At 50.2% G+C, this 144179-nt stretch overlaps 1 long non-coding RNA gene across 4 annotated transcripts; it reads left to right on the top strand.

Moving 5' to 3' along the window:
- The first annotated feature begins 46991 nt into the window (after positions 1 to 46991).
- LOC140426704 (uncharacterized) lies at positions 46992 to 103546 on the top strand. 4 transcript variants are annotated; one of them, XR_011948274.1, is made up of 3 exons: positions 46992 to 47626; positions 57628 to 57767; positions 103233 to 103546. It is a non-coding gene; the product is annotated as an uncharacterized lncRNA (long non-coding RNA). The 4 variants fall into 4 exon arrangements; XR_011948276.1 differs by lacking the exon at positions 103233 to 103546 and adding an exon at positions 63062 to 65478; XR_011948277.1 differs by lacking the exon at positions 103233 to 103546 and adding an exon at positions 64174 to 65478.
- Positions 103547 to 144179: the final 40633 nt, after the last annotated feature.

Genomic DNA, 144179 nt, shown 5'->3' on the forward strand with positions numbered 1-144179 from the left:
TGAAGGTAAGCATGCAGATGCAGCAGGCGATAAAGAAGGCAAATGGTATGTTGGCTTTCATTGTGAGAGGTTTTGGTTAGGCCACACCTGGAATATTGTGTGCAGTTTTGGTCTCCTTTTCTGAGGAAGGATGCTCCTACTCTCGAGGGAGTGCAGCGAAGGTTTACCAGGCTGATTCCGGGGCTGGCGGGCCTGTCATATGAGGAGAGATTGACTAGGTTAGGATTGTTTACGCTGGAGTTCAGAAGATTGAGGGGGGATCTAATAGAGACTTATAAAATTCTAACAAGACCATACAGGGTAGATGCAGGGAAGATGTTCCCAATGGTGGGTGTGTCCAGAACCAGGGGTTACAGTCTGAGGATTTGGGATAGACCATTTAGGACAGAGATGAGGAGACATTTCTTAACATTTCTTCACCCAAAAAGTGGTGGGCCTATGGAATTCTTTACCACAGGAATTAGTTGATGCTAAGACTGTTGACCCGTGATTGCTGCACTCCTCATTCAATAAGCCATAAATAGGCCCTACAGGAGAAGAATTTCTATCTCTCACTGTTTGTACACTTTGCACCAACAAACACCTTCTGTGTCGGGTGAAAAGGACCAAACAATTCCACCTTGAGTAGGAGCAACCAAATGTGCGACCACTCACTCCATGGTCACCACTGGAGGTCTACAGATTTCCCTTTATCTGCCCTGCTTGTTCGTTCCTCAAAGAACTCTAATAAATTAGTTCAACGTGATTTCCTGTTCACAAAATCATGTTGATTCTGCCTGATTGTATCATGATTTTCTGCTGGTCACTGGTCCAGGATCTTAACAGATCTCACCCGCCAAGAGCTGCTGGCCAATCAGAGGCTGGCAGCTCTTCGCTGATCGGCAGTGCCACCAAGGAAGTGTGTGGCCACTATCAGTACTACACCTCCCTGAGGCCCAGAATTCGCCCTGGACTGAGGCACGGACGAGTGATGTTGGGAAGGGAGAGGTTCTAGCTTCAGGATCAGCAGTGAGGGAGTGTAGATGGCTCTCATCAGGCCCCTTCAAGCCTCCCCACTTCCTGATGCCTTGATCAGGAACAGAGTACAATGAGGGAACACCTCCCATCCCAGAAGCAAAGCTTGTCATATTACCTGCATGGTGAGTATTCCCGCCTCCCCCGTCCCCCTCACCATCTGTGTCAGGCTAACACCAGCAGTAGTAGGATGGGTTCCTTAAGTGGGCATTGTTGGCCACCTAAAGGCTTCAATTGGCAGTGGGGGGATAGGGCCTGGATTCCTGTCACGGGCTTAATTGGGATATAGGTAGGAAGTTGGTGGGCTCTTCACTCTGCACCCTTGCCTTAATAAATACCACTCTCGTCACAAAACCCAGTGGGGTGGGTGAAGGGGAATTGAATCCCACCCAATGGATGGGATGTTAAAGTCCCGCCTGCCTGCCTGCCCACCTTGAGACTGAAAACTCCCACCCAAGGGTCAACGGATCTTTCAATGGTCCGTCAAATTGCCCACAATGACTCGCGCAGTGGGTGGAACCAGAAAGTTCATCCCGACATTCCAGTTGCACAGGGTATTAGTGAGCCCGAATCTCCAATACTGTGGGCAGTTTGGTCTCCCTATTTAAGGAAGGATGTAAACACACTTAGGTGGTTTAGGTGGTTCAGAGGAGGTTTACTAGATTCACACCTGGATTGAGCATGTTATCTTATGAGGAAAGGTTAGACAGACTGAGCTTGTTTCCACTGGAGTTTAGAAGAGCGAGGCCGGTGAAAGTCGGGAGACCCTGCTCCCGGGTTCTACACGGCTCGCAACGCCTCGCGAGATTCAACGCAATCTCACGAGACATTGCAAGGGGAATCCCGCCCTCAATGGGCTCGATCACTTTATAGCAAATCTGCACATTAGAACGAGGCAGTAAGCCTTACTCTAATATTCAGATTCCCGAGGTACCTGAGGCTTTGGGATTGAATCTCTTTGCCTCAGAGACCTCGGACGAGCGCCGGTTAGTACTGGTCCCCACAAAAGGGGACCAGGCGGAACAGCACCCGTGGGGGTGTCTAAGGGGATCGGAGGCCCCCAGCTGCATGCTCTTTGGGCAGGGTGGTGCCCTGGCACTGCCAGCCTTTCACCCTGGCACTGCCACCTGGGTGCCGGCCTGGCACTGCTGAGGTGCCCAGGTTGTACTGCCAGCTGGCTCAGGCACTGCCAGGGTGCCAGGTTGACACTGCCCAGGTGCCACGCTGGCATTTTTTGCGCATCTGCAATTAGGCCAGGGTTGCCCGCCATGGGTGTTGGGGGATGCGGTGGGGGGCTGAGGGGCTCTCCCCCTCCATGTTGCTGGGAGGGAGGTTGGGGGTTCTTTTCGAGGCCTGGGAGTTCCGCACGCCATTTAAAAATGGTGTCCGATCTCTCGCTACAACGGGGAGTTCTGGCGAGCAGAGCTCCCCATTGTAAAAACGGGGCTATGTGCAACCTCGGACGCACGTTCCCCATTCAGGCCCCTTATTCAAAGTGAATCATGTTGAATAGCCATGTGTTTCCCGGCTAAAGGCGCTTGCTCTGGAACTTTGCTCCCTTTTGGGAAGGTCGTGCCCAATGTTTCCTCTTGTGGCCGAGTCCAGGGCTAGGAGCACTGGTTTAAAATTACGGATTACCCTTTTAGCACAGAGATGAAGAGAACTATTTGCTCTCAGAGAGTTGTGCGAATTTGGAACTCTCTGTGTCAGAAGGCAATGGAGGCCTCGAAGCAAGTCTGCCAGTGTTTGAAGGCTGCTGCCGCATTCACTGCGTGGGGGCTGATCCTCAGGCATTCTGGAATGATCCTGAGCTCCATAGTCCTTTTTAGGCACGCTTAATAAATTGTGGCGCACAAAGACTCCGTGAGACGAATAGAGTGAAGTCGATGAGGCTTTATTAAGCGTGTCTGTTCCCCAGCAGCCCGATAGTAAACTGGCCTGCGGGGGAAGGCACCGGCTTCTTATACTTCGCCTTCAGGGCGGAGTATGAGGTCAACGGCCAACCAGGACCCGGGATCTGTCAGCCAATGACATTAGGGCTTCCAGTCCCACATGACCCCCAATACATACTACCACAGGGGTCACTGAATATTATTATGGAGGAGGTAGATTGATTGGTGTTAGGTAAAGAAATCAAAGGTTATAAGGGGGGTAGATGGGAATATAGAATTTGAAAATCAAACAGGTTAGCCATAATCTTATTGAATGGCAGGGCTGGTTTGGGGGGCTGAATAGCCAACTCCTGTTCTTATTGTGAATGTTTAGAATTATCTTTATTATCACAAGTAGGCTTACATTAACACTGCAATAAAGTTACTGTGAAAAGCCCCTAGTCGCCACATTCTGGTGCCTGTTCGGGTACACTGAGGGAGAATTCAGAATGTCCAAATTACCTAACAGCACGACTTTCGGGACTTGTGGGAGGAAACCGGAGCACCCGGAGGAAACCCACGCAGACACGGGGAGAACGTGCAGACTCTGCACAGGCAGTGACCCAAGTCAGGAATCGAACCTGGGACCCTGGTGCTGTGAAGCAACAGTGTTAACCACTGTGCTACCGTGTCACCTATTCGTAAATATTAAACATTCCTTGTCAGTGTTTGTAGTTGTTGAGCGAGTCAACTTGTGCATCAGTAGAGGATGTTCCACTCTTTTCATTGTTATCTGTGTGCCTTCTCAGCAAAGTCTGCACTGTGAGTAATCAGTTTAGGGTCCAGCTTAAACCTATATTGGACCTGGATTTGTACTGGTACAGGGACTTTAGAACTGCTGTAACCTACAATCACAATCTTGAAGTGGTTCTACTGTATTTAGCTAAAATTTCAAAATACCTTTTAGTTTTGGCGAAAGGGGAACTTTGCTACATTGTGAAAGAATGCTGATTTGAAGGAATTGCCTGACTTGGGTTTCACACTCTGACTCATGCAAACCAATATTACTGAACTCAATGCTGACCGGGAGCCTGCCTGCCCTTGCTTTATCATCTACTGTTCTGACGGTCTGTCTTTGAGGCATCGAGTCATACAGTACAGAAGAGCCCTTCGGCCATTGAGTCTGCACCGACAAAACTACACAAATTCTACATTAATCCCACTTTCCAGCCCTTGGCCCATAGCCTCGAACGTTATGACATTTCAAGTGCTCATTCAAGTGCTTTTTAAAGGTTGTGAGGTCTTCCAGCTGTACTACCCTCCCAGTGCATTCCCGGTTCCCACCATGGTAAAGGCCCAGGCAAGCGACCACACGGAAGCGTGCATGCAGGAAAAACCTTATTTTCCGACTCCTTGAAGTGTCTCCCGTGTGTGGGCCGGGTATTTATGTCCCAGAGGCCTCTGGCTTAAGGGGGTGGCTCTGCCCCCGCCCCCCCAATCATCTAGGGAGATCATATTCAGGCGAGGCCACAGGGACACAGAGGTTGCAGACCCCGTGGTCCCTGGTCGGGTTAGAACAACCACTCTCTGGGTGAATACTCTTTTCCTCAAACCTCATCCAAGCCTCCTTCCTTTCACCTTAAAATTATGCCCCCTTGTTATTGACCCTTCAAGTAAGGGGAACTGCTGCTTTCTATCCACCCTGTCCATGTCCCTCATATTCTTCTCCATAATCCTGTGCGAGTGACACTTTTTGCCATGATTACTTTTTCCACCCTTGTTCCATGTTTTTCTAAAATCAGAGCACAAAGTTCTGTTCTGAAAGCCATGTCTCATCCTGCAGCTCCAATGCTTTGGGGAAAGCCACCGGTACTGTCCTGTAGCTTGGCTCTGCTGTGCCGTGAGGAGTTCTGCACACATACAACCTTGGTTAGACCTCACCTGGAGTACTGTGAGCAGTTTGGCCCCCTTACCCCAGAAAGGGACCTTGGAGGGGGTGTCATGAAGGTTCAGCAGGTTTGTTCCAGGGGTGTTGCATGAAGAGAGATTGGGCAAAGTGGGCCTGTATTCTCTCGAGTTTCAAAGAATGAGGTGATCTCATTGAAACTTACAAACTATTTAAAGGAATAGACAGGTTGGAGGTGGGGAGGATGTTTCCCCTGGTGAGGGAGCCCAGAACCAGGGGGCACACTTTCAAAATAAGGGGGATACCACTAAGGGCCGAGACAGGAAGACTTCTTTTTCCTCAGAGGGTTGTAAATCTTTAGAATTCTCGGCCCCAGAGGGCTGTGGAAGCTCAGTCACTGGGTATGTTTTCAGCAGAGATTGATAGATTTCTAAATACCAGTCACAGAAAGGGATATGGGGATAGTCTGGGCAAAGGGCATTGAAGTGGCCAAACAGCCATAGTGAATGGCAGAGCAGGCTCGATGGGCTGAATGGCCCAATCCTGCTCTTATGGTTTTGTGTTCCAATGTTGGTTGACCAAGGGAAAGTATTCCTGCTGGCTGGGAGTCCAGAACTAAGGCCTAGAGTCTAAAATACTCCTTTCAGGAATGAAATTAGGAATCACCCCTACAAGCAGGAAGTGAGGAACTCTTTTCTGTTCAAACAATTGTTATCTTAAAATCTGTGCCTGATACATATGTATATATATATATATATAAAGTGATGTGGCTTTTGTTTCGGTGCAACATCGTGGGCCGAAGGGCCTGTACTGCGCTGTATCGTTCTATGTTCTATGATGTGGGACAATAATTTAATAATCTTTATTGTCACAAGTAGGCTTACATTAACATTGCAATGAAGTTACTGTGAAAAGCCCCTAGTCGCCACATTCCGGCACCTGTTCGGGTCACAGAGGGGGATTTCAGAATGTCCAAATTACCTAACAGCACATCTTTCGGGGCGAGTGGGAGGAAACCGGGGCACCCAGAGGAAACCCACGCAAACACAGGGAGAATGTGCAAACTCCGCACAGACAGTGACCCAAGCCAGGAATCAAACCTGGGTCCCTGGCGCTGTGAAACCACAGTGCTAACCACTGTGCTACCACAAAGGAAGGCATATGGAGTTGGATCACAGATGAAACATGATCTAATTGAATGGTGGGGCAGGCTCAAGGGGCTGAATGGCCTTTTTCTGCTCCTCAATTCAGATGTTGTTCTGAACAGACAAATCCATCAAAACAGATACTCCCATCTACCCCATGATTTGGCTTCCCCTAATGCTTCTTGCCCTGTCCAGGAGGGGGAGATCAATCTGAGACTGAGGGGCGACCTGATCGAGGTGCACAAGATTATGAGGGGCATGGACAGGGTGGATAGGGAGCAGCTGTTCCCCTAGTTGAAGGGTCAGATACGAGGAGATACAAGTTCAAGGTGAAGGGGCAGGAGGTTTAGGGGCATTTGAGTAAAAACTCTTTTACCCAGAGGGTGGTGATGGTCTGGAATGCAGTGCCTGGGAGGGTGGTAGAGGCAGGTTGCCTCACATCCTTTAAAAAGTACCTGGATGAACACTTGGCACGTCATAATATTCAAGGCTATGAGCCAAGGGCAGGCAAATGAGATTAAGTAGGCAGGTCAGGTGTTTCTCTTGCGTCAGTGCAGACCCGATGGGCCGAAGGGCCTCTTCTGCACTGTGTGATTCTATGATTCAAAAGAGAATCAAATCTCAATTGAAATACTAGGCTCACACTCGGTGCAGTACTGAAGGAGTGCTACACTGTCAGAGAGGTCAGTACTGAGGGAGTGCTGCAGTGTCAGGGGGTCAGTACTGAGAGAGTGCTGCACTGTCAGTGAGTCAGTACTGAGGGGGTGCTGCACTGTCAGAGAGTCAGTACTGAGGGGGTGCTACACTGTCAGAGGGTCAATACTGAGGGAGTGCTGCATTGTCAGAGGGTCAGTGCTGAGGGGGTGCTGCACTGTCAGAGAGTCAGTACTGAGGGGGTGCTGCACTGTCAGAGAGTCAGTACTGAGGGGGTGCTGCACTGTCAGAGGGTCAATACTGAGGGAGTGCTACACTGTCAGAGGGTCAGTACTGAGGGAGTGCTGCACTGTCAGAGAGTCAGTACTGAGGGGGTGCTGCACTGTCAGAGAGTCAGTACTGAGGGGGTGCTGCACTGTCAGAGGGTCAATACTGAGGGAGTGCTGCATTGTCAGAGGGTCAGTATTGAGGGAGTGCTGCACTGTCAGAGGGTCAGTACTGAGGGAGTGCTGCTCTGTCAGAGGGTCAGTACTGAGGGAGTGCTGCACTGTCAGGGTCAGTACTGATGGAGTGCTGCATTGTCAGAGGGTCAGTACTGAGGGGGTGCTGCACTGTTGGAGGGTCAATACTGAGGGAGTGCTGCACTGTCAGAGGGTCAGTACTGAGAGAGTGCTGCATTGTCAGAGGGTCAGTACTGAGGGACTGCTGCACTGTCAGAGTGTCAGTACTGAGGGAGTGCTGCACTGTAAGAGAGTAAGTACTGAGGGAGCGCTACACTATCAGAGGGTCAGTACTGATGGAGTGCTGCACTGTCAGAGGGTCAGTACTGAGGGAGTGCTGCACTGTCAGAGGGTCAGTTCTGAGGGAGTGCTGCATTGTCAGAGGGTCATTACTGAGGGAGTGCTGCACTGTCAGAGGGTCAGGACTGAGGGAGTGCTGCACTGTCAGATGATGTTGAGTGTGTTGTCTGACTGGCTAATCTGTCGGAACGTTATGGGGTGGCATCATGTTCCCTCCGTCATTCCCGTCTATTTTAAGTGGTTAACTCCTACCATTCCAAAGATTGTAACTACAGTTCAGTAGTGAGGGAGATGTGTTCTGTCTGAGGTGCCGTTCATTGGATGAGTGCTAAACAGATGTCTGCCCATTCAGATGGATGAATCAGACCGATGGCATTGTTGCAAGGTGTGGGGACCTCTCACTGGTATTGTGGCCAATATTTATTGCTCGACCAACATCACTAAAACAGATTATCTGTTGAGGATCCCATTGCTGAGTGTGGGATCTTGCTGTGTGCAAATTGGACTCTCCATTTACTCCATTACGACAGCGGCCTTCACTTCCAAATGTGGGTCATTGGCTGCAAAATGCTTTGGAACGTTGTTGAAACAGAGATGGCAGTTAGAGACGGAGTTCGCAAATTATGTAATGCATATAGCCTAGCAACAGTTTCTTGGTTTAAAATGTGGTCCAAAGACAGGGGATGCGATTTCATGGCCGTGTTGCTGTTAAATCGCAGGAGAGGCCAAAATCGAGAACCACACTGGGCACCAGTCTCTTTGCGATCTAACAGGCCCGTCCCAGTGGGCAAAATCAGGATCCTGCCTTAGCGTAGCGGGAAATTAATAACCACTTCAGCCCAATCTCCATACAATTAATGGGAGAGACCCCGATCTAACATCATCCCGTGATCTAACGGCCTCCCCAGCAAGTGGTCACGTGGGCGCCGATTAGTACTCCTTTCTAAAAATGGGCTGCTGCGGGGAGCCGAGGAGGTGAGTAGCCATCTATGCACCCGGGTAATGAGCTCGGGGGCACTGGGATTGCTGCCTCAGTGCTCGGGGAGGGGGTGTGGGGGAACCCCAGGGGGCCAGCCTCGGTTTGAGGTGGGCCGCCATTGGGGGAGGGGTGGATAGATGGGGAGCAGGGGGTGGTAGCCGCCCATGGCCTTGGCTGGAGGGGGGGTAAGGACCTGATGGTGGTGTGGAGATAGGTGTCTCTGCCATGCCAACCCCTGGATCGTGTGTTCCTGTTCCGGGGCAACCCCAGCTCCAGCCCGCCTGGCTGAAAGCTAAATAGGGAATTGGCAGTCATAGTTGAGCAGTTCACACCTCCCAAATGGATTCCCATGGGTGGGCGTGCCATGTAGCATGTGGGGGATATTGCCCAGCATCCCAATCAGACCGTGATGCCTGGACACTGTGCTTGAACAGTGCAGAAGGCAACACCACGGATGCAGCAGCCAACATCCAAACATCCAGGAGTTGGGCCCCAGCACTGGGACATTTCAGCGACCAGAGGGCGGGTGGGTGCTCCGGGGAGGGGACCAGCACCTGGTCCAGGTAACGTTAGGCGTGGGTGTCGAGGTATAGGATGTGGGGTTCGGTGACCAGGGCCCCCGTTGCGGCAGGGGAGTGTGGACAGGGTGTGTCGGATGGCAGGGGGTGTGGGGGGATTGGAGGGGCAATGGGGAAAGGGAGGAGCAATGGGGGAATGGCTGGAATGGAGGGTCCCAGGGTGGAAGACACCGCTGGTTGTCAGTCTCATACCTTCTCCAATTTCTTACAGTTATTACACGGGATGGACGATATCTTGGACCCCGTGGAAGCTGCCCTCGCGGTGCTGCTGGCTGGCCAGCTGGCCAGATGCCGGAGAAGGCAGCGGCAGCAGCATCATCAACAGACACCCGAGGCGGCGGCCTATATCCAGGGCCACGTCCCACATCCTCTCCCATCTGTTGTGAGCCATTTTCTCCTGTGGGGACACAGAGGGGGCAATGTGAGCCGCCACTTCCTCCTTGGCGGCACTGGCTGCCCTGTGGCTGACCCTCCGAGAACCTCGGGGGAACAGGGCAGCCGTCTGGCGCTACCGCATCCAATAATCAGTGAGCTGTGTGGGTTTGTTTTGCGGGATCAGTTTAAGAACTGTTGCTCTCCCTTGTTAGCAGGGGGCTGCCAATCGTGGCCCGGCGAATCAGTCGGCAGGACCATTACTTGCAGCGTGAAGCCCATGGCGCCTTGTTTAGTGGACCAATTAACGTTTTATAGTGGTGATGACTTCGCTGGTCCGAGCACCAGGAAGCTCGCGGCAGTTCCAGCTTGCTACCACACGTTTTGGTTAAATTGCGCCCAGGACGTCACGCATTTGAATAGCAGTCAATGCACCACTTTGATTTACTGAAGAGCATTCAGCAAAAGGAAGCCAAGAAGGGAGAACAAGCACTGAAACAGAACATATTAATATACAATGAATCTACAGCAATATTTAGCTTTTAATTGACCGAAAACTATGCTCTTGTGTAATAGCTGAAGACTATCTGAATCTGACCAGTGTATAGTTCTGCTGAGTTATTCACTTTCTGGTACAGCTTCTCCTGCTGTGTCAGCGTGGTTCAGCTGATAGCACACTGACCTCTGAATCACAAGGCTCTGCTTTCATGTTCTATAAACAGAGACAGACTCTCCCATACTGTATTGAGAAAGTACTGGACTGTCACAGGTACCACCATTCAGGTAAGGTGTTAAACCAAGATCCCCATTTGCCCTCGGCACTACTTCAAAGTACAGGAGCAGAGTTCCTCATGGTGATATTGTCCCTCAATCAGCATCACGAAAAAGATCAACTTGTCTTGATCATTGTTGTTTGCGAGAACTCCTTATGTGCAAATTATCTGATTTGTTTATGCGCAGCCCCACAATCTCTCAATCCCTCCCACGTTCTCTCTGACTCCCCCTCATGTTCTCTTTTACCCCCACACTCACTCTCGTTTCTCTCGCTCCCCCTCACTCTCTCTTTCTCTCTCACACATTCTCCAGTGACACACTCATTCAGATGATGGTGTGACCCGGCATCTCTGCTTCCCAGGCCCCATTTCCCAGCACCTCCGCTCCCTGGTCCTCTCTCCCCACCCTTAGCTCCCAGGCCCCCACCCTGGCTCCCTAGCCCTCATGTTTCTGTCCCAGTGGTACCCCAAACCCTGCTCCTTGGCTCCACAGCCCACAATCCCCAGGCCCCGAACTCACTGCCGCTGCTGTTTGCTGCTGATAGTGAGCCTGTCAGCAAAAAATATGGACAAGAAACAGCCTGTGACTGGAGGAGCAAATCCATACAGAATCTTCTGTTCAGACTAACCTGCATGACTTTTTTGAAAACTGGCCCTGGGGACCACATGAAGAGACTTTGGGTGCCGCATTCAGCCCTCTGGCTGTACACTGGACAAACCCGTTCGAGGTGGCACTGGTTGTGGGTTTGGAAGGTGCTGGCAAAGGAGCCTTCGCGAGTTCCTGCAGCACATCTATCTAAGAGTACAATATTCTGGTCTCGTTGTAGTGGGGCAGGGCCAGAAATTGTGGCAAGCTAGTCAACAGTGTTACGACACCCTGGGTTAGTGAGCGGTCAATTCCAGTCTCCCGAGTCCCAACATCAAGTGAATTTGCCAATAATTCATATAAAAATTCCCCAAATCTTTGGCTCCTGAATGCCCAATAACTACAGTCACCAGGTTTGCAAATTGAAACACAAATACTGTTTATTTATAACAGAAATAAAGATGAAATATGCAGTAATTTCAGCTGGATAACAAGCAAGCTAACCTGCTACCCCTCCCCCTTTAACTATCCTACCCTCTATCCACACAGGACAGACAAAAACAGGGGGTGGGGGGAGGTGGAAAGGGGTAGAAATAATAAGGATTAAGGTTGCCATGATATGCACTCATGCACATAATGAGATACAGACAGGCAGTGACAGACACCCAGTACAGCCAATCAACACACAGGACAGAACACAACCAATCACCAGGCAGAACACTAGAGGAGGGTTTCCCCACTACAACACACACGAGGCATCAGCACTCTGCCTCTTTCCACTGATGACAACTGTAGTGACAGTCAGGGTGCATGTATCAGTTAGCACCTTCTACACGTGACTCAGAGCTAGTCTGGTCTAGTTAGTTATAGTTAGCACACTTAGATTAGTAGAGTGTCAACCCACAGCAAGCTGTGTGCACTGCTCCAGAAGTTCAATAAAACGTATTGAACTAACATCAAAGTTTGAAGTCTACTTTACAGTACAACTGCATCCAGTTGCAATCCGTGTTATCCCAGGGTGAATAACACGACATGGTACCAGTAGTCTACTTTATCTAAGTGGTTTACCTCGAGTGATTCCGGGATGACCAGCAAGTGCCTTCCAGCGGCATGGAGAAGATCCAGACCCCTCCACAGCTACGGATCTCCGGCAATCTCGGCGCCAACTGGCGGGTCTTCAAGCAGAGGTTCCTTCTCTACATTGAGGCCTCAGACCTCGAGGATGCGTCCAATGCCAGAAAAATCGCGCTGCTCCTAGGAACTGCGGGGGACCAAGCCATCCAAATTTTCACCTTGCTCACTTTTGCCAATGGCGAGGACAAGACCAAATTCAAGACCGTTTTAGCTAAATTTGACAGTCACTGTGAAGTCGAAACGAACGAGAGCTTTGAGCGCTATGTCTTCCAGCAACACCTTCAGGGTCAGGATGAACCTTTCCAATCCTTTATCACTCATCTCCGTACATTAGCGCAGTCCTGAAACTATGGTGCCACCGCTGATTCCATCATCAGGGATCAGGTCGTGTTTGGTGTCCACTCCGACTCTTTTCGGGAGCAGCTCCTCAAAATTAAAAACAGGACCCTGCCAGTCGCAATCGAGACGTGTAAAGTGCATGAACAGGTGAGAAATCGGTACTCCCGTTTCAAATCGGTAGAACAGGAACAACGTTCCTCCCACGAGGCAGAGAGTGCACAGGCGATCGCCCGGATGCGACGCCTCAGTATCGGTGAAGGCGGCCATTTCACGCACTTTTCCCAGGGTCCCACGCATGCGCACCACGAATGGGAGAATGAAGCGGCCGAAGACCAAACTGCGCAAGTGCGAATGTCGGCTGACCGCACTGCGCATGTTCGACGACGGACGGAGATTATCGATGTCAACGTCATGACGTGCCCGAACTGCGGCACCGCCCACTTAAAGTGGCAATGCCCTGCAAAAGGCAGGTGATGTTTAAATTGTGGGAAGCCTGGACATTGTGCAGCCTTGTGTAGGTCTGCACCACCGGTCAAGGGCCAGCGATCCCATTTCCAACGCAAAAGCATTCGACGTGTACAGCAAGGTCTACTGGATTCTGATCCTGGTAGCACTACGGATCCAGAGGACGACTGCCTGGAGTCCCCCTATCTTGTGGGCATCATCACTACATGTGAAAATGCCTCCTCAAATTCATATGCCTATCTATCCTCAATGTGGATTCTGCGGACGAATGGCGTGCTGTCATACACGTTAACCAATGCAGCATCCAGTTCAAGCTGGACACTGGTGCTTCAGCCAATCTCATCTCTCAAGCTGATTTTGACCGCATTAAAAAGCAACCCAAAATTCTGCCGCCGGCCTGCCAGCTCTTTGATTATAATGGCAATGCCATAACTGCACTAGGTTCTTGTCATCTATTTGTCTCCAACAAGACCATCAATGTCACACTGCGATTCAAAATTCAGCGGGAGCAGTGCGGGAGTGGTTGCTGGGAGGTAAGTCTGTCCTTTAAAAGCACTTGTCTTTGCAGGGGCAGGCCAGTCGATTTCGGCGGGAGAACAGCTGGTGAGTCAGTTTCAGCGGGAGCAGTGCGGAAGTGGTTGCTGGGAGGTAAGTCTGTCCTTTAAAAGCACTTGTCTTTGCAGGGGCAGGCCAGTCGATTTCGGCGTGAGAACAGCTGGTGAGTCAGTTTCAGCGGGAGCAGTGCGGAAGTGGTTGCTGGGAGGTAAGTCTGTCCTTTAAAAGCACTTGTCTTTGCAGGGGCAGGCCAGTCGATTTCGGCGTGAGAACAGCTGGTGAGTCAGTTTCAGCGGGAGCAGTGCGGAAGTGGTTGCTGGGAGGTAAGTCTGTCCTTTAAAAGCACTTGTCTTTGCAGGGGCAGGCCAGTCGATTTCGGCGTGAGAACAGCTGGTGAGTCAGTTTCAGCGGGAGCAGTGCAGAAGTGGTTGCTGGGAGGTAAGTCTGTCCTTTAAAAGCACTTGTCTTTGCAGGGGCAGGCCAGTCGATTTCGGCGGGAGAACAGCTGGTGAGTCAGTTTCAGCGGGAGCAGTGCAGAAGTGGTTGCTGGGAGGCAAGTCTGTCCTTTAAAAGCACTTGTCTTTGCAGGGGCAGGCCAGTCGATTTCGGCGGGAGAACAGCTGGTGAGTCAGTTTCAGCGGGAGCAGTGCGGAAGTGGTTGCTGGGAGGTAAGTCTGTCCTTTAAAAGCACTTGTCTTTGCAGGGGCAGGCCAGTCGATTTCGGCGGGAGAACAGCTGGTGAGTCAGTTTCAGCGGGAGCAGTGCGGAAGTGGTTGCTGGGAGGTAAGTCTGTCCTTTAAAAGCACTTGTCTTTGCAGGGGCAGGCCAGTCGATTTTGGCGGGAGTGGAGCTGGCTGGTTAGTCAATTTCAGCAGGAGCTGAGAATTTTTTTTTTTTAAATTAGTGTTTTAGGCGGGAACAGGAAGTCGACCCGCGGACGTCTGGGAAGACCCTCACCAATAAATTCTGGTGGAGAGGAAACCCGAGACACTACACGTGTAGTGTCTCCCACCCGCCCTCCTCCTCTAACCTAATAATAAAACCCACTGGTCTGAGGTAAGTACCATATTTTATTATATTATTATTATTTTTTATAAAAAATTTAATTTAGTTGTTAGCCAGATCTTGGTAGAAAGTTAGAGGAATGGCAGGGAAGGGAGTGCAATGTTCCTCCTGCAGGATGTTTGAGGTGAGGGATGTAGTTAATGTCCCTGCTGATTTTACCTGCAGGAAGTGCTGCCATCTCCAGCTCCTCCAAGACCGAGTTAGGGAACTGGAGCTGGAGTTGGAAGAACTTCGGATCATTCGGGAGGCAGAAGGGGTCATAGATAGCAGCTTCAGGGAATTAGTTACACCAAAGATTGGAGATAGGTGGGTAACTGTAAGAGGGACTGGGAAAAAGCAGTCAGTGCAGGGATCCCCTGCGGTCGTTCCCCTGAGAAACAAGTATACCGCTTTGGATACTTGTGGGGGGGGGGACTTACTAGGGGTAAGCCATGGGGTACGGGCCTCTGGCACGGAGTCTGTCCCTGTTGCTCAGAAGGGAAGGGGGGAGAGGAGCAGAGCATTAGTAATTGGGGACACTATAGTCAGGGGCACAGATAGGAGATTTTGTGGGAGCGTGAGAGACTCACGTTTGGTATGTTGCCTCCCAGGTGCAAGGGTACGTGATGTCTCGGATCGTGTTTTCCGGGTCCTTAGGGGGGAGGGGGAGCAGCCCCAAGTCGTGGTCCACATTGGCACTAACGACATAGGTAGGAAAGGGGACAAGGATGTCAGGCAGGCTTTCAGGGAGCTAGGATGGAAGCTCAGAACTAGAACAAACAGAGTTGTTATCTCTGGGTTGTTGCCCGTGCCACGTGATAGTGAGATGAGGAATAGGGAGAGAGAGCATTTAAACACGTGGCTACAGGGATGGTGCAGGCGGGAGGGATTCAGATTTCTGGATAACTGGGGCTCTTTCTGGGGAAGGTGGGACCTCTACAGACAGGATGGTCTACATCTGAACCTGAGCGGCACAAATATCCTGGGGGGGAGATTTGTTAGTGTTCTTTGGGGGGGTTTAAACTAATGCAGCAGGGGCATGGGAACCTGGATTGTAGTTTTAGGGTAAGGGAAAATGAGAGTATAGAGGTCAGGAGCACAGATTTGACGTCGCAGGAGGAGGCCAGTGTTCAGGTAGGTGGTTTGAAGTGTGTCTACTTCAATGCCAGGAGTATACGAAACAAGGTAGGGGAACTGGCAGCATGGGTTGGTACCTGGGACTTCGATGTTGTGGCCATTTCGGAGACATGGATAGAGCAGGGACAGGAATGGATGTTGCAGGTTCCGGGGTTTAGGTGTTTTAGTAAGCTCAGAGAAGGAGGCAAAAGAGGGGGAGGTGTGGCGCTGCTAGTCAAGAGCAGTATTACGGTGGCGGAGAGGATGCTAGATGGGGACTCTTCTTCCGAGGTAGTATGGGCTGAAGTTAGAAACAGGAAAGGAGAGGTCACCCTGTTGGGAGTTTTTTATAGGCCTCCTAATAGTTCTAGGGATGTAGAGGAAAGGATGGCGAAGATGATTCTGGATAAGAGCGAAAGTAACAGGGTAGTTATTATGGGAGACTTTAACTTTCCAAATATTGACTGGAAAAGATATAGTTCGAGTACAATAGATGGGTCGTTTTTTGTACAGTGTGTGCAGGAGGGTTTCCTGAAACAATATGTTGACAGGCCAACAAGAGGCGAGGCCACGTTGGATTTGGTTTTGGGTAATGAACCAGGCCAGGTGTTGGATTTGGAGGTAGGAGAGCACTTTGGGGACAGTGACCACAATTCGGTGACGTTTATGTTAATGATGGAAAGGGATAAGTATACACCGCAGGGCAAGAGTTATAGCTGGGGGAAGGGCAATTATGATGCCATTAGACGTGACTTGGGGGGGATAAGGTGGAGAAGTAGGCTGCAAGTGTTGGGCACACTGGATAAGTGGGGCTTGTTCAAGGATCAGCTACTGCGTGTTCTTGATAAGTATGTACCGGTCAGACAGGGAGGAAGGCGTCGAGCGAGGGAACCGTGGTTTACCAAGGAAGTGGAATCTCTTGTTAAGAGGAAGAAGGAGGCCTATGTGAAGATGAGGTGTGAATTTTCGGTTGGGGCGATTGATAGTTACAAGGTAGCGAGGAAGGATCTAAAGAGAGAGCTAAGACGAGTAAGGAGGGGACATGAGAAGTATTTGGCAGGAAGGATCAAGGAAAACCCAAAAGCTTTCTATAGGTATGTCAGGAATAAGCGAATGACTAGGGAAAGAGTAGGACCAGTCAAGGACAGGGATGGGAAATTGTGTGTGGAGTCTGAAGAGATAGGTGAGATACTAAATGAATATTTTTCGTCAGTATTCACTCAGGAAAAAGATAATGTTGTGGAGGAGAATGCTGAGCCCCAGGCTAATAGAATAGATGGCATTGAGGTACGTAGGGAAGAGGTGTTGGCAATTCTGGACAGGCTGAAAATAGATAAGCCCCCGGGACCTGATGGGATTTATCCTAGGATTCTCTGGGAGGCCAGGGAAGAGATTGCTGGACCTTTGGCTTTGATTTTTATGTCATCATTGGCTACAGGAATAGTGCCAGAGGACTGGAGGACAGCAAATGTGGTCCCTTTGTTCAAAAAGGGGAGAAGAAGGTTAAGAGGAGACTTAATAGAGGCATACAAAATGATCAGGGGGTTGGATAGGGTGGACAGTGAGAGCCTTCTCCCGCGGATGGATATGGCTGGCACGAGGGGACATAACTTTAAACTGAGGGGTAATAGATATAGGACAGAGGTCAGAGGTAGGTTCTTTACGCAAAGAGTAGTGAGGCCGTGGAATGCCCTACCTGCTACAGTAGTGAACTCGCCAACATTGAGGGCATTTAAAAGTTTATTGGATAAACATATGGATGATAATGGCATAGTGTAGGTTAGATGGCTTTTGTTTCGGTGCAACATCTTGGGCCGAAGGGCCTGTACTGCGCTGTATTGTTCTATGTTCTATGTTCTATAGCCCAGCAGAGGGGCGATGTGCCGCAGGCAGAGGAGGGCGGAGTGGAGGAGCAGCAGGAAGAGGCCCAGTCCTCCCCAGATGAGGGGGATGGGGGCAATGGTCAGGGCAGACGGGGTAGACACAGGCGGGTGGCTGTCCACCATTACCGGCTGGCCCAGCGGGCACGGGACAGACTGATAGACGCCCGCTTCACTGACTAGATGGGCATGGGAATCGGGTAGTATGGCCACAGACTGCACACCATGGCAACAGCCGACCACCCACACCCCCCCACCCATCCACCCACCCAGCACCCTCACCCCCCTCCCCAACCCCACCCACCCCACCCGCATGCACCCCCCCCCCATTGCCGATCCACCTGCGGCACAACGGGCCGGGCTCACACAGTTGCGGGTGGACGCTTGTCTATCGCAGGCCATGGAGGATGATGACAAACCGCCCTGCGATGAGCTCCTGGCTCTACATCGTTGGACTATGTCTGACCCAAGGCCACAGTACCACCATCCACCCGGACCATCCCTGCATGCGGCTGTGACACTGCAGCGCACGGTCCCGTCCTCTGCCCGGGGGATGTTGATGGCGGCCCAGGGTGAAGGGGGCAGACTCACCTGGGGCTGAGGTAAGACCACCCCTCACACACACACTTGCGCTCAACGTACATGACACGCCCGCACACTTTGGACAGAGCACAAAGGCAGCTTCTGTAGGTGTAACATTGACTTTAATAACCAAAGGAGTTTATGCACGTGCCCTAGCCCCTAAAACTCATCTGTGCCCTGCACCCGTGCCAACTTACTCAGTGTCTAATTATTTGGCCTTACGGGCCCTTTGACTACGTCTACGTGGTTCCCCAGACGGTACAGCAGAACTGGAGGTGGACTCCTGTGATTCCTGCCCTCTGACACTGGATCCCTTTGGCGGCCGTTTCCTGGGGCGTCCTGGCCTAGATGGGCCAGGCTGCGGCCCGGGCGACTGGGATGGCGAGCTGCCAGCCTGTCCTGCCCGTTGCCCACCCGATGCACCTGGGACGGAAGGGGGGGAGTCCGAGGTGTCGCGGTGTACCGGGACCTCCCCTACAGAGGGAGCCGGGACGGACCACACCACCTCCCCCTCCCTCGGGGTGCCCGATGGCCCCCAGGCCTCTACATGGGTGGGGGATGCGAACGGACTGGCCATCCGACGCCCCCCCGACATCTGGCTCTGCCAGTCCTGGAGGCCCGTGCTGGTATCGACAGGGGTCTGCAGGTTTGCAGCCATGGAGCCCAGGGTGTTGGCAAACCCTGTCTGTGACAGTGCGACGCCGGCTCGCACATGGCCACTGGCGCCGATGCCCTCAGCGATGGCCTGCAGAGACTGGGCCATGGCCTGCTGAGACTGGGCCATGGCCTGCAGAGACTGGGCTATGGCGTTGAGCGCCTCTGCCATCTGGCGCTGGCACTGGCTCATGGCCTCCTGTGAGAGGGCAGCCATTTCCTGGGCCACAGATGCCGCCTGCATGGAAGGCCCCAGGCCTTGCAAACCGTTCCCCATGTCTGACACCGTCGCACCCATTGCCTCCACCGCGGACGCCACCCATGCGGTGTCAGCCTGGGTGGCACGCATGACCGGCACCACTCCCAGCTCCTGGACGCGGGTGGACTCCTCCACCTGCGACCGCAGCCGCCGCAAGCCGCCCATCACCCTCTTCGCTCGTCTCCGGGTCGGTGGTTGCATCGGATCTATGTGTGGGTGTGGTAACTGCAGGAACCCGGGATCCATCTGGGCGGCAGATGTTCGCTTGGGCTGGGCTGCCCTCCGACCGCCCGGTCCCTCTGCTGCTCCTACCTCCACCTGCTGTACCGGGACGGCTGTGTTGTGCGCACCAGTGTGTACCAGACGCCTCATCACTAAAGTGCCCAACCGTGGTGAGTGTTTCTGCGATGGTGGAGGGTGTTAGTGACAGCAGTGGCGTTGTGTCGTGCTCTTCGTCCCACTCTGAGTCCATGGCACTTTGGGGTGGGGGTTCGTCTCCACCCATCCACTCTGACTCACTGTCCGGTATTTCGTCTTCCTGGGTAGTGCTGTCCCGGGTAGGGGTGTCCTGGGTAGTGCTGTCCCGGGTAGGGGTGTCCTGGGTAGTGGTGTCCTGGGTAGTGGTGTCCTGGGTAGTGGTGTCCTGGGTAGTGGTGTCCTGGCTCGGATGTGACGGGGGCCTGTGGCTGCCCCCCTCATCGCTGGGTGGTCGCTCCCGCACGTGACGGGGGTGTCGTCTCCCTGTTGCTCCAGGTCTCTCCGTCTCCCGTGGTGTGCGAGTGGCATCCTGCGGGCGTCACATGCTGGAGGGTGCGGGTCTCTCCGTCTCCCGTGGTCTCCGAGGGGCATCCTGCGGGCGTCGCATGCTGGAGGGTGCGGGTCTCTCCGTCTCCCGTGGTCTCCGAGGGGGATCCTGCGGGCGGTCTGCATCGGCGGGGATGGGTGCCTGGACGTTTGGTCCTGCGATACACAATGAAGCATGCATGGTTAGACATCAGGCAGTGATCAGGTGATACGGGGAGGGGGATATAGGGGAAGGGGGATATGGGGACGGGCTGTCGGTGGCTCACTCGCTAGTACGCCCCCGACCTCTGCATCAGCAACCTCCCGGTCCTCAGGTCCGCCAGCCAGTTCCAGGGCCCTTTCCTCGTGTACGGTCAGTGGCCTCTCATCAGCGGGCCCTCCTCCAGTCCTCACATGCTCCCTATTGTTGTGTGCGCGCTTCTCCTGTGGGGGGGGGGGGGGGCAGTGGTAAAAGGCAACAGTGTTAGGCAGGTATATGAATGCACGCCATCGGTTGCGCGTGCATTGCAGAGGTTAAGGTTAGGGCTGGGTTCACTTGGGGATATGGGGGATATGGGGGAGGGGGGATATGGGGGATATGGGGGAGGGGGGATATGGGGGAGGGGGGATATGGGGGAGGGGGATATGGGGGAGGGGGGATATGGGGGATATGGGGGAGGGGGGGATATGGTGGAGGAGGGGGGATATGGGGGATATGGGGGAGGGGGGATATGGGGGAGGGGGGATATGGGGGAGGGGGGATATGGGGAGGGAGGATATGGGGGAGGGGGGATATGGGGGATATGGGGGAGGGGGGTATGGGGGATATGGGGGAGGGGGGATATGGGGAGGGGGGAAATGGGGGAGAGGGGGATATGGGGGATATGGGGGAGGGGGGGATATGGGGAGGGGGGGATATGGGAGAGGCTCACCCTGCCTGCTCTGACGAGGTCGTTCACCTTCTTGTGGCACTGGGTGCCTGTCCGTGGTGTCAGGGCCACAGACGCCGGCTGTGGCGTGGGGCAACTCTGCGGCCGTGCCCGGGATACAGGGCGTCCCTCCTCTGCTCCACCGCGTCCAGGAGCGCCTCCACATCGCGTGACTCGAACCTCGGGCTGAGCGACGGCCAGCCATCCAGTCGGGTGTTGCGGTCGGGTGTTCCGGTCGGGTGGGGGGGAGCAGCGCGGCCTTATGAGCCGTCACGCCGTGCAGCGCGTATGACGCTGCACGGCGTGAACCACTGCGCAAGCGCGGATCCCGTTACGTCGCTGCTAGCCCATTTTGGGCCGGAGACTATCGACCCATTTTTCCGACGTGACGCAAGTCGGATTTGCGCCGTTTTTTGCGCCGATCGGCGGTCTTTCCGCCGATAACGGAGAATTTCGCCCCTGCTTTTAAATCGGGCCACCAACACAAAGGTTTTAAATGGGCAATGGTATTGTCTGTCCCCTGATGTCCATATCCGTCATGAAACTGGTAAATTATCTGGTTTCTGTCCTGGGTGGGGACCACATAAATTCAATTTTTCAAAACTATACCGTCCTGTACTGTCAGTGAGTCCTTGCATTTGTCGTAGGGGGCTGGGAAGTTACTGTCTAAAACTTGTTTGAGAGGGTCGTCTGCCTTTTGGGCCTGGGATAGATCCTCGATATTGGTCTGAGAAACCTGGACTGCATGTATCGGTTCACTTTCAGGGGGTTGTCTAAAGTGACCGTGGTGTGATTCTGACTTAGCTAAGGCATCTGTCTTTACATTACCGGGTGGGGAGGAACGATGATGGCTTCTCACTTTAATAGTACCGTACGTGCGGTCTTTTGCTGTTCTAAGAATATGCTTCAACAATGGGGCTGAGGGTAGGGGTTTAACATCAGCCGATACGAATCCTCGAGATTCTCACAGGGGCAAGAATTCTGTCAAGCTATTGCACACATATAAACTCTCCGAATGTATGTCTGCAGGGGTCGGGAAAGAATCTGGGTGTTGCACTACATATGCTATAGCTGCTAATTCGGCTGCTTGCGATCCTAGGTGGCCTAGTAATTTTAGAGAGATTTCTTCCAATGTGCGTCCCTGTGCATCTTCTACATAAATGCCACAACCAGTTATTCTCTTTCCATTTTCAATGGTGGAGGAACCGTCGACATAAACCTTTAAAGCGTTGTCTATGGTGAGTGGATTCTGCATTTTACTCCCTGCTCGTGTGTGCAGTGACTTCGGAATAAAGGGTCCTGTGTGGTGTTGGGCTGCTATGATCTGGCACTCATGTGGAGTCCCTGCATACTGAAGATTATCTGCTAGAAATGTGTGGGTCTTTGTACGTTTGACTGTAATGTCCCTTCCTTATAACAACAGTGTCCAGCGAGCTGCTCTGATCTGGCTGACTGAACCGTCCTTTAACCTACCATCTAACAATAGCTGCGTTGGGGTGTGCTCGGTTAAAATAGTTACTGGGTTAAGGCCAGTGATGTATGCAAAATACTGCACTGCCCAAAAGACTGCGAGCAAGTGCCATTCGCAGGCTGTAAATCCTTACTTTACGGGATCCAAAATTCGTGAGGCATCGGTCATGTCTTTCCCGTAGGAGTACTGTTGATAGGGTTCGGTCGGTAGTTGCTACTTCTATGGCATAGGGCGAGTGTGGGTCGGGAACTTGCAAAGCGGGGGCTGTGCCTCGGGCACGTTTTAATTCATCGATGGCGTCTGTGTGCTGAGGAAGCCATTCCCATGGGGCGTTCTTTTTAAGGAGCTCTGAGAGTGGGGCTGCTTTTGTGGCAAAACCATCTATATGGTTCCTACAATATCCAACTAATCCTAAGAATGACCAGAGTGCAGTGACATTGTGGGGCAGGGGCAATTTAACTATTGACTCAATTCGCTTCTGTTCGATCTCGCTCTTCCCGTGGGTGATAACGGTGCCTAAATAAAGAACCTTTTCTTTTAAGATCTGGGCTTTTTTGGGGTTGACCTTGCTTCCAATGGATTGCAAAAGATCTAGTGATTCCGAAAGAAGCTTTACATGCTCTTCTTTTGTGTCCGTCTGTCGGAGTTAGTCGTTCACATACTGTATGAGGCATTCTGGACGGGAAAATTTGGAAAGTCTGTTGGCCAATTATCGGTGGAAAATGGAGGGGGAGTTGTGGAATCCTTGCGGGAGGCATGTCCATGTATACTGCTGCCCTTGAAATGTGAACGCAAACTTATATTGACAGGCCTTGTCTAGCGGGATGGACCAAAAGCCACTGCTGATGTCCAGCACTGTGAAGTACTTTGCCTGTATTCCCTGCTTGAGCATGGTCTCGGGACTCGTGGCAATGGTGGGGGCTGTTAAATGGGTGACCTTGTTAAGTTCCATCAATTGTCAGTCGCCAAGAACCATCGGTTTTTCTCACGGGCCAAATTGGGGCATTATTTGTTGAGGCTCCCGGCCGAATTACTCCTTGATCTAATAAGCTATTGATGACTTTTGAAATCTCACTCTCGGCTTGCTGTAGGAAACCGTATTGCTTCCGTGGCTTAGGATCGGCACCTGCAATTGTGACCATTCCTGGGATCTTCCCACAATCGTGTTTGTGTTGTGCGAAGGAAGCTTTATGTTTTCTGAGGACCTCGCTAATTGTCTGGTCTGTGCTAATTGTTTGCGGATCAAACCAATAGTCGCCTACTGAGCAAATCCTATGTTCAAAGTCCCCTACTGTGAGCGTAGCGGGGGCTCCAGCTGCTTTGTCCATTTTTCATACACATCTATTCACGGGATCAAAGGAAAGGTTATGGGAGCTCATAAAATCGATCCCCAGAATGTGCTCGGCTGTTTGGGGCAAGTCGACTAAAACAACGGGGTGTCTGGTGCTTATGAATAACTAAGGGGGCTGTGATGTATCCCTGCTGTACGTGTCTGGTAAATCCACTAAGGGTGATGGTGTCTGTGGTGGGCCATTTGTCATGCTGGAACATTGTGGAGGAATTTAAATTGGTGCGGGACCCTCCTGTGTCCCAAAGAAATTCTACTGGATGGCCCCGGACTGTGCCTGTGAATACTGGTCTGCCTGATTTGTCCCAGAGTGTGTCACAGACCCAAGTTGGGGAGTCCGAACACCGTCAATCTGTGGTATTGATTGCTGAAATATCTGAACGGGCGCTAACACTATGTATGGGCCTAACATTGTTCCTAGGTGGGGGGCCTGGCTGTTGGTGGCGTTGCTTGTTCGGGGGGTTTTGTCGGCATTCGCTGGCATAATGTCCCATGTGTCCACAATTATAGCAACCTCGTGGTGCCTGTGCTCTGTGGTGCTGTCCTTCATGTCTACCCTCATTTATCCATGCTGGGTCCTGGTTAGTTCTAACTGGGTGCATTTTTGCTTCTACCTGTTCCTGATCTGCCTTCCTGTGTCGGGATTATTCCCAAGCTCTGGAGAATCTTTTTAATACCCACACTTCATTGTGTGTGGAGTCTGCGGGGTCGTAATTCACACAAGCCTTTTGACCTGCTTCTGTGGTGTGGGAGGCTAAAGTGCGGGCCCATTTAGTGGTGTCGTCGTTATCTAAGTGTGTGAGGTTCAAATCCCCAAATACTGCTGTAAAATGGATCCAAAGGCGACTTGCAAATGTGGTCGGATGCTCTCCTTTGTTTTGCCTACAGCGGTTCAAACCTTCTACTGGGTCTCCCTTGTTGTATCCGATAGCATCCAAAATGGCCGTTTTCATCTCCTGTAGGGTTCCTCCTCCTACATTCTGGGGTTCTTGTAAAGCTGAGCTGACGGACTTGTCAAGGCTCATTACTATGAGTTTGACTTCCTCTCTCTCGTCTAGACCTTACATAACCTTTTACTGGCGTACTCTCGCAAAGAAATTATGCGGGTCTGCGGTGAGTTCGAATGGATCAATTTTAGTGCAGGCATCTCTCAATTGGGTGATGGATAATGGATTGGTGTAAATGCAATCGGGCTCCTCCCGATCCAATGACTTGCGCTGTGTGGTGACCGGATGCATGGGTTGTGTGCTGCCTGTGCAGTCGGTGGTGCGGGTGCTTTCCTTTTCGGAGCTTGGGGCTCTATTGTGATTTTCTGTGTTCTCCACATATCTCTGGGCGGTTTCAAAGAACAAAGAACAAAGAAAAAATACAGCACAGGAACAGGCGCTTCGGCCCTCCAAGCCTGCGCTGATCCAGATCATCTATCTAAAACTGTCGCCTATTTTTCTAAGGATCTGTATCCCTCTGCTCCATGCCCATTCATGTATCTGTCTAGATACATCTTAAATGATGCTATCGTGCCCGCCTCTACCACCTCCACTGGCAATGCGTTCCAGGCACCCACCACTCTCTGCGTAAAGAACTTTCCACGCATATCTCCCTTAAACTTTTCCCCTCTCACCTGTAGTTTCATTTAGTTCTTGCCAATTGGGGGCACCTTCCTCATCTAAATTTTGTCCAAAGGTATCTCTAAATCTGTTTTGCACTGAAAGCAGTGACTGTAATTTCTCTATTTGTTGTCTACATTTTGCGAGGTCTACTGTGCTCTGTCTTTGTTCAGTAGTAGAGCTATGGAGCGCTCGTAAAGCTGCCTTGAAATCCGCACATTGTCTCATTAACTGTGCTACCTGCTGTTCTGTCTCTTCTCGTACCAAAACTGCGCGCTGTGTGCTTGGTAGGCTTTATCGTACTGGGTCTAAAAGTTGCTAAGGTGAACTAAACAAGATTGGTGTGCCCGTTTGACATCAGCCATCTTGTTATCTTTAGCTGCCAACTGTTCCCGGAGTTGCTCATTAATTATTTCACTTTCACTGTAGTTTCTCTCATTCTTCTCCTCTTTCTGAACTAGCTGTCTGCGGAGCATCCTCACGACCTCCTCTGTGCCTCACAACTGTGCCAAACAGGACATTATTGCCATCGGCTTTTGAACTTTCGCTGCGTTTTTCTTATGTGCCTCGGTTAGGTTGTCCCACCAGGTTTGTCCTATGCTTCCTGGACCTGACTCATCATTTGAACAAATACTTCCTCAATTCCTCTTGCCATATGTGGCACTGCTCTGCTCTGTTGGTCGCTGCGACCTCGGGTTCCTGCTGGTTCATTAAACCTTCCATCGCTTTTGTGGCCATTGCTACTATTATCTCGTTTTTCCTACCGTTAATCTCTGTTTTTCCTGGCTGGCTTTTAAAGCAGAGCAAGGCAGGCCAGCAGCACAGTTCAATTCCTGTATCAGCCTCCCCAAACAGGCGCCAGAATGTGGCGACTAGGGGCTTTTCACAGTAACTTCATTTGAAGCCTACTTGTGACAATAAGTGATTTTCATTTCATTTCATTTTTTTCACTTCAGAATCTTGGTGATTTGGTCGATATGATTACACTTGTGGTTCTTTCACTTTTTTAAAATCGCAATTGGATTTCAAAATTTTGCGGGTTCTCTCGGAGTAACAAAATCACTTCTAATCGAGTCCCGTCAGATGTCGCCAATAATTTTGCTCTTTTTGATAATGTTGCTCTTTAGAGTTGCCAGGTATCAAATGATACCACCACAAGGCTTTACCGGATATCGATCAAAGGACCACACAACCAGTTAGTCAGTTCAAGTTCAAAGATGGTTTATTTACACACAAGGATTACTTCAACATGCAACACAAAACACTACAAGTTAAACTACACCTAACAACTTCAATAACCTAGACTTAACTTCAGGGCAACCGGCTCTATGCAGATGGATAAGGCCTTTGTCCGGTAGCGATTGTTGGTCTTGAACTTGTCTGTGTGGCCCTTATGCTGCACTTGGGTTGGCATAGGCCAGATCCAAGAGAGAGCGAGCACATGGCAGTGTCTCTTCTTATCCCTCTGGGATTTCGCGCTCTTTGGGGCGGTCCTTAACTTGGACCCAATAATTCAACAGGCTTCGATCACTGCCTTCGATTTTGGCCAATAAAGGGGCGGGTGCCTTGATGGCTGGGCGTGTCCTTAGCGGTCATTGACCTTGGCTGTTTGGGCTCCCTGAGTAAAGGGAGTGGCGCCGGTTAGTCTGCATCTGTATCGGTTACCTATTCTGGGGAAATGGGCCATTAGAATGCAAACAAGCGGGGGTTTCGATCGCGTCTAGCTATCTGGGTTGCAAATACACACACAAGCTCTGAGTCTGTCTGAGTCCTGGTTTGGCCATAATTCCCATGGTCCTTTGCATGTGGCCATCTGAGATGGCTACAATCCTCTCCAACCTACTCTCCTTCCAAGCACTAAGTATGCCATCCAGTTTTACCGGTTCGAACAAGTGATTGGCACAGATAGGAGCCAGTCATGAGGCTGCCCCAATTGGAAATGTTGGCAGAGCTGCCTCCAAATCTTTAAAGTGGCCACCACCACTGGATTTGTTGAATATTCCGTCGGCGACACTGGGAGTGGCGCTGTTACCAATGCTCCCATGTTCGTCTCACTAAATGACTCAGATTTCATCCTTACCCAAAGGGCCTCCGAGTCCACACACCACCCCAACACCTTCTCCACTTTAGCTTCCCAATAATAATAGAACAAATTTGGCAGTGCGTGGCCCCTGCCTGTCTCTTCCTCTGAAGTACCCCCCTTCAAATCCTCGGGACCTTGCCCTCCCAGATAAACCCGATAATAAGCCGGTCTATCTCTTGAAAAACAATTTGGGCAGATATACTGGGAGGCACAGGAATAGGAACCCAGGCAATATACTCATTCAAACTGATTGAACTCGACCCGCCAGCGATAGCGGGAGCTGTACCACCTCTATAGCTGTGCCTTGACCCTCCCCACCAAACTCATATAATTCAGCTTCCGTAACCGTCCCCACTCTCCCGTCACTAGTATCACCCAGTACCAGAATCTGGTCTCTGCCAATCGAAACGGCAATTCCTTCGGTCTAGTTACCCCTCCCGCCACTGCTCCAACAAAACATTCTCTTTTCCCTATATTCTGCTTATAGCGAGAGAAAGCCCCAGATCGCTGCAAAATCTCCATGATGTTCCCAATAGATGTCTCCGGATCCCTGACATATAAACGAAAATCATCAGCATATAACGATACCCTATGTTCCACCCCTCCTCTAAATATCCCTTTCCATTCGTTCGAGGCCCTCAATGCCACAGTCAAAGGCTCAATTGCCATTACAAACAACAAAAAACACAGCGGACATCCTTGCCTCGTGCCCCACTGTAACCAGTAGGCCTCAGAGGTCATATGATTAGAACAAACACTCGCATTCGATATACTGGCCCAATTTTCGACGCCTCCATCGAAAGTCTCATGTCTCCCAAAAAGTGGCATTTTTAAACTTGCCCTGACCTTGCTCTTGTGCTGAGGAATTCAAAGGCAGTCCAGACTTCCAGTATCGCAGCCATAGTATTTCCTTGTCGCCAGTAGAAAATCTTCAGGGGCCCCAAGAAGTCTACACAAAAGTTTATTGGGGAAAAGAAAGTAAAGGCCGCAACACAGCATACAGCAAATAAGTCCCAGCCGAGACTATCGATCATACTGGTCCCAATCCTGGCCGGCTTTTAAGTACTAGGTTCACGAGCCTCATCTGCTAGGCCTCCATCCCTCAATGGGAAAGCTCGTGTTGCACGAGCACTATGGGGAGATCAACTTGGTCATCCCCGTGGGTCTCGTGAGGGTTATTATAATCTGCCTCAACTGCTCGTTGTGGTAATGAGCTCCACATTCTCACCACTCTCTAGGTAAAGGCATAACTGAACCTTTATAAATCACTCAGCTGCAGTGTTGTGCATAATCCTTACAGCACACTTTATCTATCCTTTCATGGGATGTGTGTGTCGCTGACCAAGACAGCATTTGTTACCCATCCCTAATTGTCCTTGAAATCCTGCAGATTGGAGGGTAGCTAATGTAACTCCACTATTTAAAAAGGGATGTAGACAGAAAAGAGGATGAGACGAGAGAAGATTTCTACCGGACACTGATCGTGCTGGGCCAAAATTGCGGCTGCCCAGCGGTGACGGCGAACGAGCACTCCGAACTTTTAATTCGAGACGCTTTCGTGGCAGGTATGATCTCCCGACATTCGCCGAAGGCTACTCAAAATGGACATGCTGGGCCTCACCGAGGCCCGGGCCCTGGCAGGGTCCATGGACGTGGCGTACAAAACCGCCCTTGCGTACCCCCCCGTGCGCACCGCGCCCCCCTGGGCTGCGTGGCACCCCGCCGCGGCAGCCCCCCAGACTTACCCGCTTAACCCCCAGACTTACCCGCTAACTCCGCAGGCCTGCGCGGCAAGGCGCACCGCTACCACCGCCGGCCAACGCTGCTTCTTCTGCGGCCAGGCGAATCACCCGCGCGCGGGAAAAATTCTAGAATCCATTAGCAAAGATTTTATAGCAAGGCACTTGAAAAACATTGGCAGGATCAATTTTTTTCAACAATCGACAGTGGTTTCATGGTCACCATTACTGAGGCTATCTTTATATTCCAGGTGTGGAGATGCTGGAATTTATATTCCAGATTTATGTTATTTTTAAATTTTTAAAAATCATGGTGGGATTTTAATCCATGATCCCAGGGCATTAGCCTGGATCTCTAAATTATTAGTCCCGTGATACGACCACTACACCATCATATCTCTAAGGAAGGTGTCAAATGACTTGGAGAGGGTTTTCTAAAAATTCATTTACAGGATGTGGGCTTTGCTGACTGGGCCAGCATTTGTTGTCCATCCCTAATTGCTCTTGAGAAGGTGTGGTGAGCTGCCTTCTTAGACCTCTGCAGTCCATGTGGTGTAGGTACACCCACAGTGCTGTTAGGGAGGGTGTTCCCGGAATTTGACCCAGCGATAGTTCAGGAACGACAATATATTTCTAAGTCAGAATAGTGAATGATTTAAGGGGAGCTTGCAGATGGTGGTGTTCCCATGTGTCTGCTGCCCTTGTCTTTCTAGGTTGTGGTGGTCATGGTTTTGGAATGTGCTGTCTAAGGAGCCATGCTGCGTTCCTGCAGTTGCTCTGTAAATGATGCACACTGCTGTCATTGCAACTGTCACATAGACCTGTCAGGAATCAGGGTCTTTATACCTGTCAGGAACTAGGGCCTATAGATCTCTCAGGAATCAGGGTCTTTATACATGTCCTGAACCAGTGCCTATAGATCTCTCAGGAATCAGGGTCTATAGATCTGTCAGGAACCAGGGCCTATAGATCTCTCAGGAATCAGGGTCTATATACCTTGTGGTATTTTCGGTATTACGGTACCTGAGAGGCTGAAGTACCATTGGTAGAACCTACATGCTTGCTATTGGCTGGAGAGTATAATAGCTCCGCGCTGATAGGCGGGGTATAAGAACCCGTGCCGTCCCAGCAGCCCTCATTCTGTACCTGAGCTGCTGGGGGAAACATCTAGCTTATGAAAGCCTTCAGTTGTACCACAACCTCGTTTTAGTGGTCATTGATCGTGCATCATACCTGTCAGGAACTAAGGCCTATATATCTGTCAGGAACCAGGGCCTATATTTTTGTCAGGAACCAGGGCCTTAACCAGCCAAATTGCTTGGCCATTTGTTCTTCCCCAGTCTGAACTCACCTCACCCAAAAATGCATGTTGCTCTGAACAGCATCCTGAATCCAACATGCCGGGCCAGCATCACTATTTTCAGACCCCTGGCTCGTCCCTTATTCGCTACCAAGGCCGGAGGATGATGAGGGCTAAGGCTGGGGCATTGGAAAGGGGTGGTTGGAGGCCTGAAAATTCAGCCCCCCAAGCAGATAGGTTGAGCTAGCTAGTTTCGGTGTCCTATTGCTGCAGAGTGATGGGAAGAAAGTTCCAGCTGTACATTAATGAGATTAAAGTCCGTCAGAGGCACCCTCCTCCCCCTGCAACATTGAAAATTAAATCGCAATTCAGCATAAATCCATCACAGTTGCAAGGTGATGCCAAAATTTGTGAACTAGATTAAAACAATCATTTATTGATTACATTGTCTATGTTAGTAATCTGTTTGGTGACCATTAACCCTGCAATCACAGCTCAAAGTCGAAAAAGATTAATGTTTGTTTACTTGGCCTTTTATAATTATTCTCCGGGATTTCACCAGAGGAGGCTGCCCTTGTCTTGTGTGACAAGACTGCAGTGTTTACCCATCACATTGTCACAGAGAATGTCATAGCTGAACATGTCTGGATATCTGGTCAACAGCTCAGGCATGGCCTGCCTGCCCTTTGTAATCGCAAATTTTGGAAAGGTCAAATGCCTCAAAAAAAGAACCTGCATTTACATAGCACCTTTCACAACCACAGGGCGTTCTCAGGAGTGTTCCAGTTGTGGTGCTTAGTGGAGGAAGAGTTGTAGAAGAAGAGCATGTCCAAGGAATAGTCAAGCAGCAGCATTCGTGTATCTGTGACATATCTACTGCAAGCAGAGGGAGGTGGTAACGTCGTAGTGGTATTGTCGTGGGTTAGTAATCCGCAGTCCGGACCTGTGTTCAAATCCCACCATGGCAAGTGGTGAAATTTCAATTTCATAAAAATCTGAAATTAAAAGACTAATGACATGTCATAAAAACCCAAGTGATTCATTAATGTCCTTTTGGGAAGGAAAGCTGCCGTCCTTGCTTGGTCTGACCTCCAGTCCTTCCGAATGGTCGAGCGAGTCAACTGTTATTAAGGAATGAAACTGAATGGACCACCTGGCATCGACTTAGGCCTACACCGTCACTGGGTCAAAATTCCTCCCTAAGAGCACGGTGGATGTACCTACATCACATGGACTGCAGCGCTTCAAGAAGGCAGCTCATCACCACCTTCTCAAGGGCAGTTAGAGATAGCCAGCAATGCACATCCCCTGTGAATAAAGCAGGGTTCGCTTTGGTGGTGATCTATGCATCCAAACGATGGCCGCCATTGATAATGTTGTTCTGGGTAAGGGTCTCGGCTTCTTGGTGCAGGTGCTTGGAGCTGACTTTGAGGAACTGCGAGCTATCCTTGGGAGAATGGTGGAGGAGCAGGAGAGCATCCGTGTATGCGATAGAGCACATTCGCTGGTGAGGGCTGAACTCATTTTGCTGAGATCCTGCTGCATGATGTGACATCTGTCCTGACATGTTTGGGAGGTAGGGGCAGGACAAGGAGCGCCCATGAGCCCAGTACTGGAGAAGTGGGAGGCAAGTGGGTGCAGCACGGTAGCACGGTGGTTAGCACTATGGCTTCACAGCGCCAGGGTCCCAGGTTCGATTCCCGGCTAGGTCACTGTCTGTACGGAGTCTGCACGTTCTCCCTGTGCCTGTGTGGGTTTCCTCCGGGTGCTCCCTGGGTACGAAAAATGTGCTTGTTTGGTGAATTGGACATTCTGAATTCTCCCTCTGCGTACCCGAACAGGCGCCGGAATGTGACGACTCGGGGTTTTTCACAGTAACTTAATTGCAGTGTTAATGTAAGCCTACTTGTGACAATAAAGATTATTATTAAAAGTTCCCTGTTGAGTTTGAAAATTGGCTGCCATGCTTTAATAATCTTGCATTTGGAGGTTGGGTACATCAGGCTCGATAGGGTACAGTGTATTCGATCTTTGCGGCCTGTGGTTGGTTGGGCCCACACCACTGGCCCTATATTATCCTATTCTCGATACTTGTCGTAGAGGATTGGAGGTGGCTGAGTAGATCGAGTCATCTCCCCAGGCCGGAGTCTAGGCTGTGGATTGCTTGGGCGCCAGCATGGTGGAAGTGTAGGTGCTTCATTCGTTGGTGTCCTCGAGAGAGCCTGAGGAGTGTTCATTCATCCTGTCTTGGCGTCGGCCTTTTCAAAGAACATATTTAGTGTTTTTATCCTGTAGTTTGTCAATAATCCTAGACATTACTCCCTTGTGATTATGTTGTTGATGATTTTTAGTTGTCTTTTCTCTTGAAAGGGAGTGCAAGGTGTGAGCACAAGGGCAAGTGTTGCCTGTTATCCTGTTCTGGCAAAAATCATTTTGAGTCAATGCTGTGAAATGTGATCCGTGCACAGTTTTACTCCTTTTTATCACTCAGTGGTATAATCCTTGTGGTTATGGGGAGGGAGTGCTATTTTGACATCCCTTTTCTCGATTATACTAAAGATTAGTGGAGCCATAGCAGGGTGATGGGTGGATGGTTGGGGTGGAGTTGGGTGATAGGGTTTGTTAAGTCCTCACTGAGATTGAGGATATTCCCCCAGTTAGAGCTCACTGTATCGGGTTTTTAATTTGGCTTTCTTGTTATTTTGAACTGAAGAATCCGTGCCCGTCTCCTTCGATGGCCCAGGCAGATTATTTATCCTGGGAAGGACTGTGTTCCTTCTGACTCTTCCTTGAGGTTGGAGTTCATTCTTTGGGTCTTTTTCCTTTTGAGCTGTGAGAATGGGAGGAACTGAGTGACAGTGCACGCTGAGGTGGGTTTGGTCAACCCTTGGCTGACTTGTTGGAGACTGTTTGCCATGCCTCTACATTGTTGGAGCCCCTCCCCTCGGGTGGGGGTAGGTTTGATGTGGGCATTGGGCACACCTCTCCTTGTGGTCTTTTATGGTGGTTTCCTAAGTGTCCTCCTCATTGTGGCTGGGTTTTCCATGTGGAAGCAGTATTTGTGTCTCTGTTGAGGTATCGCTACCGTATTTCTCTTTTTTAATAAATTTAGAGTACCCAATTCCAATTTCCAATTAAGGGGCAATTTAGTGTGGCCAATCCACCTACCCTGCACATCTTTGGGTTGTGGGGGTGAGACCCACGCAGATACGGGGAGAATGTGCAAACTCCACACGGACAGTGACCCAGAGCCGGGATCGAACCTGGGACCTCAGAGCCGTGATGCAGCTGTGCTAACTCACTGAGCCACCATGCTGCCCTCGTGCTGTCGTATTTCTTAACATCCTTCTAATCACGGCATGCAGGACAGGGCGGTGGCTAATATTTTTAGGTCAACATGGACGTCCTTCCCTTAGGGTTTTTTTAACTCACTTTTATCTGGATGAGCAGTGTGCTGATACATATCCTGGTCCAGTGGTCCAGGGGATATTCCCCTTGTGTACCAAGGGAGAGGGAACTGGCCCCCTCCCAGGATGCCCAATTATTGGATGTCTTGACAATTCTTCTTCTCCTCAGTGTTGGGGTCTCCCTGACTGGGGCTGGCCTTATCCTTTTTTTTGCATTGTGGTTGATGAGATGGAGGTCCAGCTGGGGTGTAGTTTTTGGGCTGTGCTGGAGATCCTGCGGGTACTGATTCCTGTGATTTGGAGTTTGCTGGGCTTGGCCAGACCTGTTGCTTTGGCTGGTATCCTGCTGCTCTCTGGAGCTTGGGATGTCCCTTCTCAAAGGGACATATTAGGGGCATCCTGAAGAGGTGGGTTTTGCTTTTCTGTATGCGGGGGCCTGGGGTTGAGCCAAGTGCTGTACTAGTTGACATCCTGTTGCTTCCCCATAACGGGTGGGACACTGTCTTGTTTCAATGAGAAGATTGTTCTCTTCTTCATTAATGGGCGTGCGCCAGGGGAACGGAGACAGGTTGGGGTCCTAATCCTTTGTTACCCTGTAATCTATTCTAGTATTCTAGTAGGCGGACCGGCCTCTCCGCCCCCGGGCCTGCTTTGTTACGCGGCCAGCCCCTGAACACCGATGCCATGTTGAGTCGGGGCCGGCGCGCTGAAAAAGTCCCCCGCGCATGCGCAGGTTGGCGCGGCCCAACTGTGCATGCGCGGCGCCCATTTGGTGCCGGGAAGGGAGGCTGGAGTGGCGTGAACCGCTCCAGCGCCGTGCTGGCCCCCCTGTGGGGGACAGAATCGGTCGTACCCAGGCCCGTTTCACGCCGTCGTGAAAGCAAACACTTGGGGCGCGATTCTCCACTCCCACGCCGGTTGGGAGAATCGCCTGGGCCGCCGAAATTTCCGGGGACGCCGGTCCGACGCCCTCCCGCGATTCTCCCGAGCGGCGGGAACGGCCCGGTCGCGTTTCACGGGCCGCAGGCCGGAGAATCGCCGGAGATACCCAAAATGGCGATTCTCTGGCACCCCCGCGATTCTGAGGCCCGGATGGGCCGAGCGGCCAGGCCAAAACGGCATGCTCCCCCTGGCGCCGTCCACACCTGGTCGCTGCAGTCGTGGGCGGTGCGTGAACGCTGGGGGGGCGGCCTGTGGGGGGGCGAGGGGGGATCCTGCACCGGGCTTCACCTTGAATGTGGCATGGCCCGCGATCGGTGCCCACCGATTGTCGGACTGTCCTCTCTGAAGGAGGACCTCCTTCCTTCCGCGGCCCCGCAAGATCCGTCCCCCATCTTCTTGCGGGGCGGATTTGGACAGGACGGCAACCACGCATGCGCGGGTGACGTCCGTTATGCGGCGCCGGCCGCGTCATCTATTCGGCGCCGCTTTTACGCGGGCGACAAGGCCTGGCGCGGGTAGATGACGCGGCACCGATACTGGCCCATTGTCAGGCCTGAATCAGTCGGGACCGGGGCCGTTCCGCGCCGTCATGAACCTCGACGGCGTTCACGACGGCGCGGCCAATTCGGCGTGGGAGTGGAGAATCCCGCCCAGGGTCTCCATTTTGGAGAATCGCCCCCGTTGTTGCATGTCCTCTCTGCATAAGTGTATGGAATGATGTTGGTTCTGTACTGGGCCTGAGACTGGCGTTAAGTTGTGTTTAGAACTCCCCTTTAGAACTGGGGGTTTTCGTATCTTTTCTTTGTTTTTTTTTGTAGGGCTGGGTATGAAGAATCCGTGACTGGTTCCTGCATGGATACAGATCGGTCTGGTAACCGAGGAGAGGACGTTGCGATGTGGCATCGGTGTTTCTGGTACTGGTACAGTTGAGGGAGATGTGTATTGGTGCCGCCCTAACATTGCACAGCTTTACCCTGAATTCTCATGGTAATTGTGGGCAATCACCATTTTATCATGTTTCCATAGCTTCATCCTGTTACTCCTTTGCTCTCTGCTGGGGCTTGTAGAGGCATCAAGTTATGTCTAATGATTGTACCGAGCCAGTTACAATGTTGTTCTCATGTTCCCCTCTGTATTCATGTACGTTGAACCATTTTTCTTGCTTATTGCGGTGTATCATTTTTGTAGCTTTGTTGCATTGTTTGCAAAAATGTAAAACCTTAATGAACATACTGATAAAAAAAAAGCCTTTCTCATCTTATTCCGGTATTCACATTGTTGCATCTGCACTTTTGTCTGTTGTTCCTTTTAAAGTCCAGATGTGCCTCCCAATGTGTTGCAATCAAGTCTCCTTGCAGAACTAGACTCAGTCTTTCAGCCCACCCTTCCATACTGCTCATTGTTCCTTCAGAACTCAAGCTTAGCATTGCCAAATCTCTGAGTCATTGTTTAATTTCCTTACCTTTGCTCCTCTTTCCAGTGATGTCCTGGTGCCTTGACCTTCAACCTTGCCCTTTGGCTCTCTCCAAACAGGCTGACTCAAGAATGTGGAAAGCTTCGGGGCAGGGACGGGAAATGTCAGACAGCCTTTAATCACCCTCTAACCTGCCTGTGACAGAGGATTTAATGAAGGAAGTACAGTGGACAGTAAAACCTGAGTTATAAAATTATGATCATGATAGGTTTGTGAGCACGCTGCTGTTTTGGAAGATGACAAGAAGTTCATAATAACCAAATAATTAACTTACTGCTTCCTAGCAATAACAGATGTAGGTGCAAAGTCACAGTGACAAGAGAAAAATTGCAGACTCAAGAGTTAGATGGGGGAGGGTGTACTATTTCATCTTATCAATTGAACCTGCACGTACATGGTCTGGAATTCCACTTCATATGTGGAATGTCTTGTAGACGGAGGCAAAGGTTCCACAAGAGGCCAAGCAGATAGGGTACAACTTACTTTATTCCACACTGGTCACAACAATCACTCCTCGTCACTCCTCTCCTCTGTGACAATAAGTGATTTTCTTTTCATTTCATTTCCTCTCCTCTCCTCTCCACTCACTGCAGGGTCACCTTCCCCAAACTGCTTCTAGGTCAGGGTTTATACCCTGTGCGGAGCTCCTCCAATTGTGAGGAAGCTCCGCCCCCTAGCCACCTGAGTAGCTCATACTCTGAGGTGTTGGGGGTGGGGCGAATTTGATGCTATACAGTTCTGTCCTTGTAGGAGGTCATAATAACCCTCCCCTCCCAAGTCTGGATTAATGTCATGTCTGTCATGATATTCAGATAAACATCATGGTGCAAACACACATACACACTGATGGACAGATCAACGGACCAATCAATACACACGCAACATCACAGCCAATCACAAGCAAAGGCACACGCACTATAAAACGGGGAACACCACAGTTCCCTCTCATTCCAGCAGGAGACAGCTCAGAGCACAGAGCTCACAGGAAGCCACTCAGACATTCACCATGTGCTGAGTGCCTCTCCAAAATAGTGTTAGGGTTGGGTCCACAGGTTAGAGGGTAATGAACGAACCACAGTAACAAGTTTACAGATGTTGTTATTGATAGTAATAAGACTGAGTTGTACCATCTGCAACCGTGTTGGTTCGTCTGTGTAGCAGAGCACCCAACACGACAATGTCCTCAGGTGGAGGGTCCCGTGGCCACTTGTGTTGTGGGTGGAGGGGCGGTACAGTCAGCCAGGGAGGTGTGTTGCATACCGGGGGCTGCAGTTTCCATGATGAACGTCACAGCTGGCATGGCCCAGCTGGTAAGGCTACTGGTACAATCGGCAGCATATCATCGCCGAGCAGTCCAATGTCCATATCGGAATCTGTCCCGCTGTCTATGCCATTGCTGGGGTCCACGGGCGGCACAGATTCCCCAGTGTCCTGACGTTCAACAGGAGGCAGAATGAATGGGTGGGGCCCTGGTTCCTCTCTGGCCTCGAGGCTCTTCCTTACCCATATGGGGGACGGAGACCGGGAGCTGCTTGGGGCTTCCGGGCCTCGTGACGGTGGTTCCAGGGCACGTTGTCGTATGAGGTCCATGTGGTGGTGTGTCTCTGTGCCCTGTACCCGAACCGTGTAGGAGACTGGCCCATCGCATGGAGGACTATCCCAGGGATCCATGTGGATCTGGTCCCGAAGTTCCTCACATAAACCGCGTCACCTGTTGTGAAGGTGCGCGCTTGTGGGCTGCGGTGAGAGCCCGTCTGCAAACGCTCCTGCTGCTGGCGGACTTGCTCCCCGAGGACAAGGCTGAGACCTGTCCGGAGTCATCGCCCCATGAGCAACTCAGCCGGCGCGATGACAGTTGTGGCGTGAGGCGTCGTAGGATAACTGAAAAGTAACCGCGCCAACCATGTTTGCCTCAATCCTGAGGTCATCTTCCTCATGGCCCGCTTGAATGTTTGAACTGCTCGTTCAGCTAGCCAGTTGGAGGCCGGGTGGTACGGGGCCGTCCACACGTTCCTGATGCCATTCGTGGCCATGAACGATGCAAACTCCTGGCTTGTAAATGCTGCCCCATTGTCGGCCACCAGGGCCTCGGGCAGGCTGTGTATGCTAAAAATATATCTTAGTCTGTCTATAGTGCTCGTGTGGTCGCAGTGGGGACCCGGTGTACTTCAAGCCACTTCGAGTGGGCGATCACCACTCTGAGGATAGGGGCCCCCTGAAACGGGCTGGCAAAGTTGATGTGTACACGGGACCACGGCTTCCCGGGCCATTCCCAGGGGTACATTGGGGCTGCCGGGCGGGGAGCCTTCTGGCGTTCCTGGCATGGGGTGCAATTGCGGGCCACCCGCTCAAACTCGCATCCCGTCTGCGCTACCAAACATAGCTGTGTGCCAATATTTTCATTTTGGCCACCCAAGGCGCCCGCTATGGAGGTCTTTCAGCAGGGTCACCCGTCCCCGACCACCTATGTCCCCCACAGGAGGACACCGTCTTCAACATTCATTTTGGGCAGATTGGAGATTTCGGCATTCAGCCCGTCTGGTATTGCCCTATGTCGGGTCCCGTATTGGACCATATGTTTGACCCACGACAACTCAGGGTTGGTCTGGGCCCATTCTTGGATATGAGCTGCCGTTACTGGCAAAGTGTCCATGAAATGGAGAGCAGCTATCACCTCCGTGACTGCAGCGGCTTTGTGAGTAGGGGTAGATGGCTCAACGTGTCTGTGTGCGGGATTCTTGTGCCCAGGCAGATACTGCAAAGTAGGTAGATAGAAGCAGGGCCCACCGCTGAACCTGGGCAGATGCTATCGGTGGAATCACCAGATCTTCCTCAAATAACCCCAGCAAAGGCTAGTGATGAGGTGTCGCATATGAGGAGCAGGGGCTTATCCGGGTCGAAGTGGGTCAGCAATTCATCTGAGGAGAGCTGCTGCTTCACCTCCTGAAGCGCCTTCTGGTGCGGGGGCCTCCAGGCTCACTTCTATCCCTTCTTCAATAGTTAGTGGAGCGGGGTGAGCCGCGTGGCCATCCTAGGTATGAACTTCCTGTGATAGTACACAGGCCGGGGAAATAGCAGAGCTCCATTTGGTCACGAGGGATGGGGGCCTGGCTACCGTGCTACCTCACATTGATCGTGGCCATAGCTCGTTTAAAGGTCCCGAGGCTTTCAACGAAAACCGAAGGGAACTTGGACAGCACTCCATCCGGCGCATGGGGGTACATCTGGCACACACATTGGCAATCCAAACATGGTTGACGCAGTCAATCACGCCCCAATATGCTGTGGCGATTGCCACGGACTACCATCAATGGTAGGTATGCGGACTGGTCTTCGTATGTCATGGGCATGTGGGTCTACCATTTCAAAGGGGCCCCCCCGTATACGTGACTAGTCGGGCCCCCAGTTGCGAAGCTCCAGTGGCTGAAAATCTGTCTGTGTTGTCGTAAATGTGTAAAAATCGACGACCAAAACCGCCGCTCCCGATTCCAGTCCCACCTTGGTGAGATGTCCGTTCAGCAGTCACCCGGATAGACGCCGTTCTGAGGCCAGTCACACAGAGCGGCTGGGTGCTCACCAGTTGTGGCCCTCCTGCTTTTGTGCAGTTGAGGGGTCCCTCCTGGTGTTGGAGAGGGGTGTTCTCTCTCTCTCCTCAACCGTAGGCTGCCTGTCCTTTTCCGGTGGACTGTGTTGCTTGCGGGCGCCTCTCCACCGACCTGGGGCTGTTGCTGGAGCTGGGGGAGGGGTTAGCGTGTGCTGGCTTGAGTGCTGGCGGCTTTGTCTTGTACTGAATTATTTGTTGAGTTTCTTGTGGTTGCTCTGTATTTTGTCTTTTTTTTTGTATAGTGAGTTCTCTCTCTCTTCCGCAATGTCCCATATCGTTTCTCCCATCAAACCCATGCTGGCTCTCCTAATTAGATTTACTTTCAAACTGGATTACTGTTCGAAAGAGCCAGCAGAGACACGATGATTGAATTGCCTTGCTCGGCACTGTCCTATTATTCTATGAAGTCTGACTCATTCGGCTGTGAAAACTGTACCTTGGTTACCATGGGCGTCATTCTCCGCCGGCGGGAGTCTCCGTTCTGCCGGCGCTCGGGGGTTTCCCGACGGCGTGGGGGTGCCCCACAATGGGAAACCCCATTGACCGGCCGGTGTTACGGAGACTCCCGCCGGCCGGTCGGCGCAGAAATGTGGCGGGGCGGGTAGGAGAATTTTGCCCCTGGTTACCAAACCGGGGCTGGTTTAGCTCAGTGGGCTAGACAGCTGGTTTGCGATGCAGAACAAAGCCAGCAGCGCGTGTTCAAGTCCCGTACCAGCTGAGAATTCTGAATTCTCTCTCCGTGTACCCGAACAGGCGCCGGAATGTGGCGACTAGGGGCTTTTCAGAGTGACTTCATTGCAGTGTTAATGTAAGCCTACTTGTAACAACAATAAAAGATTTTTTTTTTAAATTAAAAATCTTATTGCACATGTAGCTAGAGGACTGATCACATGACACTTGATCATGTGAGGTCTGATTGTGAGGTTTGATCACATGACATTTGTCTGCCCTTTCTAACTTCCCTGACAGCCAGGAAATGGGCAATGAGACGTTGGTTATTACCAGCATCACATGAACCTTCAGGTAAGTGAGGCCTCAGACAGAGGATCAGAAACCATGGGGGAGATTTGAAACTGGGCTGCAAAGATTGGGAGAGAAGCATCAATAATCACAGGAGGGTCTGGCATTGGCCCATGTTCTTTAAATGTGCGATTCAGAGAAGTCTGCTCTTTCCGGCTATATAGAATCGTAGAATTCCTACAGTGCAGATTGAGGTTATTCGGCCCATCGTGTCTACACTGACCCTCTGAAAGAGCACTCTACCCATGTCCACTCACCCATCCTATCCCCTTAACCCCATAACCCCACCTAAACTGTGCATCTTTGCGCTTGAGGGGCAATTTATCATGGCCAATCCACCTAACCTACACATCTTTGGACTGTGGGAGGAAACCGGAGCACCCGGAGGAAACCCACGCACACACGGGGAGGATGTGCAGACTCCGCACAGACAGTGACCCAAGGCCGGAATTAAACCGGGGTCCCTGACGCTGTGAGGCAACAGTGCTAACCACTGCACCACTGTTGCGCCCCAGGTCTATTCCTAATATGGTGCACATGTAATCGTCAACCAATACCAGCCTCATTAAAACAGAATATCAGGTCATTATCACATTATCAACATATCTCCTGCCCCACCAGAGGTGCAAACACCCTGGACCACTGCTAAATGAGCATTAAAGGTATCCACCACTCCATTCCCCGACCACACTCTGCTAAATCCGACCACAAATCGGTACTCCTACTTCCGGCTTACAAACAGCAACTCAAGCGTGCTGAGCCAGTCAAGAAAACCGTGCAGTGCTGGTCCGAGGCATCCGAGGACATCCTCCGCGATTGCTTGGAGTCTGTGAACTGGTCCATGTTCAAGCTAACCTGGACGAGTAGGCAACCACCGTCACAGACTTCATCAGTAAGTGTATTGAGGACTGTGTACCAAAGAAGACAATACGGGTGTTTCCCAATCTGAAACCCTGGCTCAACCAAAGGACTCACTCCCTGCTGAAGTTCCGGACGGAGGTGTTCAAGTCTGCCGATCCTGACCTACATAAGAAATCCAGGTACAACGTATGGAAAGCCATCAGGGACGCCAAAAGACAATACCGCATCAAACGAGAGTCCCAGGCCAACGACACTAACTCACAATGACTATGGCAGGGCCTACACAAGATCACAGGCCATAAAGCAAAGCCAGGCGGAATATCTGGGGCTGGAGCATCCCTACCCGATGAACTGAACAAGTTCTATGCCCGCTTTGAACAGTCAGCCAATACATCAGTGCCACCCGCCCCAACAGCCCTGGACACACCCATACACACTATTACAACCTCAGAGATAAGAGCTGCATCTTGAAAGTGAATCCATGAAAAACGATGGGCCCTGACGGAGTCTCTGGGTGAGCACTCAGAGCCTGCGCAGACCAGCTGGCGAGTGTATTTGCAGATATCTTCACCACCTCACTCCTCCGCTCTGAGGTCTCCACCTCCTTCAAGAAGACCACCATAATACTAGTACCAAAGAAAAACAAGGTAGCCTGCCTCAACGACTACCGACCGGTGGCCCTGACGTCTGTTATCATGAAATGCTACGAGCTACTAGTTATGAGACTGATCAACGCCAGCCTCCCAGACGGTCTCGGTAGATTGCAGTTTGCCTATCATCTCAACACGTCCACAGCAGATGCTATCTCCCTGGCTCTGCAACCAACACTCGAACACCTCGACAACAAGGACACCTACTAAGACTGGTTCATAGACTACAGCTCTGCCTTCAACACCATTATCCTGACAAGACGTAGAACCAAACTATGCAACCTTGAACTTGACCCCTCCCTGTGCAGCTGGATCCTTGACTTCCTTACCAACAGACCGCAATCTGTCAGGATAGGCAACAGCACCTCCTCTACAATAGCCCTCAACACTGAGGCCCCGCAAGGATGTGCGCTCAGTCCTCTACTGTACTCCCTACACACGCACGACTGTGTGGCAAGATTTAACTCTAACTCAATCTGTAAGTTTGCGGATGATACAATTGTGATGGGTCGTATCTCAAACAACGACAAATCAGACTACAGAAGGGAGATAAATCACTTGGTTGCATGGTGTACCGAAAAAAACCTCCCTCTAAATGTCGGAGAGACCAAGGAATTAATCATCAACTTCAAGAAGCGTAGCACGACACACACTCCCATCTGCATCAATGGCTCCGAAGTGGAGATGGTCGACAGCTTTAAGTTCCTGGGGGTCACCATCACCAACAGTTTGTCCTGGTTCACTCACGTTGATGCAACAGTCAAGAAAGCCTAACAATGTCTCTACTTCCTACGGAAGATAAAGAAATTCGGCATGTCTGCATCGACTCTCACAAACTTCTACAGGTGTGCCATAGAGAGCATCCTATCCAGCTGCATCACAGCCTGGTATGGCAACTGCTCGGTCCAAGATCGCAAGAAACTGCAGAGTGTGGTGAACTCAGCTCAACGCATCACACAAGCTTGCCACCCCCACATTGATTCTGTATACACCTCCCGCTGCCTCAGGAAGGCAGACAGCATTATCAGAGACCACTCCCACCCAGGCATTGCTTTCTTCCAGACCCTTCCATCAGGTAGAAGGTACAGAGGTCTGAAGGCTCGCACATCCAGACATAGGATCAGCTTCTTCCCCACAGCTACAAGACTCCTCAACGACTCCCCCTCGGACTGATCTGTTCCCTGTAAGAACATTATTCACGACACCCTATGCTGCTCTTGCTCATGTATTTGCTTTGTTTGGCTCCTTGTTCCGCACTGTAACCAATCACTGTTTGTCGATGTACCATTTGTCAATGTTCTCTGTTGATTATTCTTTTTGTCTACTATGTACGTACTGTGTAGGTTCCCTTGGCCGCAGAAAAATACATTTCACTGCACTTCGGTACATGTGACAATAAATCAAATCAAATCTTTGCTGTTGACGGAATTTTTCTGTGTGCAAATCGACTGCCATGTTTCTGACATCAAATGGTTGGCTACACTTCAGAAGGACTGCACAGGATGCCAAGCACATTGAGGTATCCTGAAACAGTGAAAGACACCACATGAAAATATATATAATAATAATATTTATTGCCTCAAGTAGGTTTACATTAACACTGCAATGAAGTTACTGTAAAAATCCCCTAGTCAACACATTCCAGAGCCTGTTTGGGTACACAGACGGAGAATTCAGAATGTCCAAATTACCTAACAAGCACGTCTTTCAGGAATTGTGGGAGGCAACCAGAGCACCCGGAGGAAACCCACACAGATACAGGGAGACCATGCAGACTTTGCACAGACAGTGACCCAAGCCGGGAATCAAACCTGGAACCCTGGAGCCGTGAAGCAACAAGCTACCCACTGTGTTACCATACTGCCCACAGAATCACAGAAAGGGGACATCTGGTCCAGCATGTCTGTGCCAGCCGAGCCACCCAGCTTCATCCACTTTCCAGCATTTGGTCCAAACTCTGCAGGTTGCGGCACTTGAGGTGTACATGTAGACATCTTTTATATGAGGTGAAGGTTTCTGCCTCTACTACCCTTTAAGGCAGTGAGTTCCAGGCCTTTGCAACCCTCTAGGTGAAAAAAACTTTCCTCACCTCCCTTCTAACCTTTCCAGCATTCACTTTAAGCATATGCCTCAAGTCACTGACTTCTTTGCTAAAGTAATTAGTCCCTTCCCATCTGCTCTATCCAGGCTCCTCACATGTTGTGCATCTCAATCAAATCTCCCCTCAGTCGCCTCTGTTCCAAGGAGAACAACCCCAACCTATCCATTCTCCCCTCATTCTGTGATTCCCCACTCCTGGCAACATCCTCTATACCCTCTCTAATCCAATTAACATTTCTACAATGAGGTGATCAGAACTGTACACAATGCTCAAATTATGGCCTAACTAATGTTTTATTTAGTTCTGGCATAATCTACCTGCCCTTATATTCTTGGCTGATAAATGAAATTATTCTATATGTTTCTCAAACATATTATCGACCTACCCTGCAACCTTCAGGGATCTGTGGGCATTCACCTCAAGGTCTCTCACTTCCTCTACACCTCTCACTGTCCTCCTGATTATTGTGTAATCCTTTGCCTTGTTCGACCTTCCCAAGTGCATCACCTCTCACTTCTCCGGGTTGAATTCCAGTTGCCACTTTTCTGCCACCTGACCAGTCCATTGATACCTTCCTGCAGTCTACAGCAGTCCTCCTTGCTATCAACCACATGACCAATTTTTGGCATCTGCAAACTTCTTGATCATTGCCCCTACATTTACATCCAAATCATTAACATGCACAGCAAAAAAGAAGGGGACCCCACAGGGAACAGCCTTCCAGTCACAAAAATACCCATCAATAATTATCTATAGTTTCCCAGCATTGAGACAATTTTGTATCCAACTTGCTACATTCCCCAGAATTCCTTGTTTTAAATTTATTTTTGACCAGTCTATCATGTGTAACCTTGTTAAAAGCCTTGCTAAAATCCACATAAGCCACATCAACTACGCTACCCTCATCAATCCTCCTTGTTCCTTCCTCAAACATTTTGATTAAATTAGTTGAAGATGACCTTCCCTGAAGAGATCCATGCGCACTGTCCTTGATTAATCCATGTCTTTCTAAGCAACAGTATATCCTGTCCCTCAGAAGTGATTCCAATAATTTGCCCGCAACCGAGATCAGGCTGGCTGGCCTGTAATTATTTGGTCATCTTCTCACTGCCTTTTTAAACAAAGGTACAATGTTAGCAGACCTCCAATGCTCCAGCACCTCACCTGTATCCAATGAGGATTGGAAAATGATGGTCAGACTCTCTTTTATTTCCTCCCTGGCTTCTTTTAACAGCCTGAGGTACATTTCATCTGGCTCTGGTGACGTGTTCACTTTTAAGGATGCTGATCATCACATATTTATCACATCCAATATTTCACATTCCTCTTTAACGAGAATCTGTACATTTCCCTCCTTTTTTGTGAAGACAAATGCATAGGGCGGGATTCTCTGTTCACAAACTAAGTGTGGACGTCGGGACTGAATTAGTGGACTTCCACAACAACTAAATTGGTACCTGTCCCGGACCAATTCATGATGTGTTAATGAGCTAGCATCGATCGATTCCAATGAAAAACAGTGTCCGATTCATCCGACTGACACTCGAGAGGCTGACAAGCTGCAACTGCATATAAGCACTCCACTCACCACACACCACACTCATCCCAACCACAAGATAGAACATACAGTGCAGAAGGAGGCCATTCGGCCAATCGAGTCTGCACCGACCCACTTAAGCCCTCAATTCCACCCTATCCCCGTAACCCAATAACCCCTCCTAACCTTTTTGCACACTAAGGGCAATTTATCATGGCCAATCCACCTAACCTGCACGTCTTTGGACTGTGGGAGGAAACCGGAGCACCCGGAGGAAACCCACGCAGACACGGAGAGAACGTGCAGATTCCGCACAGACAGTGACCCAGCGGGGAATCGAACCTGGGACCCTGGTGCTGTGAAGCCACAGTGCTAGCCATGTGTGCTACCGTGCTACCCGTAAGATGGCAGCAAGGAGAGCAGCATCCAGTTTGCAGACTCAGAGCTCAAGACTCTGCTGGGCGCCATGGAGGAGAGGCGGACCCCTGTTCACCAGGATGGGAAGGAGGCTGCCACCGTACACTGAGCCTGGGGCCCATTGGCAGAGGCCGTGAGCGTCATGGGCTCCACCGCCAGGACCAGACTGGAGTGCCGAATGGAGCTTCACGACCTCCTCAGAGCGGCCAGAGTGAATAACCGGCACCTTGCCCCTGGTACCAACCCACATACCCGTAACATTCCCCCCACCCGGAGGGCGACTAAACCCACCCAAGGATGGCACGGTGGCACAAAGGTTAGTTCTGCTGCCTCACAGCTCCAGGGTCCCAGGTTCAATTCCAGCCTTGGGTGATTGTGTGGAGTTTGCACTTTCTCCCCGTGTCTGCGTGGGTTTCCTCCAGGTGCTCTGGTTTCCTCCTGGATTGTCCATGAACAATTGCCCCTTTGTGTCTAAAAGGTTAGGTGGGGTTACTGGGTTATGGAGATGGGGTGTAGGTATGGCTTTGGTAGGGTGCTCTTTCCAAGTGAAGGTGCAGACTCGATGGGCCTAATGGCCTCCTTCTGCACTGTAGGGATTCTATAAGAACCCCACCCTGAACACATGCCAGTGCCCATCCGGCCGCCATGGCCGGGTGCCCTGGTCGCAAAGGCCACTAGCTGCCCACCTCCTGTGTTACACATGTCTGACTGCCTAACATTGTGCGCTTTCTGTCTCCCGCCCCCGGAGAGAGGAGAGTCGTCGAGGCAGAGATCCGCATTGGGCAAGCAAGTGAGTTGCGGTGTCAATGTGAAATGCGTGCCACGATCCCCTCACCACTCTCTCACCATCCCCACACCAACCCCTCTCCTCCGCTCACCTCCCTCTCACCACCACACTACCCAAATACCACCCCCATACCACCCCATCTCCCACACCACCTACCACCCCAACCTGCGATTCAATTATGCGTCATGTTTTGTGTCTTGCAGGATCACGTGGCGACGAGCGTTCCCCGCCCGGACCCCAACCCCAAGCGGATTTCAGCGAAGTGTTGGCTATGGACAGTGATGCGAGTCCCCTAACGCCAGCCCACCAGTCCGGGACAACATCAACTTCCTGTCCCATTGTCTCCAACACCCTCCACCATCCCAGAGACAGTGACCTCGGTTGGGCATTATAGTGAAGAGGCTCCTGGGCACTACCTGGTGGGCACCACACACATGCAGTGGTAGATCAGGTCAAGGTAGGAACCCCGAGGGGACGGACAGTCGGAGGGTGACCCGACCACGAGGGACTAACTGCTGTGCAGACAGGTCTAGCGCGTTTGGAAAGGGCGGTCACATCAATGTTGGAGATGCAGTCACAGAGCCGGGGACGACAGGAGGGGCTGTCAGGAACCATCTATAGCGCCTGTAGGTGCAGTTGGAGGAGTTACGGAATCACAGAAAAATACAGTGTGGAAAATGCCCTTCAGCCCATCGAGTCTGCACCACCGCATGAAGACACCTGACCTGCCTACCTAATCCCATTTGCCAGCACTTTATCCCATAACTTTGAATGTTCTGACGTGCCAAGGTACTTCTTAAAGGATGTGGGGCCTCTACCACCCTCCCAGGCAGTGCACTCCAGACCATCACCAACTCCAGGTAAAGAAGCTTTTCCTCAAATCCCGCCTGAACCTCCCATCCCTGACCTTGAATATGTGTATCCTCGTAAAAAGCAGGATTCTTGGAAGTGTGGAGGAACAGAGGGATCTTGGGGTCCATGTACATAGATCCCTCAAAGTTGCCACACAGGTTGATAGGGTGGTTAAGAAGGCGCATGGTGTGTTGGCTTTCATTAACAGGGGGATTGAGTTTAAGAACAGCTTTATAAAACCCTGGGTAGACCACACTTGGAATATTGTGTCCAATTCTGGTCGCCTCATTATAGGAAGCATGTGGATGCTTTGGAGAGGGTACAGAGGAGATTTACCAGGATGCTGCCTGGACTGGAGGGCATGTCTTATGATGAAAGGTTCAGGGAGCTAGGGCTTTTCTCACTGGAATGAAGAAGGAAGAGAGGTGACTTGATAGAGTGTGTACAAGGTGATGAGAGGCATGGATAGAGTGGATAACCAGAGACTTTCCCCCAGGACGGAAATGGCTGTCACAAAGGGGCATAATTTTAAGGTGATTGGAGGAAGGTGTAGGGGAGATGTCAGAGGTCGGTTCTTTACACAGAGAGTGGTGTGTGTGTAATGCACTGCCAGCAGAGGTGGTGGAGTCAGAGTCATTAGGGACATTTAAGCGACTCTTGGACAGGCACATGGACAGCAGTAAATTGAAGGGGTGTAGGTTAGGTTGATCTTAGATTAGGATAAATGGTCAGCACAACATTGTGGGCCGAAGGGCCTGTACTGTGCTGTACTGTTCTATATTCCATATAACCGATCCTTCAACTAAGGGAAACAGCTGTTCTCTATCAACCCCGTCCATGCCCCTCATAACCTTGTACACCTTGATCAGGTCACCCCTGTCTTCTCTGCTCCAGCGAAAGCAACCCAAGCCTATCCAATTTCTCTTTATAACTAAAATGCTCCATCCCAGGCAACATCCTGGTGAAACACCTCTGCACCCCCTCCAGTGCAATCACATCCTTCCCATAATCTGGCAACCAGAATTGAACACAGTACTCCAGCTGTGGCCTCACCAAAGTTCTATATAACTCAAACAGGACGTCCTTACTTTTGTAATCTATGCCTCGATTGATAAAGGCAAGTGTCCCATATGCATTTTTCACCACCCTATTAACCTGACCTGCTGCCTTCAGAGATCTATGGACAAACATGCCAAGGTCTCCTTGTTCCTCAGGACTTTCCAGTGTGGGAATTGAACATTTCCTTGTCAAATTCCTCCTTCGCCGGCAGGAGCAGGAGGCTGTCCTGACCATGCGGCCACCCAGTCAACACCGGATGGGTGGTGTCCACGGTGGAGGCCTTGAGGGGGGGAAGGCATCGGCCATGGGTCAGGAATCCAAGGCTTGGGGCACTCTGTGCAGGTGGTGGCTGAGGCACAGGACTGAGCTGCTCTGTCACAGGCAGCTACAAGCCAGGGCCATCGGGACATTGCAGTGGCACTTCAGAGCTTGGCCCAGTCACAACAGGTTATGGCTGCGGGCGTCAACGGCATTGCCCAGGCATTGGCTGACCTGAGCCAGTCCCAGAGGGAGGTGGCACAGTCACTGAATGATGTGGCCCAATCGCAGAGGGAGGTGGCCCAGTCCCTGTGCTCCATGGCTGTGAGCATGGAGATGCTGTTCGAGATGAGAACGGGCCTCCAGGACTGGCAGCGCCTTCACCCCTGCGGGTTTAGGCCTGTAAGGCCAAAAAGGTGGACACCACTTAAGTTGCCATGGGATGGCACACAGGATTACGTTAGGGGCTAGGGCACAAACCGTTATAGAGATGTTCACCTGTTATGTTCAAAATAAACACCTGTGCATAAAAGTTCCAAATTGCCTTGGTGCTCTGGCATTGGGGGGGGGGGGTGTGATGGGCAGACATTGGAGGTGACCACGGACCGGGGCCCCGAGGTCAGACACCGTACATCACCCTGGTACCCTGCCTCTCCTCTTCCCTCTCAACACCAACCTCCCCTCCCTGCACCCTATCCCCACATCTGCCACCCCAAAGGTTTGGTGGGACCTTGTGATGGAATGGCTAGCTCATGTGCAGGGATCACCCAGGTGGACAAGGGTGGTGGGATGGAGAGTGGTGGCTGGGGTGCGGGTGTGGGAGCACCCATACAGCTGGTGTCACTCTGCAGAACCAGGAGCCAAGGTGGGTTGTCAGTGGGGTGCGCAGCAAGATGGCTGCCTTTCTGTCTGCGGCAATGGTGGCCCGTGTCTGAACACCGCCCCAGTTTTGTGAGGGGTCACCCCGGCATTGCGGACTGTCCCCCCATCACCCCTCCCCAGCCCTGGCAAGGCCCCCCCACCTCCCCGGCCAGTGTCCAGCCCGGCAGCCCACGGTTGCGCCTCTCGATGTCCTACCTCCTCTCTCTCCCTCATCAGCCACTGCGCCTGTATCTCGATTTTTAAAAGTACAAGTGAACCTCGCCATTGGGAATTCCCCCAGTGGAGGTCATGAATCGTGGAGGCCCCGGAGAGTACCGAGTCAGGCCCGCTAATGTTATGCCAACGGCGTTTACTGTACGTGCAGAGTGGAACGCAGTGACACCGCTGTCGAGGCCCCGGAGAATTGTGATTTTCCGTGAACCCGGCGCCCACCATGATTTTGGTGTCAAAACCGATTCTTCGCTCAATCGCATTTCCCGCTTCCAACGACGGCCAATGGAGAATCCGCCCAGGATTGGCTAAGGAGCATTTTTAAAAAATTTTTGTTGTTTTTCCTTGTACTCTTATCAATTTTTTGAATACTTGAATTAAAATTTAAACCCGGGTATCACAAAATCAGAATTGGTATATTTATGCGGTTTCATGGCCTCATTTGTGTCAGTAACTTCTCAAAACCCTGTAACTATAACTCGTCAAATAGAAACCATTAAATCTTCATAAGTCAACAGAAATATATGGATTATTGTTTGCTTCTTCATAACTGGTTGAGTTTGAGCACGTTAGATGATTATTGAAACAATTCCGGTGATGGTTCGATTGGCCCCTTTAATGAGAAACATTTTTTTGTCGGAAAAGTTTTTTTTTGGCACTCCAGGCATTTATTTATTTTCCCTTTTCACTTATTTGGAAAGTTGAACAAACAGGAAGAGTTGATTAAGAGGACGTCGTGTGTGATAATCTTGCTGTACTTTGGATAAACACATTGCATGGGGCTCGAACGTGCGTTGCTGCAGCTGTTATCAGGGCCTCTTCAGACGCTCCTGAATGTTGGTATGGCCAGTTTAAAACTTCAAGCTGAAACGTTGGAAGCGTCAGTGGCTGTCAACATGTGCAAACGTACACAGCCTTGTTTTTGTAATAGATACATTCAGTGCTCAACTGGGTTTTAGTTTTCAGCTGTTTACAGTACATATTATTTACAGGCCGGTCCTTCCAGCAGGTCAGTACCTAGAGCCATATAATAGAACCAAAGAATTCCTACAGTGCAGAAGGAGGCCATTTGGCCCATCGAGTCTGCACCGACCCTCTGAAAGAGCACCGCCCTATCCCCGTAACCCTACCTAACCTGCACATCCCTGGACACTAAGGGGCAATTTAGCGTGAAAATACACCTAACCTGCACATCTTTGGACTGTGGGAGAAAAGTGGAGCACCCGGAGGAAACCCACGCACACACGGGGAGAAAATGTAAACTCCACACAGTCACCCGAGGCCAGAAATGAACCCGCGTCCCTGGCGCTGTGAGGCTGCATTGCTAACCACTGTGCCACCATGCCGCCTCAGCACAAACATCCTCTCACTATTCTTCATATAAAAACCGTGAACATGCCCTTCGAATATTTCATAGACGTACCCAGCTACTCTTTAAATGCATCTACGCAATTTGCCTCAAGCCCCACGCCCTGAGGTAACAAGGTCTACATTCTCACCTTTCTCTGAATTGTTGTCACTCTTTCAGGGGAAGTGGGCTATCACTGGGACAAAAAACACAGAATTGATTCCATATGTACCAAGTATAATGTTTGATAATGCGCGCGAGATACAGGTCGCAGGGAAGGAACATTTTTGTGCATGTTACTTTGTAAGGAGCCAACATGTTGGTTTAAAACCTCTTTGATTTTGGACTGGGCATCCAATGCCACAAATCTCGTTCGTTCACTGAAGCTAGTCCATTGAGTGCCTCCGATTGATACTTGTAAACGTAGCTCAGCATTCTTTGCGAGGGAGAAGTGCCTCTCCCATTGGCAGCACTTTAAGCAGTTATTCCCTCGCCAAATGTTTGTTACAGTAATAACTCTTCAAACTAGGTGAAAGGTTCCAAAACAGGCAGCCTGTCCTTTTCATTCCTCCCCCCCCCACACACAAACACTGCTGAAAACAGGACAGAAATTGGGAATGTTGATTCAGCTGAATCTGTCAATGGGGCGGGGAGGGTGGGGGGGGGGGTGTATAATGAATAATTTCGTAAGGCAAGCCTTGTGCTCTAGTCACAGTTTCCCACGGGCACACTCTGTTCTTGTTTGTTCAAAACTAGTTGATCCTCTGTGGGATATTGCGTAGGAAATGAGCTGCAAAACAGGGCTCTGTAATGTCACTAGTGTCAGTGTGATAGCAGGAAAGAGGGCCTAACACTGATGGCTGCTCTGTTTCCCACCACTTCTGACATGACCCACGCGGATAATCATACTCGGAAGGGTGATAAGTGGGCATGGGCCATGTGAGCAGGAAGCAGAGCGGAGCGGGCAGGTTGAGTCATTGCTCAGCAACCTGTGCTAACTGGGCACCTGAGCCTTCCCTTATTGTCACAGTTCCTGTTACTGTTCTGGGTGCGGTTTACCGGCCACGTCGGAACCGGGTGCGAAAATGAGCGGGCCTGTTTGTGAGCGGGAGAGGCTGAAATCGGGAGCCCCACTAGGTGCCGATTGGTTTCCGAACTAACCGGCCCACTCTCATTGGCGAGATCAGGATCCTGGCATGGTGAGAAACCAATAATCTCCAAGTAAGACTGATCCCCATCGCATTAACGGGAAGGACCCCCTATCGATCGGCCACCCGTGATCTAACCGCCTCCCCAGCGAGCGGTCACACGGGCGCTGATTAGTACACCTATATAAAAACATGATGCTGGCGAAGTAGCTGCTGTGGGGATCCAAGGAGCCATCTTGGAAACCGGACAGTCAGCTAGGGAGCACTGGTGGCGGGCACCTGGATGCCCAGCATGCAACACCCCCCAGATAGTGTATATACATAACGGGGACAGCTCCAGCTGCTGCCTGTCCATCCCACCGAACACACCCAGGACAGAGTCCTGTTCGTGGTAATATGGTGCAGGTCACTTTAACTCCCACAGCCTCTGGCTGCACAGCTAAAGGCTATCACTAATGAGGAATTAGCAATTCTAACGAAGCGAGTACCTCACAGGTCCCAAGTGGATCCCCGTGGGTACACGTGCCATGTTGTTACTGCCTTGCATCCCAATCCAACTGGGAGGCCTTGACACTTTGCGTGAACTTCGGAGGCATCAATACCTCAGAGGCTGCAGCCATAATTCCAAAACCCAGGAGCTGGGCCACAGCACTGGGGACACCCCTGCGATAGAGGGTGGGTTTGTAAACTGGGGAGGGAACCAGCGCCCGGTCCACGTAACGTTCCCAATGGGTGTCTGGCGTCTGGGATCTGGGGTCCGGTGCCCAGGGGACCATGCTACAGCCAGGGGTGCATGTGAAGGGTGGGTTGGATGGCATCCTGAGGGCTGGCAGGGGATGTGAGGGTGGAGGTGGCCTGGGGGATCCAAGGGTTTCAGGGTAGAAGCCATAGCTGTTGGCAGCCGCTCACCTTCTCCAATTCCTTACGGATATCACAGTCTAGATGATAATGTGAACTCTGCGGAAGCTGCCCCCGTGATGCTGCCGGCAGGCCAGGCTGCCAGACACTGGAGAAGGTGGCAGCAGCAGCATCGTTGACAGAGGTTCCAGGTGGTGGCGCATGTGCAGGGACCTGCCTGATACCCTGTGGATGCAGCCACCCATCAGGCCAGGGATGGACCCAGAGGTGGAGGCTGGCGACGGCACAAGGTGGACAGGCATCGCTGGTCTTTCGAACAGGTGACGGACAGCATGTTCCACGGGAGACTCCACCTTAACAAGGAGACAGTGCGGCACCTGTGCCATATCCCTGCAGACTTGGCACCACATGGAAGAGGAGTATACCTGCCCCCAGTGGCCATCAAGGTCACCACATCCCTGAACTTCTACACCTCTGGATCATTCAAGGGCTCGAGAGGGGGCTTGCGTGGCATCTCCCAACCTACAGCCCACAAGTGCATCCGTGAAGCCAAGGATGTCCTGTTTGCCCGGGCAGCTGGCAATATAAACTTTGACCTGGGTCAAGCACACCAAGATACCCGGGCAGTAGGATTCTCTGGCTTCGCCGGGATGCCCCAGGTGGCACGCATGTCGCCTTGCGTGCACCAGGCGGTCCGGGAGCGCCCCTCATTAACAGTAGGGGGTTCCACTCCCTGAACATCCAGCTTGTGTGCAACCACCACATGAAGATCATGCACGTGTGCACGTTTCCCAGGGGGTGTGAATGACATCTGTACCCTAGGGCAATCGGAGACCCCTGGCGTCTTTGAGGGAATAAGGGTACCCACTCAGGACCTGGCTGGTGATGCCAGTACGGAGGCCGATGACCGATGCGGAGACCTGATATAACGAGGCCCATGAGCGGTACATTTGACTACTCAAAATGCAGTTCTGCTGCCTTTACCTCTCTGGTGGTGCACTGCAGTCCACCCCCTGGAGGGCCGCCTCCTTGTGGTGGTCTGCTGTGCCCTGCACAACCGGGCGGGGCGATGTGCTTCAGGTGGAGGAGGAGGAACATGCGACCACCCCTGAAGAAGAGCCGGACCAGGAAAGGCTGGATGACGAGTCCAGGAAGGACCAACGGGGCCAGCAGGAGGCTGAAGGGCAAGTGGCAGCAGTAAGGGTCCGGTATGCCTGGAGGACCAGGGAGGCCCACGTCCTTGTCCGTTTCACATAGGACGTGGCTTCATCCATCATCTCTCCCCCTCTCCTCTTCCAACCCACCATGGTGTCGATGCCCTCAGTGATGCTTCTTGGAGAGAGGGCCATGCTTTGTAGTGCCTCGCCAATGTCCAATGTCCACCTGCATCTGGGACATGGTCCTCAGTGACCGGGACACGCTCAGGAGTGTCACAGTAATGCGCAACTGAGACTGGGGCGTGCTCCGCAATGCCTCTATAATGCCCACCTGATACTTGGACATGATCCGCAGCACCTCAGAATGGTCCACCTGCGTCTGGGACACGTCCCCCAGTGACTTGGACATGCTGTCGAGGTGCTCAGCCATGGTTGTCACTGACTGAGCTATGCCTTGGACACACCACCCATGTTTCTGATGTTGTGCTCCAGGCTCTCCATTGCGGTCATCAGCCTAGCAGTGTTGACCTCGGTGCCATGCACTGCATGTGCTATCTCCTGCGCCTATAGCCTCTGGAACTCCTCCAATCGCCTATGGACCTGCTGGAGTGTCCCCCTCTGAATCTCTCGACCACATCAGCTCTGGTCCACTACGTTCGCCCACCGAGGTGTGTGTCTCTGAGCTGGTGGAGGGTGGGGATGACAGCCATGACGGTGACATCCTCGGAGCTCTCCTCCGAGTTGTTCTCTTGAGAAGCAGAGGTGGGGTGAGGCCACCCCGGATTTGCCGGTGCCACTGGGTTGTGATCCTGTGGGAAAATGGACATGTGGTCAGTGGGTGGGAAGGATCATCATTCTGGCATGAACAACTCACATGTGACAGGTCGTCTGAGTGCGGCGCAGACTAATCTCGATGCCGGTGACCGCTCTGTCCTTGGCCACCCCCACGACCACCAGGGCCCATTTCATATAGGGGGTGAGGACCCTAAGATCAGGCAGCCTGCCTCCCGTCTGAGCCCCCCTCCCGTCTGAGCCCCCCTCCCATCTGAGCCCCCTCCCGTTTGAGCCCCCTCCCATCTGCACCCTCTCCCGTTTGAACCCTCTCCCGTCTGAGCCCCCTCCCGTTTGAGCCCCCTCCCATCTGAGCCTCTCCCGTTTGAACCATCTCCCATCTGAACCCTCTCCCGTTTGAACCCTCTCCCGTCTGAGCCCTCTCCCGTCTGAGCCCCCTCCCGTCTGAGCCCCCTCCCGTTTGAGCCCCCTCCCATCTGAGCCTCTCCCGTTTGAACCATCTCCCATCTGAACCCTCTCCCGTTTGAACCCTCTCCCGTCTGAGCCCTCTCCCGTCTGAGCCCTCTCCCGTCTGAGCCCTCTCCCATCTGAGCCCTCTCCCATCTGAACCCTCTCCCGTCTGAGCCCTCTCCCATCTGAGCCCTCTCCCATCTGAACCCTCTCCCATCTGAACCCTCTCCCGTCTGAGCCCTCTCCCATCTGAACCCTCTCCCGTTTGAACCCTCTCCCATCTAAGCCCTCTCCCGTCTGAGCCACCTCCCGTTTGAACCCTCTCCCATCTGAGCCCTCTCCCGTCTGAGCCCTCTCCCAACTGAGCGCTCTCCCATCTGAGCCCCCTCCCATTTGAACCTTCTCCGGTCTGAACCCCCTCCCGTCGGAGCCCTCTCCGGTTTGAGCCCTCTCCCGCCTGGGCCCCCTCCTATTTGAACCTTCTCCGGTCTGAGCCCCCTCCCGTCTGAGCCTCTCCCGTCTGAGCCCTCTCCCGTTTGAACCCTCTCCCATCTGAACCCTCTCCCGTCTGAGCCCTCTCCCGTTTGAACCCTCTCCCATCTGAACCCTCTCCCATCTGAGCCCTCTCCCGTCTGAGCCCTCTCCCATCTGAGCCCTCTCCCGTCTGAGCCCTCTCCCGTCTGAGCCCTCTCCCATCTGAGCCCTCTCCCATCTGAACCCTCTCCCGTCTGAGCCCTCTCCCATCTGAACCCTCTCCCGTCTGAGCCCTCTCCCGTTTGAACCCTCTCCCATCTGAACCCTCTCCCATCTGAGCCCTCTCCCGTCTGAGCCCTCTCCCATCTGAGCCCTCTCCCGTCTGAGCCCTCTCCCGTCTGAGCCCTCTCCCATCTGAGCCCTCTCCCATCTGAACCCTCTCCCATCTGAGCCCTCTCCCATCTGAACCCTCTCCCGTCTGAGCCCTCTCCCGTTTGAACCCTCTCCCATCTGAGCTCTCTCCCGTCTGAGCCCTCTCCCATCTGAGCCCTCTCCCATCTGAACCCTCTCCCATCTGAGCCCTCTCCCATCTGAACCCTCTCCCGTCTGAGCCCTCTCCCGTTTGAACCCTCTCCCATCTGAGCTTTCTCCCGTCTGAGCCCTCTCCCATCTGAGCCCTCTCCTGTCTGAGCCCCCTCCCGTTTGAACCCTCTCCCATCTGAGCCCTCTCCCGTCTGAGCCCTCTCCCATCTGAGCCCTCTCCCGTCTGAGCCCCCTCCTGTCTGAACCCTCTCCCGCCTGAGCCCTCTCCCGCCTGAGCCCTCTCCCATCTGAGTCCTCTCCCGTCTGAGCCCCCTCACATTTGAACCTTCTCTGGTCTGAGCCCCCTCCCGTCTGAGCCTCTCCCGTCTGAGCCCTCTCCGGTCTGAGCCCTCTCTCGTCTGAGCCCTCTCCCGTCTGAACCCTCTCCCGCTCATCAGCACAATTCGAACAAATTTGGTTAGCCCTCTGTCTTAAAACACATCCAGCTGAACAATAGTCCAGATTGTTTTTGTTGACTTATGCTGTTTGGTGCCTTTTTTTTTACATTCCAGCAGATACCAATGAGAATGGCAGAAAATCTGGCTGAAGTATCTGTGGGCGTTTGGCCCCTTTAAGGGGCGAGTCCTCATGGTCCAGGTGACTTGCTTGGGGCCTGTCATGTGAGAATGTGAGAACCCTGACCAATGAGGGATCAGCATGTGTCTGGGGAGCGGGTTTCTGGTCAGGATGAAGGCAGGTGCCAGAGTGTTAACATCTATATTCGAGACTCTGTGCCTGTACTTAAGTTATTTTCGTTGGTTGCCATTAAACACTTTGTTCTTCATTACTAGCGTCTACTTTGTATTGCCTCACATGACCACATTGGCGACGAGTACAAACCAAATCAATCACAAGCCATTGTCGTTGAATGGGGAACAAAGGCCTCCAAGACGAACACAGAGTCAGAAAGCAACGACGATACCAGAGAACAGTGAGTGACCATGATTGGGAAGTTAGACCCATTCTGTCAGAGGTTCGAAGACTGGAGCCAGTATATTGAATGACTCCGTTTCTTCGTCACGGTTAATAAAATACCTGGGGGGAGGATAAACATACAGGAAGTCAAATGCCACTTATTAATACAGCTAACACTCAGTGATTTACAGATTTATTCGCAAAGTCCTTGGGAGAGAAGCTTTCAGAAGTCAGTCTGAGAAACACACACCTTGTTTCCTTAGAACCCGTAGCAGAACCTTCAAAATGAAACTAATGTTATGGGCCAGGGTTTAGAGAACCCCAAAGTGTATCATGGAGTTCACCTGACCCACAACTTTTAATAGATTGTGGTGTGGGGAGCACACGGCCCACTCTACAGGAGTGGTGCAGCAGACATCTAACAGTATTTTTTAAAGCAAAACAATGTTTATTCTATGAACTCAAGTTAACCTTTTTAAAAACATACACTGAACATCTTAGCAACCATCAATTCAAATACAACCCCCAAGAATACAACACTAAGTAATCCTTAAACTTTCCTTTTAACATCCATGAGACATTAAAAAAAACTTTTAACAGAAGCACATCAGGTTTAAATTCACCACTGAGAACAGTTATCACTCTGAATTCACCAAATGATCAAGAGATAGTCTTTACATGGCAGAGATAACAACATTACACCTTCTGTGGCTGACTGCAGCTCCAACACTGAAACGAAACCAAAGAAAACAGACACACCCAAGCTTTTCTCAAAGTGAAACTAAGAACATAAGAACATAAGAACTAGGAACAGGAGTAGGCCATCTGGCCCCTCGAGCCTGCTCCGCCATTTAATGAGATCATGGCTGATCTTTGTGGACTCAGCTCCACTCTCCGGCCTGTACACCATATCCCCGAATCCCTTTATTCTTTAGAAAGGCATCTATCTTTTCTTAAAAACATTTAAAGAAGGAGCCTCAACTGCTTCACTGGGCAAAGAATTCCAGAGATTCACAACACTTTGGGTGAAGAAGTTCCTCCTACATTCTGTCCTAAATCTACCTCCCCTTCTTTTGAGGCTATGCCCCCTAGTTCTGCTTTCCCCGACCAGTGGAAACAACCTGCCCGCATCTATCCTATCTATTCCCTTCATAATTTTATATGTCTCAATAAGATCCGCATCCTTCTAAACTCCAATGAGTACAGTCCCAGTCTACTCAACCTCTCGTCATAATCTAATCCCCTCAACTCTGGGATCAACCTAGTAAATCTCCTCTGCACTCCCTCCAGTGCCAATATGTCCTTTCTCAGGTAAGGAGACCAAAACTGAACACAATACTCCAGATGCGGCCTCACCAACACCCTATACAATTGCAGCATAACCTCACTAGTCTTGAACTCCATCCCTCTAAGCAATGAAAGACAAAACTCGATTAGCCTTCTTAATCACCTGTTGCACCTGCACACCAACCTTTTGCGACTCGTGCACCAGCACACCCAGGTCCCTCTGCACAGCAGCATGTTTTAACATCTTACCGTTTAAATAATAATCCATTCTGCTGTTATTCCTCCCAAAATGGATAGCCTCACACTTGGCAACATTGAATTCCATCTGCCAGACCCTAGCCCATTCACCTAACCTATCCAAATCCTTCTGCAGACTTCCGGTATCCTCTGCACTTTTTGCTTTACCACTCATCTTAGTGTCGTCTGCAAACTTTGACACATTGCACTTGGTCCCCAACTCCAAATCGTCTATGTAAATTGTGAACAACTGCGGGCCCAACACTGATCCTTGAGGGACCCCACTAGTTACAGGTTGCCAACCAGAGAAACACCCATTTATCCCCACTCTCTGCTTTCTGTTAGTTAACCAATCCTCTACCCATGCTATCACTTTACCCTCAATGCCATGCATCTTTAGCTTATGCAGCAACCTTTTGTGTGGCACCTTGTCAAAAGAGCAGAGCCAGAGCTCAGCTCCACCCACACTCTGACATCACTGCAGTAACTTTAGCAGACTAACATGTCTTAAAGTGACATTCTCATGACACTAAAAACAGATCTAGCACCTTCCATGAGTGACATCACAGCCTGCCGAACTGTTAACCCTTCATCACAGGTTTAGCAGACACATAATCTGGATTCCTTAACTCAAGTTATATTAATAACATTACTACAACAGACACATAATACACGATATATATAACATTTTCCTACATTCAGCAGAGTGACTGCGTAATGTCCCCTAAAACTGATTAGTGACTGTCACAATATGTGGATATTATAAAGCACATTAAGGGTTATTGTAATGTTACTACTCTAGCCACTAGATAGTGCAATAGAGCAACCACATAAATATCACATGTCTCCTTGACTTTTGGGAGATAGTTGGAGAGAGTGGAAGAGAGCAAAACAGAGTAGTAGGGCAGCACGGCAGCACAGTGATTAGCACTACTGCTTCACAGCGCCAGGGACCCGGGTTCGATGCCCGGCTTGGGCCATTGCCTGTGCAGAGTCTGCACGTTCTCCCCATATCTGCGTGGGTTTCCTCCGGGTGCTCCAGTTTCCTCCCACAAGTCTTGAAAGACTTGCTGTTAGGTAATTTGGACATTCTGAATTCTCCCTCCGTGTACCCGAACAGGTGCCGGAATGTGGCGACTAGGGCTTTTCACAGTAACTTCATTGCAGTGTTAATGTAACCCTACATGTGACAATAAAGATTATTAATTAATTAATTAGTTGTGCGATAGTTGAACTAATAGTGCAGTTAATACTGTAGATGTGTCGTGTAATCTTTACCGAACTAATTCCTTCGTAAAATGTTCGAACCTAACTCAGTGCAGTGTAATAAATTAGCTTTGTTAATTAAATACAGCTTGCTATTCTTTGTTACCACTACAACCTTCACCATCCTGAAAGAACTAAAGACAAAGAACACAACAGTGACAGAGAAATGACCATTAAAACTGAATAGTGACAGAGTAATGACCCCTAAAACCAATTAATGACAGAGTACTGCCACTTAAAAGCGGGTAGTGACAGAGTAATAACACTTAAAACTGATTAGTGACAGAGTAATGACCCTTAAAACCGATTAGTGACAGAGTAATAACACTTAAAACTGATTAGTGACAGAGTAACGACCCTTAAAACCGATTAGTGACAGAGTAATAACACTTAAAACTGATTAGTGACAGAGTAAAGGCACTTAAAACCGATTAGTGACAGAATAATGACACTTAAAACTGATTAGTGACAGTGTAATGAACCTTAAAACCGATTAGTGACAGAGTAATGTCCCCTAATACTAATTAGTGACAGAGTAATGTCCCCTAAAACCGATTAGTGACAGTGTAATGACCCCTAAAACCTATTAGTGACAGAGTAATGGCCCTTAAAACTGATTAGTGACAGAGTAATGGCACTTAAAACTGATTAGTGACAGAGTAATGGTACTTAAAACCGATTAGTGACAGAGTAATGACCCTTAAAACTGATTAGTGACAGAATAATGACACTTAAAACTGATTAGTGACAGAGTAATGAACCTTAAAACTGATTAGTGACAGAGTAATGGCACTTAAAACTGATTAGTGACAGAGTAATGACACTTAAAACTGATTAGTGACAGAGTAATGGTACTTAAAACCGATTAGTGACAGAGTAATGACCCTTAAAACTGATTAGTGACAGAATAATGACACTTAAAACTGATTAGTGACAGAGTAATGAACCTTAAAACCGATTAGTGACAGAGAAATGTCCCCAATACTAATTAGTGACAGAGTAATGTCCCCTAAAACCGATTAGTGACAGAGTAATAACCCTTAAAACTTATTAGTGACAGAGTAATGACTCCTAAATCCAATTAGTGACAGGGTAATGACCCCTAAAACCTATTAGTGACAGAGTAATGACCCTTAAAACTGATTAGTGACAGAGTAATTACACAAAACTGATTAGTGACTGAGTAATGAACCTTAAAATCGATTAGTGACAGAGTAATGACTCTTAAAACCGATTAGTGACAGAATGATGACCCTTAAAACTGATTAGTAACAGAGCAATGACCCTTAATACTAATTAGTGACAGAGTAATGTCCACTAAAACTGATTGGTGACAGAGTAATGACCCTTAAAACCAATTGATGACAGAGTAATGACCCTTAAAACCTACTAGTGACAGAGTAATGACCCTTAAAACCAATTGGTGACAGAGTAATGACCCTTAAAACTGACTAGTGGCAGAGTAATGACTCTTAAAACTGACTAGTGACAGTAACATCCCCCAACACTGGTTACTGACAGAGTAATGTCCCCTAAAACCGATTACTGACAGAGTACTGTTCCCTAAAATCGATTACTAACAGAGTAACGGCCCTAAAATCGATTATTGACAGAGTAATGTCCCCTAACACCGATTACTGACAGAGTAATGTCCCCTAACACTGATTACTGACAGAGTAATGTCCCCTAACACCAATTACTGACAGAGCAAAGCGCCCTAAAACCAATTATTAACAGAGTAATGTCCCTTAAAACCAATTACAGGCAGAGTAATGTCCACTTAAATCGATTATTGACAGGGTAATGTCCACTAAAATCGATTATTGACAGGGTAATGTCCACTAAAATCGATTATTGACAGGGTAATGTCCCCTAACACCGATTATTGACAGGGTAATGTCCCCTAACACTGATTACTGACAGAGTAATGCCCCCTAAAATCGATTACTGACAGAGTATTGTAAAATAAATTCGATTAGTGACCCAGTAATGACCCCTAAATCTGATTAGTGACAGAGGAATGACCCCTAAAACCCCGATTAGTGACAGGATATTATTGTCTCAGTCCGACAAGTGACAGAGCATTATTCCCAGAATCGATTAGTGACAGAGTAATGTCTCAAAACTGACTGGTGATATATTAGTGTCTCTCAAAACTGATTAGTGACAATGATGGCTGATGAAACTAATTGCTAATGGAGTCATTCTCCCTTTAAAAAAAATTGGTAAGGGAACTAAACCCTCATCTTATTAATGGGTGTGATTCCTGTCCCCAATTTACCCATCACAAAGAGTGTAAGATTTCTTAAAGCCCTGTAGTGATTATGTAATCCCCCCAAGTGAATAGTAAATAACCTTATGTTGAAACACTTCAGTGTGGATGTAAAAATCTGATCCCCAACCCACTGGTGAAACTGCAGACAGTCAGCACTGATAACACATGTAAGTAAGATCAAATTTGGAGAATGAAATAAAGTGAATTTGGTCCTATTATGAAAACCATCTTTACCTTGTTAACAGCGGAAGTCAGGAATGTCAACTCCAGGCAGACCTCAGGACGTTTGTCCATTTGCAGACTGGATGTAGGCTGAACAAGCGAAGTTTGGCAATTTGGACGCAGTGCACTTGTGCAAAAAGACAACATAACATAGAAACCAAGATTAGATGACCAGGAACATTGCAACATTGAAGAGTAGTGTTCCAGGCAGGAGACAGGGAGAGGTTCCAAATGAGAGGGGACAGAAAGATACCCCAGTTCAGGTAAAAAGAGAGGAGCAGAGAGAAAAGGCACCAAATAGGAAAAGGACTGCAGGAACCAGACATTAAGTGAAAACGGCTCAAGGGAAGCCCTGAAGATCAACTAAAGCAGTTGAACTTTGGTGACCCCATGCAACGGGTATTTGGGGTAAAGGTACCTCTTTGAAGCTGTCTCCGACCTGGCACGACGGAAGTGTGGAAATTGAGTGTAAACTCAGGAATCCAGGGAAATTTAATCTCAGGAGATGAGATTGAGACATTGTGAGGTTGGCCGTTGTTGACACTGCCTGAGTTGGAACTGCTTTTGAAGAGCATTCCCAGGCGAGATCTTCAAACGTGAAGACTGGAATCCATCATGACAGAGATGGAGCTTCAGTGACATTGGTTGAGTCATAGCATTTACAGATACCTGTTGAGAAATCCGTGGACTCTGTCTTGGTCGCGTCTCTCATTTATTCTGTAGTGTGGTGTGCTCGACTACAGCTGCCTGTTAATTCATCTGTACCTCATATTAACCCTGAATTTTAGAGTATAAGCTGGATATTGTAAATTGTCTTATCTTTCTGACCTTTCTTTTAAAAAGTGAAAGCACCCAGATCATTTTTTTTCCAATTAAGGGGCATTTTTGCATGGCCGATCTACTTATCCTGCACATCTTTGGGTTGTGGGGGTAAGACCCAGGTAGATACGGGGAGAATGTGCAAACTCCACACGGACAGTGACCCAGGGCCGGGATCGAACTGGGGTCCTCGGCTTCATGAGTCAGTAGTGCTAACCACTGTGTCACCATGCCGCCCATTTATGATGTTTTGCAGTAAAGTTTATTTTTGTTTGTTCATAACCCATAGAATCTTGTGGCTTTCTTTTCTGAGCAGGTGGCTTGAATCTTAAACTTTGTCGGCCTTAAACAAGACATTATTGGTGCGTAACCAGATCTGACCACAAACGTGAGGAATCCGGCCAAGCTGCCGGAGATCAGAAAACTAAAGTACACGCCATCTGTGAATGGCTACAGCCTGAGATTATATAGTTGTGACTTTTCCAGCTGCAATGGAAATATTGAAGTTTTGATTTGAGTAAAAATGTACATCCAGGAGGCGGAGGTGCTCGCTCATAGGGTTCACATTTCCCCCAAATTTCATCTCTTGCATTTTCCTGAGAATAATGTGATAAACCTTTAGCTCAACGATGGACCCTGATGGTGTGTTGTTAATGGTGTAAATTCAGTAATGGGCGGAGTTCACACTCGCTTGATGTACACCTCTTTGATAATCTTTGGGCAGAGTTTTATGTTCCCCTGGAGACAGGCTTGTAGCAGGGGGTAACCGTAAAACTTCTGAAACGGCCTTCCTACAGGGTTCCCCACCCCAACCCACTGGAACGCCTCTGCAACTGGGTAGGCGAGGCCTAGGCCAGATACGTATTGACCGCTTAAAAGCCTTTGCCTGCCATCCCTCAATTTTCAGGCAGGCAGGAGGAGTTCAGTGGCAGGAGGAGCCCGAAAATGAAAGCAAATTACTGCGGATGCTGGAGCCTGAAACAAAAACAGAAAACACTGGACAATCTCAGCAGGTCTGACAGCATCTGTGGAGAGGGGAGGGAGCTAACGTTTCGAGCCTGGATGACTCTTTGTCAAAACTGGAAAGAATAGGATCAGATTTATCCTATAGTAATCTCTTACCTTTGTTCTGCCATTCACACATTTTAATCTCTTTATGTGCCACTATCAGTACCTTCTCAGCCTTAATCACCTCCATTTACATTCCTTTTGTCTTCTGTCCTCGACATCTTATCGCTGGCCCCCTATCCAGCCCCACCACTCCACCCCCCACCCCCACAACAGTACAAATCTGACCCTATTTCTAGTTCTCTCCAGCTTTGACAAAGAGCCATCCAGACTTGAAGCGTTAGCTCCCTTCTGCCAATGAAGGCTTGTCATGTGAAACAGCTGCGGGGCAGGCAGTATCCAAGCAAATGTGTTCTCCATGGACACAAGAAGGTGTGGCAGTACCAGGTATTGTGGTACCTAAGAGGCTGATGAACATTGGTTAGACCCAGGAGTTTACCATTGGCTGTTGTTACGTAGCTCCGCCCTGACAGGCGGAGTATAAGAACCGGTGCCATCCCAGCAGACTTCACTTTCTGTACCGAAGCTGCTGGGGAACAAATTCTAGTTGATTAAAGCCTTCAGTTATGAAATCACTTTGTCTTGAGTGTAATTGATCGCGCATCAATTTAATCTACTAGACTTAAGCTGGGACTTAGAGAGGCACGGGCCCTGGCAGGGTCCATGGACGTTGCCTACAAAAACGCGCAGTCCTATGCGCCCGACCACGCAGCGGCCTCCTGGGCTGCGTGGCACCCCGCAGCAGCAACCCCACAGACCTTCCCCCTGACCCCGCAGGCCTGCGCTACAAGACGGCCCGCTAACGCCGCTGGTCCCGGTTTTTCTACTGCGGGCAGGCAAATCATCTCCCGCCCGCGCTGCCCGGCCCGCACCGCCGCCTGCAAAGGGTGCGGCAAGAAGTGCCACTTTATGGGGGTCTGCCAGGCCCGCGCCGTGGCCGCGGTCTCCAGCGACTCCGGACCGCCGCGGTAACCCCCCATTCAGGCCCCGACAGGCTAGCGCTTACCACCACCCCCTATCCTAGGGCCACGGGCGACCCACGGGCGCGGCCATCTTGCCCCCCGGACACCACGCTGAACGGGTGGGCGCTGCCATTTTGTCCATCGCCGCCGCCATCTTGTTCATCCCCGGACACCATGTGCGACCCATGGGTGACGCCATCTTGGATGGGCCCCAGGCCCCCAGCATGGCTGACTACACGCTGCCCGATCAGAACTCGCAACTGCTCCATCTGGCCTCGGTGACACTGGACCAAAGTCGACTCTGGACACTCACAACAGCTACAACGACGGTCTTCATCAACGGCCACGAGACGTCTTGCCTGATTGACTCTGGGAGCACGGAAAGCTTTGTTCACCCCGACACGGTAAGGCGCTGTTCACTTGTAACCCACCCTGTAATCCATAGGATCTCCCTGGCCTCCGGGTCACACTCGGTGGAGATAAAGGGGTTCTGCCTAGCGAACCTCACTGTCCAAGGCAGGAAATTCGACAATTTCCACCTGTATGTCCTGCCGCACCTCTGCGCGGCTACCCTCCTGGGGCTGGACTTCCAATGCCATTTGCAAAGCTTGACCTTTAAATTCGGCGGCCCTATACCTCCCCTTATTATCTGCGGCCTCGCGACCCTTAAGGTCGACCCGCCTTCCCTGTTTGCGAACCTCACCCCGGATTGCAAACCCGTCACCACCAGGAGCAGGTGGTACAGTGCTCAGGACCGGACCTTCATCAGGTCAGAGGTCCAAAGGCTGCTGGGGGAAAGGGTCATCGAAGCGAGCAACAGTCCCTGGAGAGCTCAAGTAGTGGTGGTAAAGACCAGGGAGAAGCATAGGATGGTCATTGACTACAGACAGACCATCATCTGGTTTACGCAGCTGGACGCGTACCCTCTCCCCCGTATAGCCGACCTGGTAAACAGGATCGCACAATCCAAGGTTTTCTCCACGGTGGATCTCAAGTCCGCCGACCACCAGCTACCCCTCCGTAATAGGGACCGCAAGTACACTGCCTTCGAAGCAGATGGGCGGCTGTATCAATTTCTAAGAGTTCCCTTTGGTGTCACTAATGGGGTTTCGGTCTTCCAGCGAGAGATGGACCGAATGGTTGACCGGTACGGCTTACGCGCAACGTTCCCGTATCTGGATAACGTCACCATCTGCGGCCATGACCAGCAGGACCACGACACCAACCTCCGCACATTTCCCCAGACCGCGAAAATCCTTAACCTGACATACAATGAGGATAAATGCATGTTTAGCACCGACCGTCTAGCCATTCTCGGCTATGTAGTGCGAAATGGAGTTATAGGCCCCGACCCTGAGCGCATGCGCCCCCTTATGGAGTTCCCCCTCCCTCACTGCCCCAAGGCCCTGAAGTGCTGCCTCGGGTTTTTCAGCTATTACGCACAGTGGGTCCCCAACTACGCAGACACAGCCCGACCCCTAATCTAGCCCACAACCTTCCCCCTGTCGACGGAGGCCCGCCAGGCCTTCAGCCGCATCAAAGCAGACATTGCAAAGGCCACGATGCGCGTCATCGACGAGTCCCTCCCCTTCCAGGTCGAGAGCGATGAGTCTGACGTAGCTCTGGCGGCCACCCTCAACCAAGCGGGCAGGCCCTTGGCTTTCTTCTCCCGCACTCTCCATGCTTCCGAAATTCGCCACTCCTCAGTCGAAAAGGAGGCCCAGGCCATAGTAGAAGCTGTGCGACACTGGCGGCATTACCTGGCCGGCAGGAGATTCACTCTCCTCACGGACCAACGGTCGGTTGCCTTCATGTTCGATAATGCACAGCGGGGCAAGATTAAAAACGACAAGATCTTGCGGTGGAGGATAGAACTCTCCACCTTCAACTACGAGATCTTGTACCGTCCGGGGAAGCTAAACGAGCCTCCTGATGCCCTGTCCCGCGGCACTTGTGCCACTGCACAAGGGGACAGCCACCGAGCCCTCCACGAGGACCTCTGCCACCCGGGGGTCACTTGTTTCTTCCACTTCATCAAGACCCGCAACCTGCCCTACTCCATCGAGGAGGTCAGGACAGTCACCAGGGACTGCCAAATCTGCGCGGAGTGCAAACCGCACTTCTACCGGCCAGAGAGGGCGCACCTGATAAAGGCTTCCCGTCCCTTTGAACGCCTCAGCATGGATTTCAAAGGCCCCCTCACCTCCACCGACCGCAACATGTACTTCCTGAACATGATTGACGTGTGCTCCCGGTTCCCATTCGCCATCCCCTGCCCAGACATGACCACAACCACCGTCATCAAGGCCCTCCATCGCATCTTTGCACTGTTCAGGTTCCCCGCTTACATACACAGTGACAGGGGGTCCTCCTTTATGAGCGACGAACTGCGTCAATTCCTGCTCAGCAAAGGCATCGCCTCGAGCAGGACGACCAGTTACAACCCCCGGGGAAACGGACAGGTGGAGAGGGAGAACGGAACGGTCTGGAAGACTGTTCTACTGGCCCTACGGTCCAGGAATCCCCCAGTCTCCCGCTGGCAAGAAGTCCTCCCAAATGGCCCTCCACGCCATCCGGTTGCTGCTCTGTACAACCACAAATCAGACACCCCATGAACGTCTCCTTGTTTTCCCAGGAAGTCCTTCTCCGGGACCTCGCTCCCAACCTGGCTAACGACACCCAGACCCATCCTGCTTCGGACGCACGTGCGGGCGCACAAGTCGGACCCGTTGGTCGAGAGGGTCCACCTGCTGCACGCTAACCCCCAGTACGCCTACGTGGTGTTCCCTGACGGCCGGCAAGATACAGTCTCCCTTCGGGACCTGGCGCCCGCCGGAACGCCACGCGCACCCGAACCATTACACACACCCCCACCCCCCCCACAGCAGTGGGAGGGGTCAGTACTCCCGCCGCTCCTGCCTAGGCCCACCCACCCACCGACGCCCCCTAAAGGCCCCCCCCCCGTGTCAACCGTTTGCCCCAACAGCGCTGCCTAGGGGTGACGAAGCTGCCAGGGAGGCCGAAACCACGCTCCTTGAGCTGCAACCACCAGGACCCCCACCAGAATCACCAACGAAGCCAAGACACTCCAGAAGGACGACCAGGCCACCCGATCGACTGATTGCGTCGCTGTGACTTTAACTGTGAACGAACACTTTGTAAATATCCTCGACAGCACGGTACCTCCTTACCTGATCATACCATGTTAAACGCGACTGTTACCACTGGCCGCCACCCCCACCGGACTCTTTTTTATCAGGGGGTGAATGTGGTAGTACCAGGTATTGCGGTACCTAAGAGGCTGATGAACATTGGTTAGACCCAGGAGTTTACCATTGGCTGTTGTTATGTAGCTCCGCCCTGACAGGCGGAGTATAAGAATTGGTGCCATCCCAGCAGCCTTCACTTTCTGTACCGAAGCTGCTGGGGAACAAATTCTAGTAGATTAAAGCCTTCAGTTATGAAATCACTTCGTCTTGAGTGTAATTGATCGCGCATTAGAAGGGAAACCCTGCCATCCTAAAAATCCTGGGCTGGATTCTCATAGTGGGGCTATGTCCACATACCAGCATAAAAATGTGGGCGTTTCACTCTGAACTTTCCTTAACAAAGTCCTGAGTGATTCTCCCATCTGCAGAGGGCTGGCAGGGCCCCGGAGTGGTTCTCGCAGCTCTGGCTGCAGATACAGGGCCCCGCACGTCCGGTCGGGAGTCCGCGCATGCGCACGGCGGCGGCCTGTGGCCGTGGACCGTGATGGAAGAAGTAGCTCCCCCCGAGATTGCGCGCGCCTGCGGATTGGTACCGCCCGATCGCTTGCCTGGCCGTCCATGAGGCTCGCCCCAGTGAACGATCCCCCCGCCCCCCACCAGGGTGGCCGCGGACTGAGTCCGCACCCGCCACCCGATGTTCACGACGGCCGATAGCTGGCTAGAACCATGCCGTCGGGGACTCGGCCAGTTGCGCGCGGAGAATCGCAAGGGGGCCTCTGTCAATGGCCCCCTACCATGTAATTTTCGGGCACACGCAGGAGCGGCACCAGTCCAAATTTCCGGGTTGACGACCATTCCCTGCCCCCTGCGCGAACGCGATTTTGGAGCAGAGGTTCGGAAAATCCAGCCCCCTAGCTGTAGTTACCTTCCACTGGGGCTAATGTTGCTGGAGCAATATAATAATAATAATCTTTATTAGTGTCACAGGTAGGCTTACATTAACACTGCAATGAAGTTACTTTGAAAAGCCTCTAGTTGCCACATTCCGGCGCCTGTTCGGGTACACTGAGGGAGAATTCAGAATGTCCAAATCACCTTTCGGGACCTGTGGGAGGAAACCGGAGCACCAGGAGGAAACGCACGCCAACACGTGGAGAACGTCCAGACTCCTCACAGACAGTGACCCAAGCCGGGAATCGAACCCGGGTCCCTGGAGCTGTGAAGCAACAGTGCTAACCACTGTACGGGGCTGGTTTAGCACACTGGGCTAAATTTCTGGCTTTTAAAGCAGACCAAGGCAGGCCAGCAGCACGGTTCGATTCCCGTACCAGCCTCCCCGAACAGGCGCCGGAATGTGGCGACTCGGGGCTTTTCACAGTAACTTAATTGAAGCCTAATTGTGACAATAAGCGATTTTCATTTCACTACCGTGCCTTGAAGCCACGCAGCAAAATTCTACTTCATTGCTATATTTACATAGCTGCCCCAGGTTTTCTTCTGATTTTCCACTGAAGTTAAGTCAAGGATTCGGGAGAAGCCACGTCTGCCTCCAATGGGATAACAAAATGGATCAGGCATTTGTGAGAATGTGGGTACGTGTCCCAAGAAATTGTGATTGCAAGGCGAAGTGTAAGGTCTGATTGGAAAGGGAAAGTTATCACAAAATTGAGATTGGAATAGGAACAGTTTATCGGAAATTGGGAGTAAATCTTGGACTTTGTACAGCGGGTGAGAGTGAGTCAGCAAGGCCATGGTAATCATGTCGAACAGACTGCCAACTCCTGATCATCTGTTTTATGATGTTACATAAGATTGAAATATGCCCTAAACAGGGAATGAGTTGAGATGACATTGAAAGGAAATTTGACTGTCAGGTCTGTAAGATAACCTTTATTTGAAAAAGTGACGGCAGATGTGGAAAATGAATATCCACCATTGAAAAAGAGGTTATTCAATTTGTAAGATAAAGAGGCTAAAATCAAACTAAAAAAATGAAAGTTATATAGCACCTTTCACACCAAGAAAACCTGAGCCAAATGGAGGGGAATAGCGACAGTGAAGGAACGGCAATATATTTCCAAATCAGGGTGGTGAGTGACTTGGAGGAGGACCATCAGGTGGTGGGGTTCCCAGGTATCTGCTGCTTTTGTCCTTCTAGATGGTGGTGGTCATGGGTTTGGAAGTGTCTGTCTAAGGAACCTTGATGAGTTACTGCAGTGCACCTTGTCGGCTGCTACTGTGTGTTGGTGGTGAAGGGAGTGAATGTCTGTGGATGGGGTACCAATCAAGTGGGGCTGCTTTTTCCTGGAGTGTGTCGAGCTTCTTGAGTTTTGTTGGAGCTGCACTCATCCAGGCAAGTGGGGAGTATTCCATCACACCCCTGACTTGTACCTTGTAGACGGTGGACAGGCTTTGGGGGGTCAGGAGGTGAGTTACACGATGCAAAATTCCCACCCTCTGCCCTGCTCTTGTTGCCACAATATTCATATGCCTGGTTAAGTTCAGTTTCTGGTCAATGGTAACCCCCGGATGTTGATAGTGGGGCATTCTGCAATGGTAGTGCCATTGAATGTCAAGGAGCTATGGTTAGATTCTCTCTTGTTGAAATGCCATTGCCTGACACTTGTTTGATGCGAATGTTGGCATGTATTATTTTGTTGCAACTAATATATGTTTGACACCATGTTGTATTTTTATAAGATCTTCAGGGATTTGGAAAACATATTGTTGGTTCATGGTTCATTCAGTGAGAATTGGCACATGAGAACAGATGTATATGGATAGAAAGCGTGAAGACATCAGCAGCAGAGCTGTGTGTGCAGTGTTCTGCTCACAGGTCAAAATGAAACTGAGACTGGGTCAATTACATACACACTTTCCTTCGAGTGATGACATGATGTGATCCCTTAAAAATAGATTATAACATTCAATGGACTGCCTGCTGTGATAGTGGAGTCGGACACTTTAGGAACCTTCAAGCGGTTATTGGATAAGCACATGGAGCACACCAGAATGACAGGGGGTGGGATAGCTTGATCTTGGTTTCGGACAATGCTCGGCACAACATCGAGGGCCGAAGGGCCTGTTCTGTGCTGTACTGTTCTATGTTCTATATTCTAATAGTGGGAGCACCCTCTCCAAATAAAAGAAAACAGTTCCAACCAGACTGGGAGCATTAGAATAGGAGCCATTTTGCTCCCTCCTCACATGGTGATAAAACAACTGCTGTCGAGTGGTCTGTTTGGAGTTTTGTGATATAAAGGAATGGTAACAGCAATCCGGGTGAGAAAACATTTGCATGAATGGCATCGCACGCCAGCTACACATTTGGAGAATGAAGCATTTTGTTGTTGGCATAGCATCTGGTGTTTGGAATGTGGTGCAGTTAGTAACAAAGAATCATAGAATCTGTACAGTGCAGTAAGGAGGCCATTCAGCATATTGAGTCTATACCGGCCCTTGGAAAGAGCACCCTACCTAAGCCCACGCCCACGCACTGTCGCCTAACCCAGTTCAATCTTTTGGACACAAAGGGGCAATTTAACATGGTCAATTCACCTGCACATTGACAATGGGAGGAAATGGAGCACCCGGAGGAAACCCTCGCAGACATGAGGAAGTGCAAACTCCATACAGGCAGTCACCCAGGGCCGGAATTGCCCTGCCAATGTCACATGGACTTGAGGCAATCAGGTCAGTGTGTAAACTTCAATTGCCTTTTCTCGTTTCTGTGTCCGTCCATCAAGAAAGAGATAGACTGGGGAAAGATCCAGAATCTGATGCTGTAGTGGGCAACAGGTTGACTGGTGTGACACATAACTCGTGATGCAACCAAAATTATGTCTGAATACCATTGTGTTTTTCAGTGCGATTCTCAATGTGTGATCTGCTTGATGTTGATACTGTTGCTGGGCCAAACAAATAGCACAACTTTGCCATGACCTCCTGATGTAAGAGTAACTTCTGAGGTGGGCTTCACATGGGACCTATACTGGGTTGGCTGATGGTGGAGTGAGTGCAGACTGGAGCCTATGGTGTCTGGCCAGTCTAATGTCTCTCAGTCTTCCCCTTGATCTTACTTCCCACCTCTTCATGACAGGGAAGGGTCTCACTGGCAGGACCAATGGCTTCAACTCTTTCCTGGAGCAAAGCTTTTACAGAGATGGCTCTTATAACTCCAAACTCTTCTGAATTGCTTGTTAGACGCGCATTACTCTGGTATTTCATACTGAGGGCAAACGAGTGAGTGGGAAGGGATGGCAAGATTTCAGGAGGGAAAAAGGAAAGGCTGATGGATCTCAGCAATGACAGTATGTGAATCACAATCAGCACGTTGACACCCTCAGGAGCACTGGGAGACCTTAACCGAATGTGATCAGAATATTGGCGATGCCATTTTCAGCTGACACAAGGGCGGCATGGTGGCACAGTATTTAGCACTGCTGCCTCACAACGCCAGGGATTTGGGTTCAATTCCGGCCTTGGTGACGGTGTGGGGTTTGCATGTTCTCCCCGTGTCTGCGTGGGTTTCCTTTGGGTGCACCAGTTTCCTCCCACAGTCCAAAAATATGCAGATTAGGTGGATTGGCCATGATAAATTGCCACTTAGTGTCCAAAGGTTACAGACAGAGGGACAGAATGAACCTAGGTAGGGTGCTCTTTCAGAGGGTCGGTGCAGACTTGATGGGCCGGATGGCTTCCTTCTGCACTGTAGGGATTCGATGGAAGTGATGTGACACTCTGGATTTTTTTGCTGGTTATTCTGTTTGTATGTTTAGCACAGTGGGCTAAATAGCTGGCTTGCAATGTAGAACAATGCCAGCAGTGCGGGTTCAATTCCCATTCCAGCCTCCCCAAACAGGCGCCGGAATGTGGCGACTAGGGGTTTTTCACAGTAACTTCATGGAAGCCTACTTGTGACAATAAGCTATTATTATTATTATATTTTGCTACCTGGAGGAGCCTGGTAGATGAGAGACCAATGAACATTTTGGGCACACCTGCCATGCCCCTGTGTGTAGCAAGAAGCAAACTCATCTTCCTGTTGGAGGATATTTCTTCATAAAGTGCACATTAAGACAGTGGCAGGATTGTGTTGTGCTGATTGTCCCTTCAAGGGTAACACAGCAGAGTAAGGATCACATGGCCTGCGTGACCAATCAGGACCCAGAGTGTGGAATCACCACATGGTGAGAGAGGCTCTGCGGCAGATACATTTTGTGAGTTAGCTACAGCCATGAGGCTGCTGTACAATTCCTAATAATAAATACCTTTTGTGTTCATTCATGACGTCTGTGAAAGTTCATCTTTATACAGAAAAATAAAAGATGTGTCCGGGATCCAGCTGATGTATAATTTACCTCTGGATCTTGGATACATCTTTCAGTTCTCACATATCTCTCATTACTACCTCTTTCTGTCACACCATTATCACATCTGTCATTTAATCACCTCCTAGCTGCTCCACCCGATCACAGACAATTCAGTTATTTTCTCCTGGCCTATTTTCCCTGGCTCTGTGGCTCCTTACTGTCCTGATAAAAGGCCATGATTTCAATAAATGTTAACCCTCCTTCCCTCTCTCCACAAATTATCTCTGTGAAGTACAGTTGAAGTACTACAAGTAACAGAGAAACATCTGAAGGGGCTTCAGATAATAGGAAGAATGAAAGTCAGGGCAAAAAAGGAGGTATTGGGAGGGGTAAGAAAAAGCTGAACTACTTAGATGGGTTTAAGGAGGACTTTAAATCAGCAGTGGAAGGTGAAAAGATAGAGGATTTTGGGGAGGGTATTTGAGACAGTGAAGCCTGGACTTAAGGCCAGGCCACCACTGGTTGGGAAAGGGAGGAGGAAATGCGCACTAGCTCGGAGTAGGAGGAGCTTAGATCTCACTCAATATTAAACCGAAAATTAAAGTTCCTGCTAATATAGGGTGCAATTCAACGACTCCATTGTGGATCTGGGCGCAATCGGTGAATCGCATGTAAGCACCATGTCGGGCTCCGCGCCAGGTGCTAAACCGCACGCGGGTCACCCAACTCACTCCACCCGGTGAGACCGGGATCTCGCCCTCGCTGTGCAAGATCCAGATCTGAATATTTAAATGAGCTATTAGACTCACCAGCTATGCCTGGGAGGCCTCGCCAGGGTGTCAGTTAGTACTGGTCCAGGCAAGCGTGAACCAGTCATAACGGCATCCAGGGGGTCTCCCAGGCCATCAGGGTGATCGGGGACAGGGCAAAATGGCACCCTAGCAATCCCCCTGGCACCTGGGCATCTTGCACTGCCAGCCTGCCACCCTGTCAGTGCTACCTGGGCACTGCCGGGGTGTTTGGGTGGCATTTCCAGGGTCCTAGGCTGGTAGTTCAAAAGTGCCAGATTGGCAGTGCCAGGGGGCGGGCACAGGGGATCTTGCCACTTGGAGGGGGTGGGGTGGGGGAGGGGGGGGGGGGTTCCTGGCATCCTCCCCAAAGTTGGGGGATGAAGGGGGGTGGTCAAAGGAGCAGGGGAGGCCTGAAAGTGAGTGGGGGGTGGGAGGGGGTGGCGGACATCGGGGCTGCCGTTAAAAATGGCAGCATGATCTGCGAGGAGCCTTTCCTGCTAGTGAGCTTCAACTGGATATCCCTCGACGTAGAGAATCTTCCAGAGGCCAGAAAAACCGGCAAAGTGCTGTTGAATATCTGTGTTCCTCAGTGCTGCCGAGATACAACCTGCTAAACACGATCAACAGCGGACTTTAACTTGAGTCCACTGAATCTCACCCATAGATTTTGTGTTGTGTGTGTCCTGTGGGACACTTCATTATCTCACAAAATCATAGAATAGTTACAGTACAGCACAGAAGGAACCCGTTCAGCTCATAGTGCCTTTCAGTATATGATTCATTATGTCCATTGTGCCATTAGGAGCTTGATTTAAATGCATCTTTTACGGCATGGGTTCACCAAGGCTTGAGAAATATGTCAGCACCAAGGGAGAAAATGCTAGCTATTTAAAAAAAGATCTCCTTCCATGTAATCTGGGCCTTTTGGCAAGGCCAGCTTTTATTGCCGATCTTCAATTGACCTTGAGGAGGTGCTAGTTATAATAGCACCTCTTAGCCCCCCGTCCAGGCTGATCACATGGAACGTGAGAGGACTGAATGGGCCGGTCAAGAGGGCTCGTGTGTTCGCGCATTTGAGGGGGCTGAAGGCGGACGTGGCAATGCTACAAGAGACACAGACCTAAAGGTTACAGACCAGATGAGATTGAGGAAGGGGTCGGTCAGCCAAGTATTCCACTCAGGGCTGGACTTAAAGACCAGGGGTGTAGCGATCTTGATCAGCAAACGAGTGGCTTTCGAGGCAGGGAGAATCGTGTCAGACAAGGGGGGGTTGGTACATAATGGTGAGTGGGAAGCTGGAGGGGGTGCGAGTGGTACTTGTGAACATATATGCTCCGAATTGGGACGACGTGGAATTTATGAGGTGGGTGTTAGGTAAGATCCTAAACTTAGAGTCACATAACCTGATCATGGGAGGGGACTTCAATACAGTCATTGATCCGGAATTGAACCGGTCAAAATCCAGGACAGGGAGGAGGCCGGCTGCGGCAAAGGAATTGAAGGGTTTTATGGAACAGATGGGGGGAGTAGACCCATGGAGGTTTGCACGGCCGAGGACGAAGGAGTTTTCCTTTTTTTCACATGTCCACAAGGTATACTCTCGCATCAACTTTTTTGTTCTGAGTCGGGCGCTAATACCGAAGGTGGTGGATACTGAGTACTCGGCAATTGCAGTGTCGGATCATGCCCCGCACTGGGTGGATCTACGGGTTAGTGTGGAAAGAGGGCAATGCCAGCTGTGGAGACTGGATGTGGGGTTGCTAGCGGACGAGGCGGTCTGTGGGCGGGTTAACAAGTCCATCCAGAACTACCTGGAAACAAATGAGACGGGGGAGGTCTCTGCAGTGACAGTCTGGGAAGCTTTGAAGGCAGTAGTCAGAGGGGAATTAATCTCGATACGGGCCCACAGAGAAAAGGTGGAACGGGATGAGGGGGATAGATTAGTGGAGGAGATACTCCAGTAGACAGGAGATACTTGGAGGCCCCGGACGCGGGGTTACTGAGGGAGCGGCAGATGTTACAGGCGGAGTTTCGGCTGTTGACCACATGGAAAGCGGTGGAACAAATGAGGAAGGCAAGGGGGGCGATCTATGAGTACGAGGAAAAGGCAAGCAGAATGTTGGCGCATCAGTGCAGGAAAAGAGAGGCGGCCAGGGAGATGGGTAAAGTAAAGAGTAGAGACGGTAATACTGTCCTGGACCTCGCGGGGGTGAACAAGGTGTTTAAGGACTTTTATAGTAAATTATATGAGTCGGACCCCCCGGCTGGGGTGGAGGGGATGAGGCAATTTCTGGATCAGTTGAAGTTCCCAAGGGTGGAGGAGGACCTGGTGGAGGGGCTGGGAGCCCCAATTGAGATTGAGGAAATAATCAAGGGGCTGGAGGGCATGCAGTCGTGCAGGGCCCCGGGGCCTGACGGCTACCTGGTGGAATTCTATAAGAAGTTTTCAGAGTTATTGTGCCCACTGCTGGTGAGGACAATTAACGAAACAAGAGAGAAGGGAGTCCTCCCCCCAACAATGTCACAGGCCTCGATTTCATTGATCTTGAAACGGGAGAAGGATCCGGAGCAATGCAGGTCATACAGGCCGATTTCTCTACTAAATGTGGATGCCAAACTACTGGCTAAGATACTGGCTACAAGGATAGAGGTCTGTGTCCCAGGGGTTATAGGAGAAGACCAGACGGGATTTGTTAAGGGCAGGCAACTTTTGGCCAATGTTCGAAGGCTTCTAAATGTTATTATGATGCCCTCAGAAGGAGAGGAGGCGGAGGTGGTGGTAGCGATGGATGCAGAGAAGGCTTTTGATCGTGTGGAGTGGAATTACCTGTGGGAGGCGCTGGGAAGGTTTGGGTTTGGCGAGGGCTTTATTGACTGGGTGCGGTTGCTCTATCAGGCACCAGTAGCGAGTGTGCAGAAGAACCTGCTGAGGTCGGGGTATTTTGAACTACACCGAGGGACGAGGCAAGGGTGCCCCCTCTCCCCGTTATTGTTTGTTCTGGCCATAGAGCCATTGGCCATGGCGTTAAGAGTCTCTAGGAACTGGAAAGGGCTGGTTCGGGGGTGTGGGGGTGTGTGGGGGGGGGGGGGGGGGGTGTGGAGCATCGGGTCTCGCTCTACGCAGATGACCTGCTCTTGCACATTTCGGACCCGTTGGAGGGGATGGGGGCAGTAATGTGAATCTTGGGGGAATTTGGCATTTTTCGGGGTACAAATTGAACATGGGGAAAAGCGAGATGTTTACGATCCAGGCAAGTGGACAGGAGAAGCGACCGGGAGAGCTGCCGCTTAGAATGGTAGGGTAGAGCTTTCGATATCTGGGAATCCAGGTGGCCTGAAAATGGGAGGTACTACACAAGTTAAACCTATCCCGGTTGGTAGAACAAATGGAAGGGGACTTTAAGAGATGGGACATGCTCCCGCTGTCACTGGCGGGGAGAGTACAGACCGTGAAAATGAGCGTCCTCCCCAGATTTCTGTTTGTCTTTCAGTGCTTCCCCATCTTCATCCCAAAGGCCTTTTTCAAGCGGGTGAATAAGATTATTTCGGGCTCTGTGTGGGCGAGTAAAACCCCGCGAGTGAAGAAAGTGTTGCTGGAGCGCAATCGTGGGAGGGTGGGTTGGCGCTGCCGGATTTCTGCAATTACTACTGGGCGGCTAATATAGCCATGATCAGGAAGTGGGTAGTGGGGAAAGGGTCGGCATGGGTGCGGATGGAGGCGGCGTCATGTAAAGACCCCAGTCTGGGAGCATTCTCGCCAGCCCGATACTCCACAAGTCCGGTGGTAGTGGCGGCTCTGAGGATCTGGGGGCAGTGGAAGGGATATAAGAGAGTGGAGGGAGCATCGATTTGGACCCCGATTTATAACAACCACAAGTTTGTACCGGGTAGACTAGATGGCAGGTTCTGGAGTTGGCAGAGGGCAGGAATTAGAAGGATGGGGGATCTATTTATAGATGGGAGTTATCCCAGCTTGAAACTTTGGAGGATAAATTTAAATTGCCAGCAGGGAATGGTTTTAGGTATTTGTAGGTGTGCGACTTCCTGAGAAAACAGGTGCCGGCCTTTCCGCTGTTGCTGCCACGGGGGATACTGGATAGTTTCCAGTACCTGGGTGGGAGAGGGGAAGGTATCGGATATTTACCAGGAGCTTTCTGAGGCGGAGGAAACTCCGGTGGAGGAGCTTAAGGGCAAGTGGGAGGATGAGCTAGGAGGAGAGATAGAGGCGGGTCATTGGGCGGATGCCCTAAGCAGGGTTAATACCTCCTCATCGTGCGCCAGGCTTAGCCTGATACAATTTAAGGTAGTCCACCAGGCACACATGACAGTGGCTAGGATGAGCAAGTTTTTCAGGGTAGAGGATAGTGTGCGGGGTGCGCGGGAAGCCCAGCAAATCATGTCCACATGTTTTGGGCATGCCCAAAGCTTAAGAGGGTTTTGGCAGGGTTTTGCTAAGGCAATGTCCACGGTGCTAAAAACACAGGTGGTGCCGAGCCCGGAGGTAGCGATCTTTGGAGTGTCGGAAGATCCAGGTGTTCAGGAGGCGAAAGAAGCCGACGCATGGCCTTTGCCTCCCTGGTAGCCCGGAGACGGATCTTATTAATGTGGAGGGACTCGAAGCCCCGAGTGTAGAGACCTGGGTTAGTGACATGGCTGGGTTTCTCAGTCTCGAGAAAATAAAGTTTGCCTTAAGAGGGTCAATGTTAGGGTTCACCCGGAGGCGGCAGCCGTTCAACGACTTTCTCGGGGAAAATTAAAAATACCAGCAGATGCAGTATTCCAAGGGGGGTGGGGGTGGGGGGGGGGGGGGGAGGCGGTGCGGGCGGGGGGGGTGGGGGAGGGGGCAGGCGATTGTTGTTGTATGGTTGAGGTGAGTGAAGATTGGGCTGGGGGGGGGGGGGATGTTTATTTTACCATGTTGATGTCATTGTTTTTGTTACTGTTATAAAAAATTTAAAATACCTTAATAAAATATTATTATAATCGCACCCTCTTGTGGCCATTTGTGTACATTTGTATATGAACCAAAACTGGAATAAACCAATTCAGTTGGATATTAGAATTCCGTGCGTGTGCACCAGTGCTTGTGGCTTACAAAGATTTACAGCCTGACAACAAAGGTGAAATTGTTGATTTCTTAGCTGTGCAAAGTTGGGTTCAAGCTGTTTCTAGAAAACCATCAGGGGAACTGTGAGGTTTAATCTTTTGGTGAGAAATAGACTTAAATGTCTGGTGTGCGAGGAGAGGCTGTTTTGTACATGCAGGTGGCCTTCAAAGATGGCTGCATCAACTGGTACTGTTGGGTGACTGGGAGAGTATAGTTGTGACCGAGAAGTCTTTCAGCACCTGTGTGGGGCAGCTGGAGATATTTTTTACGACTCATAATATCCTCAAGGTTTCTGATAATCTGGCTGTTCGTCGAAGACTGGAGGAAATGAAAAGGATAAAACTTTTGGCTGAAACAGGCACAGAAGTGATTGAAATGTAGCAGAATTTGTTCGTCTAATTTGCTTGGCTAAGCCAAAAGATAGGCTGCAGTCAGACCTTTTGTGAGAGTTTGAGCAATACTACTATCCTAAACCCTAGGGGATTGGGAAAAGCTATTGGTTTGAACCCAGGAATCAATTACCCAGTGAGGATATTGGAGAGTTCATCCCAGTCTTGTAATCTGGGAGAATTTGAAGAGAAAGCATTGCAAGACAGATTTATACGTACTTCAAAAGTGAACACATTCACATTGGGCCACAACTTACAGCAGAAAGTAATGTCCCGCTGGAATTACAAGAGCACTCTCCCGCTCTGGAAAACTTTGTTGAAACCTCGGCTGGCCGAGGGTGCATGTGACCATCAATGAAAGACGCCAGCAGAGTCCAGCTCCAGACAGCTCAGGGAGGCAACATCCCCAGTTTTACTATAATGGCTGCCGGAGAGCAGGGAGGTTTAAAGGGCCCAGTGAAATCACAGGCCAGGTAGAAGGTAAGTATCTGAGGTGAGGTGGGATGGGATTTGGGTGATCGGGATGGCGGGGGGGGGGAAGGGGGGTGCGGCAGGAACCTGATCAGGTCAGGTCGCATTGGTGGAGAATCGGGTTGGGGGATCGGGTTTCGAGTCAGATTAGGGATAGGTGTTGGATCAGGGCAGGTCAGCTGGGGGGCAGGGGGAAATCGGGTCAGGTAGTGGGGGGTGGGGGGGGTCGGTGTCAGGTTGGGTGGGAGTGGGGCCTGCGTGTTTAGAGGGGTGGGGAGTCCTGTGTGGTTGGCGATCAGGAGGTGGGGGAGTCCCATGGGGGGTATGGAGGTTGGGAATACCCTGAGGGGGCGGGGTTAGTTTGGAGGTGGGGTGTCGTGGCGTAAGGGTGTCCCGTGCTGACTTGGTCTGGGCGTTTAAAATAGTTCCACTGAGGTTTGAAGTCCTTTTATTCCTTTTAACTGTTTCAGAGTAATGATTGGTGTAAAACTGTCAAAACCATCCAAAGTTAGTGATTTATGGTGGCAGGGTGGCACAACCGTTAGCGCTTCTGCCTCACAGCGCCAGGGACCCAGGTTCAATTCCGGTCTCGGGTAACTGTGTGGAATTTGCATGTTCTCCTCGTGTCTGCATGGGTTTCCTCCGAGTGCACCAGTTGTATCCCACAGTTGAGAGATGTACAGGTTAGGTGGACTGCCATGATCAATGTGAGGGTTATGAAGATAGGGCGGTGGTGCGGGCCTAGGTAGGGGTGATCCTTCGGAGGGTTGGTAAATCACTTTGCCAGATGCCCGCACAATTGTCCAGGGTAAGTTAACCGTTCTGGTGATTGCTGGTTAAACCCTTCCCTAGGAACTCCCCAGGGGAATTCCCCAGCATATTTTTGGTGTAACCCCACCAAACTCACGCTGCTGAGCCAGGGGATTACAGGCCAGCAGTGACAGGGAATGATCCACTTCTCAGAGCAAAATGTTACAGCTGCCAGAGAAGGGTCATTTCGCCAAGGCATGTCGAAAGAAGGTAAATGGGGGTCACGCAATTCGGACAGAACGGCTGTCACTGCTCATGGCTGTCGCCCTTCACCAGGCTGACGAGGGGTTGTTTGAGTCCCATACAATCATCCGAAGCACAAAAATGTCCAGTGGAAACTCACAGGGCATCGTACTCCAATTCCCATTGGAGCTCCGGTAAACATGGAGGTTGCTTTGGATGCACCAGTTTGTGTGATTCCTATATCTTGAAGAGTTGAGTAAACATCAGCTCGAGAAATCAGACGTGGAATTACAAAAATGTGGATAAGAGACAATTCCCAAAATGGGAAGTGTGCCAGTTCCAGTCACATAAGAATATAACTAAAAGAAATTATAATTTATGGGATCTTAACCTGTCGAACCACGCCAAGTTTGGGGGAAGCTTAGTTGATGAATCAAGTCCTGGCGCAATACGACAAGTTGTAAGATTTGTACTATTTGTAGACTGTGTTAAGTTGTTCGATTCCTTGTATTATTCGACTGTGTAAAGTTGAAGGAATTTATATCATCTCTGCTATTCGGTTATCAGTAGCACTTTGCGAATACTGGAACTCAGCAGAAATTTGCAGTATAAACTCCTCAGGTGCCAAAAAGAATAGTTTTATTTGTAGTCGCTTGATTACAATTTGAAAGTCATTTAAAAGGCAATTCGTAGACAATTCGAAGCTTTCAGAGAATTACAGACATTATCTTTCTTTGCTTAGGCAGACAGCTCGAAAGTAACTTTTAAAAGGTCAAAGTCTGGCAATGAAACATGAAAAGAGAGAGAAAGCTAATCTTCAGCTAAACTCAAACTCAAAGTCAAAAGTGGACTAACATCACTGACACAGACTGGTAGACTGACAGAACCCCCAAAAGACATAAACTAAAATGGAGACTAGAATCAAAGGCAAAAACTGACTAAACTAACAGAAAGACAACACAGCACAACACACCCCCAAAGACAATAAAAACACAGACAACACACGAAAAACTAAACACGAAAACAAAACTTACAAAGACAATACTCACAAAGACAACAAAACCCCAACCTAACCTAAAATGGCCGGGAGAAACTTTTCAGTTATACACTTTCATATCTGTCTTAAGTCATCTAATTACACCCCAATATAATCCTAATTGGTTTGGGTTAGACTCAAACACATTTGATTTGATGGCAAGCCGTCCATCTTCAATGTGCAACATCAGCTTTTCTGACCTAGCTGTTATCTGCATTGTGAACAATGGTGCCTTCATGTTGCTGTGTATTCAATCCCTTGGCCTTGACAATTAGCACAAGACAGTGTCAAGTTATCTTGCAACTGTGCTTTTTTTTTAATGTCACACTGTCTTTGAAAATATGCATTTGCCAGAACAACGGACTTCAGTATAAGTGAATTATGCTGTATAAATGGGTATTAAAAGTGGGGCTCAACATTTATGCTTAAACAGCTATCTTTTACCTATACTAGTTGTATTTGAAATACTTGGCTTCTACAGATAGGCCATTCAGCCTCTCGAGCCTGTTCCGCCAATCAGTACGATCATGGCTGATCTCATCTCCATCTTCCTGCCCACTCCCCATAACCCTTCATCTGTCCACTAATTAAAAACCCATCTATCTCCTCAAATTTGTTTAGCGTTCCGGCATCCACTGCACTCTGGGGTAGAGAATTCCACAGATTCATGACCCTTTGAGTGAAGTAATTCCTCCTCATTTCTGTTTTAAATCTGCCACTCCTTAGCCTAAAACTATGACCTCTTCATTCTACAATGTCCAACAAGGGAAAACACCCGCTGTACATCTACCCTGTCTGTCAATCCCCTTTAGCATCTTCTATACCTCAATTAGATCTCCTCTCATCCTTCTAAACTCTAGGGAGTATCGACCTAAATTGCTCAATCTCTCTACTTAAGACAAGTTCTTCATCCCTGGGATCAATCGAGTGAAACTTCTCTGAACGGCCTCTAATGCATTTACATCTTTCCTTAAATCTGTGCCCCCCTCATCATTTTCACCAAGGGGAAAAGCTTCTTCCTGTCTACTCTATCTGTGCCCCTCATAATTTTATACATCTCAATTATGTCCTTGCCCCCCCCCCCCCCCCCCCCCCCCCCCCCCCCCCCCCACCACTTCAGTCTCCTCTACTTCAAGGAAAGAAACCTAGTCTATCCAACCTCTCCATAGCTGAAAATCTCCAGCCCAGGCAACAGCCTGGTAAATCTCCTCTGCACCCTTTCCAGTGCTATCACATCCTTCCTGGTGTACATGCACACCAAGATCCCGCTGATTCTTGGTGCTTTCCAGGGTCCTGCCGTTCATCATGTAGTCCCTTGCCTTGTTTGCCCTGCCCAAGTGAATCACCTCACATTTATCCAGATTAAATTCCATTTGCCACTGATCATCCCATCTGACCAGCCCATCTATATCCGCCTGTAAACAAAGGCTATCCTCCTCACTATCTATTACTCCACCAATTTTCGTATCATCCGCAAACTTACTGATCAACCCTCCTACATTCATGTCTAACTCATTTATATAAACCACAAACAGCAAGGGCCCCAACACTGATCCCTGCGAGACTCCATTGGACACAGGCTTCCAGTCAGAAAAACATCCCTCGACCAACACCCTCTGTTTCCTATCTGTCGGCCAATTCTGGATCAAATTTGCCAAATTTACTTGGATCTCATGGGCTCTTACCTTCGCTATCAGTCTCTCATGGGGACCTCATTAAAAGCCTTATTGAAGTCCAGGTAGACTACGTCAAATGCATTACCACCATCTACACAACTGGTCACCTATTTGAAAAATTTAATCAAGGTGGTCAGACATGACCTCCCCTTAACAAAACCATGCTGACTATTCTTGATTAATCCCTGCCTCTCCAAATGCAGATTAATTCTGACTCTCAGAATTGCTTCCAATAGTTACCCCACCACTAAGGTTAAACTGACTGGCCTATAGTTTCCTGGTTTATCCCTTCCTCTCTTCCTGAATAATGGTACCACATTGGCTATCCTCCAGTCCTCCGGCACCTCTCCTGTGGGCAGAGAGGAATTGAAAATTATTGCCAGCACCCCTGCTATTTTCCCCCTTGCCTCATTCAGCAGCCTGGGATACCTTTCACCTGGACCTGGAGATTTGTCTACCTTTAAGCCTGCCGTACCACTCAGAACCTCCTCTCTGTTTATGTTATTCTCTTAAATGTTATTACTGTTCTTCACCCTGATTTCTATATCCACACTGTCCCTCTCATGGGTGAACACTGACACAAAGTATTCATTTCGAACCTTACCTACGTCCTCCAGCTTCACGCACAAATTACCACTGTGCTCCTGAATGGGCCTACTCTTTCCCTAGTTATCCTTTTACCCATAATCTACTTGTAAAGCAAATTAAGATTTTCCTTTATTTTACCTGCCAGTATCCTTTTTTGGTTTTTTGGTTTATTGGATTTTGATTTTGAATTGGAACAGTTAAGGGGAATTCATTAAGTGTTATACATAGATCACTGTAGCTGTGTGGTGTCTTTATGTAATTGATAAAAAATTCTTGCTGTATGTTTATATATATATATGTTAACTAAGTTCTTAGAATAAAGCTTGTTTTGATTAAAGTCTTTGGGAAGACTGATGAATCACACCTGAAGGGAAGGCTCTTGTGCTCATCCTAGCCAAATTCAACATAAAGGTTGTAGGTCAGGGGAACTTCATAATATACTTTAGAGTTTCTAAGCCCTCGCCCATAACAACACCTCTAGGGCTTCTGCTGTATTGAGCACTCGATATCTGCCATAAGCCCCCTTATCCAATGCTATACATCCCTCGATATCCAGGGTTCACTGGATTTGTTGTTCCAACCCTTTTTTCTTTATTAGAACATGTTGGTCCTGCACTCTCCCCATTTCATTCTTGAAAGCTTTTCTGTCACAGATTTACTAAACGTGTCTGCTCCCAGTCCACTCTAGCCGAGTCATATATGATCTTATTAAAATCGACCATCCCCCAGTTTAGAACTTTGATTTCAGGCCCATCCTTGTCCTTTTCCATAACAATCTTGAATGTGATGGAGTTATGATCATTATCTACAAAATGCTCCTCCACTGATACTTAAAACACTTGGCGGGCTTTGTTACCTAAAATTACACCCACGACTCTCTTGCAGATCCTTCTACATACCGGCTTAAAAACATCTCCTGGACACTCTGCACCCTCAGCTCCCGCTGCACCTTTCAAACTATGACTGCCGCAGACGTTAACATTGGGAAGTTGAAATCCCCCACCATGACTTTCCTGTTGGTTTTACACTTCTCTGAAATTTGCCTACATATGTGTTTTTCTATTTCTGTTGGACTGTTAACAGGCTGTGATGAATGTAGGAATTTCAGATATATTGGGCTGGGTTCTCCATTTGGGACACTAAGTATTGATGCCAGGACTGAAGGGGGGTGTTCCACAGTTCCGATGGGGGCGCCAGTCCCGGAGCCATTCAGGGCAGCTTAATGGACCAGCACTCCGCCACGTGGAACTGAAATGAAATGAAAATGAAAATTGCTTATTGTCACAAGTAGGCTTCAAATGAAGTTACTGTGAAAAGCCCCTAGTCACCACATTCCGGCGCCTGTTCGGGGAGGCTGGTACGGGAATTGAACCGTGCTGCTGGCCTGCCTTGGTCTGCTTTCAAAGCCAGCAATTTAGCCCTGTGCTAAACAGAACTAGTGCAATTCCAACTCACGGTGGCGTGAATTCGCTGGGGTTGGGTCGAGAGACTGACAAGTTGGAGCTGCTGCCCACGCACTCTCATTCCAGCCATGAAGATGGCACCACAAAGACGGCCCCGAGATTCGTGGATGCAGAGCTAGAGATACTGCTAGATGTCGTGGAGGAGAGGTGGAACACCCAGTGTCACAGGGTGGGAAGGAGGCTGCTAGCCACCAAAGTCAACCGGGCCTGGGCCTGGGCAGAGACTGTGAGCCAGCAGTGCCGGAAAAAGATGCATGACCTCCTTAGGGCATCCCAGATGAGTCACCACCTTTGTGTCCCGGCAATCCCCCACACCACCCCCATGCGACTCCCACCAGGCGGACCAATAGTCAGTGCTGGATAAGGATGTGCAACCCCCCCAGGTCAGTCATGGTGAGCCACCACCTCTGCACATCTGGCATCAGCCCCCCCCACCACATACCCTAACCCGTCCCTCCCCCCCAGAGGCTACGGACCCTCTGTGCTGCCGTGTCCGAGTGCCTCAGTGTGCATTGTCTGTCCCCCGGGAAAAGGTGGCCCACAACCACCGGGAGAGGGACAGGACCGGCACAGGGGGGCAGCACACCTGCAGTCCCTCACCATCACAGAGCAGAGGATGTTGGACCTTTTCAGTGAGGTGGCAGAGTGCTCAGTCGCTGAGATGGAGGTTAGCAGGCTAGCATTAGACAACCAAGTGAGCCGCCAATGCATAGCGATGTCCGTATGGCACCTGAGTTACCCTCCCCCACACACACCACTCCTACCCGAGATCGCACCATGCGTCTTGTATGTGTCTTGCAGGATCACTACTAGACAAAGAACAAAGAACACAGGCCCTCCAAGCCTATGCCGATCATGATGCCCTAACTAAAAAAATACCTTCTGTCCTTATTCAGTTCGTAGCCCTCTATTTCCTCCCCATTCCTGTACCCATCCAGATGCCTTTTTAAAAAATAAATTTAGAGTGCCTAATTATTATTTTTTCCAATTAAGGAGCAATTTGGCGTGGCCAATCCACCTACTCTGCACGTCTTTGGGTTGTGGGGGATAGACCCACGCAAACACGGGGAGAATGTGCAAACGGACAGTGACCCGGGGCCGGGATCGAACTCAGGAACTCAGTGGCGCGAGGCAGCAGGGCTAATCACTGCACCACCGTGCAAGATGCCTCTTAATGTTGCGAATGTGCCTGCTTCCACCACATCCTCTGGCAGCACGTTCCAGGCACCCACCACTCTCTGTGTGAAAACGTATCCCGCACATCTCCCTTAAATTTTCCCCCTCTCACCTTGAACCTGTGCCCCCTTGTAATTGACATTTCCACCCTCAGAAAAAGCCTCTGACTATCCACCCTGTCTATGCCTCTCAAACCTTTGTAGACCTCTATCAGGCCTCCCCTCAGCCTGTGTATTTCCAGTGAAAACAATCCTAGTTTATTCAACATCTCCTCATAGCCAACACCCTCGAGACCAGGCAACATCCTGGTGAACCTTCTTTGCATTCTCTCTAAAGCTTCCATGTCCTTCTGATAATGTGGTGACCAGATTTGCATGCAATACTCCAAAATGCGGCTTTTATAAAAGTTTTATACAGCTGAAACATGATTTCCCAACTTCTGTTCTCAATGCCCCGGCAGATGAAGGCAAGCATGTCATATGCCTTCTTAATCTCCTTGGCCACCTGTGTTTAGGGAACTGTGGACCTGCACACCCAGATCCCTCTGTATGTTAATGTTCCTAAGGATTCTGCCATTTCCAGTATAATTCATGCCTAGATTTGATCCTCCAAAATGCATCATCTCACATTTGTCTGGATTAAACTCCATTTGCCGTTTCTGTGCCCAAGTCTCCAATCTATCTATAGCCTGTTGCATCCTCTGACAATCCTCGACACTATCAGTAACTCCACCAATCTTCGTGTCATCCGTAAACTTACTACCCACATTTTCCTCCACATCATTTATATATGCTACAAACAACAGAGTCCCAGCACTGATCCCTGCGGAACACCACTAGCTACAGATCTCCATTTGTGCACGAGGCGTGGAACGTATCCACTCTGCCATCAAGGCAGTGGAGTATGGTGCTCCATTGCGTGCCTGGCACCGTTCTCGATTTTCGGCTGCCGCCCGATTCTCCGCCCAATCGCCATTCTCTATTTTGGCGACACTGAACGAAGAATCCAGCCCGTTGTAATATAGGCATTTGGTGCAGTCAGGGTTAAAAACTGGATCAGAGTGTGCGTGACTGCTGCAATCATGTTTTAAAAGAAATACTGATTTGAAAGGCATGTATATTTTGGGAGCCAGGGGTGCAATTAAAGCATCATTAAAAACCTTGGGCTGAAGCAATTCTGTTTTGATTAATTTGGTTCTCTGTGGTGTTAATTATTTTAGCTTGATATGGTGATGTTATTACTGGGTGAAACCAAGCTATCAGTCATTTTGAGAAAGAAGTTCAGCTCTTATCTGAATGAAGCTGTGTTCAGAAGTCAACAGTTATTCTCCCGTTGCAGTTCAGTTAAAATATATTAGCAGTCCTTAAAGCAGTGCAGACATGTCTGAGAACAAGAGGCGATGAAACAAGCTCAGAAGCAGCTTTTGAAGACATACCAGCAGAGTCTTTGCACGCGTCTGACAGGAGTCAGATCTTGGGCGTCATTCTCCGCCGGCGGGAGTCTCCATTTTTCCGGCACCAGGGGGTTTCCCGACAGCGTGGGGCTGCCCCACAATGGGAAACCCCATTGACCGGCCGGTGTTACGGAGACTCCAGCTGGCCGGTCGGCGCAGAAATGTGGCGGGGCGGGTAGGAGGATTTCGCCCCTTGTCTTTAAAGCAGTGTCAAAGACTCTCACTTTCTCAAAGAAAATGGGCAGGATTCTCCAATTCTGAGGCTATGTCCCCACACTGTTGTGTTATGCTTCTTCATGTAGCATAAGCTGCTTCCTTGATGTATGCTCTGACAAAGGGAGGTTCAGACTTGGAGATAGGTTTAACACATTTATTGAACAGTTAGCAATTCTCCTACTTGAGTTCGACTCTCCTGCTGATCTTGCTATAGTAACTCACTCTAACTAACCAGTCTGCTCTAAGCCATGCCGTGGGTGTGATGCTTCCAACCTGCCCCTGTCTCTCTGAGTGTCGCTTGTGGAAAAGAGAAAGAGCATGTGTGTCCTGTCCTTTTATATGGGTAGCCCCCTTGTGGTAGTTTCAACTCCTGGTGTGTCTTGACTGCACATTGGTCGTGTCTTATCTTGCTGACCTATTAGTTGAATGTCTGTGTGTCATGATGTCTCTGGTTCTCCCTCTAGTGTTTAATTAGTCTTAGTGTATTGGCATTAACCCTTTGTGTATCTACAGTGATGCACATCACCACATCCCCCCTTTTCTCGTGTTACATATTTTCTGTACTGTGTTAAATAAAATTGAACAAAATAGGTAGATAACTGATGACATGTACAAATCATGATGACAGTGATGATTATATAATACCAAATAATATGTATGAGTCCAAAGTTCATGAATTAATATGATCGAGTGGCTGTCTTGTTTTGTTATGGAAGCAGTGATGGCGATGTTGTCATTGCTTTGTGAATGCCGTCAGTGTCCCTGTGCTTAAGGGACCAAGAAGTCATCAGGAGGTGTGCAAATGGTCAAATCACTTCGTTGTCTGATTTGGACTCTTTTTTTCTCTATGCTTGTGGTAGCGATGCAGTATGTAATCGTCCAACCTTGACTGTTTCTTGTGATTGTGATATTGATGTAGTATGTCATCTGCCTGGAAAGCTGGTCTGCTTGTTTGTAGTGGAGCAAACTTGAATCGGTGAGATTTGCTGTCATGCCATGGTATGTCTGTACTCTTGCCAGTGTTAGGAGCTGTGCTGTTACATTGTCCTGCATTTGCAGAGTTGTACCATGTTGTACCAGTCGTTGTTCCAGTGTAGTTGTTTTTGTTGTCCTTGTTGACGTTGGTGCCTTTGGTACGCTTCTTGTTGTTGTCTTTGTTGTTGTTTTTGTAGGATTTGTTGTGTTTGTTGCGCTCAATGACCACACCGAGTGGAGAATTCGAGTCCTTCACAAAGTTACTTGTGTCAGTCGCCTTTGTGGCATCTGCTGTTTCATTGAGAGTGCCGTCTCTGATTCCTCGGTGCTCCCCGTCTGGACTCATGTCCGGTTCACTGGAATCATCCTTGGCTTGTCGACACTCCCCGTCCGGAGTCATTTCAGGTTCACTTGAAACGTCTGAGGTGTCTTGATGCTCCCCGTCCGGAGTCAGAACGTTCAGGAATGCATTTTCTGGTGGAGAGGCTCGAGTGGATGAGGTTTGAACTAACATGCTGTCACTGGAGTCACCAATAGTCTCACTTTGATTGTCGAGTTCCTCTGTGCATACTAGTGGAGAACAGTCAGTCTCGCTGTCATGTTGCATATCCAGTATGAGAATTGCGAAGCCTTTGTCACTTTTCGCACGTACAGTGTGTAGACCTTTTGTGTCTTCTTGTCGGTTAATGGAGCGTGGTAGACTGTCATAGTCTTCTTGCTGTGCACTTCAGCGTGGCAGACTTGCATCGTCTGCTGCTGGTTGCTCAGTTAAGGTTGCTAGACCTCCATGCAAGGACTGCGCTCTGGAGTCTTGCGTTGCTTCCATCGTGGAGTCTGTCAATGAGCTCGCTGTGGAGGCTTGTGTCACTCTCTCTGTGGAGTCTTGCAGCGTTCCCTGCATGGAATCGTGCATTGGTCTCACTGTGGAGTCTTTCATCACTTTCTGTGCGGAAAAGGACTCTCTGTGGTGCGTGGCCCACTCTCTGTGTGGAGTCGGGGACTCTTCGTGGGCTCAAATGCACGCCAGTTGGCACTGAGATTGCCGTGGCACCTGAGCCGCTGAGGAACTGGAATCTCGAACATCTTGCCTGGTTGCTGGTAGTCATGGATTTGTTGGGTTGAACTATGTAGATTTAACAAGCACTAACTGGTACCATGTTGTGTTATGCTCCTTCATGTAGCATAAGCTGCTTCCTTGATGTATACTCTGACAAAGGAAGGGTCAGACTTGGAGATAGGTTTAACACATTCATTGAACAGTTAACAATTCTCCTACTTGAGTTCGACTCTCCTGCTAATCTTGCTACAGTAACTCAATCGAACTAACCAGTCTGCTCTAATCCATGCGGTGGGTGTGATGCTTCCTAATCTGCACCTGTCTCTCTGAGTATCGCCTATGGAAAGAGAAAGAGCATGTGTGCCCTGTCCTTTCATATGGGTAGCCCCCTTGTGGTAGTGTCTTGACTGCCCATTGGTCGTGTCCTATCTTACTGACCTATTGGTTGAATGTCTGTGTGTCATGATGTCTCTGGCGCTCCCTCTAATGTTTACTTAGTCTTAGTGTATTTGCATTAACCCCTTGTGTATCTACAGTGATGCACATCACCACAGAAACCAGGAAAAATGGCGTACAACGGCCACCGATTCTACGTGTCACTGGGGGCTAGCATGCCGGCAGCATAGAGCACCCTGCCGATACGGTCCAGAGAGTTGCCGGGTCCGTGGCCGTGCATGCGCATGGTGGCAGCCTGCAGCGGCCACGCCATGCTACATGGCAGAGTCCGCTCGTGGACCCAGCCTGCGAAATGGTGCCCCCCTTTGGCCGGCTTGTGCGACCCGGACCACACCCCCACAGTGCCCCAGCCCCTGATAAAGTCTCCCCCTGTCCAGGGATCAGCCCTCCCCAACTGTGGCGGCGCTGGACTGAGTTCAAATGTCCCAGAAATCTAAAGTCCTCCCTCCTGCACCATCTCTCCAGTCGTGCATTTGTGTGGGCTAACCTCCTATTTCTATACCCACTAGCCCTCCGGAAGTAATCCAAGGATTACCACCTTCTAGGTCCTGTGTTTTGATCATCTTCCTAACTCCCTAGATTCTGCTTGCAGGGCCTCATCCCTTTTTCTGCCTATATCGTTGGTGCCAATATGTACCATGATATCCGCCTGCTTTCCCTCCCACTTCAGTATGCCCTGCAGCCGTTCATTGACATCACTGACCCTGGCACGAGGGAGACAACATACCATCCTGGAGTCTGTTTTGTGGCCGCAGAAATGCTGTCTATTCTCCTTACAATTGAATACTCTATTACTATAAACCTGCTGTTCTTCCTCCTCCCCTCTTATGCAGCAGGCCCACTCATGGTGCCCTGAGGTTGGCTGCCACTGCTTTCCCCGACACAGTCATCTCCTCCAATCGTATCCGAAATGGAATATCTGTTAGAAAGGAGATGGCCACAGGGACCTCCTGCACTACTTGCCTTCCTCTACTCTGCCTGGTGGTCACCCATACATTTCTGCTTGTTCAATCTTCAGCTGCGGTGTGACAATCTCACTGAACATGCTATCCACAACCTACTCACCACAGTGAATCCACCCTCAGCTCTAGCTCCAGCTCCAACATGCGGTTAGCCAGAAGCTGCAATCGGATACACTTCCTGCACATGTGGTCACCAGGGACAACCGAAGCTTCCACAATTGGCCGCATAGGAGGAGCATGTCACAGATGTGAGCTCAGGAAAATGTAGAGACTAGTAAATTGCTAGATTTTTCTTGGAGATGTTTGTATCTTTGCCAAAGAATTCTTGAAGAGAGCTGCAATAGATAGTCTGCCCACTACTCGAAACATTGGGATCATACCGGGGGCGATAAACAAGGATCTTAAAATAGACACTCTCCAATCTTTTGAGAAGATCACTGAAAGTCCAAGAATAGCTTATATCAGAATGCACATTTACAGCATGATATTGGGATACCAATGTGAGTGTGCAGATGTGATTTGTTACGCATGAAACAACTAACATGTGGAAATACATGATGCAGAAAGAGCCTCAGTCAAATCATAGACTAGAATCATAGAATCACTACAGTGCAGAAGGAAGCCATCTGGCCCATCGAATCTACACTGACCTCCAGAAAGAGCACCATACCGAGGCCCATGCTTCAACCCTATCCCCATAAGCCACTAACCCCACCTAATCTTTGGTCACTGAGGGGCAATTTAGCATGGCCAATTCACCTAAGCTGCACATCTTTGGACTGTGGGAGGACACTGGAGCATCCAGAGGAAACCCACGCACACACGGGGAGAACGTACAAACTCCACACACACAGTGACGCAAGGCTGGAATTGAACCCGGGGTCTGCGCACTGTGAGGCAGCAGTTATTCGGGGCTGGGGGCACTGAGATGGGGCTGTCCGGTCGCGCGAGCCTGCCGAAGTGGGGGGACTATTTTTGCAGGCTGGGTCTGCAGGCTGCGTCTGCCATGAAGCACGGTGCAGACGCTGCAGGCTGCCGACGGCGCATACGCAGCCACAGACCCGGCAATGATCCGGGCCGTATTGGCAGCTAGTGCTGGGAGCTCTACGCTACCTGCCTGCTAACCCGCCCCGCAGCAGGGAATCGGTGGCTGTTTTGTGCCAGTTTTCCTGTGTAAAACACCACCGTTTTCATACCGGCATGGGGACTTAGTCTCCCAAACGGAGAATCCAGCCCATAGAATCTGGACTATCCAGAAGGTGGATACAGGTGAACAGAGAGCTGGAGAATATTTTCGGAACTTTTGTTTGAACCGTGTATATTTCCAATTTCAATTCTCTTCCCATACCTAATGATGCACTAGGGCAGGCTTTTGTCTGTTTCCATCACCAGTTATTCCTGAATCAGAATGCAAGTCTATCACCAGTTTATAAGGTGCGATTTAACTGGAAAAAAATAGAGTCCCGTTTGGGCTCGTTTAGTGGGGCGTTTCCCAGCAGCTACAGCACCGAGAATGACCGCGCTATCAAACAAGACTTCATTCTTTGAGGGCCTCGGTAAGGGATGCCCTGCCGAGGCTGCATTTACCTTCATTTCCTGCACTGATGAGCCCAGCTCAGCTCAGCTCGTCAGTGCAAGAAGAGCTCGGGGTGTCATATTTAATTGCCGACCTGATCTTTCCGCTCTCTGGACCCCCCAGTACCCTGTTAACAATTTACCTGTTAGGGGGCACTCGAGCCCCCTTTCACCCCACCTCACAAGAGCAGGGCACACCGGGCCCGATTCCTGCAGTGCCAATGTGGCATCCAGCCACCTTGGCACTGGCACCCTGGCAGTAGCCCTGCAAGCCTGACAGTGCCACTCAGACACCATGGCAGTGCAGGATGGCACTACCAGGGTGCCAATGTGGCAGTCCCAAGATGCCAGGCTGGCAGTGCCAAGGTGCCCAGGTCGCAGTAAGAGTGCCAGGGTATCACCCTACCCAGAGCCCAACCACCTGGGGGCCTTCAATGGCCTGCAAGACGCCCCCCCCCCCCCTCAGGTGCCATTACACCTAAACGGCGTCCTGGCGAGTTCTCCCAGGCGCAGTTGTTTGAGCCCGGGCCTTGGGAGAATCCAGTGCAGACATATTTAAGTGAGCTCAAGGGTTTGTGTTGATGACCCTGACAATTCTAGAATGTCACCCAGTGTGTCTGCTTAAGAAGTGAAAAAACAGCTTATCAATTCAACATAGCTCGGTTAGTCAGGAGTCGATTGTGAAAAGTCACTCAGAATATTTCCTTAACATTGTGGGGCGATCTGTAATAAATCACTGTTTATTAACCTTAAGAAGTGTATAGAAATTATTGAAAGAGACAGTGCATAATAAGAAATCTTCCATTATAGCCTGCTGATTAGACAACAGGCCTACACCATTGGTAAAAGGGTGGCACACTGGTTAGCACTACCGCCCCACAGCAGCAGGGACCCGGGTTCAATTTCGGCCTTGGTGACTGTCCGTGTGGAGTTTGCACTTTCTCCCCGTGTCTGCATGGCTTTTCTCCGGGTGCTCCGGCTTCCTCCCACAGTCGAAAGATGTGCAGGTTAGGTGGATTGGCCGTGATAAATTACCCCTTAGGCTGGGATTACAGGGAGGGGGATTGGGTTTAGTAGGGTACACTTTCGGAGGGTCGATGCAGACTTGATGGGTGAACGGCCTCTTTCTGCACTGTAGGGATTCTATGATTCTCTATGAGTCAGTAGAGCAAGAGAACCTTTTATGTTAACTGTCATTCTAATCCTCTGTGACAGATTTTCCTTCAATCTTTGGTTCCATTTTACTCTGGCTAAATACTCTCTCGTCTCATTGAAATTAGCCCTCTTTCACCTTAGAAATTCTATGCTAGATTTTTGATTGTTCTCCTCCATCACTAATCTAAGCTTTATAATACAATGATCACTCTTACCCGAATGGTCCCCCATTGACATTTGGTCCACATGTCCCACCTCATTATAAGCACCAGGTCCAGCAATGCTTCCTTTCTAGTTGAACTAAGGACATAGAGACCATGGATGTTCTGAACACATTTCAAAAATTCCACCCTCTTTCCCCTTTACTCTAATATTATCTCAATCAATATTTGGGTGATTTAAGTTGCCCGGTATCACCACTTTATAGTTCTTGCACATCTCTGTCATTCCCTGTAGATTTGCTCCTCTATCTCTCTCTCACTATTGGAGTCTACAGAATACCCCCAGTAATGTGACCCCCTTTTTCCTTCTCAACTTTCACCAAATGCCCTTTCTCAAGGACATTCTCTTTTCCCAACTCTACAATTTCTTCCCTAATCAAATACTGACAGTACTGTCATCCCAGATCCCTTTTATCCTTCTCTCTTTATTCTGAACACTTTTTTTCCTTGATTATTAAACATCCAGTTCTCACCATTTGTAAGGCTTATTTCCACTCTTGCCACTGTGGTATTATCAGGTATTGCAGTACCCGAGAGGCTGTAGACCATTGGGTAAACCTAGGAGTTTACCATTGGCTGTTTGGTGTGTAGCTCCGCCCTGACAGGCGGGGTATAAGAACCGGTGCCGTCCCAGCAGCCCTCATTCTGTACCGAAGCTGCTGGGGAACAGATCTAGTCTATTAAAGCCTTCAGTTATGTTACAACCCCGTCTTTGAGTTGAATTGATTGTGCATCAATTTAATAGACTACTCTTAAGCTGAAAGAATGGATCTCCGAATCAAGCCGGAGTGTCTACAACTCAGCCCCCACGTGGAGAACTCGGCGGCGATATTTAAGCACTGGCTGGCGTGTTTTAAAGGCTACCTCGAGACGGCCGGAGGCACCCCCTCGGGAGAACAGAAACTGCATATCCTGCACTCGAGAGTAAGCCCTGGAATCTTCACCCTCATCGAGGAGGCGGAGGACTACGATGCTGCGACCGAACTGTTAAAAGGACATTATAACCGCCCTGTAAACCAGGTCTACGCACGTCACCTGCTCGCAACTAGACGGCAAAGCCCCGGAGAATCGCTGGAGGACTTCTACCGTGCGCTACTGGTGCTGGGCAGAAACTGTGGCTGCCCGCAAGTTTCGGGCAGCGAGCACATGGAACTTCTAATCCGGGATGCCTTCGTAGCAGGTATGAGCTCCTCAGAGATCCGCCAAAGACTCTTAGAAAAGGACACCCTGGGACTGAGAGCGGCACGGGCCTCGGCAGGGTCCATGGATGTTGCCTCCAGAAACGCGCAGTCCTATGCGCCCGACCGCACGGCAGCCCCCTGGGCTGCGTGCCATTCCGCAGCGGCAGCCCCACTGACCTTCCCCATGTCCCCACAGGCCTGCGCTGTAAGACAGCCCGCTAACTCCGTCGGGCCCCGCTGTTTCTTCTGCGGGCAGGCGAAGCATACCCGCACGAGCTGCCCGGCCCGCACCTCCACCTGCAAAGGGTGCGGTAAGAAGGGCCATTTTGTGGGGGTCTGCCAAGCACGAGCCATGGCCGCGGTCTCCAGCGACTCCGGACCGCCACGGCAATCTTCCCCTCGTGCCCCAGGTGGCCAGCACTCACCGCCACCCCCCTATCCTAGGGCCACGTCCGACCCACGGGCCAATCTTGCCACTCGGACACCTCGCTGGATGGATGGGCGCCGCCATTTTGTCCATCCCCGCCGCCATTTTGTCCATCCCCGACCACCATGTGCGATCCATGGGAGACGCCATCTTGGATGGGGCCCCAGGCCCCCAGCACGGCGGACTATACGCTGCCCGATCACAACCCGCAACTGCTCCATCTGGCCTCGGTGACGCTGGACCAAAATCGACCCCGGACACTCGCAACTGCAACGACGACGGTGTTCATCAACGGCCACGAGACGTTTTGCCTGATCGACTCTGGGAGCACGGAGAGCTTCATACACCCCGACACGGTAAGGCGCTGTTCACTTGTTACCCACCCTGTAAACCAAAGATTCTCCCTGGCCTCCGGGTCACACTCAGTGGAGATAAAGGGGTTCTGCCTGGCAGACCTCACTGTCCAAGGCAGGAGATAAGGTAGACCCGCCTTCCCTGTTTGCGAACCTCACCCCGGATTGCAAACCCGTCGCCACCAGGAGCAGACGGTACAGTGCCCAGGACCGGACCTTCATCAGGTCAGAGGTCCAAAGGCTACTGAGGGAAGGGGTCATTGAAGCCAGTAACAGCCCCTGGAGAGCTCAAGTAGTGGTGGTGAAGACCGGGGAGAAACATAGGATGGTCATTGACTACAGTCAGACCATCAACAGGTTTACGCAGCTAGATGCGTACCCTCTCCCCCGTATAGCCGACCTGGTGAACAGGATCGCGCAATACAAGGTCTTCTCCACGGTGGATCTCAAGTCCACTTACCATCAGCTACCCCTCCGCACTAGTGACCGCAAGTACACTGCCTTCGAAGCAGATGTACCAATTTTTAAGGGTTCCCTTTGGTGTCACTAATGGGGTGTCGGTCTTCCAATGCGAGATGGACCGAATGGTTGACCGATACGGCTTACGTGCAACGTTCCCGTATCTGGATAACGTCACCACCTGCGGCCATGACCAGCAGGACCACGACACCAACCTCCGGAAATTTCTCCAGACCGCAAAAATCCTTAACTTAACATATAATAAGGATAAATGCGTATTTAGCACCGACCGCCTAGCCATCCTCGGCTACGTAGTGCGAAATGGAGTGATAGGCCCCGATCCTGAACGCATGCGTCCCCTTATGGAGTTCCCCCTCCCTCACTGCCCCAAGGCCCTGAAGCGCTGCCTCGGGTTTTTCAGTTATTACGCACAGTGGGTCCCCAACTACGCAGACAAAGCCCGACCCCTGATCCAGTCCACAACCTTCCCCCTGTCGACAGAGGCCTGCCAGGCCTTCTGCCGCATGAAAGCAGACATTGAAAAGGCCACGATGCGTGCCATCGACGAGTCCCTCCCCTTCCAGGTCGAGAGCGATGCGTCCGACGTAGCTCTGGCCGCCACCCTCAACCAAGCGGGCAGACCCATGGCCTTCTTCTCCCGTACCCTTCATGCTTCAGAAATTCGCCATTTTTCGGTTGAAAAATTGGTGCAAGCCATCATAGAAGGTGTGCGGCATTGGAGGCATTACCTGGCCGGCAGGAGATTCACTCTCCTCACTGACCAACGGTCGGTAGCCTTCATGTTCGATAATGCACAGCGGGGCAAGATAAAAAACGACAAGATCTTATGGTGGAGGATAGAACTCTCCACCTACAACTACAAGATCTTGTACCATCCTGGGAAGCTAAACGAACCTCCCGATGCCCTATCCCGCGGCACGTGTGCCACCGCACAAGTGGACCACCTCCGATCCCTCCACGAGGACCTCTGCCACCCGGGGGTCACTCGTTTTTTTCACTTCATTAAGACCCACAACCTGCCCTACTCCATCGAGGAGGTCAGGACAGTCACCAGGGACTGCCAAATCTGCGCGGAGTGCAAACGGCACTTCTACCGGCCAGAGAGGGCGCACCTGATAAAGGCTTCCCGTCCCTTTGAACGCCTCAGCATGGACTTCAAAGGCCCCCTCCCCTCCACCATCCGCAACACGTACTTCCTGAATGTGATTGACGAGTACTCCCGGTTCCCATTCGCTATCCCCTGCCCGACATGACCGCAAACACCATCATCAAGGCCCTCCAGGGTATCTTTACACTGTTCGGGTTCCCCGCATACATACACAGTGATAGAGGGTCCTCCTTTATGAGTGACGAACTGCGTCAATTCCTGCTCAGCAAGGGCATCACCTCAAGCAGGACGACCGTTACAACCCCCAGGGAAACGGGCAGGTAGAGAGGGAGAACGGAACGGTCTGGAAGACGTTCTACTGGCCCGGCGGTCCAGGAATCTCACAGTCTCCCGCTGGCAAGAAGTCCTCCAGGAGGCCCTCCACGCCATCCGGTCGCAGCTCTGTACAACTACCAATCAGCCATCTCATGAACGTCTCCTTGTCTTCCCTAGGAAGTCCTCCTCTGGACCTCGCTCCCAACCTGGCTAGCGACACCCGGACCCATCCTGCTTCGGAAGCACGTGCAGGCGCACAAGTCGGACCCGTTGGTCGAGAGGCTCCACCTGAGGGCACGCTAACCCCCAGTACGCCTACGTGGCGTTCCCTGACGGCCGGCAAGATACAGTCTCCCTCCGGGACCTGGCACCCACCGGAACCCCACGCGCACCCGAACCATTACCCCCACCCACCCACCCCTCCACAGCACCTCACAGGGGATCAGTCCAGCCGCCGCTCCTGCCTCGGCCCTCCCACCCACTAACGCCCCCTACAGGCGCCCCCTCTCGTGTCAACCGTTTGCCCCACCAGTGCCGTCTAGGGGTGACGAAGCTGCCATGGAGACCGAGGCCGCGCTCCCGGAGTCGCAGACGCCCTGACCCCCACCAGAATCACCACCGAGGCTCAGACAATCCAGGGGGACGACCAGGCCACCCGACCGACCGATTGCTTCACTGTAACTGTAACTGTAAATTAACACTGACTGTATATATCTTCCACGCTTGTAAATATTCTCGACAACCCTGTAAGGAGGTATCACGGTACCTCCATATCTGATCACACCATGTTAAATGCAATTGTAACCGCTGGCCACCACCTCCGCCGGACTCTTTTTTAACAGGGGGTGAATGTGGTATTATCAGGTATTGCAGTACCCGAGAGGCTGTAGACCATTGGGTAAACCTAGGAGTTTACCATTGGCTGTTTGGTATGTAGCTCCGCCCTGTCAGGCGGGGTAGAAGAACCAGTGCCGTCCCAGCAGCCCTCATTCTGTACCGAAGCTGCTGGGGAACAGATCGAGTCTATTAAAGTCTTTAGTTATGTTACAACCTCGTCTTTGAGTTTAATTGATCGTGCATCAGCCACTGCACTATATTCCCAAAAGACTATTTGAGCTTGTTGCTCACCAATCTTATTCACCACATTCAGGGCATTTTCATTCTTGCATTATGAACGTGTCTTTGTATTCTTCATGGGCCTTGGAGCAGTCGTCACTGAAAAATGATCAGGATTGCAAAACCTAGCTGATGCTTTTACCCTTTCTCTAGCCTTGAGGCAATGAGGTCATTTGTAGCAGTTATACAGTTGGTGACCAACTTATTCTGAATGGATTATGGGTCCAAATAGCTCGTTACCACCACTCTGTGACCCATTCAGCCATCAGGGGAGTTCACTTTTGACATATTTCAAACATCTTATCATTTAATTGCGTTGCATCAAACAGAATGTGCTCAATTAAATTCAACAGGTTTATAGCTACCTCAATGCAGACTTTATTTTTAAAGATACATAGATTAGGGAGTGAATCTTAAGATTGACTGTAATTTAGAATCTGATGCTGCTGTAGCGGGTTCATTGCAGAGTGGTCTTTCTGAGGCAGTCCAAAACAGCAGAATCATCAGAAATCAGCAGGACATTGAAGCTAATCTAGCATCCTGGCTTACAGCCAATTACACTGAGTTTAAATCTGAATGAAAGACTGCTTTATTGTCACATGTATGTCATAATTGCAAAAGCCGGAATGTTACCATGGTAACAGGTTATAAGAGACAGGTTTTTTTTAGCTCTCAGAATGCACCAGAGTATTTTAAATCATTCTCCCAAGGGCCATGGCCTTTTTCCACCCATACCTCCCACTCCAGTGTTGTGTCCTCCATAATCTATTTTGTTGCATTTTATTTTGACTTGAAAAAAATTTGGAAACTCCCTTTGAATGTTCCTTTTTATTTTGGATAAACATATACAAATGGTAAAAATAGTTTACTGTTCCTTACTCTTCCCAAAACCTCAGTGCAAAATTATCACCCATGTTCGAAATCAACATGATACATCCCAATTTCATGCTGTGGAGATGCCGGCGTTGGACTGGGGTGAGCACAGTAAGGAGTCTTACAACACCAGGTTAAAGTCCAACAGGTTTGTTTCAAATCACTAGCTTTCGGAGCGCTGCTCCTTCCTCAGGTGAATGAAGAGGTAGGTTCCAGAAACATATATATAGACAAAGTCAAAGATACAAGATAATGCTTTGAATGCGAGCACTTGCAGGTGATTAAATCTTTACAGATCCAGAGGTAGGGGTAATCCCAGGTTAAAGAGGTGTGAATTGTCTCAAGCCAGGACAGTTGGTAGGGTTTTGCATGCCCAAGCCAGATGGTGGGGGGTGAACGTAATGCGACATGAATCCAAGATCCCGGTTGAGGCTGTACTCGTGTGTGCGGAACTTGGCTATGAGTATCTGTTCGGCGATTCTGCGTTGTCGCGGGTCCTGAAGGCCGCCTTGGATAACGCTTACCCGGAGATCAGAGGCTGAATGCTCTTGACTGCTGAAGTGTTCCCCGACTGGAAGGGAACATTCCTGCCTGGCGATTGTCACACGATGTCCGTTCATCCATTCATCCCAATTTCAGTCATCGGAGTGAACGTTCCTGGACTGTACTGAGGGAGTGCTGCGCAGTTAGAGGTGCTGCTTTGTCAGGCAATGGATCATAGCCCCGAATTACTTATGGACACACTGAACTTTTTATTAACACATTTGTTTTTTTAAAGAAGATGGCTGAGAAATTCTGAGAACGTATTCAGTGACTGGAAAGCTACTGTGTGGATTATACTCAGTCCTGAGAAAGAATGGTATGTCACACCTGGGGGGTGTCAAGGAACTTCAGACAGGGACACTTTAAAGGAAGAGATGCAATGCAAAAAATTGAAGTGCAATCTCCTGTGGTTGATGACCAGCTCAGCAGAAACCATCTCCTGTGAGTTTTATCCCAGACTGTGAACATAATGAGGGTTGAAAGAAAGCAGTTTCTGGGGGAAAGACATTTTAGTTTTTTCTCCTTTCCAGGCATACAAGAAAAAGGGTTAAAAAAACAACTGAAACCCAGGTCTCTGTTTGCTAGTCTGATGTTCTGGTTCTACTGCTGTGGCGAATATCCATTAGGTATTCCTGCGCTTGTAGGTTAATAAAAAGTCTCTCTCTCAGATTGCAGGAAGCAAGTCACAAATCAGAAAAGTCACAGTCGAAAAGGAAACAGGGTAACTCCTTTTAGCTAATCTGCAGAACCAAGAATCTCCAAACCAACTGCTGAACTGCCGAAGTCAGCACTACCGGAATGCCCCAACTTATCAGTAGCAACATTTCATCATCGACTCCTCACAGACAAGTCAAACACTTATTAGTATATCTTTTTTAACTTTTATTTTGGACTGACTTCTCAGTTTTAATCTGTGTGTATCTTTGTTACATTTTTATTATTATTGTCTCATATTTTGGTAACTAATAAATTCACTCTTTCTTTAACGCAAGAGAGTCTGGTTAAATGGGCATAAGTACATTTGGACGGGGAAAAGGTATCCCTGAGGGAAGGGATCCTTTTTAAATTAATCTTGTTGTAATCAACCGAAGGAGTTGAATGAAGGAAGGGGAGCCAGTTCTTCCGACCTCACCTGGGAGCATAAAAAACCCTGGGGGTAATCTTGTCCAGAATCATAACAAATTGCGGTGAATTTCGCAGCCTGGCTATCCTCATTCAGAGCAAACCTGATACAATGATGGGCCTTCCTGTACAGGGCATTGGCGACCTCCTTTTTGCATCAATGTGTTGAGGACAGAGGGATGCTGCTCAGATCCCCTGTTGATTCCTAGAAAGACCTAGAGGTGAAGAAATTGAGTTTTGCTTTCACCTCCAAAGCCACTGGCAGGGGAAAGCTTCCAACCCCACATGGAGTCAGGTCTTCATGAAGAATGTGGCAAATGTGATGTACGAGGTCTCGGGACAATCACCTCTCACTCATTTGTCATTAGCAGACTCTTTGACGATAAACCCTCGGTGTGGTGAGCAACCTCGGCTGTCTGGGTTTCTCCTCCTCAGCCTCCTGTTCAAGCTCAGGCTCCCGCTGGCCATGTGTCCAAGGCCATGCCTCCTACTGGAACTGCGTGTGCTGATGCCTCTCCCTCCTTCATCTCCTCCATTTAATGAGGGCTCTGAAATAACACATCAAAAACAACTATGATTTAAAGGTGCAGAATTGGGAACTCTGGTTGTGAAACCTATGGGAATCCACAGCTTTGGGTGCCTAGTTTGCATTGTACCTGATGCAGCATACCCCTGAGATGCTAGTAGGCACAGACAGCTGAACAGCATCCCATCCCAGAATTGTGACATCTGGAGAACTCTGGGGGTGATAAGTTGTGAATAAAGTGATTAAACCAAAGTAACTCTGCACTACATTCTTTGAAGTGTGACATCAATGACCTTTCAGTTGCTTATGATCAATGAATGGAATCTATTCAGCCAGTGATGAATGGCATTTATTGTTAACCTGTGCCTGCCCTTCACTGATGGGATGTCAGGTATGATGCAGTCGTGCCCTCTTCACTATTGCCTTCACTCTCCAAGGCTGCCTGCTGTTGATGTTGAGATGTGGCTATTGAGTTTTGTCTATGACTTTAACAGTGCTGAATAAAACAATTGGCCTGTTCTTGCTTCCTGGGCAATGAGGTCTCTCTCCTGTGTAATTGACCTGGATCCTGACCACTGTAGTGCCACCAACAAGTCTGTGCGTCCCAGGAAGGTGCTCCATAGCCCAGCGCAGCAGTCGCCCCACACTGCCTCATACCCCTGTCAGACAGAACCAATCTTACTTTTGTTTCTGCATGATGCCATTGCTCTGTGACTTCAAGATGGTGCTGCTTCACCGGTACTTCAGGACCGAGTTTGACCTTCCCTTCCTCATTGTCTGTGTGCCTCTGATTTATCCGGAGCTTCATGATGTACAGATAGAACTGTCTCCCGTTATTCTCCAGCCTCCCCAAGTAATACTGAATCCCACCATCATAGCGGTGGACATTCTGACTCTACCCCCCGAGTCCATCACCTGCGAAGCGCCAATGCCCTATGTGGACTTCAACCCATCTGGGAGCTGTGTGCACTCTTACAGACAGTAGTGAGCACACCCCGGCCCCATCTCCATGAGGCCTTCACATAGCCGTTCCTCCTGTATTATGCCTTCCCGATCTATAGGCTGCAGATGCCTCCAGTGACCATCACCATTCCTTCCGCAGGTCAGTATAGTGCCCGCCAAGCCGGGAGCATCAACTGTAAGTCAGCCCTGCACACCAAGCAGTGGAGCACATTACCCTTGCCCACCTCTGAAGCTGGGGTAAACCAAGCTGCCATTGATTACCCCTTCTGCATACCACTGCTGTTCTGCACTCTCTCCTCTCTCTGACCTCTGACTGTGAGGCCCACATAGCCCCTAGACTGCCTGTCATTTGTGACTCCTTTCCGTTTCGCAGGAGGAATTTCAGCGCTCAGTGACTCCTCTTTGCAAGCCCCCGAACTAAAGCAGGAACCTAGGCATAGTCCATGTGAGCTACCCTCTGAAACCACACCAGCCCCAACATCGAAGTGCTTGTATGAAACATCCCTAAAGTGCCCGAAGGCGGATTTTGCTGGGATGGAGAGACTCGGAACCTCCAAAGTCAGGAGTGTGGGTCAGAGATATGGGGCGAGATTCTCCGACCCCCAGCGGGTCAGAGAATGGACGTTGGCCGCCGTGAATTCCGCCCCCGCCGCCCGCCGAAGTCTCCGAAGGGAGAAAAGTCGGCGGGGCGTCAATGGCGCCGCACACCTTGGAGAATGGCACGGGTGGGCGCAAGACAATGGATTTTGGGGCTGCCGATATTCTCCCGTCCGGATGGGCCGAAGTCCCGCCGACGTGATGACGGGTCACGTCGGAGTAAATCAAACCACCTTTCAATCGGCGTCAACCAGTGCTCAAGGTTTACGCCTCCAGCGTGGGGGAGAGGTGTGTGTCGGGTTTTGTGTATGGGTGTGCGGCGGGGGAGGGGGGGTGGTTAGAGTGGGCTGGGCTCCGGGGGAGTGCCGGGAGGGGGGGTCCGTGCCAGGGAGGAGGATGGGGTCCGTGCCGGGAAGGGGGATGGGGGGGGGGGGGGTCCGTGCTGGGGAGGGGGACGGGGAATTCCAGAGATTCACAACCCTTTGGGTGAAGACGTTCCTCCTACACTCCGTCCTAAATCTACTTCCCCTTATTTTGAGGCTATGCCCCCTAGTTCTGCTTTCCCCGACCAGTGGAAACAACCTGCCCGCATCTATCCTATCATAATTTTATATGTTTCAATAAGATCCCCCCGCATCCTTCTAAACTCCAATGAGTACAGTCCCAGTCTACTCAACCTCTCGTCATAATCTAATCCCCTCAACTCTGGGATCAACCTAGTGAATCTCCTCTGCACCCCCTCCAGTGCCAATATGTCCTTTCTCAGGTAAGGAGACCAAAACTGAACACAATACTCCAGATGCGGCCTCACCAACGCCCTATATATAAATAAAATATGAATATAAAAGACATGAGGCACTCACACTCCTCCTCTTTCCACTGATGAACATCTAGAGAGTCAGTCAAGGGTGTTGTTACAATCTCACACCTCCACCACGTGGCTAAGAGCTAGTCTGGTTCAGTCAGACAGAGAACCACACTTAAGTTAGCAGAGAGTCGAACTCACAGAGAACTGTGCTAACTGTGCTATTAGTTCAATAAACCTGATTGAACTAACTTCAAGGTCTGAAGTATCTTTCTGATTTAAGCTGCACCCAGTTGCAGCCAGTGCTAGACCAGTGTACTTAACACAACATGATACCAGGAGACTACTAATTTAAGGTGGTTTACCTCAGTCCGTTCCGTGACGACCAGCAAATGTATCCCGGCACCTTGGAGAAGATTCAGGCTCCTCACCAGCTCAGGACCTCCGGCAATTTCAGTGCCAACTGGCGGATATTCAAGCAAAAGCTTCTGATGTACATCGAAGCTTCAGACCTTGAGGGTGCATCTGATGCAAGAAATACCGCGCTTCTCCTCTCAACAATGGGTGATCAAGCCATCGGACTCTTCAACACGTTTAACTTCACCGAAGGCCAGGACAAGACAAAGTTTCAGACCATCCTTGACGACTTCGATAGTCACTGTGAAGTGGACACCAATGAAATCTTTGAGCGTTACATATTCAAACAGCGTCTTCAAGGGAAAGATGAATCTTTCAATGCCTTCTTAACTAGCCTCCGCCTGCTAGCGCTGTCCTGCAACTTTGGTGATGTTGCTGACTCCATGATCAGGGACCAAATCGTGTTTGGAGTACACTCTGATCCTCTGAGAGAGCAGCTCTTAAAAATTAAGCATATGACCCTGCCAGCCGCGATTGAAACATGTACAGTGCATGAGCACGCAAAAAAATCGGTATTCCCAATCCAAAGCGGCTGAAAATGAAAAACTTGCCTCCCACGAGGCAGTGAGTGTGCAGGCCATCTCCCGGATGCAGCGCCTCAGCATTGAAGACAGTGGCCATCTCGCGCGCTTTTCCCGGAGCCCCACGCATGCGCGATGCGAACGGGATAATGAAGCAGTCGACACCCACACTGCGCAGGTGCAGACGTCTGCCGACCGCACTGCGCATGTGCGACGATGTACACTGCGTCACGACGCCGACGTCATGATGTGCCCGAACTGTGGCAACGCCCACTTAAAGGGACACTGCCCTGCGGGAAGCCTGGACACTATGCAGCCTTCTGCAGGTCTGCACCACCAGTCAGAAGCCAGCGCTCCCAATTCCGACGACGGCGCGTCCAGAATGTGCAACGACGATTACAGGATTCTGATCCTGGCAGTACAACGGATCCAGAGGACAAGTGCCTGGTGTCTGCCTACCGAGTGGGCATCATTACCACACGTGAACATGCTACACCTAACTCATCTTGCATTCAGTCCATCCTCGCTGTGGATTCGGAGGATGAATGGCGTGCGGTGATGCAGGTCAACCACTGCTCCATCCAGTTCAAGTTGGACACAGGTGCTTCTGCCAACCTCCTCTCACAGGCAGATTTCAAACGCATCAAAAAGTCCCCCAAGGTCCTTCCAGCAGCCTGCAGGCTCATGGACTACAACGGAAATGCCATCACGGCACTGGGATCCTGCCATCTACTCGTCTCCAACCGGAGCACCCATGCACGGCTAAGGTTTGAAATTGTCAAGCCGGACAGGGCATCCCTACTGGGCGCGCATGCCTGCAAAAAGCTAAACCTGGTGCAGCGGGTTTATTCAACGACATCCTCCAACGTGGATCTTCAAGCTGGTATTGACGACATCCTCGCTCAGTATCCAGATGTGTTTGACGGGATGGGCACTTTGCCATATCGGTACAAGATCCGACTGCGACCTGATGCCAAGCCAGTGGTCCATGCACCACGCCGGGTCCCGGCTCCGCTGAAGGAGCGCCTGAAGGAACAGCTCAAGGAGCTGCAGCAGCAGGGGATCATTTCCAGGGTAACCGAACCGACTGACTGGGTCAGCTCGATGGTGATGGTTATAAAACCCTCTGGAGACCTGCGCATCTGCATTGATCCCAAGGATCTCAATGACAATATAATGCATGAACACTACCCCATCCCGAAGCGGGAGGAACTCACCAGTGAGATGGCACATGCAAGGTTTCTCACAAAGTTAGATGCGTCACATCGATTCTGGCAAATCCTGCTGGATGAGTCCAGCGGAAGGCTCTGCACCTTCAACACACCGTTTGGCAGGTACTGCTATAAACGTATGCCGTTCGGCATCATCTCGGCATCAGAGATACTTCATCGCATCATGGAGCAGATGATGGAGGGCATCGAAGGGGTTTGTGTGTATGTGGACGACGTCATCATATGGTCCACGACCCCTGAGGAGCATGTTTCCTGTCTCCAGCAGGTATTCCGTCGTGTCCACACCAACGGCCTGAAGCTGAACAGGCCCAAATGTTGCTTTGGCATGTCGACACTCAAGTTCCTAGGAGACCAGATCTCTCAGCAGGGCGTGTGCCCGACACAGACAAGGTCAAGGTCATCGCAGCCATGAAGGTCCCGGAAGACAAGAAGGTGGCATTGCGCTTCCTGGGCATGGTCAATTTTCTTGGCAAGTTCATTCCAAATATGGCCTCACACACCATGGCCCTACGAAACCTAGTGAAGAAATCCACTGCCTTTGAGTGGAAGGCGGCCCATCAGGCAGAGTGGTTGGAGCTGAAAGCCAAGCTCACCACTGCACCCGTATTGGCATTTTTCGACCCAGACAGGGAAACGAAAATCTCGACAGATGTGAGCCAGGATGGCATCGGTGCGATGCTGCTTCAACGCGATGACACTTCATCCTGGGCACTGGTTGCCTGCGCATAAAGGGCAATGACGCCCACCGACCAAAGGTATGCACAAATTGAGAAGGAATGCCTGGGCCTTCTCACTGGCATTCTCAAGTTTCACAACTATGTCTACGGCCTGCCGACATTCACAGTCGAGACGGATCACAGGCCCCTGGTCCACATGATCCACAAGGACCTTAATGACATGACGCCTCGGTTGCAGCGCATCCTCCTCAAACTCAGAAGGTACAACTTTGACCTGGTCTACACACCTGGCAAGGAGCTCATCATTGCCGATACACTGTCCCGCTCCATCTCCGTGCCGAGTGAACCACTGAACATCATCCGGCAAATTGAATCACAGGTTGAGTCACAGGTGCAGCTGTGTGCTAGCACCTTCCCGGCATCTGATGAGAAGGTGATTCGTATCCGTGAGGAGACAGCCAAAGACCCCCTCTTGCAACGTGTTATGCAACACCTCGCCAATGGCTGCCAAAAAGGGTAGTGCCTTCAATTTTTCAATGTAAAGGACGACCTGACGGTGGTTGATGGTGTCCTCCTCAAACTGGACCGGATTGTAATTCCACACAGTCTCCAGAGCTTGGTGCTCCGTCAAATCCATGAGGGCCACCTGGGTGTGGAAAAGTGCAGATGCAGAGCCAGGCAGGCTGTCTACTGGCCCGGGATCAGCCAGGACATCGTGAACATGGTCCTTAACTGTGCGACCTGTCAACGCTTCCAGCCAGCGCAGAGTAAGGAGACACTTCCGCAGCATGAAATCGAAACCTCTCCATGGTCCAAGGTTGGCATCGACCTCTTTCATGCAAATTGTCGTGATTACGTGTTAATTGTTGATTACTTATCCAATTACCCTGAAGTCGTGAAGCTCTCAGACCTCACATCTCGGACCGTCATCAAGGTCTGTAAGGAGACATTCTCCAGGCATGGTATCCCACTCACTGTCATGAGTGACAATGGCCCGTGCTTCAGCAGCCATGAATGGTCTATGTTTGCCCAGTCGTATCAGTTCAAACACGTCACTTCCAGCCCACACTATCCGCAGTCAAACGGAAAAGTTGAGAAAGGGGTGCACATAGTGAAGCAGCTCATCTGCAAGGCCGCGGATTCTGCGTCTGACATTCACCTTGCGCTGCTTGCGTACAGGGCGACTCCACTGTCCACTGGCATGTCGCCGGCTCAACTCCTGATGAACAGGGACTGCGAACGACACTTCCAGCCATACATGTGCCCAACCTGGATCACCTCCCGGTGCTGCAGAAGGTGCAGCAACTCCGAGACCGGCAAAAACAGGTCTATGATGCTCATGCCACCGATTTGCCCGTGTTATCCCCGTCAGACACTGTTCGGGTCAAGATCCCTGATGGAGGCTGGTTAGCTCCAACTGTCGTTTTTCGACAGGCTGCCCCCCGCTCGTATGTTGTGTGTCTGGCTGATGGTTCTTTTGTGCGACGAAACAGACGGGCACTGCGCAAAGTTGCCTGCCCACAACCCCATTCTTCTTCATTTCCTTCTGTTGTTTTGCCACCTCCTGATACCCCGACTCACGAGGCCACCAGTCAGGCTTCAATCCCGCCCATCAAGGCGCAGTCGTCCCCACCACCACCTCTCCGGCGGTCGATCAGGATCAGACAAAAGCCACAGCGACTGGACTTATGAACATTTGTTCTGTTTGCTATGTTCTGTGTTCTCGCATTAGACAGCTGTTTTCACATGTACATATGTTCACATCCACTGCATATATATATGTTAATATTGGCCTATTCTTGTAAATACGTTCGCACATGCCATCCAAACACTAAAAAAAGGGGGAGATGTCATGAAATTCAGACACACACATAATGATATACAGACATGCAGCTAATGGACACAGAGAACAGGACATGACCAATAAGCAGGCAGGACACTCAGGGGTGGGATCTGACTATAAAAGATACGAGGCACTCACACTCTGCCTCTTTCCACTGATGAACATCTAGAGAGTCAGTCAAGGGTGTTGTTACAATCTCACACCTCCACCACGTGGCTAAGAGCTAATCTGGTTCAGTCAGACAGAGTAACCACTCTTAAGTTAGCAGAGAGTCGAACTCACAGAGAACTGTGTTAACTGTGCTATTAGTTCAATAAACCTGATTGAACTAACTTCAAGGTCTGGAGTATCTTTCTGAGCTAAGCTGCATCCAGTTGCAGCCAGTGTTAGACCAGTGTACCTAACATGACAAGAATCCCCTCAACTTCGGACACGCCCAGAACATTACATGATTGGCCGGGCTTCCCCCACAGCGTCCGCACCTATCGTCCACTTCCTCAAAAAAACCTGCTCATCCAGACTACTGTCATGTGGGCCCTATGAACCACCTTGAACTGGATCAGGCTAAGTCTGGCACATGACGAGGATGAATTAACTTTTCCCATAATTCAATTTCCAACTCTCCTCCCAGCTCCTCTTCCCACTTCCTCTTCATCTCCCCGATAGGGACTCCTCCCCACTCCATCAACTCCTTTTATATCTCCGAGACCCTCCCTTCCCCAACCCCCATTTTTGACATTACCTTATCCTGTTGTCCCCTCAGGGGGAGGCGAGGAAAGCTTGGAAGCTGCCTCCGATCACAAGGCTTACATTAACACTGCAATGAAGTTACTGTGAAAATCCCCTAGTTGCCACATTCCGGCGCCTGTTCGGGTACACTGAGGGAGAATTCAGAATGTCCAATTCACCTAACCTGCACATCTTTGAACTGTGTGAGGAAACCGGAGCACCCGGAGCAAACCAACGCAGACACGGGGAGAGCGTATAGACTCCGTACAGACAGTGACTCAAGCTGGGAATCGAACCTGGGTCCCTGGTGCTGTGAAGCAACAGTTCTAACCACTGTGCTACCAGGCTTGCCAGGATGTTGCCTGGTATGGAGGGCAATCACTATGAGGAGAGATTGGATGAACTCTTTTTGTTCTCATTGGAATGACAACAGTTGATGGACGACCTGATTGAAGTCTACAAAATTATCAGGGGCATTGACAGAGTGAATAGTCAGAAGCTTTTTCCTCGGATGGAAGAGTCAATTACTAGAGGACATAGGTTTGAGGTGCGAGGGGCAAAGTTTAGAGGTGATGTGCGAGGGAAGTTTTTTTAACAGAGGGTAGTTGGTGCCTGGAACTCGCTGCCGGAGAGGTGGTAGGAGCAGGTACGATAGTGACTTTTAAGAGGCATCTTGGTAAATATATGAATAGGATGGGAACAGAGGGATACGGACCCCAGAAGTGTAAAAGGGTTTAGGTTAGATGGGCAGCATGGTCAGGGACAAAGGGCCTGTTCCTGTGATGTAATTTTCTTTGTTCTTTGTATCCCTTGGCCTCCGGTTGGGTTATAACAATTTCCAACCAAAAGAAAAGGCCACAATGCAGCGAACAGCACAAAGGTCACAACTGGGACTACCGATCATGCCGGTCCCAATCCGAGCCAGCTTTTAAATGTTAATTGAATGAGCCCCAGAAGATGGGCCTCTAGCCCGCAGCAGGGTAGCTTGTATTCTACCTGCCCCACGGGAAGATCAATTGTGTCATCAATTGTGCTTTTGTGAGGATTATTACAGGAAAGTTGCACAAATCCCTCAAAAAGCTCAGCCAGGAGAGGAGGAGTGTGCCAGTGGATGCACACTCTGTATTTTGTTCACTGCTAGGTATGGTGGCAATGGAGCCAAAGTCTGACCATCTCTGGGCTAGAGAAAACAAGCACAAAAAGACATGTATTTATGCAGATCCTTAAAAGGCTTCAGAACATGATGTGGAGTTGCCGGCATTGGACTGGGGTGAGCACAGAAAGAAGTCTTACAACAGCAGGTTAAAGTCCAACAGATTTGTTTTGAATTGCTGGCTTTCGGAGCGCAGCTCCTTCCTCAGATGAGTGAAGAGGTTGGTTCTAGAAACACATATATAGGCAAAGCCAATTCAGAATTGCCGAGCAGAAACTTATAGCCAAGTTCCGCACACATGAGTACGGCCTCAATCGCGACCTTGGATTCATGTTGCATTATATTCACCCCCCACCATCTGGCCTGGGCTTGCAAAATCCTACCAACTGTCCTAGGCTTGAGATAATGCACATCTCTTTAACCTGGGATTATCCCTCTCTCCAGTCGCTCCATCTGGACCTGTAAAGACTTAATTACCTGCAAAGACTCGCATTCAAAGTATCGTCTTGAATCATTGACTTTGTCTATATCAGCCTGCTATTCAACGGTACTTTGCCGGTTCCTTTTGGTCTTGGGGAGTTTCTCTTCGCCAAGGGCGCATTACAACAAGGGGCTGTTTAGCACACTGGGCTAAATCGCTGGCTTTGAAAGCAGACCAAGGCAGGCCAGCAGCACGGTTCAATTCCCGTAACAGCCTCCCCGAACAGGCGCCGGAATGTGGTGACTAGGGGCTTGTCACAGTAACTTCATTGAAGCCTACTTGTGACAATAAGCCATTTTCATTTTCATTTCATTTGAGTTGTTTCTTGCTGGTGAGCCCAGCAGGAAAGGCTCCTCACGGATCAGGGTGTTATTGTGTCTGGCTGCTCCGATCTTCCCCCACACCACCTTTCAGCCCCCCCCCCCCATATCATTTTCAACTACACCCCCACCCTACTGCAACCTTGGAGAGGCCCTTGAAACACCTCTTTACCCCACCCTAAACATGGTATGCGCCCCCCCGTGCCCGATCCCCTGGCAATGCCAACCTGGCACCCTGGTGCTGCCACCCTGGCAGTGCCCCTGCCAGCCTGGAAGTGCCAGCTTGGCAGCCTGATAGTGTCAAGCTGCCCAGGTGCCAGCAGAAGTGTCAGGGTGCCACCCTGCCCTGGCCCCTACCACCTGGATCCTCTAATGGCTGGGAGGCCCACCCCCCAGGAGCCATTACAAGTGGTCCATGTTTGTGTGGACCAGTATTAAACGGTGCCCTGGCGAGGTCTCCCAGGTACAGCTGTTAAGTCTCGGGCGTCGAGAGAATCCTGTGAACACATATTTAAATTAACCCAATTGATGATTTAAATATGCAATTCTGGATCATGCCTTGTGAGGGTGACATCTTGCGACACTCTGTTAATTCTCGCAAGTCATTTTGAACGTCACAAATCAAACCAGGCGCAACAAGGCCACTGAATCGTGCCCAATGTCACCTGCCGCTGAACTAACCTGCAGCATGTACTGTCGAGCTTTGCACATGAATAATAATTGATTGAGGAATTGGTGATATGCAGGGGGATGAACTTCAGTGTGCGCCACTGCCTTCAGCGCCGGAGAGCGTTGTGAACTTGAGAACTTGAGGTGTTTGACCATTTATTCCACAGGAAGAATTTTGGTGTTTGAATGCATAGTGTATGTGCAGAGTTTAGAAGAATGGTGCTGGGATGACAGGAAACTGGTTAAAGCGATAATGAAGTAAACTTTAATCAGTAAACACGCCACACATTTTGTGTCAGAAAGTCTTTGATCTGCAGAGGTTTGCTTTCTCCCTATGAACACCAGATTTTCAAATAGTTACCGCAAGGGCAAACCTTGCCCAAGTTCGCAAGGAGAATGTAGGAGGATAACTCGGAGTTATTTATTTATGTCAAGAAAACTAGTCCACCCTTCAGAGAGTATGGTGAGTTTATTATTCCTATATTGTTACCTAGTCATGGTGCTATTTTGGTGATTAGTTGTACGAACTGAGTTGAGAAACTGCTGTCTGCATGTTCCCTTGTTGTAATTAAACATCAGCTTTTTTTTGGTCAGCCTCTGAGAAGATTGCAAAGGTATGCAAGGGAGAGGTATGAATATCTGGCACAGATCATAAATGACCCCATTGTTATAATCATAGCTATTGTACAGTTAGATATGCGACAGATTCACACCTAACTGTGAAATGCTCAGATAAATGAATGGAATGACTAGTATTATTGTACTTGAGAGTGTATCTATGACATGTCATTAAACGTGGGCCAGAGTGTAAATGGGAAAAGGGGACAAGGATTCAGAATTTTAAAAGCCCATATCTGAGTTTTGCATTCCCTGATTGTGTGGTGCAGACAACAATTACAATACCAGGAAGAAAAAATGCAGGCAACTAATCGAGACTGAACCATCTCCAATCCAAGTCAGCCGCATTCTATCACCAGAAGCTATAATGTTGAAAAATGAGGGTCATGCTGTGGTTATAAATAGATTAAAATGGGACATTCAATGTTGCATTCAGATCCAAGAGAAAGCAACAATGTTTGGTTTACGGTCCACATTGGCTGAATTCTTAATAAGACTGTGGACCTTTTGTAATTCTGTTAATCAGATCATAATTTACATTATTAAACTCTTACTGGTTGATTTCCACATTTGACATTCCAACAGAACAGGAACTGCAAAGTTTCATCTTTAGCAAGGATGACTGGCCTGTTTGGGCCTGTATTACATTTCATCCTTAACTCATTGACAAAACATAGAACATAGAACATTACAGCGCAGTACAGGCCCTTCGGCCCTCGATGTTGCGCCGACCTGTGAAACCACTCTAAAGCCCATCCACACTATTCCCTTATCGTCCATATGTCTATCCAATGACCATTTGAATGCCCTTCGTGTTGGCGAGTCCTCAACTGTTGCAGGCAGGGCATTCCACGCCCTTACTACTCTCTGAGTAAAGAACCTACCTCTGACATCTGTTCTATATCTATCTCCCCTCAATTTAAAGCTATGTCCCCTCGTGCTAGACATCACCATCCGAGGAAAAAGGCTCTCACTGTCCACCCTATCCAATCCTCTGATCACCTTGTATGCCTCAATTAAGTCACCTCTTAACCTTCTTCTCTCAAACGAAAACAGCCTCAAGTCCCTCAGCCTTTCCTCATCAGATCTTCCCTCCATACCAGGCACCATTCTGGTAAATCTCCTCTGCACCCTTTCCAATGCTTCCACATCCTTCCGATAATGTGGTGACCAGAATTGCACGCAATACTCCAAATGCGGCCGCACCAGAGTTTTGTACAGCTGCAACATGACCTCATGGCTCCGAAACTCAATCCCTCTACCAATAAAAGCTAACACACCATACGCCTTCTTAACAGCCCTCTCAACCTGGGTGGCAACTTTCAGGGATCTATGTACATGGACACCGAGATCTCTCTGCTCATCCACACTGCCAAGAATCTTACCATTAGCCCAGTACTCTGTCTTCCTGTTATTCCTTCCAAAATGAATCACCTCACACTTTTCTGCATTAAACTCCATTTGCCACCTCTCAGCCCAGCGCTGCAGCTTATCTATGTCCCCCTGTAACTTGTAACATCCTTCTGCACTGTCCACAACTCCACCGACTTCAGTGTCATCTGCAAATTTACTCACCCATCCTTCTACGCCCTCCTCCAGGTCATTTATAAAAATGACAAACAGCAGTGGCCCCAAAACAGATCCTTGTGGTACACCACTAGTAACTGGACTCCAGTCTGAACATTTCCCATCAATCACCACCCTTTGTCTTCTTCCAGCTAGCTAATTTCTGATCCAAACCGCTAAATCACCCTGAATCCCATGCCTCCGTATTTTCTGCAGTAGCCTACCGTGGGGAACCTTATCAAACGCTTTACTGAAATGCATATACACCACATCAACTGCTTTACCCTCATCCACCTGTTTGGTCACCTTCTCAAAGAACTCAAGAAGGTTTGTGAGGCATGACCTACCCTTCACAAAACCATGTTGACTATCTCTAATCAAATTATTCCTTTCCAGATGATTATACATCCTATCTCTTATAAACCTTTCCAAGATTTTGCCCACAACAGAAGTAAGGCTCACTGGTCTATAGTTACCGGGGTTGTCTCTACTCCCCTTCTTGAACAAGGGGACAACATTTGCTATCCTAGAAGAGAAGAATTTCTACAGAGACCAGACGAATTTCCATAGTCTCGTGAAAAATAACTGAACTATTTTACAGGAAGGAGATGGTGGTGCAGTGTTAATGTCCCTGGACTGGTAATCCGGAGGTTCAGGGAGATATGGGTCCAAATCCACCGTCCTCCTATAGTGACTACTGGAATTTAAAATCAATTTGTCAGAATTGAATGCTCGTTTCAGTAATGGTGATAAAGACAACTATCTTTGATTGTTGTAAAAGCCCATCTGGGTCACCAATTATTCTTTAGGGAAGGAAATCTGCTGTCCTTAACTGGTCTGGCCTATTTGTGACTCACAGCATCATGGTTGACTCTTAACTACCCTCTGAAGTGGTCGAGCGAAACACTCAGTTCAAGGGCAGTTAGGGATTGTCAATAAATGCTGGGCCTTGTCAATGACACCCACATCGTATGAATTAATTTTTTAAAAAGACTGATTCAGAAAATATGCTGTAAAGAATCAAAAAGTAGCTTTTAAAATTAAAAACTGCTTATTTTCTTCATTCATCTGGGCGTCACTAGTAAGACCAGTGCTTTCCCATTCCTTACTGCCCTTGAGGAGGTGGTGGTAAGCCGCCTTCTTAAACCACCGCATGCCCTGTGGTGTAGATACACCCACAGTGCTGTTAGGGAGGGAATGACAGGATTTTGACCCAGTGAAAGTGAAGGTGATATATTTCCAAGTCAGGGTGGTGAATGACTTGGAGGGGAACCTTCAGGTGGTGGGGTTCTCATGTGTCTGCTGCCCTTGTTCTTCTAGATGCTAGTGGTCATGATTTTGGAAGGTGCTGTCGAAGGAACCTTGGTGAGTTCTTGCAGTGCATCTTGTAGATGGTATACACTGCTACTATTATGCGTCGGTGATGGAGGGAATGGATGTCTGTGGAGGGGGTACCAATCAAGTAGGCTGCTTTGTCCTGGATGATGTCGAGCTTCTAGAGTGTTGTTGGAGCTGCACTAATCCAGGTAAGTGGGGAGAATTTCTTCACACTCCTGACTTGTGCCTTGTGGATGGTGGACAGGTTTTGGGAATTCTGGAGATGAGTTACTCACCATAGGATTCATCACCTCTGACCTACCCTTGTAGCCACAGTATTTATATGGCTAGTCTAGTTGTGTTTCTGGTCAATGGTAACCTCCAGGATGTTGACTGTGGGGGATTCAGCGAAGAGAATGCCATTGAATGTCAAGGGGCGATGGTTTGATTCTCTCTTGTTGGAGATGGTCATTGTCTGGCATGAATGTTACTTGCCAGAATGTTGTCCCGGTCTTGTTGCATTTGTACATGGACTGCTTCATTATTTGAGGAGTCATGAATGGTGCTGAACATTGTGCAGTCATCAGCGAACATCCCTACAACTGACCTTATGATGGAAGGAAGGTCATTGATGAAGCAGCTGGAGATGGTTGGGCCTATTATTTACCCTGATGAACTCCTGCAGTGATGTCATGGAGCTGAGATGATTGACCTCCAACCACCACAACCATCTTCCTTTGTGCCGGGTATGACTCCAACCAGCGGAGAGTTTTCCCCCTGATCCCCATTGACTCCAGTTTTTCTCGGGCCCCTTAATGCCAAACTCGGTCAAATGCGGCCTCGATGTCAAGGGCAGTCACTCTGGCCTCACCTCTGGAGTTCAGCTCTTTTGTCCATGTTTGAACCAAGACTGTAATGAGGTCAGGAGAACACATGAAATAGGAACTGGAGTAGACCATTCAGCCCATCGAGCCTTCTGCACCATTCAATATGATCATGACTGATCTTGGGCGTCCATTCCATTTCCCGCCCATTCCCTGTATCCGTTAATTCCCGAAAGACCAAAAATCTGTCAATCCCAGCCTGAAATATATTCAACGATGGAGCATCCAGACCCCTCTGGTGTCAAGAATTCCAAAGATTCACAACCCTTTGAGTGAAGAATTTTTTCCTTATCTCAGTCCTAAATGATCTGCCCCTTACCCTGAGACTGTGACTCTGTGTTTTAGATTCTCCAGGCAAGTTTCTCTTGTGTATTCAGTACACAGGTCTCAGTATCTATCCTGTCAAACACCATCAGAATATTATAGGTTTCAATGAGATCTCCTCTCATTCTTCTAAATGCCAGCGAATATGAATCCAATTTATTCAGTCTCTCATCACAGGACAACCCTCTCATCCCAGGGACTAATTTAGTGAGCCTTCACCACGCCCAATACAAGTATATCTTTTCTTGAATGTGGAGATCAAAACTGTGCAGTTTTCCAGATATGGTCTTAGCAAAGCTTCTTAAAAACAAGACTTCTATATTCTTCCACTCTAAACCCCTGCAATAAAAACCAACATGTCATTTACCTTCCTAATTGCTTGCTGTAGCGGTATGCTAACTTGCTGTGTTCCTTGATCAAGCACTCCCAAGTCTCTTTGAACATTAACACTTACAAGTTTCACACCTTTTTTAATATATTCTGCTTTTCTATTCTTAATACCAAAGTGATAATACTTCCCTACATTGTACTCCATCTGCCATCTTCTTGCCCACTCATTTAACCCGTCTGTATTGCTTTGCAGCCTCTCTGTGTCCTCCTCACAGCTTACATTTCCACCTAACTTTGTATCATCAGCAAAGTTAGATACATTACTCTCTGTCACTTCATCTCAGTCATGAATATAGATTGTATATAGTTGATCCTTGTGGCACTCAACTAGGCACAGTCTTCAAACTAGAAAATGTACCATTTATGCCCGCTCATTGTTTCGTGTCCATTGAACATAAGGCCATAAGACATAGGAGCAGAATTAGGCCATTCAGCCCATCGAATCTGCTCCACCATTCAATCATGGCTGATATGTTTCTCGGCCCCAATCTTCTGCCTTCTCCCCATAACCCCTGATCCCCTTATTCATATAATCATAGAATCTCCTGCACGGAGACAGGCCCTTTGGCCCAAACTGGTCCATGCCAACCAAAACGCCCATCTAAGCTAACCCCATTTGCCTGCATTTGGCCCATACTCCCCTAAACCTTTCCTATCCATGTGTCCGTCCAAATGTCTTTTAAATGTTGTCAATGTCCCTGCCTCAACCACTTCCTCCAGCAGCTCATTCCACATATGTGCCACCCTCTGCGTAAAAAAGTTGCTCCTCAGGATCCCATTAATTCTTTCCAAGCTTACCTTAAACGTATGCCCTCTAGTTCTCGTTTCCCCAACCCTGGGAAAAAGATTGAGTGGATTCACCCTATCCATGCTCGTGTCCTGTGCTCTGACTGTGAGATGTGGCAGGTCCGGGAGGCTTCCAGCGTCCCGGATGGCTTCATCTGCAGAAAGTGCACCCAACTGCAGCTCCTCACAGACCGCATGGTTCGGTTGGAGCAGCAATTGGATGCACTTAGGAGCATGCAGGTGGCGGAAAGCGTCATAGATCGCAGTTATGTAAATGTGGTCACACCCAAGGTGCAGGTAGAGAAATGGGTGACCACCAGAAAGGGCAGGCAGTCAGTGCAGGAATCCCCTGTGGTTGTCCCCCTCTCGAACAGATATACCCCTTTGGATACTGTCGGGGGGGATAGCCTATCAGGGGAAAACAGCAGCAGCCAGAGCAGTGGCACCACTGCTGGCTCTGATGTTCAGAAGGGAAGGTCAAAGCGCAGAAGAGTAATAGTAATAGGGGACTCTATAGTCAGGGGCACAGATAGGCGCTTCTGTGGACGTGAAAGAGACTCCAGGATGGTATGTTGCCTCCCTGGTGCCAGGGTCCAGGATGTCTCCGAACGGGTAGAGGGAATCCTGAAGGGGGAGGGCAAACAGGCAGAGGTCGTTGTACACATTGGTACTAACGACATAGGCAGGAAGGGGCATGAGGTCCTGCAGCAGGAGTTCAGGGAGCTAGGCAGAAAGTTAAAAGACAGGACCTCGAGGGTTGTAATCTCAGGATTACTCCCTGTGCCACGTGCCAGTGAGGCTAGAAATAGGAAGATAGAGAAGACAAACACGTGGCTAAACAGCTGGTGTAGGAGGGAGGGTTTCCGTTATCTGGACCACTGGGAGCTCTTCCGGGGCAGGTGTGACCTGTATAAGATGGACGGGTTGCATCTAAACCGGAGAGGCATAAATATCCTGGCCGCGAGGTTTGCTAGTGTCACACGGGAGGGTTTAAACTAGTATGGCAGGGGGGTGGGCACGGGAGCAATAGGTCAGAAGGTGAGAGCATTGAGGGAGAACTAGGGAGTAGGGACAGTGTGGCTCTGAGGCAGAGCAGACGGGGAGAAGTTGCTGAACACAGCGGGTCTGGTGGCCTGAAGTGCATATGTTTTAATGCAAGGAGCATTACGGGTAAGGCAGATGAACTTAGAGCTTGGATTACTACTTGGAACTATGATGTTGTTGCCATTACAGAGACCTGGTTGAGGGAAGGGCAGGATTGGCAGTTAAACGTTCCAGGATTTAGATGTTTCAGGCGGGATAGAGGGGGATGTAAAAGGGGAGGCGGAGTTGCGCTACTTGTTCGGGAGAATATCACAGCTATACTGCGAGAGGACACCTCAGAGGGCAGTGAGGCTATATGGGTAGAGATCAGGAATAAGAAGGGTGCAGTCACAATGTTGGGGGTATACTACAGGCCTCCCAACAGCCAGCGGGAGATAGAGGAGCAGATAGGTAGACAGATTTTGGAAAAGAGTAAAAACAACAGGGTTGTGGTGATGGGAGACTTCAACTTCCCCAATATTGACTGGGACTCACTTAGTGCCAGGGGCTTAGACGGGGCGGAGTTTGTAAGGAGCATCCAGGAGGGCTTCTTAAAACAATATGTAAAAAGTCCAACTAGGGAAGGGGCGGTACTGGACCTGGTATTGGGGAATGAGCCCGGCCAGGTGGTAGATGTTTCAGTAGGGGAGCATTTCGGTAACAGTGACCACAATTCAGTAAGTTTTAAAGTACTGGTGGACAAGGATAAGAGTGGTCCGAGGATGAATGTGCTAAATTGGGGGAAGGCTAATTGTAACAATATTAGGCGGGAACTGAAGAACATAGATTGGGGGCGGATGTTTGAGGGCAAATCAACATCTGACATGTGGGAGGCTTTCAAGGTTCAGTTGAAAGGAATACAGGACAGGCATGTTCCTGTGAGGAAGAAAGATAAATACGGCAATTTTCGGGAACCTTGGATGACGAGTGATATTGTAGGCCTCGTCAAAAAGAAAAAGGAGGCATTTGTCAGGGCTAAAAGGCTGAGAACAGACGAAGCCTGTGTGGCATATAAGGAAAGTAGGAAGGAACTTAAGCAAGGAGTCAGGAGGGCTAGAAGGGGTCATGAAAAGTCATTGGCAAATAGGGTTAAGGAAAATCCCAAGGCTTTTTACACGTACATAAAAAGCAAGAGGGTAGCCAGGGAAAGGGTTGGCCCACTGAAGGATAGGCAAGGGAATCTATGTGTGGAGCCAGAGGAAATGGGCGAGGTACTAAATGAATACTTTGCATCAGTATTCACCAAAGAGAAGGAATTGGTAGATGTTGAGTCTGGAGAAGGGGGTGTAGATAGCCTGGGTCACATTGTGATCCAAAAAGACGAGGTGTTGGGTGTCTTAAAAAATATTAAGGTAGATAAGTCCCCAGGGCCTGATGGGATCTACCCCAGAATACTGAAGGAGGCTGGAGAAGAAATTGCTGAGGCCTTGACAGAAATCTTTGGATCCTCGCTGTCTTCAGGGGATGTCCCGGAGGACTGGAGAATAGCCAATGTTGTTCCTCTGTTTAAGAAGGGTAGCAAGGATAATCCCGGGAACTACAGGCCGGTGAGCCTTACTTCAGTGGTAGGGAAATTACTGGAGAGAATTCTTCGAGACAGGATCTACTCCCATTTGGAAGCAAATGGACGTATTAGTGAGAGGCAGCACGGTTTTGTGAAGGGGAGGTCGTGTCTCACTAACTTGATAGAGTTTTTCGAGGAGGTCACTAAGATGATTGATGCAGGTAGGGCAGTAAATGTTGTCTATATGGACTTCAGTAAGGCCTTTGACAAGGTCCCTCATGGTAGACTAGTACAAAAGGTGAAGCCACACGGGATCAGGGGTGAACTGGCAAGGTGGATACAGAACTGGCTAGGCCATAGAAGGCAGAGGGTAGCAATGGAGGGATGCTTTTCTAATTGGAGGGCTGTGACCAGTGGTGTTCCACAGGGATCAGTGTTGGGACCTTTGCTGTTTGTAGTATATATAAATGATTTGGAGGAAAATGTAACTGGTCTGATTAGTAAGTTTGCAGACGACACAAAGGTTGGTGGAATTGCGGATAGCGATGAGGACTGTCAGAGGATACAGCAGGATTTAGATTGTCTGGAGACTTGGGCGGAGAGATGGCAGATGGAGTTTAATCCGGACATATGTGAGGTAATGCATTTTGGAAGGGCTAATGCAGGTAGGGAATATACAGTGAATGGTAGAACCCTCAAGAGTATTGAAAGTCAAAGAGATCTAGGAGTACAGGTCCACAGGTCATTGAAAGGGGCAACACAGGTGGAGAAGGTACTCAAGAAGGCATACGGCATGCTTGCCTTCATTGGCCGGGGCATTGAGTATAAGAATTGGCAAGTCATGTTGCAGCTGTATAGAACCTTAGTTAGGCCACACTTGGAGTATAGTGTTCAATTCTGGTCGCCACACTACCAGAAGGATGTGGAGGCTTTAGAGAGGGTGCAGAAGAGATTTACCAGAACGTTGCCTGGTATGGAGGGCATAAGCTATGAGGAGCGATTGAATAAACTCGGTTTGTTCTCACTGGAACGAATGAGGTTGAGGGGTGACCTGATAGAGGTCTACAAAATTATGAGGGACATAGACAGAGTGGATAGTCAGAGGCTTTTCCCCAGGGTAGAGGGGTCAATTACTAGGGGGCATAGGTTTAAGGTGAGAGGGGCAAGGTTTAGAGTAGATGTACGAGGCAAGTTTTTTACGCAGAGGGTGGTGGGTGCCTGGAACTCGCTACCGGAGGAGGTAGTGGAAGCAGGGACGATAGGGACATTTAAGGGGCATCTTGACAAATATATGAATAGGATGGGAATAGAAGGATACGGACCCAGGAAGTGTAGAAGATTGTAGTTTAGTCGGGCAGTATGGTCGGCACGGGCTTGGAGGGCCGAAGGGCCTGTTCCTGTGCTGTACATTTCTTTGTTCTTTGTTCATGCCTCTCATGACCTTATTCACCTCTATCAGATCACCCCTCAGTCTCCCACGCTCCAAAGAAAAAGTCCTAGCCTGTCCAGTCTCTCCCTATACTCAGTCCGTTGAGTCCTGGCAACATCCTTGTAAATCTCCTCTGCATGCTCTCCAATTTAATAACATCTTTCCTATAGCAAGGCGACCAAAACTGAACACAATACTCCAGGTGTGGCCTCTTATTAAGCAAGAAAAATTCCAATTCTCTTCCCACACCTAGTGGTGCACCAAGGCAGACTTTTGTCTGTTTCCATAGTTGCTAATTCCCAGAATGGGTCATTAGTCTTTTGCCAGAGGCTTATAGTTGAGGGGCGCCACTTCACATCAAGTGAGGCTGACCAGGAGTCTTTCCTGCTCTTACTGCCAGCCATTCGCATGTTTGGAAGTATTTAGCAGGCTGACACTGAAACTATTCGACTGTGTTATGAACGCTCCTTCCTTGGCCACCAAGTCCTGGGGCGGGACTCAATTCCGGAGCTTCTGTCTCAGAGGCAGGGTCGCTATCCACTGTGCCGCAAGACCTCCTATGAGCTCTTATATTCTATTGTTACCTCTGCTATCAACATTTTGGTGGTCCTTCGCTGATGTCTAAAATATGTTCAATCTTTAAAGTTGCCACTATTCTTTGCAACCTCATAAGCCTCTTCTTTTAAGCTAATTTATACCTTTTTTCAGATCTGAAGAAATGTTAATTATGTTTCTTTCCCCACAGTTGTTGTCAAACCAGCTGTGTATTCCTAGCACGTCCATTTCTATTCCAGATTTCCAGTGTATTTTGCTTGTATTATAATAGAATTTGATGGTATTATGATCATTATTTCCCAATGGATCTTTACTATGAAATTACTAATTAACCCTCCCTCATTATACACTACTAGACCTACCATAGGTTTATTCCTAGTCAGCTCTACAATGGATTGTTTCAGGAACTGTCATGAACATATTCAACAAAATCATCTTCTAGACCACTTTTGCCCATTTTCTTGGTCTAGTCAACATGAAGATTAAATTTGCTAATAATTATTACATTGACTTTGCTGCATGCTCCAATAATTTTTTGTTTAATGCTCTGTACAATGGTATAACTACTGACAGGGGGTCTAGAAACTGCCCCCACTAGTGTTTTCCGACTCTTGCTATTCCTAATTTCCACCCATCATGATTCTACTTCATGATCTTCTAATTCCGCATATTTCTCAGTAATTTCCTTCTGTCATCCTTCATTATCAGGGCTACCCCTTCTCTTTTGTCTTCTCTGCTTTTGTTTAGGAAATATTTATTTCCCAACCTCAGGTAGCATGTCGTCATGCCTCTGTGATTGTGGTGTTCAGCAGGAGTCAGTGTTGGGACCACAACTATTCACAATATACATTAATGATCTGGAAGAAAGAACTGAGGTCATTGTTGCTAAGTTTGCAGATGATACAAAGATATGTAAAGGGACAGGTAATGTTGAGGATCCGGGGAGGCTGTAGAAGGACCTGGACAGGTTAGGAAAGTGGGCAAATAAGTGGCAGTGGGATACAATGTGTGAAAGTGTGAGGTTATGCACTTTCGTAGAAAGAATAGAGGCATAGACTACTCTCTAAATGGGGAAGGCTTTGGAAATTTGAAGCACAGATGGACTTAGGAGTCATGGTTCAGGATTCTCTTAAAGTAAACATGCAGATTCAGTTGGCAGATAGGAAGATAAATGCAATGTGAGCATTCATTTTGAGAGGGCTAGATTACAAGAGCAGGGATGTACTGTTGAGGCTGTATAAGGCTCTGGTCAGACCCCATTTGGAGTATTGTGAGCAGTTTTGGGCCCCGTATCTAAGGAAGGATGTGCTAGCTTTGGAAAGGGCCCACAGGAGGTTCACAAGAATGATCCCTGGAATGAAGACCTTGTCATATGAGGAGTATTTGAGGACTCTGGATCTGTACTCGATGGCGTTTACAAGATGATCTTATTGAAACTTGCAGAATACTGAGAGGCCTGGATAGAGAAAACGTGGAGAGGTTTCCACTAGTAGGAGAAACTAGAACCCGAGGGCGCAGCCTCAGACTGAAGGGCCGATCCTTTAGAACTGAGATGATGGGTAATTTCAGACGGAGGGTGGTGAATCTGTGGAACTCATAGACGCAGAAGGCTGTGGAGGCCAAGTCACCGAGACAGAGAGAGATATGTTCTTGATTAATAAGGGGATCATGGGTTATGGGGAGAAGGCAGGAGAATGGGGATGAGAAACCTTTCAGCAATGATTGAATAGAGGAGCAGAGCCGATGGGCCAAATGGCCTAATTCTGCTCCTATATCTTATGGAATTATGGTAATTAGATCTAAACCATCTATCTCTAACAGTGCCATTATTTCACCGATGTTATCTCAGATGCGCGTGCAACCCAGTCCCTCCATGAACCTTACACGCTGATGTGCAATTACAAGAGCGGCACGGTGGCACAGTGGTTAGCACTGCTACCATTCAGCGGCAGTGACATGGATTCAGTTCCAGCTTTGGGTGACTGTCTGCGTGGGTTTCCTCCCAGTGCTCTGGTCTCCTCCCACAGTCCAAAGGTGTGCAGGTCAGGTAGATTTGCCATTCTAAATTGCCCCTTAGTGTCCAATGATGTGCAGATTAGGTGGGATTACGGGGATAGGGCAGGGAAGTGGCCTGGGTAGAGTGCTCTTTCAGAGGGTCGACGCAGACTTGATGGGCCGAATGGCCTCCTTCTGCACTGGAGGAATTCTATGATTCTATTGCTACACTTTCTGTCACTTCAGGCCCAATGTGCTTGTCTTTAACCAAATTGCTACATTGTTCTGTTGCTTTGGCTTTTATAGAACTATAGAATCAAGCAATACAGAAGGGGCCCTTCAGCCCACCAAGTCTGCACTGACCAAACAAAAACTATTCCAAATCCCATTTCCTAGCATTTGGTCCATCAAATGTTCTGACATTTCAAGTGCTCATCCAAGTATTCTTTAAAGATTGTGAGGTTTCCTGCCTCAACTACCCTCCCAGGCAGCGGGGTCCAGACTCCCACCACCCTCTGGGTGATAAGTATTTCCTCAAATCCCCTCTAAACCTCCTGGGCTGGATTCTCCGCTCTGCCGCCCCACATTTCTGCCCCGACCCGCCAGCGAGATTCTCCGTTACGCCGGCCGGTCAATGAGGTTTCTCATTGTGGGGCAGCCCCACGCCGTCGGGAAACCCCCGGGCTGCCGGCAAAACGGAGAATCAAGCCGGCGGAGAATCCCGCCCCCTGCCTTTCACCTTAAAATTATGTCCCCTTGTTATTGACTCTTCAATTAAGGGAAACAGCTGCTTCCTATCCACCCTGTCCATGCCCCTCATAATAGTACACACCTCAATCAGGTCCTCTCTCAGCCTTCCCTGCTCCAAAGAAAATAACTCAAACTTATCCAGGGTCTCCATAGCTAAAATGCTCCATCCAAGGCAACATCCTGGTGAATCTTCTCTGCACTCTCTTTCGTGCAATCACATCCTTCCTATAGTGTGGTGACCAGAGCTGAACACAGTACTCCAGCTGTGGTCTAATCAAAGTCCTGTTCAGCTCCAACATAACCTCGCTGCTGTTATAATCTATGCCACGATTGAAAAAGACAAGTGTCCCATATGCCTTCTTAACAATCCTATAAACTGTCCTGCCACCTTCAGGGATCCCTGGACAAGCACCCCAAAATCCCTCTGTTCTCTTCCTCGTGTCTGACCATTCATTGGATTTCTAGATCTTCCTTCACCCGACCATCCCCCTCCACCACTTGCCCACCCACAGCACTGCCCTCCTCCCTGCCCCCCGTCACAGCCACCCCCGATACTTTAAAGCCCCGTAAACAACTGTAGTTATACAATCTACCAGTGCACTGATCCCAGGCTGGTTCAAATGGAGCCCATTGTAAAAGACAGCTCTCCCTTCCCTGAGTTCTGGTGCCAGTGTCCCATGCAACAATACCCCTCCTTCTCACACCCATCTTTGGGAAGGCAAAACAAGTTACAGGTCATGGCTCACGAGGAAATATCTATCTCCCCGACTGTGCTCTCCCCTATCATTACCACATTATTTTTTACTTGCTCCACTGGAGCTTCATCCACTGTGCAGTCCTTCTCATCCATACAGGTAGAAAGCCCCACGTACCTGTTGGACAAGGTAAGGGCAGAGGCTCCTCCATCACTACATGCTGGATCCACATGCCACATCCTCCAGTCCCTGACTATTGACCAACTCTACCTAAGTTTAAGGGGTGTGAGTGCCTCCTGAAACAAAGTGTACAGGAAGTCCCTCCCTGATGCTCCGCAATATCTACAACTCAGACTGGAGCTCAGCAACTCTGAGCCGCAGACACTTACTGCACATATATATATGGTTGTCTGCAGCCACAATGCTTTCCTCACATTCTCACATTTTGTAGTCACAGCAAACCACCAAACTGCAATGTCTGTCCAACCGTATTTATTTAATTTGTCAATTAATTATTAATGTGCACAGCTAAAGTAATAGCAAACCTCCTAACTTGCAAACAAAAGAAGGACATATGACCATGAGACATTGGAGCAGAAGTAGGCCATTTGGCCCATCAATTCTGCTCCACCATTCAATGAGATCATGACTGATCTGATAGATAATCCTCTCCTCCACTCTCCCACCTTATCCCCATAACTCTTGATTCCCTCACTGATTAAAAATCTATCTATCTCAGCCTTGAACACATTTAATGGCCCAGCCTCTACAGCTCTCTGTGGTAAAGAATTCCACAGATTTACTCCCCTCTGAGAGAAGAAATCCTCCCCACTGTGACGAATGCAAGATTTTAGATAGATTGGATTATAAACATTTGGCAATTTAAGGGTTAAAAGCCTGGCTGAGAGCAGTGTTTTCCAAACTGCGGGTCATGACCAGTGGGATGGTCACGGGCAGATGTTGGGAGGGTTGTGGAGCAATCAATCGCGGGAGAAGTGACCAACGGCCGCGGCCAGCTTTTAAGTTGCGAATGTTGGCTGCGACCGGGTTTTAAATGCGAACGGCACAATCTTCCCACTAGAAACAGTGGCAGAGAGCAGGTCACGTGCCTGACATGTACACTGATGTCACGTGCCCGGTACGTCCGTACTTTTGGCACAAAATCACGGAGGAGAGATTCCTCCATTTTCCAACTGCGAGCAAGCAAGGCAGCAGAACTGTGAAGAACTGAACTTTTGTCACAAGGAAGAGGGGCCAGAGACACAAACAGGTGAGGATCTCACAACTGAATCGACTGGAGAGAGCTGCTCAGGAGAGTCCATGGCAGGACAAAACAATGCTAGTGTGAGCTGTATACAGAGTTCCAGGGCATCTGGTGTACCGTCTACTAAGAAGAAACTGAAATCGGGAACAAAGCAGTACAAAGATGATTTCTTGAGGTATGGCTTTGTTGATTGTGCCAATGCAAATCAGGATGCATAGCCCATGTGTGTTATATGCAGGGAAGTACTGGCAAATTAGAGTTTCATGCTAACTATGTCTTACTTTGCAGACACCTTTTCAATTCTAAACAAATTGCAAGGGGAGGATGATGATTACTTTTGGCGCTGTGAAGAAATAGATGCTTTCCAAAAGTCATTGAAAGTTTGGCAAGTGAGAGTACAAAGCCCAAACTACTACATGTTCCCCACACTGCTATGACATATCAAAGAAAACAGTGTTCGGGAACTGTCAATAGACTGGCAAATCGTATTCAGTCACATCCGGCTGCACTGATCAACAGTTTTTGCCGCTACTTTCCAAGAGTATCCACTGCTGAGTAAAACAAGCATTTTGTTGCTATTGCCCATCACAACTACCGACATGTGCGAGGTTGGATTTTCCGTCCTCACAAAGATGAAAACAGCTGAATTCTGCACCCGATATGCACATTGTCCTCTCCTCCTGTGAACCTGATGGGAGTGAGAACGTTAGCACCAAGCAGGCTCACCTGTCGCATTAAAGACAAGTGAAAATGGTATGAAATTCAGCTGGCATGGATCACGAAGGTCGGTCGGTTGGTAAAATTGGGTCCCAGAAAATAACGTTTGAAAAACACTGGGCTAGATTGTGTTGGACTGTAGTAGTCAACCTGCCCTGTCTTGTTTTGCAAGGCCGGAAAGCTTTTAGGAGCCGCAGGTGAACTTGACCATCGTAAAAACCTGGGCTAATGCACTGTTGTTTGACCGGGGGGGAGCCCCAGGGGTGTTCATGTGTTTTCAGCCTGGGGAATTGATCTCATTGCTGGGTGGAGCTACGGTATTCAGACATTTTGTGAAAGCTTTTGAGTAGAGTCTGATCTGGCTACAAAGAACAAAGAACAAAGAAAAGCACAGCACAGGAACAGGCCCTTCGGCCCTCCAAGCCCGTGCCGACCATGCTGTCCGTCTAAACTAAAATATTCTACACTTTCTGGGTCCGTATCCCTCTAGTCCCATCCTATTCATGTATTTGTCCAGATGCCCCTTAAATGTCACTATCTTTAGACCAAAGTAAAGGGCGGGATTCTCTGTTTGAGAAACTAAGTGTTGACATCGAGACTGAATCGGTGGACTTCTACGACAACTAAATTGGCGCCTGTCCTGGAGCATTTCATGATCCGTTCATACCAGTGCCATGTGGAACACAATCGATTCCAATGAAAAACGATGTCCGATTCGCCAGGGTACGGATTGCCCTCGCACACATTTATCCCAGCCAACAAGACGGCAGCACAGAGAGCGGCACCCCGGCTTGCAGGCGCCGAGTTGGAGACCCTGCTGAATGCCATGGAGGAGAGGCGGCCACCCTGTCCCTCGGGGTGGGAAGGAAGTTGCCACCCACCACCGTACACTGAGCCTGGGAACAGGTGACAAAGGCCGTGAGCGCCATGGAACCCCCACTGCCAGGAACGGACAGCAGTGCCGAAAGAAGCTGCACAACCACCTCAGGGTGGACAGGGTGAGTAGGGTGCACTATGTCCCTGGCACCAACCCCCATCCCAAACACCTGTAACATCCCCCCCCCTCAACGCACCTGGAGGGCGACCGAACCCTACTCGTCGGCAGTGTGCAAACCCCCCCCACTCTGCACCACATGCCAGCACCCATACTGGCTGCCATGGCCAGGTGCCCTGGCCATGAAGGCCACCAGCTGCCCATCCCCTGTGCTGCCAGGTCCGATAGTCTAACACTGTGTGCTTGCTGTCTCCCCACCCCCTAGGAGAAGGTGGCACATAACTGGAGAGAGAGAGAAGACTGGAGGGGGATGGCCGGTCCTGCCGCTCCTCACCGTCGTGGATCGGCGGGCACTGAACCTAGTCAGTGGGCCTGGAGATGGGGCAATCGTTGAAGTGGAGGTTGGCATCCAAGTGAGACCCCACTGCATTGCAGTTTCCTATGGCATGTGTGGCACAATCCCCACACATGTAGGGCAGCACGGTAGCACAAGTGGCTAGCACTGTGGCTTCACAGTGCCAGGGTCCCAGGTTCGGTTCGCTGCTGGGTCACTGTCTGTGTGGAGTTTGCACGTTCTCCCAGTGTGTGCGTGGGTTTCCTCCGGGTGCTCCGGTTTCCTCCCACAGTCAAAAGGTGTGCAGGTTAGGTGGATTGGCCATGATAAATTGCCCTTAGTGACCAAAAAGCATAGGTGTGGTTATTGGGTTACGGGGATAGGGTGGAAGTGAGGTCTCCTTTTGCGCTGTATGTTCTATGTTCTATGTTATATGTTAGTGAAGAGGCTCCTGGGGCACTATCTGGTGCCCACCACACACATGCTGTGGTACATAGGCTGGAGATAGGAACACCCAAAGGGGCGGTGTGTCAGAGGACGGGCTGACCCCAGGGACTAGCTGCCATCCAGGTGAGTGTCGGGCTTCTGGAAAGGGTGGGCAAATCGAGATGCAGACACAGAGCCAGGGACTACATGAGGGGCTGTCAGCAACCATCCAGCGTCTGGAGGTGCAGTTGGAGGTGTCCAACCGCGTGCAGGGTCAGGAGGCAGTGCTGACAATACATGCCACCCAGGCCAACACTGCACAATGTCTGCAGTGGAGGCCTTGGGGCGAAGGTATTCACCACAGGTCAGGATGTCCGAGGCCTGAGGCACTCTGTGCGGGTGGTGGCTGAGGCACAGGACAGGGCTGCTCTGTTAGAGGCAGCTGTGTACCAGGGCATCTGGACATTGCAGGGGTGCTCCAGAGCTTGGCTCAGCCACAATGGGTTATGGCTGAGGACGCCGGCATTGCCCAAGCGCTGGCTGACCTGCGCCAGTTCTGGCTGGAGTTGGCACAGTCACTGAGTGATGTGGCACAGTCCCAGAGGGAGTTGGTCCACTCCCTGTTGTTATGGGTCAGGGTTTAGAAAACCCCAAAGTGTATCATGGAGTTCACCTGACCCACAACTTTTAATAGATTGTGGTATGGGGAGCACACTGCCCACTCTACAGGTGTGGTACAGCAGAAATGGAAAAGTATTTTTTAAAGCAAAACAATGTTTATTCTATGAACTCAAGTTAACCTTTTTAAAACAAACAGTGAATATCTTAGCAACCATTAATTCAAAGATAACCCCCAAAGAATACAACACTAAGTAATCCTCTAAGTTGTCCTTTTAACATCCAAAAGACTTAACAACCTTTAAACAGAAGCACATCAGGGTTTAAATTCAATACTGAAAACATTTAAATTTCTGAATTCACCAAATGAGCAAGAGATAGTCCTTCATGACAGAGAGCTCAACAGTACAGCTGCTTTGTCTGACTTCAGATCCAACACTGAAAAACGAAACCAAAAAGACAGAAACACCCAAGCTTTTCTCAAAGTGAAACTAAAAAGCAGAACCAGAGCTCAGCTCCACCCACACTCTGACATCACTGCAATAACATGAGCAGCCAAACATTTCTTAAAGCGACATTCTCATGACAGTGTGCTCCATGGCAGTGAGCGTGGAGACCCCGGTCGAGGCGAGAGAGGGTCTCCTTGACTGGCAGTGCCAGGTGGCGGGGGAGCCCCAGGTGTTGGATCCGCTCGCACCCCTGTCCCATGGAGTAGTCCGGGAGCCATCAGACACCCGAGGGTGGAGGAAGTGATGGGGCCCATGTCGGTGACTCCTGTAGCGGAGGTGCCAGAATACTGGGCCTCAGACTCCCCCCTCCAGTCCCTGGCACATCTGGTGGGCAGAACAGGGTGGCACCACGCCATCTGGGATCCCCGAGCAGTAGCCGGGCCCATCCAGGCCCGGTTGCCCCAGAAAATGGCTGGCAAAGGGGACCCAGGTCACAGGGCAGGAATCACTGCAGGCCACCTCCACTCCTGATGTACCACCTGGGGCTCCACCTAGATGCAGTGTTAGGGCCGGTAAAGCCAGAACGATAGGCACCAGTTATGTTGACACTGTTGCAGCCCATGGGATAGTGTTAGGGCACATAATATTCACATGTTATTTGCAAAATAAACACAAAAGTTCCAACCTGCCTCGGTGCTCTTTCAGAAGGGTGTGAGGGATGGGCTGGGCAGGGCTGGCTGCGGAGGGGGGTGCTACAGGAGGGGGTGGGGAGGATGGGCAGACGGTGGAGTTGATCATGGGCCGCGACCCCCAGGTCGGACCCTGCACATCGCCCCGGTACCCCGCCCCCTCCCTTTCGCCCAACCTCCCACCCGCACCCCGTCCCCACCTCCGCCACCCCAAGGGTTCAGTCGGACCGTGTGATGGAATGTCCAACTCGCATGCAGGGATCACCCATGCGGATGGAGTAAAGTGCTACCGTGGGCAGGAGTCCGACGTTGCCAAATGATACAAGCAGCAGAGCTCATCGCAGAGCGGGTTGTCATCATCCTCCAAACCATGGACCAGACCCCCTGATACTGCCGACCCAGGGTCCCCACCCCATAGTGAGGCAGGTAGGAGACACGGAGGGGGTTGCAGGGTTGGGGGAGGAATAGGTGGGCAGGGGTGTGGGGTGGGATGGGATGTTCGTGTCGTTGGCCAGAGCCCCCAGTCGGTGAACTTGTAGGCGATTAGAATGTCCCATTGTGGAGCTTCCTGTGCCTGCCCTGGCCACATGCCATGCCCAGCCTGTCCAATCTCAGCATCCTCCTCATCGAACGAGGCCTGGCATTCATCCCTCTTCTCCGACTCGTGGCCCCTCTGCTGCACCATGTTGTGGAGGACGATTCAGGCCATCACGATGTGGGAAACTCTCCTTGCTCTACAGTGGAGGGCTCCTCCAGAGCGGTCCAATCACCTGAACAGCATCTTCAGGAGGTCGAAGCAAACACTCATTCATGCCCCTGGTCGCAGCATGGGCGTCATTGTAGCAGGTCTCCGTGTCAGTCTGTGGCTTCTGGATAGGCATCATCAGCCACGACCGCAGCACCTGTCACCCGGGAGCCAACCCTGTAAGGTGTCGGAGCCGTTGATTGAGCCAGGATGAAAGTGTCTTGCGCACTGCCGGGTATCGGGCGCAGACATGCACGATGCGCAGCTCATGGTCACACACCAGCTGCACGTTCATCGAGTGGAACCCCTTTGGGTTTGTGAAAACGGGCCGGTGTTCACGAGTGGACATGCATCCTGTTGCTCACCTCCAGGACCTGGGGGATCCTGGCGATGGCAGTGAATCCCACTGCCTGGGCGTTCTGGTGGGCTTGGTCCTCATTGAAGCTGATCTCATGCGCCAACCGGGCATATAGGGCGTCATGACGCGTGGATGCACCCGTGTACCGAGCTCTGTGAGATCCCTGCCAAGTCCCCACTCTGTGTCTGGAAGGACACTGTGGCATAAACGTTCAGGACGACAGTCACCTTGATGGCCACTGGGGGCAGGTGTTCTCCTCCATACCCTGGTGTTCCAGGTGTGCCATGATCTGGCAGATATGTCGAACTGTCCCCCTGCACAGCCGGAATCTTCGCTGACATGTCCAGTCCGGCAGGTCCTCGAATGACAGGCGCTGCCAGTGCACACGAGGCCTCAGGTGGCACCTCCTTTCCATCTCCTCCTCGGCCTGTTGGGCGGCCAGCTCTCCATTCTCACCGGCTGCCTCCTGAGCCTGTGGACAGGCTCTGCTGCTGCAGGGTCCTCCCCGAGCAGCTCCTGCTCGTGAGGAAACTCAGGGCTGTGGCTGAGGTGAAGGTCACCTTTTCCTGGAGGGGGTGAGAGGCAGACATGTTAGCATGGTACGTTCCCCCGTGCCCGACCAGGTCCAATGGGGTACACAGTGGCACCAGCCTGCACTGCAGACCCTGGCCCTGCAAGTCCCCCTCCCCCCTCCGTCCCATCCCAACTGCCACCCCTGTCTGTTTCCCCTGGCACTCTGCCCTCCGCACCGCAACCCTGGCCCTGTCGGTGCCCGGCACCACGGGGGCCACTGGCCCCGGCATCCTTCCCTGCCGGCAGGAGAACCAGTGTCCTGCACGAGAACGCGACTAGCCGCTATGCACAATTTCAGGCGACCGAATCGGTGCAGCGGGGGTCCTACGCGGCCGGATCGGCGAGCCAGGTGCCCCACGAGGCCGAACGGGTCCAGGCGATCGAGTTCCTCCCAGCCCGTGGCCCAGACGACGTCGGCCATTTTGTGCGCTTTTCAAGGCCTCCCGCGCTTGTGCGTGCCAAAACCTACGGCAACACTGAGGGACGTGATGCGTAGGCGCGCCCGACGTAAGACCGAACTGCGCATGCGCAGTGGCGCAATGAACGTCATGACGTCACGACGTGCGGCAACTGTGGAGCTGCACATTTAAAGCGGCAATGTCCCGCAAGAACCCGACAATGCCTCCGCTGTGGCAAGGTGGGCCACTACGCTGCTTACTATCGAGCAGCTCAACCCGTCAATCTTCCACAACTCCGACAACCTCGCAGGGACGTGCGGACCATTCAGCCTCCCCATTACGAATCTTGCCCAGACGACATCCAGACCGGTGACACAGATGACCGAGACGCCTTCCGTGTTGCGGTCATTGTTGGGAACCGAGTTAACACGATCAATCCGGGTGATGAATGGTGTGCCACCCTGACGGTCAACCCAAATTCGTCGCCCATCTACTAGACTGGACTTATGAGACTGTTTATACATTGAACTCATGCAACCACTTTGTTAATATGTTTATGTTCTTATCGTTACAGGAATTTGCTTTATCGTTCAACGTTTCCCCATTCTTTGTTCATAGTACAACCTCGTTGTTATGTCACAACCGACATCGCCCCTTGTATATAGTTAAACCCCATGTACATGCTGTAAATATTGCACACACACACATTTAGCTGCACTCAGTACACATCTCTATTTATAACCACGTAGGCACATAATCCTGTAAAAAAGGGAGGATGTCATGATATTCAGGTGAACATTACAGCACATACATACACACATAATGATGGACAGATCAACGGACCAATCAACACACACAACACGACAGCCAATCACGGACAAGAGCATACACAGTACAAAGCAGGGAACACGACACTTCCTGGGCCCTCGAGCAGGAGAGAGCTCAGGGCACAGACCTCATTGCCAGCCACTCAGAGGTTCACCATGTGCTGAATACCAGAGTTTACTATGTTTAGAGTTCAATGAAATAAAACTGCGTTGTACCATACGCAGCCGTGTTGGTTCGTCTGTGTGTCAGAGTACCCAACACTTCAGCCCCCATCACCCCCCCTACTCCTCCCATCCCCTGCCAGCCATGCCAGCAGCAGCCCACAGCTGTGCCTCTGGGAACATATGCTACCACGTCTCTCTTCGTTAGCAGCCACGGCACCTGTTTTCCAATTTTTAAAACCACAAGTGAAATCCGCTGTCGGTAATTCCTCCTGGAGGAGGCAGAGCATCGCGGAGGACCCGTTAATGATATGCCAACGGCGTTTACAGTACGTGGGAGTAGAATGTATTGACGGTGTTGTCGAGGCACCAGAGCATGGCATTCCTTCCGGCACCCGGCACCAACCACGATTTTTGGCTCACGCACTATTCTCTGCCCAATCGCGATCCGAGATTCCGACGTCGCAGGACGGAGAATACCGCCCGAGGTCTTTTGCTCTCACAGTCGGATAGTTGCAAAAAGATTAGTAGTATTTAAAATGAAAATCGCTTATTGTCATAAGTAGGCTTCAAATGAAGTTACTGTGAAAAGCCCCTAGTCGCCACATTCCAGCACCTGTTCAGGGAGGCTGGTACGGGAATTGAACCGTGCTGCTGGCCTGCCTTGGTCTGCTTTCAAAGCCAGCGATTTAGCCCAGTGCTAAAACAGTGCAGACTCATCTGCGGTCGAGAGGAAAGCTGAAACAAACCAGTTGAAACAGCTTCTTGAAGACATCCAGTCAGAGTCTGCAGTTCTAACAGGAGCCAAATTTATTCTGGAAAGCAAGTATTACTCTGTGCCATTGGAATGGATTGGGAACTGCATGATTTTTCCCTGTTGTTTAATTGGGAATAAGATAGTAATTAAGGGTATTGTATCTACTGTATTTAGTAGTATTGTTTAAAGTGTAATTGTAAACTACTTTTGGGTGTGGATGTTAAAGAGTTTAATATTGTGTTAATAATAAAGTTTGTTTAATATATAAAATCCCTATTTCTTTGTGCAATCACTCCGGTAGTGAATCATCCTTTCCACACAGTCTTCCAAAATAAACTAAAATGTTGCCTCACAGAGGCTGGTTTAGCACAGGGCTAAATCGCTGCCTTTGAAAGCAGACTAAAGCAGGTCAACAGCACGGTTCAATTCTGGTGCTGACCTTGCCGAACAGGTGCTGGAATGTGGCAACTAGGGGCTTTTCACAGTAACTTCATTTGAAGCCTACTTGTGACAATGAGCGATTTTCATTTCATTTTTCAGTATCCTGAGCCACTGCTGGGATCTGGTCTGGGATCGGAATAGCATCTCTGTCTTAAATGGTGGCTCCTTACTCTGAGATTATGCCCTCTGGTCCCAAACTCTCCAACAAGAGGAAACAACCTCTCAGCATCTACCCCGTCCTGCCCCCTACCAGCTACTGTAGGCTTAAGAAAGGTCAAAGTATTACTACCTCCTTCTCCCCTGCCCTGACTTCCCATTTGCACCTAATTCTCAATTTAACATTCATTCCTTGTTGCAGTCAATCCTCCTCGTCTTACTCTGTGCTCCTGAATGGCCCTGCTAAAAGCCAAACTTAGCATCAGTGAGCAAGTTGCTTTACAACTGCCACTGGTTTAATGGATATTGAAGCTCCTCCACCCAGAGTACATTCTGTGTTTCCTCCACATGGTATTCAACATGGAGGAGTACTGATTCATCAGCTGAGGGAGGAGGGGGGATGTGGTAATCAGCAGGAGGTTTCCTTGCTCATATTTAATTACAATATGGGGTCCAGAGTCAATGTTGAGGACTCCCAGGGCAACTCCCTCCCGAGTGTTTACCACTGTGCCACCACCTCTGCTGGGTCTGTCCTGCCGGTGGGACAGATGGCAGTGTCTGGGACATTGGGCGGAATTTAACGGAAACATTTCTAAGTTCATTTGCGGCAGCTTTTTCAGGAGTTTCCCGTCGGCTCTGCTGGCAAGTTCCCCACCGCTACTCAATGACACTTAGTCACGTTTTTGGACCCTACGGAGTTTCTCATCGGTTTTGCCCACACGGGCCGCCATTTTGAAAAGGTGCCCTGATCTCTAAGTGAACTTGTGGGTTACCCCCACCCATGGACACTGTCACCCCCCACACACATGGGCACTATCCCCCCCCCCACCCCAAGTGAAGACACCCTGTTATGGGATCCCTGGGGCCCCCCTTTTCAGGCACTCACCTTCCAGGACCCCCACCCGTCACCCCCCAACCTCCCAGAGGCCCCTACTTACCTGCCCTGCGCGCTCACAGCCTTCATACCTCCCCACCCTCTTTTCATGGGCCTGGTCCACCTAGGACCCTGGCCCTTGGCAGTGCCACCCTGGCACCCTAGCACTTCCACCCTGACACCCAGGCAGTGCTCCTGACAGCTTGGCAATGCCACCTTGGCCGTGCCAGGGTGGCAGTGCCAAGGTGCTAGCTGGGCAGTGCCAAGGTGCCCGTGTTCCAGGAGGAGGGCCAGGGAGCTACCCTGCACTATCCCTGGCCACACAGGAGCCTCCATGGGCCTGGAAGACCACCCCAGGTGCCGTTCAGCCTGGTTCACTTTTGTGTGGACCAGTGCTGAACGGCGCCAGGCTGAGGCCTCACTGGGGAGGCTGGTAGATCCCGGGAGGCCAGTAGATCCTGGGTAGGCCTGCCTACATAGGTTTAAAACCTACGAAGATACCGCTGATTGGTCACGCCCCTTTTGGGCAGAACTCTGATTCCAACGCCTCCCGGCCGGTAGATCGCGTCCATTATGTGTCAGGTATGATTCGGGGGTTACGACGATGTCAGGCTGTTGCTTGACTGGTTTGTGAGACAGCTCTCCCAATTTTGGCACAAGCCCCCAGACGTTTGTGAGGAGGACATTTCAGGGTCAACTGGATTGGGTTGGTCGTTATATGCTAATCTGGAACCCAGATAAATGCCAGGTGGTCCATCAAGTTTTATTCGACTTTTCTGTAACAACATAATACAACTCGCAAGGTCATCTCAGAAGAGAGTCTAAAATAAACCATGGGCGCGATTCTCCGGAAAGATCTCTAAGTGTGGTAGCGAGCAGGAACTACCACGAGCCTTCCAGCACTCGGCCCAGCGAGGCCAGCAACGCTATTCAACATCAATTGGTCCACTTAATGAGGCCCCACGGGATTCTCGACGCAAATGAAGGCTCACCAGCAACCCCCCCCTCCCCCTACTCCCCCACCGTCCCCGCACAAAGTCAAGAAGCACTTAAGCAGCACTCGCTCATCAACCCCAGGCTACTTTCAACACTGCACTAACCCTTGCAGTGCTGATAGTTATAATACCACAGCGATGGGTGCAAGTTCCAGAAGTGCGGCCAGGAGGACTGGCCTCCCGTGCTGAAAAATGGTCATCGACCTACACCACGCAGCACAAGTGAGTAGACACCAACGCCCCCCCCAAAGAATATTCCGCCCCCACACAAGCATCCAATCCCCGCAACTCTCCATGCAACCCCCAGCCCTCCCTTAATCCCCCCTCTCCCTTCAACCCATTCCCAACCGTTCCTTCACCCCCCCCCCCCCCCCCACCACCACTGTGAACCACGCATGTGTCTCCTCAGGAAAGGTTATCACACAATTGTCAAGAGAGGAACCAGAGGACCCAGTACAAGGCCGACCTTGATGAGGTTCTGTGGGCCATTTCCCGCTCTCAGATGGAAATGGCTGAGGCACTGCGGAGCTTGTCCCAGTCACTGACAAGCATCGCCGAGGGCATCGACATGATGGTGCAGCATTGCGGAGCTGCCAGGGCGAGATGACGCAGGGGCAGACGGGGCTCGAACCAGCTGCCCCTCCATCCCAAGGTGAACCCCAGGACCCTATGTGCACCGACCGGGAGGAGGGGGCGATGAGTGCCAACCCCGACCCGTCCCATGGAGTGGGGATGGAGGCCACCAGTTCCCCGAATCCCACCTCTCTGATGAGGCCACGTCTCACAGTCAGCACCTGGAACAGGGCGGCACAGCTGTGCATGTGCTGCCGAATCGTGTGCCGGGGCCCTCCGGCCTCAGAACCCCCAGAGGACGTCCGCCAGGGGCATCGAAGACCACGGGTCATGGTAAGCAGCTGGCTGCCTCTACCACAGATGTGCACCCAGGGGACACGCCTAGACACAGTGGCAGAGCTAGAAGGGCAAAACACATCGAGGATCACTGAGGGCACCAGGGAATGGGGGTAGGTAGGGGGTGAGGGGGGTGGGGGAAGGAGGGACACCATTGGGAGAGTGGGGAATTGTAAAACCAATAAATACCCTTGACAACAACCAATAGGACACCTCAGTCACTTTCTTCCGCAACGCGGGTCGACCTCCGAACCCTTGGCCCATCTCTCCAGGCTATTCCCCCTCCACGTGGCACTCACCCACCCTCTCGCCGTGGACATCTCCCCGGAGCTGTGTCCCATCCCCGGGGTGTTTGGATGTTGGCGGCTGCGTGTGTGGTGTTGCCTCCCGCAGTGTTCAGGCATCAGGTGTGATTGGGATGCTCGGCAATGACTCCCACATGCTACATGGCCCGCCCACCCATGGGAATCCACTTGGGTTGTGTAAGTGGTCACTTAACCACGATTACCAATTCCCTGGGCGGGATTCTCCGATAATGAGGCTAAGTGTTGATGCCGTCATTAATACCGGAGCGTTTTACAATGACGTTAACGGGCCCCATAGTCCACCGATTCAGAGCCCACAAGGGGCCAGCATGGGCACCACAAGAAGTGCCCGGAGGAGCGGCCTGCAATCGGCGCCCGAAACGTGGGTCACGTCTTTGCCGCAGCGCCTTAAAAAAACGCATCCAGCACACACGGCCATTGGAGGGAAGATGGCCGCCTGCCTTGCAGTGCCCAGGTTCTGGGATGGTGATTTGGACATGCTCCTGGACGCTGTGGAGCAGAGGAGGGGGGCTCTGTACCCCGGACCCGGCCGCAAGACCCCAGGCATCACCGTTTGTGGTGTCGGGCCAGTTGTCAGGACAGGCGAGCAGTGCCGGAAAAAGCTGCACAAACTCCTCAGGGCAGCCAGGGTGAGTACCCAGCACTGTGTCCCTGGCACCAACCACCCTATCCCCCTCACCGTGCACGAGAAGAGGGCACTGGACCTCGCTGACAGACCCGAGAACCGAGAGGTTGCCGATGCCGAGATCGGAGGCGCGTCATCAAGTGAGACCCCTCTGCTTGGCTGCATCCCCTCACCCCACCCCACCCCCTCATCCCACCCCCTCACCCCACCCCCTCACCCCACCCCCGGTCCGCCTGTCTAACCATACATGCTGTCTTGTGTCTTACAGGACCAGCCGGCGATGGTCCCGGCCCATCCGGTGCCCCCGCCCCCAACCAGTGCCAGAGCCGATGGCCCCCAGCAAGCACTGACGGGGAGGGCAGCTGTCACAGCAGCCCTGCTCCCGACACGGAAACCCAGGACACTGAGACCCAGGACACTGACACACAGAGGACAGACACACAGAGGACGGACACACAGGGGACGGACATGTAGTGATCTCTATGTGTGCATGTACACGTGGGGTTAATGTGTAATCAGTAGTGCCACATGATCACTAGAGGGCCGGACCAACAGGGGTATAAAAGGCAGCCCCATTGGGTCTCTCTCTCTCTCTTGGGTGCACTGTGATCAAAGCAATAGCAGATTAGTTTAGATGGCCAGTGGAGTTACGTATAGTTACCATAGTTAGATCTTGTTAACCTTATCACTAGTATTAAAGTTAAAGTAAAGAACTCATGTAAATATTGTTGTAGTTACTCAATAAACCTTTTGTTACTACTGGAAGAGTTCGAATCTTCTTCATCGGGATTCAGAATACCTCATCACTAACCAAGGATTGAGTAGCACATGTTACCCACCACACAGGTAACAAAACGTGGTACCAGTTGAGTGACTTTAACAGAACTAGTTAGATTAGGTTAGACAAAAAGAGAAGAAAAAGAGAAGACTGGACATTCAACTGTGGAAGACTTTGCAGCAAATGGATCCTCGACGACTAACTATGGGACTCATTGGACCTCTAGGGCAGCTGGAAACAACAGGTAATTTAAGTTATGACTGGAAAGGATTTGAACAGGTATTCCAAATAGTTATCACAGCTAATGATTTAAGCACAGTCTCTGATGCAAAATAGCACTACTACTCTCAATAGGAGGGCATGATGCTAGAGAAATCTATAATTGCTTTAATTACTTAGAAGGTGAAAACGACACCAAAATAGAAGTGATACTCAAAAAAACTTGATGAACACTGTAAGAATCAGTCTGGTGAGATGCTGGAAAGATTTAACAATTGTCACAAATGCCAGAGAAACGGAGGGCCCATCACTGATTTTATTACAAATCTCAAGTTAATACCACAAGGCTGTGATTATGCTGATTTCAGAGAGACTGTGATAATGAATCAATTCATTCCTGGACTATCTGATAAAAACTTGAGGGAAGAACTATCACAAAATAAGCATCTAATTCTAGAAACTGCTATACAAAAATGCCTTGCTTATGAACAAAAACAAAATCAATACTGAGCCTTTTCAAACATAGAATCAGTGTCTAGAAAACAAAATCGGTAAAAACGGTGCCAAAACTTACCACGAGGCAGAGGCAGGATCTCACTCGATGCAACAGCACTTTTTGATAGGCAGCCATCTTGAGCGAGAGCGTTCCAGTCAGAATGCACATGCGCACTTCTCAAAAAGAAGGAAAAGGACAAAATACACTCGAGAATCCCCGCATGCGCAGTTGCGCCAAGAGTGCACAGTAAAGGAAACTCGAATTGCGCATGCGCAATCGAGTCCTACGCATAACGTCATGAGCATCATGATGTCAGAGGATCAGGACCACGCCCACTTAAAAGGAAAATGCACGAAAATGAACAAAAAGGAATTTAAAGCTGTAAAACCCAATTTTCTTACCTCAAAAGACAGAACAATGCCCGAACTTACACCAGCAGTTGAAAATAACTTTCACAACACCCTGGAACAAGCAGTCTGCGCCACCCAAAGTGAAGAGCACAATGACAAATCCGAAACCAAAGAAGATGATTTG

Source organism: Scyliorhinus torazame, chromosome 7 (genome assembly GCF_047496885.1).
Source record: "Scyliorhinus torazame isolate Kashiwa2021f chromosome 7, sScyTor2.1, whole genome shotgun sequence".
NCBI lineage: Eukaryota > Metazoa > Chordata > Chondrichthyes > Carcharhiniformes > Scyliorhinidae > Scyliorhinus > Scyliorhinus torazame.